The 109,991-nt window shown below is 41.7% G+C and overlaps 3 protein-coding genes across 3 annotated transcripts; all 3 read right to left on the reverse strand.

Annotated features, from left to right (window-relative positions):
- Nucleotides 1-7,024: 7,024 nt before the first annotated feature.
- nherf1b (NHERF family PDZ scaffold protein 1b) lies at nucleotides 7,025-47,822 on the reverse strand. The gene is made up of 6 exons (XM_033645442.2): nucleotides 46,820-47,822; nucleotides 20,238-20,411; nucleotides 15,822-15,975; nucleotides 12,018-12,061; nucleotides 8,521-8,640; nucleotides 7,025-8,423 (listed from the first exon to the last, which is right to left on the reverse strand). Exons 1-6 carry the CDS (start codon nucleotides 47,423-47,425, stop codon nucleotides 8,286-8,288), a joined length of 1,236 nt encoding a protein of 411 aa, XP_033501333.1. The 5' UTR covers nucleotides 47,426-47,822; the 3' UTR covers nucleotides 7,025-8,285.
- Nucleotides 47,823-56,717: 8,895 nt separating this feature from the next.
- On the reverse strand, nucleotides 56,718-72,870 carry LOC117268662 (ras-related protein Rab-37). Its single transcript, XM_033645298.2, has 9 exons — nucleotides 72,341-72,870; nucleotides 69,824-69,934; nucleotides 67,806-67,847; nucleotides 65,867-65,933; nucleotides 65,601-65,653; nucleotides 65,128-65,193; nucleotides 64,259-64,315; nucleotides 64,106-64,182; nucleotides 56,718-57,075 (listed from the first exon to the last, which is right to left on the reverse strand). Exons 1-9 carry the CDS (start codon nucleotides 72,449-72,451, stop codon nucleotides 56,970-56,972), a joined length of 690 nt encoding a protein of 229 aa, XP_033501189.1. The 5' UTR covers nucleotides 72,452-72,870; the 3' UTR covers nucleotides 56,718-56,969.
- A 12,110-nt stretch (nucleotides 72,871-84,980) lies between these two features.
- xylt2 (xylosyltransferase II) lies at nucleotides 84,981-105,543 on the reverse strand. Its single transcript, XM_033645295.2, has 11 exons — nucleotides 105,389-105,543; nucleotides 100,109-100,655; nucleotides 98,001-98,176; nucleotides 96,241-96,443; nucleotides 94,367-94,447; nucleotides 93,775-93,991; nucleotides 93,189-93,365; nucleotides 91,136-91,392; nucleotides 90,832-91,027; nucleotides 90,150-90,483; nucleotides 84,981-88,741 (listed from the first exon to the last, which is right to left on the reverse strand). The coding sequence occupies exons 1-11, from the start codon at nucleotides 105,518-105,520 to the stop codon at nucleotides 88,419-88,421; spliced, it is 2,643 nt and encodes an 880-aa protein (XP_033501186.1). The 5' UTR covers nucleotides 105,521-105,543; the 3' UTR covers nucleotides 84,981-88,418.
- Nucleotides 105,544-109,991: the final 4,448 nt, after the last annotated feature.

Raw genomic sequence — 109,991 nt, forward strand, 5'->3', positions numbered from 1 at the left:
AGCCGCGTATCATGCCGATGTTAAAGGATGGATTTCAATGAGTTCGGAGGGAGACTGGATTGTTCTTTGCAGGGGTGTAGGGGAGGATATACGCCTCTTTTCCTGGCTGTTTACACTAAACCCGCCTATCAGCCAAAAAGCCGTTGGAATATATTGGAGAGTATACCCATGTCCTCTCTGGACCGATCTCGCTAGTAGTACATCCACCTCATCAACTAAGACTACACCACTGTTTCTTTGATATTTGTACAACTTTATGTGGACTTTTGATGCTACGTCACGTCACTTCCTCCTCTCCTCCTGTATTCATTACTAGGGCCACCAGAAGGTTCCGCTTTACAAATAACGTTGAGTATGGGTAGTAAAAAGCTGCTTGAACAGTCGATCTATGTGGTTGTGTTTCTGGTGAGACAGTATCTTCCTGCAGCATACTGTCTGCGTATTACTACCCCAATTCTGACAATGCATTTAAATCTCTTCGTAGATGTTCAAATGATAAGCTAATAGAATTCTCAGTCTCAGCAGATGTCATGAAGCAATGACAAATACCTTAAGGTGAATGCTATGGTAGCAAACAACCATAGTACTATGCACTGACTCAAAAGCAGGGTTCTACCCTGTAATTTTCACCCTGGATGCAGATTACTGTATGCAGTGAGACTGTAGTGGTGGGGCTATAGCTAAGGGCAGACCCCGGGGTCAATAAATCACCCGCAGTATGTGTGGAGCTCGATTACCGCTCCAGAGCTGGAACCAAAAGAGCCCAGTGCTGAAAGAGGAGCCAAGTAAATAATATAACACCGGTCCATCACTACTTCCCTGGAACAGTTCTCTGTGGGAGCCTATGATGGGCACTTAAAGCAGAGAACAATGACCATGGCCTTTAAGGCAAATTAAAACGTGAGCAGATTAAATGCGCTAATGCGAAAATAAATCATTATTTCTGTTTATTAGAGTAAGAAACTTTCATTTGGTGGCTAGTTCTTGAGGTTTTTTTGACACAACGTTTAGGATTTATTTGGAAAGATGTATTTGTCTGTGTCAGATGTGAAACCAGTTTTTCAATTGTGTGGAAAATGGATGTAATTGACGGTGTAAAGGGTCATGGCTACAAAGGACCGCAGAAATAGTTAGCTGAACAGAAGGTCTCATTTCTCCAGAGCCAGTTGACAACACTTCCTATTAATAGTGAGGATTGTCCTTGGGTATTTTTATAAAAGGAGATGGGCGGTGTGTGTGTGTGTGTGTGTGTGTGTGTGTGTGTGTGTGTGTGTGTGCATGAGGAAAGTAAGGCAGAAGGGGATAAAGTTTTCTCAGAGAAGACAGACAGAAAGAAGCTCGTATTACAGCAGCCTTACGCTCCGCTTAGCTAATGCGTCAGACCTCACTCATTGGATTGTGTCACCTTTCCCAAACCTTCTCTGCTCAATCGATGTCACTTATTCCATGTATCTCTGTTTTTGTCTGTCATTTTCTCCACAGTGCTTTCTACACACACACACATGCAGGGTTTATTTTTAGCGTGCTGTGGGGTTTGAAGGTAGAGTTGTGTCGACCCCTTGTCTCACCCCAGCTCCAGCCCTTACAAGGACCCCCCGGCGAACACCATTACCTAGCAACCGGCTGTGTTTGCACCTAAGCTGTGAAGGTCCATCGCACGACCTGCACCTGCCCTTCATCATCTTAATTATCAACGTCACCATCCCCCATCCTCCTTCCTATCATTATCATTTTGATCGTGGTTCCGTGTGCTAAAGTAGCAGATGGGAAGTTGTGGTGAGGAAACTGAGCCTGAGTGTGGAGTTATGAGTTATATCTAGATTTAGAGTGCAATTACTTACTGAGATGTCAAGAGAATCAAACATGCCAGCTGCAAAATGTTGGAAAAATACTCACTGTTTGAAAAGAAAATGTTTCACAATTTATTTATCTATCACATTTTACCCCGGCCTGTTGACACCTGTTACAGATGGGTGATCAGTGCTCACAAACAAGCTCAGTCTCCAGAAGAAAATGTTAGCATTGTACAATTCTGCAAACCACAAATATGTTTGCATGTTTGCATACATATAATGTCAAAGTTTCTTAGGAGATGTAATGTATGAGCTGACTTTATCATCGGGAGGTGAAGGTAAGACACCTGCCAAGCTGCAGACCACTCTTTGAAATCGACAAACTAAACTGGTTATGTTTTTAGCGGCTCGTTGCTGCTTTTCCAGCTGCATTTTGCCAGCAAACATGGGTGCTGTTTTGTGACCTGTTTTTCAACAGGGGATGGTGCCATTAAAAATGGTTGCTTTTAACTGAGAAATTGCTGTGTTTCCTGCTGGGATAATGGCACGAAAACTAGTTGGGGTTTTTTTTTTACCAAGAAGTTGCTGCTTTTTCTGCCAGGATGTTGCCACGAAAGGTAGTTTTACCCAAACATTGCAACATTGTGCCCTCAAATGCAAGTATTTTTAGACAGAACGTGATCTTCTCTTAGGTATAATCAAGTGGTTTCTGTGACTAAACCTAATGACACCTTAGCCAAAATATATCAGCTCCATAATAACATACAAATGCACAGTATGAATGGTTTGCAGAATCGTACAATGCCAACATTTTTCTGGCAGTTGGGCTGCACAAACACATGACTTTGAAGAGTTCAATGAGTTGCTGAAACAGAGAAAGCTCCGTGAATAATTCCTAAATAGGAAATTTGACTGTTTCCTCTTTTTATTTCCTATATAACTTAAAGTATCCAGTGTTAAAGCTGAAAAAGGCGGTTTTCCGGGGAAAAGGAAAAATAAAAAAACCCCTCCTTCAGCTCTCCTCTCTGTGCTAAGCCTCTCCCACCAGACAAGCACGGACATATGCACATGCTTTATACAGTAAAATGTACAAGCACTAGTCATTCATTTCAGTTATCCTGATTGTGATGAATTACCATCATGTTTTCTTTGCAGACTTGCAAGCTTTTAAAGCCCTCTGAGATAACACACTTTGATTTGTGGCTCTCACTAACATTAGCTACATAAATGTGAACTTGTCAAGACTTTCTTTAACGCACTTTAACACTGTCTTTTCCCCTTTTGTGTTGCTTTGTAGGTGGTTGTTGCTAAAGCTGGAAGAGCAACTTTTTCTGCAGAATTTTCCATCATTAAATCAGGCTTTCACCATCTGAAGGGACATGCACGCCTGTCTGAAAAAAAAACCAGAACCAAGAAGAGGTGCAGAAGTCTAGTTTTCTCTCAGACCAATTGAATAACAACATGCTCCAAGTTTATTATAGAATTTTTGCCTAATGACACCAATAGAAAACTGCCTATCCCAGCTTTAATACTTCAACTGTTTTCTCACAAGGGACAGTTTTTAAAAAGGGGCATTTTTGTTCCACCCATTCCTCTTCCTTGTCAAAACCTGGCGCCAAAATTACCCACAATACAACATGGCCGGTGACCCTTTGGTCAGAGATTTGGGTGTGTTATGCCAGCAGCTACAAGTGTGGCACCAAATTCTGGGCCCTATGCATCAGCAGTCTCTGTGGGCCCCTGCCCTTCCTTTCTTAATCCATGTCTCTATCATGCATCTTGTGCTCCAGTAGTGTAAGCAGTCGCACACTCGGCACTAGCTGGGTTTAGAGATGGATCCTAGTGCAGGGGCAGACTAAACCATCTTGCACCTTTTAAAGAGGTGAGAGGGGCCTCTGACAGTGTCTACTATTTTTATATAAAGTTCAGTCTTTCAACTGATTTATTCAGCCAATTTTAATGTAGTTATAGCACGAATTACTTGGAAATAAAAAAGAAAACCCTCCCATTAGGTTCCTGTGTAATAAATCCCACTTTCCCTCCCACTATGACAACCCTGCTAGCAGCCGCTAATGTAGCCTCAAACCGAGATGAGGAGCTAGCTAACTCCACTCCCCAAGATATTTCTAATTTTGAAACTTGTAGTCCTCAACTAATGCTGACTGAAGTGATGTCACTTGAGGTAATTTATCAGAATATTATGAATGTATAATTTTTTTTTGGCTTTTGCCTTTAATTGACAGGAGAGAGTGAGGTGGGGGAGTGAGAGAGAGTGGGGGGTGACATGCAGCAAATGGTCGTGAGCTGGAGTCGAGCCCGCGGCTGCTGCAATGAGGTATCGCCTCTGTATATGGGGCGCCGGCTCTATCCACTACGCTACCGACGCTCCATGAATGTATAATATAATATATACTATGGAATACCCCTTTAAATTTAGCGTCTAAGCTAACTGGCTGCAGGCTGTACATTCCTAGCTTTCATTTGCACAGTGAAGGTGATAAATTGGCCCCAATTAATCCTCTGATAAAGGTCATAATCATTATCTCTGACGTCATTACAACACACCTCTGAACAACATCCTTACAACTGTCATCATAATCACACTGTAGCATCTTTACCAGGCTTCTTATAATAGCCAATTACAACAACCGCTGTCATTATCCTCCTATGCCGAGTCACCATTTTATCCCATTTACCTCTGATGTCCATCACTGTCACAAAGTCCAATTACATTAATTATTCCAGTGGGACACAGAGGGAGCAGCGCAAAGTGTGACAGTGAGCTGTGACTCTGATGGCAGGGCCAGAAGGAGAGTGGAGGAGCAGAAAGGTCGAAGCCATTAGAGAGAGACAGCTGCTGGAGACAAAGTGACATGCAGGAGGACAGAAGAGGAGCACAGACACTCAACTGCAAGCACGAGTCATGTGAAAATAAACATCAACACAGCAAGGGGCATCAAATAAGATAATGACACGCAGTAAAAGGATCTGTGTGAATATTTAGAACAATATTTTAACATTAATGGGGTCAGACTTATGAAACTGGAAATTAAATTGAGGTGTTCTGGTCCAAGTGATTCTGGTTCCACAGAGAGGAAGCAGTTGACATCAAATACATGGGGATTTTTTAGACACACAACAATACTGATTGTTGCGTCTTCACTTTTTTCACCCTTAAAACAGCTAGTAAACAGTTTGAATGAGCCATTTCTGTTATGGTTTAATGTAGAAATAATCAGTGGATCACAGGGGAAAGAAAACAGCTGCTGCGCTCTCCTGTGGGGGATAAAACTTGCTGCATCTCTGACCATAGATCAGTTTTTTGCCCCTGATGGACAGATGAGTTGAAAGGTCTCACAAGATGAAAGTTTTTTGCCCCTGATGGACAGATGAGTTGAAAGGTCTCACAAGATGAAAGTTTTTTGCCCTTTGTGAGTCAGTGTTGACACTTTAAACCTGGAATAAGTAATATTTCTGGTCACTTGGGGGCAGTGGAAACCAACTGTAAACAGAGCATGTATCGATTCTCTGTTGTGTCATGAAAGCAAGTGACCTTATGGGTAATGATATTGCTGATGTAGAGATATTGATTACAGATGCTTTAATACAAATAATGTGCAAAAACATTCACACACAACAAAGACCAAAGTTATTGCACTTGGCTTTTTGTGTATATGAAGAATGTTTGAATTATTGAAATACAGTATTTTGTAGGGATGAGCAAGTACACCATTATCTGTCTGTATCTTTTCAACAAATGAAATTATCTGTATCTGTACTTGGAATGGGCAAAGGTTACGCCAGAGGTGGGTGGAGTTTAAATAGAAAGTGTGTCAGGCCCCATCAGAAGTTATTATTTTAAGCCTGAAATTTACATGGATTGTTTAGAAGTTGCGATATTAATTACTTGTGAGAAAAAGTATTTACGGAACAGCCTCAGAGTTCAGCTCCAGATCATTTTTTAATAACCAAGAGTAATAGATTAAACACAGCCACCACAATGACACATTTTACTCATATGATACACATTAAAAGTACATTATCTGTACCGGATACTCATTTCATCCAAGTATTCGGCTCAACCCAAGTATTTTGTATTACAGCACCAGTTAATGTGCTGACTTAACTACATCTTCTGATGCAATGCTTTTAATTGCATATAGTATGATGACCAATATGCTCAGCCCAGTGACCAGAAAAAAAGATGTTGGTATGTTCATTTCTTCAGACCATGACTACATTACATTTGTACGTTTCATGCAGATCACATCAAGGTTTCTTAAGGTCCACACAGTATAATATATTCACTGTCAAACTCGTGTTTGGCCATGTTGTTTTTCTGTCATTGTCAAGTAGTTGTCCTTTGTCTGCTCACTCTACAGCAGGAAACGGACATCAAATTGAAAAGCTCCGCACCAGAAAGTCACGCTACGTTAATATAAAGTGTGCTTCTTTTACAAAGTTAACATGTTCGCCAGTCGCTTGCGGTCCATTCAGATTAGACCCACGACCCACCAGTTGGGAATCACTGTCTTAACAAGTCATCACTGTGTTTCCAGCGGCTTTTTAGGCCTCAACTTTGGTGTTTTTAAGCTACCCCTTGCTGACTTTCCACATGAACGATGCCATTTTTTTTTTTTTTTTTAATTCAAGACATCACTGTGTTTCCAGTCGACTTTGTACCAAGAAAAGCAGTTGTTTTTTACTGAGACATTGATGGCTTCTGGTTATGCCACCAAAACTGTTTTTTTAAAGCCAGAATTGGATTTCCTAACCTGAACCATGTGGTATTTGTGCCTAAACTTAACCACATGTTAACCACAGCACCGTTGAAACGTAAAGAAAGTGTTTTAAGATATCTACTGCAAATCTACTAAATCTACTTAAGACAAATTTAACATATCAGTGGTTTGCAGAAACATACAATGACAACATCTGGTGATTGGGCTGATATACTACATATATTCAATGGTGTGTGAGGTCATTATTGTTTGATATAGCAGGTTATGATGTAATGCATCACTTTCAGATGAAAGGTGTAAAACATCATATAGCCACCATGAGAAATTACTACCATATTTTACAATTTTCCGCTTCTATGCCTTTTGAATTAATGGGAACGACAAGTCGTATTATCTTTACAGCATCGCATTTTTAGGGGTATGTCACACACATAAACATTATCCTAGTTTCACGTCACATCACTGAATAAAAACCACCCTCACTGGACGTTGCTGTGATGACTGATTTATTACAGTATAGAAATTGCTTATTCTTACACAAGCTACAAAAAAAACTTCATATAATTCAATCATTCAGTTTGAAAAATCATCACTATTCTTAACACTGGACAAATGCATAAAATCTAGTGAAGCACAGACATTGTCTTAGAAATACATCATCTCAAAGTTACATAATTATTGTTTCGAAGACATAGATAGAAACCTGTAAAAATCTCATTCCTTCAGGAGCAATAAAAATATTTCATTTTATGCTCCAAAATGTGAACTGAAGCGGACATGAAGTGAGGAAGTGAGGACGGTATAAGTTACTCAGAATAAACTGAAGTTCACATTTAATTAAAGATGATATCATATATTCAGACAGAGTATGGATAAATGCTGGACAGTTTTGTAGCAAGAAACGGACAGGTATTTTCAGAATTTGTCAAAAATGTAAAAATATACATATGATATGATATATTTATATATATATTTATATACATACAATATAAGAGAACCATCTTTAAAACACAGTTCTTTCCAGTTTAAAGCCAACAGTAAGGAAGGTCACATCAGGATATGAGGAAAGCAATGGTGGTTAACTTATTTTGGGATCATATACTTTCTTAAAATTGAAAAAAGGGCTTTAACATGTAAAGTGTCATCTACACAAATAAAACCTCACTGTTCAGTCAGATGTTTGATCCCTACAAACTCATAAAAAGAAACTAAACGTATGTGATGAACGGATTGTCGAGCTAGTTTCACTCCTGCTGTTGAAGACACTGATGTATTAAATGTTAGTATAAACTTTTAAAGGACAGATGAGCAGACGGAGGAGGAAGAGGAGGAGGAGGAGGGTCATTAGGTCAACTCCTCCTCGTTTCCACAGGCACCAGACTCTGGCCAGCAGGGGCTGTCAGGGTCCACACACACACACACAAAGGATAGATACACATACACACATACTTTCAACACGGTCCAGTTCTCTGTCATTGGCATATGCATCTCTCATTGTTAGTAGCACATTATACATTTATTTATAACGTCTGGGTTATAATAAAATGAAGAGTAATAATAATAGGAGGACTATATTTTACAGGTTGGCTTGATTTGTCTGGTGCCAGTAGTTAAGGTTTTAATTTCATGACAGTAAAAAATATCTTTCTGACGTCTCTTTGTAAGAATCACTATAAATCTGTGTGTGTGTGTGTGTGTGTGTGTGTGTGTGTGTGTGTGTGTGTGTGTGTGTGAGGTGCAGTGAGGTGCCCTATAGGTTGCTGAAGAGTTCATTTTTCTTGGTCCAGTCCATGGGCGGGGCTCTCTTGTTGGAGCGTTTCTGGTGGGCGAGCTCTTTGACCTGCTGCAGGGTCAGGTTGAGTGCTGGGATGGCGTCTGCGATAAAACCCTGAATGATGAAAAACAAGGGAAAGAAAATTGTTACATTACTGTATTTTGAAAATCAAGTAAGGTTATTGTGCTGCAGGATATTTCCTGGGACGTACCTCAGGTGGGGTGTTTGCAGGCGGGGTCGTGAGCGAGGTGTTGGACGAGGCATTGGATGGAGACGGACTGACTGACAGCTTTGAGTCCCTCTCTGCCTCTTTGGCTTTTCTGCCGTTCACCTGGGAACACAAACATATTTATTAGTTTCACCTGTTCACCTGTAGTGTCCTCTCTTTGAATATATAGACATTATTAACACTATCAACGTCTTTAAGGGATTGGGAAACAACTTTTTTTTTTCTTGCCAGTTTTGATGCAGTACTACACCTCACCACAAGGGGGCAGCCTTGGATATGAGTTGGTTTCACAGGCACCTGAAGTGTTCCTCTACACAATTATGTAGTTTAAGAAAAGTGAGTAATGATGAGTTCTGAGTTTCCTTCTTAGAAATTTCACTGTCAAACATGTCTGTTAATTTGGTGAAGTGGGAATCACTGAGCGGTATTCAGTGCATCTCTGGGCTTTCCTTGGATTATATTTGGGGAGAATTCAAAAGGCAAAGCATGTTTAAAATGTGTTTTGTAAGAGTGGTGACTAAAAAAACTCTTCCTGCTTCTCTTCCTTAGTGAATGAGTCATGCCATTCAAATTATTTCCTATGTTTTTTGTCGTAGTTTGAGTTGCAAATGTTACAGGATGAAGGGATTTAAATTCCTGCAGCCTCAGTATCAGTGTCTCCTGTCATACTCTTCATACCTAACCCACTCCAACCCACCCACATTTTACCTCACGAACAACTTCTCCTTGACCTCTCGGCACCACCCCTCCCTCTCAGCTCTTCAACTTTTTACCAAGCTTCTGTTACGCAACAATACATGGAACATAGAACTTCACTGCTGCACATAAAGTCCCTGAGTAACGGGAAGCCCGGGTCAGCCTTCACTTTGCATATCTGGCCAAACGCACGAGCGGAAGGCAGCCACAGTCGGCACAGTGGTTTCTGTTAGTCGGTGTTCTTGTGTCTTCACAGAGTCTGGAATTATCTCCGTCTTATCAACACTGATTTACATACAAGTCTAGTGTGTCCACCTGGGAACGAGACACTCTGGTAACCTGAGAGACCCTCAGAAAGCATTCCTGTGATGTTAGAAAAGCACACACACACGTAGAGTTTGTGTTTTTGTTGGAACGTACAGTACAGGATTTCAAAGTAAAAGCTGGACATTTTGGGAATCATGCTTATTGTCTCTCTGGCAGACAGATAATTGGTACTACTCTAATGTCTGTGTGGTAAATATGAAGCAACGGACAGCAGACACTTAGTTTAACTTGGCACAAAGACAGAAAACCGGGTTAAACAGTAATCTGGCCCTGCCTGAATTTAAAAAAAGTCCACTTACAACACTTCTAAAACTCACTAACTGACTAGTTATGTGTCGTTTTTGTTATCAGCAAAATAACAAAGTATAAAAACAGCAATTTGGTGTTATATGGGGGCGTTTGTGCAAGACTATTTCTTGGCTGAGAGCATTAACTGCCTTGCCCAATGTTAGACAGAACTGGCAACTCATTGCCCTCGTTTCCATTTTCAGTCAACTCAGTCTCAGAGGAGTGGGCAGATTCAAAGGTCTGGACTCAGGCAGGTAACTTCCTGGAGTGTATGCTGGTTGCCTGGCAACAGTTCTAAATGAAGAAATAGCGTGTGAAATGGTGATTTGTGTTCAGACAAAAAGCGAAACTAATTTTCACCTTGTGTCAATTCCGTGAATTTAACTTCTGTTGACTATTTAAATTTATTCGCCGCAATAAACAGATGTAACAAGTGTGCTGATATTAGCTACAATGTTAAAGAGAATTTCTGCCAATTTACAACCAGCTTTGTGTCATCACAATGTGTGCAGCATGTGTAGACGAACACTGTTTGGCTTCCCCACCTGTCAAAAGCACCTGGAGCTCTCTGTTCATTTGCTGGTGGACTTAAATGTTTTGCGTCAACTGGTGGATGGTCGGGGAGCTCCACAATCTGTCCCTCATATACCCCCTTTTTCCACCAAAATTAACGTTTGTATGCAGGTTTTTTAAACACAGGAAAACACGTTAAAATAGGAAAAATACTGTTTCCTGTTGCAAGAAAACCAGAGCTGTGTAGGCTCTGAAGTACATGAGTATGCCTCTTTTAAAAAAAAATTCCTAATGGGTCACAGATGGGCCAGAAAATGGGTTAGTAAACAGTAGAAAGCAGCATAGAGGCCAGAAAAAAACCTCAATCATTCAGTCTCTCTAACAGTCGTGGTGCCAACAAATTTTTAACAACGTTCTAGTGCTGCTTGGGCGGAGACAGATGGTAATTTGGTTCAAGGTTCAGTTTATTGAAGAAGAGCATGAGAGAACAAAACTCGTTACCCAGGTCCATGAGCGCACAAAATAAATAACATTTAAGATAGGCCTATTATAAATAATTAAATAACCTAAAAGCCTATAATACAACACATTGTTAAAAAGATTAAGCAGCATGTAGAAGTGGTGGCGCTTCATTGCATCACCAAAGCAAAGGTGCTAAAGTTAGCGCTTTCACCTGGGTGTTGTATTTCCACTACTGCTGATCAGAGCTGGAGCTGATAAATTGCCGTGACTACTGCAGAGTCATTTGTCCCAGGAGTGAATGACGATCATAACCTTTCCCATTACATACAAAAGCCAGATGTTAGTAGGTGTTTGTGGGTTTACTGTCCAGTGGTAAAAGGGCTATACATTAAGACATATAGCGATCATTTTTGCTCATGAGGGGAAGCAAAACACCGTTCAACTTCTCATCTAACTCTGAGCGAGAAAGCAAATAAGCACATTTAACAAAATGTCAAACTATTTCTTGAAGTCTGCGAGGGCCTTGTCTCTTCCAGTAAGTGCTGGCCAGTGTGTCTTATTGGGATTACGCCCAAATACTTCAAAAGGATTAACATGAAGCTGCGACATTCTCCATGCCTCTAGCTTTCAGTTTTATACACCTTTTTATACAATAAACTGTGGGTCGAGCCCCTTTATCCATTGGATATTTTTTATTTTGTACACACAATCCGTCCTTGGTCAAACACTCAAATAATTCAAAGTTAATGGAGAACTAGCTGGGTGCGGTTTTCCACAAAGCACCATACAATGAATGCCAGAACGTTTAGACAATCACAGGAAAGCCCGCTCAGTACACGTCTCTGTGATTAATAACTCACTTCACTTGCAGCGTCTCAGTTCTCTGAATGCCAAAATGCTGCATGTTACTTTCAAACGCTGCTCGACCTCGGGCTGCTGGACTGTCTGTCCCACACACACAGAGTATTCAAAGCTGAACTATTATTGTCCTCGTCCTCTCTGTCAGGAAGAAGAGGCTCCATATGAGAGGAGGGAAGTTGCCACTGCGGGAGACTGACGACTCTTCACAAACTTCAAAGCTTAAATCCCACTTTTGGCTTTGCTCTTGAGTAAATCTTAAAACCAAATGATGGCTCTACACTTTTTAAGTGTCATTCTGTATTTGTGTGTACATGCTGCTGGTGTAATCTTACCTTCTCCTCCATTCCTCCATTAATGGCAGGCTCAGGCAGTGGACCTGTAGGCACGGAAATGACACAAGAATCAGTCATTGCACTCCAAAACTACAACTCTTCCCGTCTGTCAGGACTAATGTCACGTCATGATACCTGCAGTCCTTCAGTCCTGCACCATCAGCTCCACTCTGCTAGATCAAGAGTCTTTCTGCAGCTCACCTTTCATTCCACCAACACCTACTCTATTACATAGCGCAGGTATGAGCAGGTCATCTATTATTCATACATGGTTCATCTTCTATGAGATGGTTCTCCTCCTGGTCCTCTATACCTCCTCCTCCTCCTCCAGTGCACCCACAGACCCTCTGCATATCAGATGGCTGTAGTGGAACTTTTCCCTGCAGCTTTTTCTTGTAAAAATGTGCTGACACATAGTAGGGGTGGGGGGAAAAGCGATTCACTTGAGTATTATGGTTTTTTTTTAATCAGTACCTGAATCAATATGATTGAAACGCGCAGGTGGAAAGAAGTTGCCACTTTTATCGTGGCAGTCTATGTGTAATTAGAGCAGAAAATGGTGGACGGTCTGAGGATACTGACCTTAAGGTACTCGAATAGCGACTCAAATTCAGCCAGCCCTGAGCAAACTCCCACCAGATAAGCAAACTTTCTGTTGCTGCCTTTACAGAGATTAGACCCAGCCTGCTGTGAACCCTGACGCTGGGGTTTGTGCCGGCTGAATTTAACTTGTCAGTCTAGGTCCTTCCAGATCTTCCACCTGCTCTCCTCCTTGCGACTAGTCTCCGAGAGGCAGGGAGAGAGGCGGGGAGAGAGGTGGAGGGACGGCGGGGTGCACTAGCACTAATTTTACCCATTTTAAATACAAAAATCAAATAAAACTAAATTCAATTCAATTAAAATCAATAAGTTGTGGTCAATGTTGATATTAAGGCTGCCACAAATAAATCAATGTATGCAAAACACTGCAGGCACAGCTAAATGTAGCAGTTTAAGTTTACTCTGAACAGTGCTTTTTATTCATTCTATTGTACATGTACATTTTAGTAAAAATGTTAAGTCTATTTAACATAGCACCCATAACAGAGCAAGATCAGAAAGTGCTCAGCTGGAATAAAATATTTAAAAATAGGTCAAATGAAACAGTTCTTAGTTTATTAACCACTTTTCTGTGCAGTTTAGGATGCTGCTGACTGACATGTGATGTGTGTTTTTGGAAATATGTCTCATGATATACAGGCTCTAGAAGTGTATGATTCAACTTTTTCACATGGTTTAGTGTTAAAAAGGTGAACAAAAATTGCAATTAATCGTAATATCAGCTCACAATACTTAAAAATCGCAATGCATATGGAATCAGCACCCCAGTACTGTGATAGTATCCAATCTGTGGATAAGCATTTTGTCTTAGCACCTCTCAAAAATTAATTTTGTGTTCAAATGTGGGTATAACTGCAGCCAGGCATCCTCACAGAGGTCTGACACATCTCTTACCTTCCATCCCTCCGATCCTCCGCACAGCCAAAAAGTGTTTCTACCTAATGATGATTATAACTGGAGACAGCAGCTGGTCCTCCAGAGTTAATCTTAGATTTGAGTCCTCCTCAGGTCTTTGCTGTGTGTGTGTGTTTTTGTGTCCCTGACTCTGAGAGGAGCCTCTCCAAGTCCCAGCTCCAGGCTGAGAGGCCACTTGGAGTGAGCGCCTTGGAAACCAAACAAAGCTGCTGGCCAGCCGGGCTGCTCGGAGAGAGGCTGTATGAGTGTGTTGACGTTAAGAGTCACTGTAGGCAGGTGCCCACTGAGTGGGCAGCATGTGAAGTGCAGGCAGTTACCTGGGAAACACCTCACTGGAATCTCTCCCCTGGAGGGAGTTATTACTTTTAATCCTGGGCTGAAACACTGGAGGGTTTGAGAGTCCAGGAAATTATGAACCATCTCAATCGTTGGGCACATTTACATGTACGCTAATATTCCACTATTATTCCCAATATGACGATATTATGAGTTTGATACGGGCCATGTCAACAGCATATTACATTTGGATATTTTGAATTAGATCTTTTTCTGACACCAATATTTTCCGATTAAGACATGGGATATGCTGATATTATTCAGGTTTTAATAGTATTCTTTGGACATGTATACAGTGTATGCAGAAAATGCATCTTAATAGGGGTTTTTATAGCAGTTTGGGACACACTGCCTCTTGTCTGTTTATGGTCGGCTCTGTCTAACCAACAGTTTGCAAGGCTGTGAGGTAGAGATGCACGCCCTAAAGAGAAGCTAACATTGCTGGTCAAAAGGAGAAACACATCTTTTAAACAATCTTGGATATGCACAAATATTGTAATGTTGACATTTTCAAGAGGGTAGTTGAAACAATGAAAGAGGAAGGCTGTGTTTGCACGGTCAAACGCGTCCTCCACTGGAGAACAACTTAGAAATAATACTGGCACAAGGGACAGACACGTTTCCATATTTTAACATGATAAACGACGTGTTAGGGCACATTAATTGGAGTATGCACGGCTGCATGTAAACAGGCATATTAGTGGAATATCAATACAGGACATGTCGCCCACATGCCTACTCTAATGTATTAATAATTAACTGGAAAGACAGGAAACAATCTTTTAAACCGTCAAAAAAAGATCAACAAAAGAAAAATCAATTTCTTCCGTCCCGGATACAGAGGGCAGCATCTTGCCACCCCGTTCACTGTCTGTTGCCATGCCGACAATTGGCAGCAGCATGTTTACATGAGGGGTCTCATGGTGCAGAGTGGCACTCAGACACTTGGCCAAGTACAGGACACACACACACACACCACCTGCTTGAGGATCTTTTTGTGTGAAGGGTCGGCCCCTTAAACACAGAAACCAAATCACACACTGTATGAGGGCTCCCCCTGGGGGCTGTGGTAGCTATAACCAGGACCTGTGACTTGTGTAAGTGCCTTTGAGCAAGGCACTGAATCCCCATCAGCTCCTGAGACGACAATATCTGATATTTTTGTGGAGGCAGCAAAAAGATGTCAGTCATATATCAGTTTATTGACGTTTGAAATAGCAGCAAAAAAAAAAAAAGTCTAGACAATGGTCGTCTTATTAGACGTTTTCTGGAAAACTAAGATGGAGTTAACACAGGACTGACATTTTATAGGTCTCCATGTCAACTGAGCAAACTCTGTCTACTGATGAAGACCCTCGAGGGTCCATGACATTCGTAAAAAGTTGAAGACTTTCTCCTTTTTTTTAATAAAGTGTCAAGCTGCAATGTGATAGTAAACTTTAACCAGACAGAGATCTGCATTTAAACCTTTATACTCTCCAAACAACACTGTTACTCAGTGCGATCCCACTCTGATCTGTCTGATCTGATCTATTTATGTCTAAAAGATTAACTTTCTCCACAGGGCATCAACATGTGGGTGTGGGGGAGGGCAGGAAGTGTCTCAGCGTCTCTGTCTCTGTCTACGTTTCTTGGCACAGAGAGAAAGAAAAGGAGGAGAGCCGTGCAGGATTGAGTGAGACAAAGACAAAGACAGATAGGAAGAATTAACGGAGGAGAGGAGAGCCAAGAAACGGTGTGACAGGCTTTTTAATCTGTTGGAGTTGAGAGGAGGACAGGAGGAGGCAATGTCTTGTGTCTACAACATGTCTACAACTGTGACTGACAATGAACCTGGAGCGAAATGTTACGAGCTAATTGCGGTCATTCACTCCGTCCTTGTCAGACGCCCGCAGTAGAACTTATTCTGCCTATTAGTGATGGTAAAATGGTTTTGTCTGTGTTTCCTCTCACCGGTGAGGTGGTCCGAGGTGGGGGCCACTCTGCATTTCTTGAAGAAGGCGTCTGTGTCGGGGTCCACCACCAGCAGATGTACCTCTCTCCCTCCTGCTTTAATGGCGGCCACGACTTCTGAATGTGTCTTCCCTTCTATTGACTGACCGTTCACCTGAGGAGAACAAAGAGATTATTTTGGTTTGTTATTTAAACGTGGTGGAAAATCCTTCAAAATTCTTCAAAAATCCTCTTTGGGGGCCGTCTTATCTTTGTTCCCACACAGAAGTGACCAAACTGTTTTCATCACTGTCAAGGATTTCTTTCTCAGTATTATCACTTTGTCTGCCAGAGGCTCCACAGCAGGAAATCCTGTGTGTCCACACACAAACGCACGTACACATGCACACACATTCTTTCAATCTTTAACTTACAAAAGAATCGTCATAATGAGCTCAACACCAAAAACGATGATTGTTTTTGTTTTAATTTGGCCTTTTAACAAACAGTGTGTAAGATTTAGTGTCATCCAGCAGTGAGGATTGCAGATTACAACCAGATGAAACTTCTCCAGGTTCCTTCAGTGTTCATTGTTCAGGAGGTTTTTACCAAGAGCTGACTTATCCACAGAGGTCTCTTCCTCTCCAAAACAACCGGTGAAGGCAGCGTCACATTACAAATCAGTGTTTCTCAGAGGCTGTTTGACATGTAGGAGACGGCCACTAACTCAGCACCTGCTAATGTATGCTCATCTTTTTTCTCTCATAACTTAAGATCCAGACATCAGGAGGTTTTTATCAGGAGGCAAATTATCCACAGCGGTCTCCTCCTCTTCAAAACAAACAGACTCACTGATTTAAATGGGTAAAAAGACCGAATAAATAAGTTTCATGTTGAAAAAAATCAGTGTTTTTCTTTGCTTTCATTGTGGAGGGGCTGCTACTGTAATTCCTGTGGCCAATGCAAAAACACGAATGGCCCTATTGACAGCCAGTGTTTGGTTTATCCGTCCTGGGCTCCTGTAGGAACATAGCAGTTAAACATAGTGATCTCTGTAGATGAGGACCTGCTCCTTATCCAGATATAAACGGCTCATTTTAGGGAAACAAAAACACAAACAAACATACTTATTATGCTATATTCCATCTCTGCTATTATATCCCCTAATTTTTACACACACTGGACCTTTAAATCAATGGTTACACACCATGTTTACATGTTCTTGACTGTGTGTGACACTTTAATTCTGTGGTATACAGTAAATCAGTGTGTCAGGTGGCTGCCTCCCACACCAGCTGAGAGTTCTGGGATAGAATCACCATGGGAAAGCATGTGAGAAATGTCTTGAAGTGTGTGTGTGTGTGTGTGTGTGTGTGTGTGTGTGTGTGTGTGTGTGTTTAGGTCATAGGGTGGACCCGCATGTCTAAGCCAGTCCCACAGAGGAAGCTGGACAATAGCCGCTCGGCCAGTAACAGCAGTAACAATGGCTGTCCGCTCCCCACAAAGCCCGCTCCTCAGTGGGTGGTGTGGCTGTCTGGGGGCCCTCTGGGGGACTGGAAACCCTTCGCTATACACTCTCATACAGACCCCAAATCTCTGTAGGACCTTTAATCCCTCTGTCCTCTTTCTGTCCTCCCTCTACTCTGATTCTTCCTTTTCATTTCACTCTAGTTCTGCTACAGCCATTCATTTAGGGAGTGAAGGGAGTCGTGCGTGATAGTCCACATCAGAGGACACGCTGCCGCCGCTGCTCTGATTCAACCATGTGTTAAAATAATGTATTACTCTGAGTGAGTCAGACACACTCATTGTGGGTTGCCTCTGCTTCTGCTGGCTGAATAATAAGTGGAAGTATGGTTGGTTGTATGATATCACAACCACAAGGTTTTATGGTTGTAAAAATCTATTAGAGGACAATAAAACGCAGACATGTGGTCTGTGGTAGGCTAAAAGGGTCAGTGGTGTCTCGGTCTCTCAAACATCAGCTCAGACTGTTATTCATACTGGCATTTTGTTAAGCATGAGCATATTAAAATGACAGATTGTAATGTTTACACCTCAGACTGTCTCCAATATGAGCGTCACGTCCATGAGTAAATGCACGCTTCCTTATGTGCAGTGATGCAGTTAATTTTAGGGTGAACTGTCCGTTTAACAAATATTTAAACACACACTCCGTTGTTTTTGACCAGACTTGGATGATACAAAGTTTATTTTGAGCATCCTACATCACAGCTGCACTTATGTCATTTTGAAATTGCAGTAATTCACTTTGTAATTTTAGTTTTTGTTTACTCTCATACCTCTCAGTAGGCCAGTGTACACTCTAAAGAAGAGGTGGGCAGAGCAGACCCCAGACCAGTTAAGAGGCTGATTATTCCAGTGTGAGGCTGCTCACAGTGACAAGTCCTGTGAGGGATTTAAGACCCCACACAGCGGCTGTTAGTTCACATCACATTCCTCTGAACACGCTGTTAACTTTGGGAAAAGACCAGACCACTTCTGAGTAAAAGAAGACTTGTTTGACTCAGATACTAATGGAGAGTCCTGCATTGAAAACATAAAGTAAAAGTATAATCAAAAGTATTTTAATTACAAGTATTCAATGCAGAAAAATGTCCCATGTGACTGTTACATTATTGTAAAGCCTACTTATGATAGATTATTATCACACAGGCATTAATGTAAAAGCAGGATTTTACTGTTGTAGTTAGTGGAGCCTATTTTTAACTATTTTATGTAGGACTGCACCTAATGATTATGTTCATTATGGATTCATCTGCTGATTATTTTCTCTGTTAGTTGATTGATTGTTACTCAAGTAAAGTACCTCAAAGTTGCACTTAAAGGGCGGGTCCACCCGTGTTCTCTTCCGGGTTTTGCGGGTGGAAACACCCAATCAGCCATTAGCAAAAGGCTGTGACATAGGTCAGAGCAGTGATCAGTGAAAATAATGATAAAAACTGCAACTTTTAGTATGTTTAATGCATACATTAAACATACTAAAAGGAATAAAAATAGTATATAGTATAGAAGTATATAATCAAGAACAGCAAAATTACAATAAAATATCCAAACTAATGTGGCATCCATACAGCGATACAAAAGGTCGACCTTTGTGTCTCCACACTTCACTTGTGTCTTGGCTGAAAAGCTGCACCTGAACACACCGCAAAGACTACAGCCAGTGGCCAACTAGCACGTACTTTCTGCGCCTGTGTGAGAGGAAATAACTCTCTGTACCAGGAGAAGGCGTGAATCTGTATTCGTTATAAAAACTGGGAAACTGGAAGACTGACAGAACAGATTCAAAACACTAGTTTTCCAATTAGCGTAATATCAACACAACCCGATGTTGAAAGAACAAAGCATTTTTATTGTGCGCTACCAAACAACAAGACAAACAATTACGAAGTCATGCCCTCTTGAATTAAGCCATTTGTTTCTTTTCCTCACTTCCATTTGTCCAGTAGTGCACTGAGCTCATCCGCCAATCAGAGCGACATCATTCACCTACGGGGCTCCAGCACTGATTCAACATGCTGAATTCAGGAAAAAAAGCCGTCAAGGGCCAACTAGTGCCAATGGCACAGGACATAACAGACAAACTAGTGTGACAGACGCTTACCGCACCTCGACACTGACCAACAGCCGACACTCTACCTGGTGTGTCAGGGCCCTAAAACATTCATACTTCGACCAAAATGTAAATGTTTGGATTTGAATACATAGGGTACATGACTTGAAAGCTACAGAATGATAATAAAACCTCTAAATAAATAAATTAAGAAATGAAATTTTGGACCCGTCGTTTTCAGTACAAATCTTGAGAAAATGTACTTTGTCATATTCTACCACTGCTTTTCTGTTTTAAAATAAACATAATAGAAGTCGCTGTCCGTCAAACTTGTACTGTTGCTTTTACGTTCTGTCCTAAAACAGTGTAAAATGCCTGTTATTGAGCATCTGTCATTAATGGCAATGATGCAACTACAAGGTCAAATCTAGGACATGAGCAGAAAGTCATACTTTTTATTCTCAGACTGTAAACGGGCTTTCTACCTCAGCTCTCACAGTGTAGGTGAGGCCTGATTACAGGCCACACCATTCTTCTCTATTTTTATCCATGTAAAAAAAAATCACAACAGGCTGCTTGGAACGGAAATATGGCAGACTAATCAGGATGCTTATTTTTGTGTAACTCCAATCTGTTACTCCTCATAAAGATGATTCTGTATCTATTAAATTAAAGAGACTGCCAAGGACTTATATTTAAGCTTCTTACATAACACCTAAATTGAGCATTCTGTTCAAGGAGCCTCCAAACAAGAAAATCATCTCAGCAGAACAATAGTAATTTTCATAAATGTCCCTCTTTTCACACCGTACTGAGTTACTGCCCTGCATGGTCTCACAGTCAGTGTTCTTATTAAGTACCTGCACTATCCTGTCCTTGGCCAGCAGGCCTGCCCTCTCTGCTGGAGAGTCCTCATCCACAGCTCTGATATACTGCCCCGGCCGCGCCCGCTCACTGTGTAGGTTGAAGCCATATCCGTTTGACCCTCGCTGGATCATGCAGAGACGTGGCCGCAGCTCAGCGCACAACACCTCCTGGAAGAGACCAGAGGAAAACAGATATGTTAATACACTGTGATGTGACATACATCAATATAGAGCAGAGCATTAGTGTTAAGAATACCTCCACCATGGGCTCAGGAAGAACAAGAGGCACAAAGATTACGGAGAGCTCCAGTGAGTCGTTAACCATGAATATAAAGCCGAGGTTGAACATACAGCTGGCTGCTGCATGCTGATATGTTGTGCTGTGTGTTTTTAACAATCATGTCTGAACTGAAGCTGTTGTTTTGACTCCACGTGACTCCTAACTGCTCGCCAGGAAGGAAGAGGCTCCTGGAGGCATATGATTGGAGGTCTGCCGGGAAGAGAATTTGGGGAGGGGGTAGAGGGTCGGCGCTGCTCTGGCCTTGAGGAAGGGACCAGTTCCGGTGTGGTCCGCAGCCCGGCTCGCTCCAGGCTTCGAGGAGGACAATGGAAGCTGGGCGTTGACCTCTGACCGCATCCCCTCGCCCTGTCCCATCCAGTCCCACTCTGGGATGGCAGGAAGAGTTAGAGCCATATTGTCATCCAGGAAAAAACTGAAGCTCAACCCTAGAGCCTCCCTTCCGCTCAGTGGAAGAAGCAGGTTCTTTATTTAGAAAAGGGGCTTTGTCATCAAAGAGGTCAGAATATGAAATACAGGAGCCACAGAGCTCAGGAGACACAGTGCTGGTCAAGATAATCTTTGTCAATGTGACCAAATCTGACCTGACACTCCCTCCACATCAGAGCGTCTGTGTGCTCCCGCCCTCTGTCAGGCAAACCCTCGAACACAATGAGCCTCTATAAATAATTCTGACTCACTTTCTACAGAAGAGGCTGATTGATTAAAGCTACTTCATGACTCCAGTGGACATAAATGAACTGTGGACTTTGTAACAACTGACTCAACATTTTCTCTTGTATACAGCTTGACACAAGTGGTGAGTGATGGTCACTTCACTGGATTATGTAAGAGAATTGTTCAGAGCTAACACTCCACCCACCTCCGCCTAGAATGAACTTTTCTCTTTTTCTCTCAGTGAAGCACCTGGAAAAAAAACTGTACTTTGGTGGCTCCCACAGTGCTGCACATATCACACTTGTGTTAATCAGTTCTGATGACCAATCTGAGACTCTTTCAGAACAACAAAAGCATTCAGAGCGCTCACTCACTGAAGTTTAGTCGACAGTTTGTTTGTTTCCTGCCAACAGAGGTTACTTGGAGGAATGATGATTCTTTAATTAGGATGGAAGGGTTGCAGAAAAACTGACATTTTGGGAAATACACCTGTTCACTTTCCACGAGTTATGAGAACATTCATACCTCTGTACGTTACAGTCAGCAGCTGGCTAACGTAGCTTAGCACAAACACTGGGAACAGGGGGAAACAGCCAGCCTGGCTCTGCCCAAAGGAGATGAAATACATCTATCAACAGCTCTGAAGCCAAACATTTAACATGCTATATCTTGTTTGTTTAATCCGTACAAAAACCGAAGTGTAAAACCAGTTGCCTGGCAACCAGCAGAGACTCCAGGAAGTTACTGTACCCGGCTAGAGACGGCTATTAAACAGAGACGGCCCACTTTAGATTCATTTCCTGTATTTGTGTGACGTGGGTTTCGCCCCTGCCCCACCCCATTAGGATTCCAATAAACGTAAGTACAGATTATGACTGTTTCATTCTCCCCATCGACACTGAAGTAAATACTGGACCCATTTTTCATAAACCACAATTCTCCTAAACATTCTGACACTGATATTGCATATTTTCAAGCAGACAAATCAGGAGACAATTAACTTTGTTCATGCATACTTAGCAACATACTCTCATGAAATCTGGCAACAACTGACGTGATCTTACACTCAGTTGATTCAGATATTAAGCTAGCAGATAAGAAAGAGCAACAAAATAAGGAACAAACATTACATTCAAATCTTACTATTTAACTAAAAGGTCTATCTCTGTTGGCATCCTTTCCAAAATACAATATCCACTACCATTGCTATGCACACAACACACAATATATGTTCCATTAAAAACCTGTGAAGAAGGCAATTTTTATCACCTTTTATCCTGTCTGTCTGACATAAAGTGCTGGATGCACCAAAAGCTTTTCCAGTTAAATGACAATAAATCAGAAATAATCCTCTTCGTCCTCTTAAATCCATCACCATTGTACAAAACCATCTTGGCCTCTTATCTGCAAATGTCAAACCTGCAGCCAAAAACCTTGGTGTGATATTTGAAAGTGACCTCTCCTTTGAAAAACAAATTGCAAGCGTTGTCCAGTTCTCTTTCTTTTGATTAATCAGATGTACTCTCTCTTAACATGATCTTGAGAAGGTCATCCATGCATTCATTTCTTCAGGGTTAGATTACAGCTCATTGCTCACTGTAGTCAGGGTTGAGCCAAAAAGCCATCTCATGGCTTCAGCTGGTGCAAAATGCAGCAGCTTGGTTTTTAACAAACACTAGAAAACATGACCGCATCAGCCCTGTTTTAGCCTCTCTTTTAGCACTTCATGGCTCAGCCCCCAGCTATACCACTGAGATGCTTCTCCCCTATGAGCCAGGTCGCAGCCTTACATAAGCTAAAGGCGACTAAATGTGCACCAGGCTTTTGCAGTCAAGGCTCCTCAGTTCTGGAAGTCCCTGCTTGAGGATCTGAGGCTGCTGAATCAGTGACATCTTTTAAATCGCTTCTTAAAACGTATCTATTCAAAAAAGCCTTGGATTATTTTTATCGTTATTATCCACTGTTGTCATCAGTTATTGTATTCTTTTATTTTATTATTACTATTATTGTTTGATTTGCTGTACCTCAGTGCAATCTACAGGGCAATTAGTTGCCAACTTTGTGTATCTGCTTCAGTGATGGTATTTTATCTTTATTTTCATTGTTCTTCGTATTGTCTTAAAATTGCCTCATTTATTGAATTCTGCATTGTTTTAAATCTTGGGATGAACCACATAAAGCACTGAACTTTCCCTTTAAATGTAGCAGCAGTTTGGCAAACAGTACTCTGTCCTCATCATCATGCAGATTGTCCATCTCTGTGTCCATCAAGAGCCCACTGAGCAGCTGGAGTGTGTGCTGAACATTTATCCTGCTGATCAGATGTGCTCCTGATAAGAGCCCTACAGCCACAGTTTCATCATAATTTCATCTCAGTATACAAAAATGATTGTCTCTGATTGCGCGTCTTTCAGTTTCTCAAGTGTTACACCCAAACTTCAAGTGAAACCACCTTACTTTTCGAGGGCTTTAATCCAAAACACAGACTGAGCATTTTTATCTTTCTAGTTAATGGTTAGTTTAGCTAATGTTAGTTCTTATTACTGACCTTCCCTCCTCTGAATGCCTGGAATTAACTAACAGAGCTTTCTGCCTTCTACTTAATGGTGTGATGGCAGAGTGAAGCACAAACGATCAAGATTCATGCCAGAGCTCTACTCCCTGTAACAGTAAAGAACAGTCTGTGATTTACTCAGATCATACTCCCAGTGCTGGACACGTGAAAGCAGATGAAACAGTGAGCGCCGTCACACTGCAGCCTTGGCATGAGACTGTCTGACACTGGTTGGGTGCCCTGGCTGACGTTAGGCGTCCCTGTGCGGGCAAAGAGAGGCTCTGGCAGGGACAACAGAGGAGGGTTTGTGTCAGAGAGGAATGGAGGGCTGAAGAATCTCCACGCGGGTCTGAAATCTGTGGAATCTGCTGAACACACACAAGCTGGGAGGGGAACCAAGGACCCACTGGCTGTCAAGTGTGTGTGTGCGTGTGTGTGTGTGTGTGTGTGTGTCTGCTTGTGTTTCATGTGTTTACAACAAATACAATCTAAGTTCTCCATAACTTCACAGCGTAAATCTGATCAACACAGCTGCCACTTACATATACACTTGTCAGATCAAAGGCACAACCACAGAATATTTACGGGACGCTCTGTAAGTTACGAGCTGACACTGTATGACTCCTCCACATACTCTCAGTAACAAACTGAACGTCCTTATCTGCTGCTGAACAACACAAATCCGTGTACCCTAATTTACACTGCCAGTACAGCTATTTGTTTTAGACAGGCTCAGCTTTGGCCTGAGGTCAACTTAATTCAGGAACTTCCTCTCAGAGCTTTGTTTAGAGCACTTCCCGCATTTTACAGCACTGGCGAAGCAGAAGGTGGATGGAGGATGGGGGTGCCTTTGGGGATCCAGCCCAGAACTTTGTCTCACAAGCTCTGAATCTTCTAGGTGTTGAAAATATCTTTAATGTTGTGTAATTTCCCCTCTGTTTCTCTAAATGGGTCAGCAAATCAACTCAGCAAAAGTTCCATTACTTCTCGATGAGTAATGCTATTTAAGCCAAATTCCTACTCTACCTACGTTATGTAACACAAAAAATAGTAACATGAGAACATTTCTTGCCTATTTTAGGAATGAAGGCTCTACAGGATCATTTTTTCTTACTCATGTTTTTACTAAATGATGTACAGATTTTTAGGCATTCTATTATCTCAAATGGCTTGAGCCCGATGAGTCCCGAAAAGCCCAACGGTTCGGACTGGTAAGAAGACTGGGAAGACCAGATGGGAGAGGCTTCTGAGAGGAAGAAGGCCAAGTATGAGGAGCACACTGTTGAATGTCAAAGCAATGGATGGAAGACTGCCGAGGATTTACCAGTCCCTCTACAGGGCCCTCAAGTTACTGGGGTTCAGAGGACTGCACAGCAAGAGAGCCATCAGGAACATCACTGATGCTGCTGAGAGGGCATCAAGATGGCTGTGGATCAAGAGGGGTGATATGTGGACCACACTAGCTACCTGGACACAGGCCAGGGTCTGATCAACCCTGGATGGGTCACCTGGGAGAGAATGTATGATGATGAAAGACCCCAATGACCCCAGGTTACATCACTGCTAATGTGTCTAGGTTGCACCTTAAGGTTTATCTATTTAAAATGTAGATCCAAGATATATTACAGACTGTATATTGATTGATTGATGAGGAGAAGGAGCAGCCAGGCTCCGTGCTGGGCTCTCTGTCCTTCCTCCCAGCTGGAGCAGGGAGCTTCTCTGGCGGGGAAATACAGTTTGGAAAGTGATCAACTGAGCTGCTCCATTTTCTGTTGGAGATGTGCATGGCTTGCACTGCCACACAGCAAGTGTGTCCCAAGTGTTAGAAGCCGACTAGTGCTTTCTGGGGGGTCGGACTTGGTTGGGCTCGGGCAAAGTATTTTATGTGATGATCTCGGACAGGCTGGTTTCCGGCCTCACTCACATGGGTCAGTTCAGTTCGAGAACTCTACTATAAACTAATCAATTGAGGCAGCGTTTGCACAGCGCCATTTGATTTTATGTACATGCTTGGGGGATTCTACGCCCTAGTTATTGTAAAAAACAAATCAAAAAAATATTGTGAATTGGTCTATACCTGCGGTAAACAGGAAAAAAATCTCCCCTGAGGAGAATGCCTCCAGACCCTCCTTGAGCCCTGAATGTATACAACATCTCACTCCACCCCTGCCCTTAAGCACATACATGATGTGTGAAAGGAAAACATAAACTTATTAATCTACTTGTGCTGCTTCCTTAGATTTTGTTTGGAGGTTGTGAGTCTATATCAGGGCGGTGAAAATCAAAAAGGTTTCTGTGACCATCAAGCAAATAATCTGAGTCAAATCTGAGTCAGTGTGGTGTAAAATCTTATTTGGCACACTCAGAGCTACCCTCATTATCAATATTTCTGACTGCCACTTTAAGATCAAAGTCACACGGTTTTTCTATTGTGTGAAAGGTTCCTCTCTGCCCAGAAAAACAGCATTTCGAGATTGAACACATGCTCTCTGTGACACAAACTTTCCTTTGAGGAGGGAAGTGTTGAACAGGAACTGTTGACACATCTTCCCTCAATATGCTTCCCTCTGCGCTGGCTCAACTTCCTGACATGAAAGAGAAATTAAAATACAAAACACACCCAAGCAGACGCACAAAAAAATACACATGCACACAAATCATGGGAAAGGAGGCTTTTATAAATAAGCATGTGGAGGATGAAGTGTCTGTAGGGTAAAACACACTTAAATGAGTCTAGTGAGCCGATAATGAAGTAAGTGTATCTGACGTGTAATAAAAGAAGCCAGGCATCAAAAAGCTTCTCTGAATGTAACGAGGCAAATCTGACATGGATTAGCTGTTCCCTCCTGTATCCAGCCCTTATGTTAAGCTAAGCTAACTGGGTTCATGTTTACTGTATTTCTTAAAATGTCTAACTGTTCCTTTTAAAATTTCTCTTCAACTCAATAAAGACAGATTGAAAAACTTCAATATTCTTCTTTCACTGCAGACATTTTGAATCTTGAGCTGCTCTGCTGTCAGACAGATTTCCCCATTAACAGTTAATGGTTGTTTACATTGTGAACAATGGCACATGTGTGCGTGCTGCTGTGTATGAACCGTTTTATCTCACTTATTTCATAATGTTTCAACACTCTGAAACACCCTGAAGCTATTTATGGTTTGTGTTTTTCTTGAGCAACAGAGATTGTGACTGATTGTACATGACATGTATCCTCTGTATCATGATTCTAGCACTCTAGAAACTGACCATCAGCTGAGTTTAACAACTGACTTAATCAATGTTGCTTAGTATCAAGTGTAAACAGGTGTAAATATTCAACTAGCAGAAGCAACTATTAGTGAAACAGTATGAACACTGGCTAGGGTGCACACAAAGTTAAGTAACACTGGACAGTCCAAAAAAGTGAAACTTATTTCTGTCATGTAGAAAGTAGAAATTTCATCACATCATCTTCCACTGAGACAAATGTCTATTATAACTACTTCACTGTAAATATCTGCTGCTGTGAAGCCTCTTATTTCTTTAAAGCGGATGTATTATGCTTTTCCCTATTTTCTGTCATATATAAAACGTTACAATGTCAGATGTTCATATTAAATGTGGCCAAAGTTTTAAATAATGAGTTAATCATATCTAAAAGTAATCCCTGCGAGCAGAGTGCACATAAATGTACATATTTCTTATGTTTGCTTTAATTGTATTCTTGTTTATTCTACTGATATATGTTGTATAATATATTTTATTTTTAATATTTTTATATCTTAATTACTAGTTTCAATTCAATTCAATTCAATTCAATTTGATTTGTTTTGATATTTACATACTTCTATTTTATACTCTTATTCCTACCTCTTATCGGAATGGATCACAAGTTCCCCTCAGGGATCAATAAAGTATTTCTGATTCAGAGAAACCTCAGGCTTCAGATCGATCTGAACACTCTGTTTACAACTGTTTTTTTTTTCTACTTTCAAGACACGATGATGCCAGCTTTTAACAGATTTCTTTAAATGGTCATCTGCTCCAGGCACGCTACTGCAAGTATTTACAGTATATGCACGGCTACATATAGTGACATGCTCACATCAGGGAAACATGCAAACTTGGTTGCAGATGTTGTTATTATCTCCCTGATTTCAGATCAGGATCCTGCTAGAAAATGTCCACTTGTGAAGATTATGGTTTAGAATCTTTTATTAGTAATTTTTCACAGTAGAAAGTGCCTCTAATGTAAACGCAGGTTACAAGATAGACTTGCAGAACATAAGTATGCGATCAGGATAGGTAACCTGGACTACCTTATGGCTAAACATTTCAAAGAACATCATGGCAATGACCCCTCCTCTGTGTTGGCTATGGGCACTGACCATATCCCTGAGGCAGATAGAAGAGGGGATAGACAGAAAAGTCTCAATCAAAAAGAGGCGGAATGGATTTTCAAATTGAAAGCTACTGTACATCCAGGAATTAATGAGGACCTTGACCTTACTCCATTTTTGTAAATTAATACTTCCTATGTAAAGATTCCCTGCTTCGTATATCTGTTTGCATATATTTAGTGTCTTTTTTTCTTATTTTGGTTGTCTCTTTTTTGTGTTTTATGTATATATTCTATTAATTTTCATATGTTACTTCTGCTTCTGAATGCAGTCTATGTATATATATATTTTTGTTCTCCTTATAGAATTTGACCTATTGATGGTTTATTGTGATTTTTTCTAATTATATCTGTTATATTCTCATTGTTTGCCTACTGGCCCTATAATGCAGGTTTCTAGTTATGAGTGCATTGTGTAAAGGGAGTTTTGCTTATATGCCTGCAGTCTGGCAAATGGAGTGCTGATTGGCTCCACCCATGTCTGAGTAGGGCCTCATTTAGGCCACCTGTGAACCCTGCAGCTTTATACCCTGATGAAGGCCGAAACATGTTGGTGATTTTAATGTTCATCATGAACTAGCCATTTAATAAAGGCCTTTTAACTTGTGCACCAGAGAAGAGTTGCCTTGGATTTTGTTTTTTCAAGATGCCTCTAATTTATGTTAAAGTCATTCCCTGGCTGCAAGTACACTGCTACATGTAGCTCCATGCTAACATCAGGGAAACATGTAATCATAGTTGCAGATGTTGTTAATTCTTCCCTGACTTTGGATCAGATTTTGATTTTGAAGATGTAATTTTACATTTCAAAGTGATTTTTCACAGAACAAAGTGCACTTATTCCCCCGGCTGCAATGATAAAGCAGAGATGCCGAGAATGCAGATAGCATTGTAATTGTCTCTGTGAATTAAATCAAGAGTATGGTGCTAGACCTGACCAGACAGAGGGTCAACAGAGGTATTCCAGCACAGACTGTCTGAGGAAAAGTGTTTTTTTCAACATTAAAGGATGTAAACATGTTCTAGTAGAAATCAAAAATACAAGTATGAACCTGAAAAAGAGCATAACAGGTCCCCCTGTGAGATACACCCTCTTTCATGCAGCTTATATACGAGTGTGGTTTCTATCTCCACTACACAGACTTCAGAAGGATTTGGCAACTACATATAAGAGATTGCTTTGAATACCAATCGCTCCAAAACAAAACCAGGGCCTGTGTTAATATTCTCAAAACGCACTTCTGAGTCACACGGCTGTCACACAAATCTCACTGCATCTGCTGCTCCAGCGCACAGTTCCTCTGTGTGTGTGTTAGACAGTTTACAGGTTCCTTATCCAGAGGTTGATGTTACCCTGTTTTAGACTTGTTTCTGGTTTTCCCCTGGAAGCTGCGATAAACAATAGATAAGATACAGACGTATAGTTGAACTTACAGGCCCCTGATGCAGCTGCAGCACCTCTATATGAAGCTGTTACTTCTCATTAAGTCTAAAATGAAGCACTCATTTCCAAAATGCTATATAAAACCATATTTGGAAATCTTTGATGCCTGGAAAGCATCAGTGAATATTTAAAACACAAATTACAGCTCTGAAAACAGCTTTTTTGTAACAGGTCACAGATGTTTTAAGGAATTTCTTGGTCGGTCAAATCAAAAAAGGGAATTTTTTTTTTATGTTGACATGAATGAAAGACAAACCTAATAGATCAAATAACAAGGGATGAGACTGGCTATAGCAAATTATTTATATATTAGTATATTGACATTATATCAATGTTGTGATATGAGGAACCCAATGCTGGTATTATATGTTTCTGCAAGCCACAGTTGTGTTACATTTGCCCATTTCATACATGTCATATCAACGTTTCTTAAGTGACGCAGTATATGAGCTGACTTTGTCATCAGGAGGTGGAGGTGATGGTGGGTGGTGTGTCACCTAGGGAGAGACGCCTGCCAAGCTGTTGCACACCACTAGTTACTTTTGACCACCAAACAACAAAACCAGTTTTCTTAATGAGCCACTGCTGTGTTTTTAGTAGCTTTTTAGGCTGCAAAAACATGGATGGTTTTTTTTAGCAAACTGTGGCTCTTTTTCTTGCAATTTTTTAGCCCTGAAATGTGGCTGTATTTTAGTGACCCATGGCTTTTTTTCCCAATGGATTTCCACCTCCATAAATGAGAGCTTTTAAGTAAACTGTCACTGTTTATTCAGCGGGATAGTGCCACAAGGAGAAGTTGTTTTTGACCGAGACATTGCTGCTTTTCCTGCCAGTAATGTGCCACAAAAAGTGGTCATTTTTAACAGAGACATTGCAGTGCTTCCTGCCAGGTAGTGCCACAAATGGCATTTGTTACTGACCAGGACATCACTGCTTTTCCAGCAGGATATTTTAAGCCAAAACAAGCTCTTTTCCTAGCCATAATCAAGTGATTTTTGTGCCTAAACCTAACCACACGTAAACCAAAAGTGTTGCTGAAATGTAAAGATTCAACATATCCACTGGATAATAACGTGTAAATGTGACTGGGTTGGATATGAGACTATATATCATCTTAAATTTAGGATATCTTAATACTTTTAAGTGTTGTCTTAAATGTTGCCTTACAGTAAAGTTGTATAATTTTCTGAACTTAACAAGACTGTTCTATCTGTTTTATTATTTGCCTTTACCCATTTAGTCATTATATCCATTTTACTGATGATTATTTAGCCAAAATCTCAGTGTAAACATTTTGTGAAACCACCAATAGTCAACCCTACAATATCACTGCAATATTGATATCGAGGTACCTGGTCAAAAATATCATGATATCAGAATTTCTCCATATCATCTTCAAACTGATAAGAACCTTATGGTGGCACTGGAGTTAAAGTCAGGGGATCACCAAAGTCTTTAGGATTCATATTTGCACTACATTTAACAGCAATCCATCCATTAGCTGTTCAGATTTTATTACTGCAGAGCCCTTGATTCTTCCACAGGTGTCTGACAAGCCAGATTGATTGATTTGCACCTTTAAAACCCTCTCAGGGAGCATTAAAAGGCAGCCAACTACCTCCTTAACAACCATCCATCATGTTTATCACCCTCTGACTCAGCCACTGGAGATTTGCATCTGTCGGGCTCTCCAGCTGATTCAGCTCGACAGAGAAGCGCTGTGGCTGCAAGCGACTCAGTCTCTGGCATGGAGGGGTGTGTGAAGGAGTGCATGTGTGTGATGCCAGTGGCTGCAGCTCTGCCACTCAGCCTGCCAGTTATTTCATATTTTCCCCATGCTTGGCCAGCGGACTGATGTGTAACTACAGGCCTTAATAAAGGAGAACACATGTAGGACATCTATTACTGTGGGCTTCCTGCACAGCTCTGGGTCTCTGACTCAACTACTCTTTGTTTCACATGCCCAGAAAAAAAAATGCTGAAATTTCCTATAATTACGTAAACACCTCACTGACGTATTTTAACCGTCTAACCAACGTCCAGTAAACTCACAAGTCATGCAAATCATCAACTGAATCTGTCACACTCAGCTGCTCTGTACACGCAGATCTGTCTTCTATAGCTCTCTTTCAGCTTTATGTATTGCTCTTTCTCCTTCTGCTGCTTTCTTCATCCCTCATGTCGCTCTAATGAAAGCGGGCAGCTCCCCCATGACTTTAACCACTTTGATCAGCATAAAGAATAACTGCTAAAGTGACACGCTGCCAGGCACCATGGTTACTCAGTGACATGACAGATTATTGGCCTCCCCTCTCCTTGTGATTGTCATGTGTAGTTTCTGACGGAGTTTAACGGCCTCAGGGACAGTTTAACAGACTTAATAAATGTTTGATGTAAACCTGGTTCCTTTTTAACCACCGCAGCACAAGTTTTGTGCTCTTGAGTGTACGGAGCACACCACTCTCTCAGGCAGGACGGGGGTGTTGGATTTCTAGCTGGACCATTGAACCAGCTGCGAGGCAGGCGGAGGGGGGAACAAAGCACCCTACTGTCCCCCCTTCCATCTGAGGATGGGACAAACTGGCTCTACAAAAGACACCAAAGAAAGGTTCGGCTGAGGGTTCCCATTACAATAGACTCTTTAGGGGGAAGGCCTGAAAATAGAAAAGTAATGTCAGTCATCACAGCAGGGGTACAAGCACTGATAAGACCAAATGGAGTGGTCTTGATTACCAGAGAGGCCTTGCCGTCGTTTTAAGATCTTTTAAAATAGAGCAAGCAGGGTCTGCCTTTCCTCAAGTGTCTTCATCTTTAGTTCATCCACTCTGCAGGCTTCTGTTTTTAAAAATAATGACTGCGGTAGATCAGCCCAACGCTGACTGACAGTTTTGTCCTATCACGGTTTTATCTCCTTTGTCAGTCTTCCTGTCTCTGACCCTCCACCCTCGCAGACCTGAAACCAGCATCAGATCAACAACATTTTACACAAGTTTCTCTTCCACATTTTCACACACACACACACACACACACACACACGCTCTCTCTCTCTCTCTCTCACACACACACACACACACACACACACACACACACACACACATGGTGCTGTAATATTTGATGTAAGAGATGAACTTAGAGAAAGAGGGGAAGACAGAACACAGAAAATGTGGGCGTTGAGGCAGAACCTTATTGTTACATTAAAGTTGAAGTGCTCAACGCTACATTTACTCCTGTAGCATATGAGCAAACCTTTAACACCATTTGCTCCTAATGCAGCCAGTGCTGTGAGCTTTTTAGTCAGGGAACAACAGAATAAAAGTGTGTATCTAAACATAGCTGCACTTTTATAATTTAACCATGCGCCAAAAGAAAAAACATCTCATGTAACTCTCCTTCAGCATACCTCAACTGAAGTTCTACATTTCCATAAATGGTGCTCTACAATCCCTGCCACTTGTTGTATACAGCTGTTAGTGGAGCACAAGAAAAAAGTCATGCCCTTTAAAGGGATAGTCTGGATTTTTTTTAAGGGGCGGTTGTATGAGGTACTGCCAGTGTATTGTAACGACAGTAAATGGTGGTCAGCGTGCCCCAACTTCAGAGAGGCAGGCAGGAGTACCGTCACACAAGTTAAGCAATGTACAGCTGTGACCAGGAGGCAGCAGCAAGTGTATTTTAGCCACCTAAAAATGGAATCAGGGACAGTACAAGTGTAAGCTATATCTAAAATATTTTCACCACAGTCTTTCCGATAAGGAAGCTGTTAATAGCTTCAGTTTCCCATCTTGTCAAAGACACCAGACTCCATTGATTAAAACAGCAATTTTAGCTCATGGAACGCTGGAGCCAACTGACATCTACTATTATGTAATACAGTGACTTTGGAGTGTCTTATAACAGTGGTTCCCAACTGGTGGGTCATGGTTCAACAGTGGGTTGCAGGTCCATTCTGAATGGACCGCAAGTGACTTGAGAACATGTCAAAAAATAAATAAATAAAAAATTTGAAGTACGATACATTTCCAGCACAGAGCTTTTATTTTGGAGGTGCTGTTATCTGCTTAAATGGCTGAATTTCAAGGAGGCTACGCCGTCGAATCCAAAGTCAAGAATCCTTCAAATTTTGATGAGGAGCGGGTCCTTCCTTCAGAGAATTTTCAAGGATGCATGTGTGTATCCTCAGTGGGCATGAAGTACCCACAATTCTTTGTGCACGATTTGCTGGAATTGAAGGCAGGGCCTCTTCAGGTGACGCACAACTGTGCTTTAGCTGGCCTGTTCCAATGTGTGTTCACCAAATGCTGGGCAGTGGTCTTGCCTAGTTTCTGTGGGACCTGATTTAGAAGGACCCGTCCCATCAACGCAGCATCCTTGACTTTGAGAAGCACTGAAAACAGCAAACTAGCTTGACAACATGGCCAAACACAAGTATGACACTGAATATATTAAACTATGTGGACCCTGAACTGATGACTATGAAGAAATCTGGACCCTGTGTCCGGACCTGCTTTATACAACCCCACTTCTAAACTATCCCTTTCATTAAAACCGGACTTGTGGCTGTGTTGAATAATTGAGGCTACTTTTAGTAGAAAAAAGTCAATCTAATCTCTTTTCTAGGCACGGTGGTATGGTGGTTAGCACTGCTGCCTCACAGCAAGAGGGTTGCCAGTTCGATCCCGGGTGGGGGAGCCCTTCTGTGTGGAGTTTGCATGTTCTCCCTGTGTCAGCGTGGGTTCTCTCCGGGCACTCCGGCTTCCTCCCACAGTCCAAAGACATGCAGATTGGGGACTAGGTTAATTGATAACTCTAAATTGTCTGTAGGTGTGAATGTGAGTGTGAATGGTTGTCTGTCTCTATGTGTCAGCCCTGCGATAATCTGGCAACCTGTCCAGGGTGTACCCTGCCTCTCACCCGATGTCAGCTGGGATAGGCTCCAGCCCCCCCGCGACCCTCAAGAGGATGAAGCGGTTAGAAGATGAATGAATGAATGAATGAATAATCTCTTTTCTTGTGTGATGGATTCTCCCAGGGTGACAGATAAATGCATTTAGTTTCCAAGTGTGTGTACAATACTTTGTAGCTGGACAGAAAATATCTCAACATAATGGCTGCGGTCATCTATCTCTGTGGATAACACAAATAATAAACATACATAGATGACCGCAGCCATTATGTTGAGATATTTTCTGTCCACGCCCATGCTAGCATCTCTGTGAGGGGGTAATTGACACACCAGTGCTTTCAGCTTAATGGTAGTGACAGTATGTTAACATGCTGATGCTAAGCAGGTATGTTTAGAGGTAAGTTTACAATGTTCTGACTTACTAGCATGCTAACATATGCTAATTAGCATTACATTCAAATTACAGCAGAGGCTTATTTGAGGTTGTCTTTAATTTTGCAACAAAAACAAGTACTTTGGGATCAATCTTTCCTACATCTCCTGAGTTTAATGTACATGTGTATAGTGTACATTTATTGGCTCTGTCTTGGATGTATGGCATCTGTGTGTTGTACAGTGGGAAGGGAGGTGTACGGCAGGGGGCGAGTCTATTTCAGGGCAAGCAGCCAGTCATTTCCCCCTCCACCCCCCAGCAGGGCGCGGCCCTCCGGCTCATTGTCCGAACAGGGTGGTGAACCTTCAGCAGAATGGAGTGGGAACTGGAATGTAGCATTGTAGAGTCTCCGTCCAGTATCCCACGAGACCCGATCACCAGCGACCCTACCACCCAACCCACACACACACACACACACACACACACACACACACACACACACATGCACACACACACAGAGGGTTCAGGTTCCACCCCTGACCTGGGCCACAGTGGTCTTGGGAAGGCACAGTGGTGCTGTTGTTTGGACTGACGTCACTGGGAAGTCTCACTGACGGTGCCATGATTTGCAAAGACATTGATTATTTGTTCTGCTTCTAATCAATAGAGGGATATAATGTTCTCTTGTGATGTGGTAGAACTGTATCTGTCCTTTTGCTTAAGATACGACGACTGTGCCTTTGGGCAGCTCAGCCTTTATCCAGTTTATGACTGTCTGACATTTAACCAATATAAACTCCTGTTGAATAAAAAGCTAATACCAGGTCGCCCTGGTGGCCTGTGAGGGTTTACGATACTGATTATGAAATCTCACTGTCTCTGGTGGAAGTCTGGCTGCAGACCTTTGCTGAACGTCCTCCCCACTCTCCTCTCTGCCCTTAGTGGCTAATAAAAAGGCCAAAAATTGCCCTTGAAATACTTCCAAAAAGGCAAATACTGCACTCCGGTACACACTGTTTCTCTCACGATAACAAGAATGTCTTCATTGTCTTTTATATTCTCACCTCTTTGCAGATATTGCAATGAATTGAGCGTGACTGTCTTGCAAAACAGTGGTGATACTGTCGTTATCTTGGGCGACATTTTGATAGTACTGAGTCATGAGTTACTGTGAGATTGCCGCCCATAATACACACAAAAACAGCTATTTCAGTAAGAGTCACTGGACAAGAGAGGTGCTGTAATGCCAGTGTCTGCTGGTGGTGACTAAAACACATACTGAATGAACACACAGAACCAAACAGAGAGAATCTGACAAGAACAGAACGATATAAGATTGTTGTTTTGGTTATTTTTGTATAGTTTAAATGTAGCTCAGTGGTAGTTAAGTTTAACAGCTTGCAGCCATAGATGCTACCAATATTCTGTTTACCAAGTGACCACCCTGTCATCTGGTGACTTTCAGCCCAGATCCCTGGATGCTTGTAGTAACTTAGGTAAAATGGTTGGCATCGATAATACATACATATAAGTGTATTTAAAACTGAGTAAAGAAAATTGAAGGCTTTTAAAATGACACCTTAGTGTTCTGTTTGTGTTTACAATGGCTGCCATCACTACAAGCAGTGTCATTTGAATCAGATTCAGCTGTTTAATACCAGTATTCAATGCTTTGTTTTTTCCATGTAAAGTTTAAAAGTTTGAACGGGGCTCAGTGGGACGTTCTGTATGACAGTAGCATTCATCTAGTATGGTAAACAAGCTAACGGAGCTAATGATGGATCGGAAATGTGCAACAATATTTTTTTGCTGAAAGAAGATATCAAACAAAAGCCAGAGACTGTGTCATATAAAATATCTGAACTGTAAATTCTCCACTTCTAAGCAGAAGAGAGAAAATAATGTTATCTCGGGGCCTTACAATGGAAAGTTTCTCCTCCTATGTATTGCTGCATTGTGTCTGCAGCTGTCTGTACCAAAGAGTATCGTTAAAGTCAAGAGCGCCCACTCCGCAGCAAAATCTGGGGACCAAAATGTCCCCAAACGTACACTGCACAGCACACTGACTAACAAAAAAACTGACTGCACAACTGGAAACAGTCTCAGTTGACAGTGGGGTCTCCGACTGATGATGCAAATCTCTGACTTTCAAGGGGCAGCCCTTCAGCTAAGATACCCGTCTGTAGAACTCTGCTATTAGAACATTTTAATACCTCCAACAGTTTTAATTTAATGTGAAAAGCCAGCTGAACCCTCTTGATAGCTTGGGGCAAAAGCCACTTCCATTGCCAACATGACTTTCAATGACGTCAGCTGTAAAAGGGTCCATACACACAATGTTTTAAGTGTTTTGGGACTTGTTCAGTTCTTAGTATTTATCATCCTTTCACACTGCCCGTACATGTTACATAACACCACTTAAGATCGCGCCACCATTTTCTCATAAACAAAAAGGTGCAGCAGGGAAACACGTTACATTTAAAATACACAAATCTTTGAGCTGAAACACAATGAAGCCCCTGACACCCTCTGATTCCCTGAAACACACAGTCAGATGTTCAACAAAGAAGAGAAGGGAAGGGTGACTCCCAAAAGTTATCACACACACACGCACCTGAAAACACCCTCACAAAACAAATATAAATGCAACACAAACAAACAAACGTCAAGCGACCATGTGCAGCAAGTCCGAATGAATCATGGAGCATATCTGAGCAGACAAACACAATGACACGCACTCCTTTACCCAAACAGAGCCTGAACAATACCTGGCTTTGTCACAATGGCTTCAATGATAAGCAAACCAACAAACACAGCTGGAGACACTGTTTACTTTTATGATTCTGTGTCTGTAGCTGGAACGACACGCCATTCAACCAGTGTTACATTTTATTCAGTTCATATCCTGCTTTCACTGCAGGCTTTCAGCTGCTTCTTCTGCTCAGACACACAGCGATGGTGAGATCTGTAACCTTTAAGCTGAAGTTTTACTGCTACAAGCTGCTGGAAGTGCAAGCCAGAGGGGTGAGAAGAGGATCAAGACGACGGGCGAGGAGAGAGGGGGGGGTCTTCCACCAACAACAATGACAGGAAACTGGCGCAAACGTCCTGGGGTGTGTGCACAGGCCAAGAGTCCCATAGACAGCAGCAGGCAGCCAGAAACACACCCCTGGCCATCCTGGCTCAAATAGCTGGTATAGGTGTGGCTATTTCTGCCTCTAGTGCATGACAAATGATCATTGAAAGCTGACGTTTATTCTATTAACAGAAAGTTGTATCCACAGGCTATTCCTGAAGACATGACATCAGATGATGTAAACTCAGAAAACAAGTGATTCTGTCCTGCTGAAGGAGATATGACAGGACACGGATAGGAATGTCACATGGATGTGACGTTATCCTGCTCAAATAATGAAAGCCATAGCTGAATACGCCTATTAAAGGTTAGGAAAGTACAAATACATGAATGTACTATAGCTGTGGAACACATGGTTAGAGTCAGGGTTTGCTACAGGTGACACACACTGAACTGACAGCCCATGAAATCCAGTTAAAAAAGACCATTGTCGATTTATTGTAGACCATACAAATATAGACTGAATCCGCCCACACAACAGCTTCAGGATGATTTGCTTAGGGAAAACACGTCGTCCCATTCATTAAAGGACTCTGCTTTCTATGCAAAAAGCCAAGCATGTGTGGTGAAAGCAGTGGAAGGCTTGGAGCTCTCTAATAAGCAGGTTTTATATGAATGTGCAGATTAGAGGCTCACATTAAAGGAGGGAAGTGACAACCAACGGGCACAGAGTCGCCTCCGTGTCTCATTTCAGGCCTCAGCAGGGAGTGTCCTCTATCTACAGTAGATACAGTGATATTACACACATTGACGCTCATCTCTCCGCAGTCGATTTAATCTGTCACAAGCACTCTTCCTCTCCTGTAATTACTGTTTAAGGACTGTCTTATGTAAGCAGCCAGCAGCCATTCAGGAAGACTCCCAAAAAAACTTCTCACCCTCACACTCTCTTTTCAGTCTGAATGAATCACTGAGGAAAAAGCAAAGAGTGGCGTGGTGAAGGAAACACAGCTCCTGAAAAGCACATTTAAATGGGTTTAACTGCACAATGGCTCTGAACGGAATAATCCCCCATTTTATTGCATTTAATGATTTGTATTGTTTTAAATGCTGATTGACAAATCTACCGGGCTCATTTATTTTTCTATTAGTCATTTATGAAGGATACATTTCAAAATAAGGTGTTTCCAGCGCCAAATATGTGATTATCAGCTCCTCTCTGTGTCTGTATCATTGTTGATTACATATCTTTGAGTGTTGGACTGTTGTTGGTAGAACAAAATAACAGATTTGAAGTGGTCTCTTTTTCATACTATTCCCTGACATTTAAAAGGCTGAACAATAGAGTGCTGCAAGGATGATGATTTTGTGTACGCCAACATGGAAGTTAACGTCACCCTGGTCCCTTGACAGAAATCCAATAGGATTTTTCCATTGGTTTCAAGATAATTCTAAAAAATATGATCTGTGGGGAACGAAGATTTATGATACTTACACATTTTGTTCGGCAAGATAGTCTTCACAAATTAACACCACTTCTCTTGTTATTGAAGTTTCATAAGACTGCCAGATGTAAAAAGAAAATGTCAGCCTATAAACAAACTACACCACAGTCACATGAATTCAACGTCACCACCAAAGCAATGCTGTAAAGCTGCTTACAGGGATATTTTTTTTTTGAAGTATTTTTTGTTGTACAGACTTTATTTCAGACATCTAACCAAAAACCCATACAAAAGACCAATTGATTTCGAGACCTGGGTACCCAAAGTCAAAAAATGCTAACTCAGTTCTGCGTTTTAGGACTTATTCCTGCAGCACTCTGCATGGTTAGGGTTTAGGGTTAGGGTTAGGGTTTTCAATATCAGTGAGAGATATTAAGGAAATAATAGCAAATTTCTGGAATAACAGTTATAAAATATCAGAGAGAAGTATACACAGAGAGGACTACAATAAGCATTTGAGAGCAACATTCATCGGATAATTTGTTGGCACAGTATTGCGAGTAAAGAGGACATTAAAAAGCTTACGGGACATAATACAAGCCTCAGGCACCTTACGTCTTTTTCGAATTCATGTGAAAGATACAGCTGGGATACTCAACCTGCTTTGCCTGGGGGCCATTTTTGCCAATGACAGGAGGCCAGGGGCTGGTTAATAAACAAACATTAATAGCAGCTACACCTTCTCATCCAAATATGGTCACATCCAAAAATCTAAGACAGTAACAGTGAAAATTCTGAACTTCTGAACAAACCAATAGGTGACATCATGGTGGCTACGTCCATTATTTTAGTCAGTCTAGGAACTAATTGTAACAATTACTGACAGATTAAAGGGAAAGTTCACATTTTTTAAGTCTTATGACAACAGGTCAGGTGCCTGTATGTAAAGTGAATGTGGTTCTTCTTGCTGTAATAATTCCTCCTGTTCATACCGGCCATCAACAGGGCACCTTCTAACATGCCTCCAATGAGAGCTCCATTCTTTGTTCAGTAAAACATGCCACAGTTTTATACCACACTACATGGAACTCACTGGAATCATCTCTAGGAGGCAGTAAAGACAGACGGCACACGTCAACACAGCCACAAATGCAAACCTGCCTCTATGAGGTTTTTTTATTTCTGCATGAGCTGATGGCTCTACATTTGTAATATGTGCTGAGAGCGAGCATCCACTGCTACTTCACTGCACTCAACAACAGCAGGGTAAAACTTTTACTGCCTGGTAAACAAAACAACGACCTTTGGAACCGACGATGATGTGGTTTATTTTTGTGGGTGTGATTTGTTCCACGATGACGACAGCGCCTCCTATTTTCTTCCCCGGGCCACGCTCCATGTTTTGACCTTCATCACTGCTCGTTCATATTTTTCGCACCTCCTCTGCGCTCTCTCACTTTCGCCTACCTCAGTCCTCACACATTCACACGCGCGACATCGGCGTAACCACGGCAACTGCGAGCGAGGCTCCTCGGTTTCCGGAGAAGGCGTCACTCTTCGAACCCTCTTTTGTGTCTCTTCAAAGACTGAGGCCAGACAGGCGGAGCGCGGACGTCAGTGTGACTGCTGAACCAACGCTGTCTGAGTGTGCGTCTGTGTGTGTGGGTGTCTTCTAAACTGTACTTGTATATGTGTGTGTGTGTGTGTGTGTCAATGGCAGGGCCACAGGGCTCAGGCACAGGAATGCCGGACAGGATGTTGGGAGAAAATTCCAGAAAGAGTGGAGTCAATGCAAAAAAACACACCCTGAGGTGCGCCTGACTGCAACATAGAGACAGAGCAGACTCTTAACTCAAACCCCTCGAGCCCAATTTACACACTCACACACTCTACTGTGTCTTATGTCCCTGAGTAATGTCTGCAGCCTGTGAAATCTTGGCCTTTACGCAAGAAATTCACAACTGGGCTCACTGCTCAGCGTGATTCGCACTGCTCCTTATGTCAAACTCTTTTTGAAATAAAAATCCAAGTGGTGAAAACAAGTTTGATGGGCGTGCGTTTGTTTGTCTCGACGCCACTTCCCTCTGGGTTGCGTGCCAGTGTGACTTGTAGTGCCACAGCTCCATTAGGCCATCTGTGGAGAGTATCAAGAGTAAACACGGGAACAATCGCTGTATAATCCTGCGACAAACAACATAACCCAGCAGTGCTCGAGAGCTGCGCACAAGTGTGGGCCCTGAATACCAGGAACATAACTCCAAAAGGCCCTGCATGCTCTGCTTATGTGGAAGCTGTCACTACACTGTTATTATGTAGAGGAAAAAAATGATGTAGGGAAGCAGTGAGTGGCCACCTATGAAAAATGCCAAAGCTTCAGTTAGTACAATGTGGTATTTCGGACATTTTTCTTTGAACTGCTGAGTTTATATAAGGACAGAGAGTTTACAGAAAGGCAAGAAGCATCAGTATGATCCTTGACATGTTTCCTCCTTCTCCACTGCTGAGGATGTTCTTATAAATTCATGGTAAACTCTCCGAAAAAATAAAAATATTCATTTCAGTTAGAGCTGAAACAACTATCTGATTAAGCTGTTTGCTCAAAAATGAATTGACAACAAATTAGATTTTTTTTGTTTTTGTGAACACATGCCCAAAAATCTCAAGTTTTAGCCTCTAAAATGAGATTTTTGGCTTGTTTTCTGCATCTTCTGTGATATTATACTGAATATTTGGGGTTTTTGGACCACTGATCACACAAAACACATCATTTGATGAACAACTTTTCCATTTTTTCTGACATTTTATAAACCAAACTACTCATAATCTCATCAACCATATATATAGAAGTCATATAATAGCTTATAATGAAAATAACTGCAGCTTTATCTGTGACTTAATCATCCAAGATGTAAATATAAATGGAAAAAATCTTGGGGTCCTCTTATGCAATATCTGGACTCGATAAGTGCATCTGGATGAGGACCACATCTGGATATACATATTAATGTTTTCTTGTTCCTGCATACACTGTGTCTGATAATCATACATGGATGATATGTATTGCTATGTGCTTTGTGTTATTAACTCTTCCCTATGTTGAATTTAGGGGTCAAGATCCCTCTTCCATGTGTGTGAGTGTTTGTTTTGGTTGGGTTTTATTTAAGCTATATATTTAAGCTCAAGATTTTCAGATGTGAAGGTTTTCTGCTGTTTTAAATCATCATATACTGCATATCTTTGGGTTTTGGGCTGTTGGTCGACACCGGAAAAGGTCACCTCAAACACTGTGTGATGGGCTTTTTCTACAGTTTTCTTTTGACATCTCAGACTAAATGATTAATCATAAAAAAATACAAATAATTCGATTATTTAATGAAAATAATAATTCCTTATGGTATACAAATGCAAATTTAGTGTCCTGCATTAAAAAAACTGCATACGTGCTAATTTTGGTGGGGGAAAATGGTAAAAGCCTCATTCATGCTTATCCTGGAGCTCTATCAATGCACTTCATGAATGTACACTGATAAGATGAAAAAGCAGAGAGACTGAAGGGAAACAACAGGAAGACCCAAAGTTTGTGGCGAGCTCAGAGTTTATTCAAAGATACTACGAGCACCTCTAAAGCTCACTGATTACCCTGTTATACTGGACCTTGTTTGTTAAATCCACATGACAACTTTATGTTTTCTGGGGCACAGTAACTGCTCTTCCCAGTCTTTATGCTAGGCTAAGCTAACCTGCTGCTGACTGTAGCTTATGTACAACAGACAAGGGCATAGCAATTATTTCAGAAGTGAGGGGGACAGATTGTCTGGAGTGAGCCGATCTTTTGAATGATTTATTGAAATATTCTCTCCCATTCAAATACACCTCTCCATAGCAGCTAAGAAACCAAACCAAATAACCAAAAACACTTAATGACTAGGAAAAGAGGTCATCTTTAAACATCAGCAAACTGATATCAAAAAACGCATGACTCAACTTTCATGGTTTAATATAAAGAATAAGTGCAGGGTGTTCTGCCTCTCGCTGGCTTGTTGCTGTTCCTTTTTGTTCAAATGTACAGTACATCCTCCCTGCTCAGCGCTTAGAGAGGCAACAAAGGGAACATGCCTCTCTGCTGTGATGACAAAAGAAACAGCAAGTGCACACCTTGTCCGCTTACTCACAGTGGGCACCCAGGAAAACTTGGAAAAACAAGCTTTGACTTGTTAAAATGAATTAAACTGCTGTCAAACTCGATTTATGGTACAGAAAAGTGTGGGGGACATAGGGGACAGACACAGCAGCTGCAGGGGACATGTACCCCACGTATCCCCTGACCGTAGAGTGGTATCGATCTTCTCATCTAACTCTCGTTAAGAAAGCAAATGAGAGAAATTCCCAAACTGTCAAATCAGGCATCATGTCAGAAAAGAAAAATAACAAGTTTTTTTTTAACAATATCACAATTACCAAAATACAAAATCAAGATTAATCTCACAATACATACATCTTCAACTTGACTCCTCATCGTCACTTTACCTTTAAGTACAAAGTGTCACCACCTTTTTGACCTCCCGTCACCTTCACAGATCATCATAAATGTATACAGTGAACACCCTGGTTAGTTACCCCATTACTACATCATGTAGAAAAGCTAAAATTGGGGCTTGCTGGACAAGAATTTTATCCTTATTCAATTCTGCCTCTGTTAAACCAGACAGGTTACACTATCCACCGTGAATACACAGAGTCTTTTCTACATCTTTGTGTCAGACAGCTGCTGGCTCTGCACACTGTGGCCCTTCTTCCCACCTCTCTTCCACCTACAGTGAAGCACCGAGGAGGCGAGCTGGACACGGACACAAACAGCCTCGGGGGTAAACATCAAAGATGCAGTGAGGGGCACAGATGTTCCAGACTGGAGGGACCCTCTTCTCCTCCAGTGCCTTTTTAATGAACCCTCAGTTCACAGCCACACACACACACACACACACACACACACACACACACACAAATAAGTACAGACACAGCAACAAGCGGCCACTGCGGAGTGAGAATGAGCCCATAATGTTTCACAGACAAAGATCAAAGGTTGAAAAGATTCATTTAGTGCGACTCATTTTGTGGAGATTTAAAAAAAAAAAAAAAAAAAAGAAATATTTCCTGTTGTTTGTTGTGGACGGTTCAGCAATGCCAGATATTTGTTATGGTGGTTTTGTATGGGAACGGCACAACACAGTCTGCTCAAAGTGTCTGTCATTTCCTCTGAGTTCATGCTTCACCTTGTGCCATCGCTGTAATAACTGAGGACGGCGTTGCCTCACATTTTCAAGGGATTGCTCTTTGAGACGGCTGCAGGAAAACACATCGTAATCATATGACTCAAGAGGAGAACAACAGTTCACAGACTGACAGAGAGGGTTTAGGTTATCTTGATCCCAAAGCTGAGACAGTTTGTCCTCTCACCCATGACAAATGTCCAGCCAGCTGACCCGGCCCACAGCATGGCAGCATGTGGGTGCAGCTGCCATGTTATACATGGTATAGACACAGAGCACCTATTCTCTGTAGGGGAACACTCCCTAGGAGATGCATTCAATGCCATTACAGGCATCAAAGGCTCTTATAGTGTAGGGGAGACTGGGGATGGTTGTAACAATTGTCTCAGAACTTGCTGAATTTTTGTGTTAGAGCTCTCAAATTTTGTCCCAGAGAACCCCTATTTCTTGATTACAAATAGCAACTTTTTAAACTTCTCCAATTATATAACAGAATTCACTAACTAATGTAACATACAACAAGTTCCATAAGTAGAACCTGCCCCACTAATGGGTAAGGTCAACACAAGCTGGGGTGTCTAGTAATAATTAGGGCTGCCACGATTAGTCGACTAATCGATGACTAATCGACTATTAAAATAATCGGTGACTATTTTAGTAGTCGACTAATCGGTTTGAGTCATTTTTCATAGAAAAGTATTATAAAAGTACCCCAAAATACTCTTACTGCAGCTTCTTACGTTCAGATATTGGCAGCTTTACACACTCTCCCGTGACAATGAACTAAAGCCCTCTGGCGTGAGTATGAAACAAGACATTAGATGACGTAATTTTGGGGTTTGGGCGAGACAGACCGACATTTTTCAACATTTTAACACATTTTTCGATGAAATGATTAGTTGACTAATCGAAGAAATAATCGACAGATTAGTTGACAATTAAAATAATCGTTAGTGGCAGCCCTAGTAATAATAAGAGTGAGGAATTAAAAATTGCACATTAGCAAAAAATACACATAAAAACTGACACATATTCTGGTAACAAATTCCTACTGAGGTCTAACTCACTAACCTGTACCTGTCAGATGTTTAGTGCCTCACATGGAGCGCGTCCAAAATACCGGTCGAGACATCCTTCTGCTACGCAACACTTTTTAAAAGGGTGTTACAACTGTCCCCGCTCCTGTCAGCCAGTGTTTACCTGGCTGTAACAGCATGGTGGCTTGAAATGATCAAACATGCAATGCCTCACATTCTACTCTCTAATCTAATTCAAGTTACATAATTCTAATTTCAACAGTATCAATACTCATCAAAATATAGACTTATGTAACCAGTGGACTCTAGTGTTGTCTGCGAAGAGACCCAGACTGGAGGCGATATCTGTTTGTTCCTAACAGCAAGTGGCAAAAATGAAATCCTCCGTCAAATACAACCATATAAACTGAAGCCCCTCTCCCATGGTGCACAACAGCATGTTGCATTCAATTAAGCACAATTAAACACAGAAAACATACCTGACAACAAGGGGTAAAAACAAAATACAACCCTATAATTTCAAGCCCCTGCACAAATTAAGTGACACAGGATACTGTCAGCATAAATTGAACTCATAAACATCGCTTAACAGTGCTGACACATGGAAATTACCACAAGAGCAATGTTGCTTACCTCTCCCAGGGAGCACAACAGCAAAAGCGGAGAGGTAAGGTGGGAGACACCCCTTTATAGGTGGGGTACCCCCAAAGGTGAATGTAGGGGTACAGAAACTGAGTATCAAACGTTCCACATATTGAGTATGGAGGCCTAAGCGTGTCAGGTAATAACAAGTGAAACAAATTTTGTGTATTCATAATACTTAATATTACATTTACATTTGGTCCAAAAATAACTTGAATGCCTGAAAATTTAAATTCTGGCTGGGAACTTTGCACAGCTGTGATATTTCACATGCCAGGACAGAAAGTAAGAGGTCACGCAATAACAGTGTTGGGCAGTAATGACATTACTTTTGAAAAGAGTAATGAGTAATCTATTACAATGTTAGAGTAACAAGCCCAACACTGTGCAATAAATAATCTACATGACTCATCGGTCTCTTCTCAGTGAAAGTGGTGCTGTCACAACCGTCCCGGTCTCCCCTACAGGTGGAGGAAACTTACTCTAACTTTGACTCACCTTCTCAGAGTTGATGCTCAGCTTCTTCTCCACGTGCACGTGGATCTCTCCGTTACTCTCCGGCACCGGCGTGGACTCCCTGGGTGTCTCCTCCCGCTCCTCCTCCCCCTGCTCCTCCACCTCCTCCACCTCCTCACCCCGCTTGGCGTGCCTCTCATCCCCATTCACAGTCCCGTCCCCGTCCTGCTCCTGCTCCTTCACCACCACCACCTCCTCTCTTTCCTCCTCCTCCGCCTCCACCTCCTCCTCATCGTCGAAAGGTAACGGGATGCCGTCGCTGACATACTCCTTCAGACACTTCATGTTGTGTTTCTTCAGCAGCTGCTCCGTGTCCGGGTCCACCACGACGAGCTCCAGCCGGCCCACGGTGGCTCGTATCCGGGACACGACCTGCTGGTGGCTCTCGTTCTCCACCTCCTCCCCGTTCACGAACACCAGCCGGTCTCCGGCGCGGAGTCCCGAGGTCTCAGCCGGGCTGTCGGGCTCCACTAACCGGATGAACTGCCCCGTCTTACCTTTCTCCCCGTGGAGGTGGAAGCCGTAGCCGTTGTCCCCCTTCTCCAGCGTGCACAGCCGGGGGCGCAGATACTGGCTCTTGCTCGGCATGTTAGGCTCCGGTCGCCTTCACACTGCTGCTGCTGCTCAACTGTGTCTGATGAGTAAAGTGGAAATGACTACAAGACCTGCTGCTCAGGATGCTGCTCAGGAGGGGTGTGTGTATTTGTGTATGTGTGTGTATGTGTGGTAGGCTACCCCTTCAAAAAAACACAACACATCCAACCCCCGCCCTCTTGGAGTCCGTGGGAAACTGGTGCTGCTGGTGTTTGTCTCACTCTCTGGTCCACCTCCACTCCACACACCCAGTCCAAGTCTGACCTGATCCCTGTGTAAATCCTCAGTGTGACTCCTGCTATCAGACAGACAGAGGAGGTCCCGACCCGAGGAGTGAACCGAGGCTGGTTAAAGTCACACAGCTCCCTCTCAGTGTGCGACAAAAGTAGAAAAGCCACTCAGGAAGAGGGAGGTGCGTTCACGGAACAGCCCAGCTGGCTGCCTCATGCAAAGTAGGGAGGACTAGAGGAGTAAACACAAACTGAGGCTGTCTAGGAAAACACATAAGGATGATGGTCAGAGGAGTACGGAAGACCATTAATGCCAGGCACTGTTTAGTTTAGTTTAGTTTAGTTTAGTTCATTAGGATCCCCATTAGATATTCTTCCTGAGATCCACAACATCTTTACATTTGTGACAGTGCACAAAAACAACTCAAATATAATACAAAATCTAAACTTCTGCGTTAAATCAATGCTGTTGCTATGGCGTAGGCTCTGCGTCGACATGGAGCCTACGCCATAGCCTGACGTGCACCTCCCAGAAATGTAACTACACCTTGATCTCCTGTCTGTTTTTGTAAGTTGAAACCATTTCCCTCAGTGGAAATGAACTTTTATTTACTTTAATTTTAGAGATCAGAAACAATAAATAGTTAAGACAATAAAGCCTCCAAAAAATAGCATTTTAGGTCTTGTGTGTGATTTATCCTGGCTTCATATGAGTAGAGTAAACCTCTGCTCGTCGCTAGGCTAATTTATACAATGTAAAATACCATAGGCTTGTGCTAATAATGTTAGCATGTTATATTTGTTTGGAAAACGTGATTAGTATAAGACAGTTGTTTTGTCAGTGAATGTTGTGAGTTGTAATGGAGCCAAATTTTGTAACGTTACCTTTGTTAAATGTTGCTGTTGTCCCTGGTTTTATATGAGAAGAGGAAAAGGTCGCTAGTTGCTAGGCTAATTTATACACTTGACAAGTGTTTTTTTGTGAACGCTGTGAGTTGTAGTGAAGCTGATTTGTGTACTTGTGTTTGAAATTGTCTCTATTAAGCCATGTTTAATATGTGTTGATGTGTGTTTTCGGTGTGGTTTGAATCAACTGAACTTGCAGCACTTCACAGAAACCTCCACTGCCGACTAATGTTTAGGAGGTGTAACTGCAGAGTGACACAGACACACCACCTCACTGGTATCAATGCTCACAATGGTGTAGGCTACAGCGCAGGGTCTGCCGCATGAGTATAAATCCCACTTAACAGTGAACAAAACAACAGAACGAGACTAAAACGTTAACACAGACAAACAAGACAGCTCCTAGTAATGTAATAAATAAAATATACTTTTTCATGATTACATTTGGTAAGTAACCTCCAGTTTGGGGCTAAATTTTGCTCTGATTACCTGATGATGCTCCATTATTGTAATATTAGATAAAGTATATACAATAATACCATACATTCACATTTGTATGCTTCCCTGCACACATTACATGTGCATTAAAATGAATAGTTACCAAGAAAAACAATATTTTTCACCATGCATGAAGTTCATTACAGTGTATGAATCATATTACATAGGTCAACTTTTGGAAAACATGAAAGTAGATGTCCCTGCACCACAAACAAAGACAGACCCTTCACATCCTGAGACACATGACACAGTCAAACTAACCTTTGATATCAACGAATGAATGAATGAATGAATTAATAGGCTTTGACACCTATACTTTGTCTTCTTATTGGATAATCTGAGTTTTTGTCAAAAGGTGCTGCTTCAATAGAATTTTAAATCTATCTTTATTGTTTTCCTGTGTGATGTGTCGAGGGAGTGAATGCCATTCATGCATACCTCTGTACATTGCTGTACATTTGATTGGGCGTTATGGAACAGCTTGTTATGTAATTGAATTTCAAAATAAATGTATTCAGTTACAGTTAATTAGAAAAAATGATTTAATTAAACTACAGTAACTAATCAAAACTGTTGGTGACTACAAATGGGTTACATCCAAATCTATTCTTCTTGGTGAAAAAGTTTATATGTTTACATTCTGTTGCTTTGCGTGTTTTCGCATGCAAGAATGTCTTCTTTTGACACAGACTATTTCCTGACATTTTCAGCTTTATTGGCCAGTTTAAAACATGTTACATTTTTATCTGGGAAACCAGCAATCTGTAACCTATTACATGTCAAAAGTAATTGCCCCCCATTTTTGTTGTGTGGTGCTTAATTTTATTATTTATTTTAATTTTAATTTTATATTTCTTCATTATTATTATTATTATTATTATTATTATTATTATTATTGTCTGTAAACATTTGTAATGTAAAATTGGTAAAGTTGGTGCATTGTAGCCTCCACATTTTGTCTTATTTTCCCTTTGTGATCAACACCTGTTGCACATTTTCTCACATCGTACATATGTGTAATGACTGCTCTGACTACATCCTCAGTTTTGGCACCTTTTCATTTTACAGCTTTTGCCCAAAAACACTTTTTTCACACTTTAACACACACGCGCATCCCTTCTGTGTTTGTCCTATAGTGTTATTATTTAGCACAGTCTATTATCTAACACATAATGTCTTTATTCTCTGATTCCTGCTATTAAAAGCACTCAATAGCAGAAATTACAGGGAATTTTCCTCCTTGGGGATAATGAAGCATCCATCCATTCATCTATTAAGGTCTGTTTGGCTGTATAATTTGGCCAGAGGGACATGAATTATAGTGTGTTATATTCCACAGTGATTATGTTGTGACCTTATCAAACTCAAAAACATGTCATTTGTATAATTTCCCCTTTGGTTATATTAATTGTAATTCATCATAGTAATGTTGCTTTAAATATATACTCCTGCCACAAATAATATGGTGACTCCTAAGGCTTAGTTATGGCTCCTGGTATCTTCAGATTAGATTACATTTAATGATCAGTACGCACAAATTGGTCTTTTTGAGATCCCTAACAAGAGATTAATTTAATAAAAATGATCAGCATCATTTTAAAACTCCACAGTGTTTTGAAGCCAGTCAGCTCGGACCCCCTCTGGACATTCAGAGATATGAGTGCCTGTAAAAATAGAGGCCGGCAGGGAGCCGCTGTCATAAAACCTTAGGGAGGATTTGACTTTTCGGCTGAGAATGCTTCAGACCTAATAAGAAGACAGAGACAAGATCTCTCAACACTCTCCGACCTGGGAATTTAAAGCCACATTCGGCAGCATCAGCAGTGTGTTTAAGGGGATTCAGCTGTTAGCTCAGTTAATGGGAAGTCATCCAAAGTTGTTTTTTCTCAGTAAAGGACAGACAAGCTTCTTAATGCGTCTGCAGTGTGACTCATGGATGTGAGTGGGAGAGCAGGTGAACTGGTTCAGGTATACAGCCCAGTAAAGTGAATCATGAATGTGCCCCATGTATATAGTGTCCTCTATTCATATCTATGGACTTCTCAATAACTTGTGATACAGTTCCTCAGGCTCTGTCTCCTCCACAGTGGACACGTGGGGTGGCTGGGCTCAGCCATAGAGATAGGGTAAGGAGCTCGGACATCCAGAGGGAGCTCGGAATAGAGCCGCTGCTCCTTCGCGTCAAAAGGGGTCAGTTGAGGTGGTTCGGGCATCTGATCAGGATGCCTCCTGTGGGCCTCTTGCTGGAGATTTTTCGGGCATGTCCCACTGGTGGGAGGCCCCGGAGCAGACCCAGAATGCACTGGAGGGATTACATATCTCATCTGGCCTGGGAACACCTTTGGGATCCCCCAGGAGGGGCTGGAAAATGTTGCTGGGGAGAGGGATGTCTGGGGTGCTGATGAAAATGGATGGATGAATGGACAGTTCGTCATAAGAGACTACTGTCAAAATGAAAATCCTCTTTTAACAACATAGTTAAAAAAATGGATTCAGGACGACTTATACGATTGGAAACAGCAGGTGCCACGTCAGGCTGGAAACCAGTGACCTCTGGAGTTCCGCAGGGATCTGCGCTCAGTCCTCTACTTTTTGTTGTCTATAAATGATTTGCCAAGTGTGATACAATCTGATTAATATCTTTTTGTGGACATCACAAAAATAGAATAATCACTAAGGACACTGACATAGCTCATCTTCAAGAAGACCTTCATAGTGGAGAGGAAGAGAATATTGGTGCGGTGTTACACACAAACATTTCAGAAAACATTAAAAAGGCAATCTCAATATTGCAAAGAAACTTTGAACCATGATTTAAGCCCTGGTGAGATCTCATCTTGAATTTGTGAGTTCAATCTGGTGTCCTTGTGAAATTGAGAGGAGCAAGTAAACTAAATCCAGGTCTGAAAGAAATGTCGAATCCGGAGATGTTAGAAGAATTTCAATTACAAACTCTGGCATACAGGAGACACAGAGGTGATTGAGGTGGTTGAGCTCTACAAGCTTGTTCACAGAATACCGTAAAACTTCAATGTAATGCCCAGTCCCTTTTACTAGCCTGGAGTGGCTATACATTTTGCGCCTGGTCTGGTTGCCAAGCAGTCCTTTTTTAATTAGAAATTCTTTGTATTTATTAAACTGTTTTTTTGTTTTTGTTTTTGTTTTATTTAAACAGGAATTCCCATTGAGCTTGAAAATTTCTTTTATAAGAGAAATCTGGCCAAGGTAGCAGCCAATCAGAACACATTTAAAATGCAACAAAAACCATATATAATACAAAAATCAACAATTCAAACATAGTGGCCTCTCAAGAAAAACAAGCACATGTCTTTGTCACCACGTTCTTTATGATGCCCTTAAATTGTTGGCTACCTAAAATTATGTGTCCATTCCTTGATTACCCTGTGAGTTATTCATATTCCTTTAGTCTGTACAGTAAGGGTCCTCAGATCAAAAGAGGACAAGTTTTGAATATTGTTTTAACAGGATAAAGTGGTGTTGGGTCAGTATGCCGGTTGCTGTGATTTCAAGTACTGTAACTCTGTCGGAGCTAGATCAAATGAATGATTCATAATTGATAAAGATGCCTGTTGATTTCAGTGATTTAAGCAAATAATAGCCTGGGCTATTAATTGAAGTTTTCCGGTATATGATATTACAGCTGAGCCTGTCATCCACCTTTGGAATAATAGAAGGAACTCCTTAAAATTGTTTCCGCTAAGATGTTTCTCAGAAAAGAAAAAAAAAAAAAAAATGTCATCACATTTCATGCAGTAAAAGCATGGAAGCATAAAAAGCATGAAAAAGCATGAAATTCTGGCCAATGGGTTAATTACAAAGCTATTTTTTGCTTATCTGTGTAACTATTGTCATCTTAAACATGTATATTGTGGTTTTGTTTGGTTATAGGGTTTGTTTGCTGTAGCTGGAGAGTCTGGTGTGGAGAATTTTAAATTTCTAACTTCACCAAACACATTAATATAACATCGGTATTAAGAAAAACATCACCATCCAGATGTTGAGCATCCTTTGAAAATCCTCTGTCATAAAATACAATAGGCTCTGCTTTACAGTCTCAACATGAGTGCTGCCTCTCTAATTGTTTTTTCTAGTGTAACATAAAAGAGAATAAATAAGGTAGCTGCTGCCACACAGTGGCTCATTAACCTCAGCGCATCCTGTGACTCCCATTGCTTCCCTCTAACACCCCAACACACACACACACACACACACACACACACACACAGAAGACGCACAGACGAGACTGACTTCAATAAAACGACACCACATACATTACAAAATATACTTTTTATATATAATATGATAACAAAGCACTTTTTCATGGCACTTTGTGATCACCGTGACGTCTCAGAAGAAGAGGGACAAATGTGACATTGAGCAAGTTCGACAAGCAAACATTCATAATGAACATTGTACAAAGAAACGAGTTACACGATGCGGTGCATGAACAAATACAGCTTCGGTACAGCCTAGACAACAACATCCATCGTTAAAGGAGACACAAGAATGTTTGGGAGTGCTGTGAGCATCTGTGTGTGTGAAAGGCAGATAGCATGCTGAGGAAACTCAAACCAAAGATGTGAAAATAGTGATAATTATCTCTTTGTATGAAGCCTAGTGCAGCAGTGGGATGATGCTCCAGCACATTTACATGTACAGTACTTGGAATGACGTTTCACTGGCCCTGAATTGAATGTACAGACAGACACACAGTGGGCGAGCGCCCTCGAAAAGTTGGCTTTATTCTATCTAACAGCAGTACAGATGTGAACAGACGGGATCATTATAGCTACAATCTGACTGTGAGACTGAAGTCCACTTCTCAAACACACTGAATTATCAAAGAAGAATGATGAAGACTGTAAGGCCAAAAGGGATTCAGTTCACAGCCTGGTTAAACAGGGATGGAAACAAACTAAGAGCTGCATGGCAAAATGCTATATCCACAACAACAGTCTTATTCACTGTTTATATAAAAACTGCCATTTATCAAGAGTCAGGCCTGCAAACTGCAGCATGAAAAAGGCGACTGTTCTGAGAATATGGCCGAACTTCACTTTGTGATGCGCCGCTTTGAGCTGGGCCAGACAAAGCTGAAGTAGTTAAGTCACTTTGGACAAGGTCACTGAAGCTCAGCAACTGAAACTGTTTCATTACAAACATGAGGTCAAGCAGGGTCCTGCTGTAATTAAATAGAAACTATATACTAAATATTTTTATGCGCTGTACACATTATCACTTAAATTCTTGTTGGCCTATGATGTTAATGAAGTCCTTTTGTTTGTATTTAGAATTATAATTATTATATAATTCTCTTTGCTCTCCCTAACCCTGACAAAACAGGACAAGACTCCATGGTCTATTACATATAAAAATAATGGACGTAGCCACCGTGACGTCACCCACTGGTTTCTGGACTCCTATTTTGATGAGGTCCTCAAGTTTGGCATCTTGTTTTTTTATGGAGGCAGAAGTGACCTTATTTAGGCAAGCTGTAGAGGAGTGAGGGGTGGATCTGACTCATAGAGCTTGTTTATAGATGGTACTAACATGCGTCCTCCTGGGTGATCTGATCACAAGTGGACGGCGCATTCAATGACTCAAACCAGGTGGTCTGGGACGCACTTGATCACATATCTTTTGTAGTGTAAATGCTAATACATCCTGATGTGTCGCCGATAAGCACGTATCAGGATTACATCCTCAGTGGAGGACATTGTGGTTGTTTTGGTAACAGCGTGCTAATGCTCTATAACTTGCTCATTATACAACTAGTTGGATGAAGTGTTGCATGACCATCCATCGTTTCGCCCTATGTGTTAAATTCTGCTGTATCAACACAACCGCTAATGCGACTAGCGAGTATGCTAGCCAGCAGCTAGCAACGTGTGGATATAATAACTGTGCACAGGGCATGTTAGTAAAGATTCTCAGTCATCCAGGTCATGGTAATCGTAAGTGCTATATCGTAGGCAACTGGACAAAACAACCACTCCACAGGCACGTGGCCCTGCACAGGAGAGCCAGCTCCTTGGGTCAAGACTCGGCTGTCCATTTACTGTACATCTAAAGGAAAGGGGATATTCTTTCAGGGACAGAAATGTACACATCTTAGCCCGAGAAGACGATTTGAAAGGGGCGAAAGAAGCCATCTACGTCAAACTGGAATGATCCTCAATACAATGCAATACAATGCAGTCTTGGGATCCTCCCCAGATGACTTAACACCCATTCGCACCTGGACCCATCTGACTCTAATGACTCTGAAACTCTGAGCTCACATGTGACCTCAATGACTCTGCAAGGGCTCACACTCACACACAGTTTAAAGCCTGCAACTCTGCATCAGTCCGTTAGAACTGAAAAAGCCTCTTAGATGAGAGGCGAAACGTCTTCAAGAGACTCAAGCAAGTCCAGCTGCCTACAATGTAGCACTTAAGATGTGCACAGGGATGTTTTACCCTCTAGAATAAGTGACGTAAGCAGTAACGAAATCTGAAAACAATCGGTCACCTGGAGATGCATGATAGACACAGATATGAAGAGAGATCTGTCTTGGCTGTCCACTTGTGTTCAGATCACCACAACACATGTTAAAACCAGGTAGAATCAAGCTCTTAAAGTGTGTTGAACTTTAAACAGGTGAGTTATATAGAAATTCAACCCCAGTACAATCGTCATGAGCAGGGACATTAGCTAAAGAGACCAAAACCATTTTTTGTACCAGGCTGTAATCATGTTTTTTTTCTGGCATTTTAACATTGGGGTTTATGGGGATTGATTCGCTGTTGGAGCCAGCTTCAAGGAAGTGCAGTTTTTGGAACTTCTGCGTTGGCTTCATTTTCTCGTAATGACTAGATACAGGACCCAACGATGGTGCCTATCCAGTCCAATGATAATTGTTCAAGAAAAGTTTCTAGCTTCTGGGTTGACTTCTTCTCACCAAAATGTGCAGTTTTTTAATCTCTTTTAATCACTTTTTTTTTGGCTCGAGAAAAGTTTTACAAATATAAAACCATCATGGATCAAAAATTCCTAATCAAAAAGGTCATAATTGACCTTGTTTGCAGTTCAAGGTGTCAACAATTTTACAGATGTGTCTTTTGATTTTTTTGCTGCAATACCACGAGTGGCCACAGGGGAAAATAGGACGCAAGGCTGAGTGGCATTCATGGGAGACTGCAATTTTCAGCCCTGGAGGTTGCTGCTTGATACTGACCCCTGCTGGCAGTGTTAGCAAGTGCTGAGAAATGACGCTGGAAATGCCTCTCAGCCTTTGGCCTGCTGATAATTGTACTTTATTCAGAGCTGAACAAGATATTTAGATATTTGGTACTGACACTGTGGATTCAAGCAGACTTTGAGGGAGTAGTTTTGAGTGCAATATTTCTGCCCAGGCAAAGCACAGATGTTTCCTCACCCATATAATAAAAAAACTCTATATCTACACAAATCACAAGGGAACCATATCTTGAATCCAACACTGAGGGATTTTGAGTTTGCAGCTATGAGAGTAGAATGACAAATGTTTTCTGTTAGTCCCTGCAGATGGATATAGCATTTCAAATTGTAACTCCTGACTTGTAGTTTGATACAACTGTCACCACAAAGACCACAAACATTTCTACGCATGACATAAAAGAGCTTTAAATTCACATTTCAGAAAAGGGATGGCAGCCAATCCAGATTTCCATTCAAGCTAAAGGCTCAGTGGAGAAGACGAGGTCGTCCGCTTCTCAGATTTGGTGCTGGGATTGGCTTTTCATAAGACAGCAGACTTCTTGTTTTTTTGTTGTTTTTTTTTTGTTTATCTCGTTCCCACTCCTAACTCCCTCTCTCCATCTCTCTCTGTGTGTCTCTCTCTGCCTGGTAATCAGGATCAGCTACATATGGCCGCAGCAGCCAGACTTTTGCTTCTGAGACTCGATGTAGTCGTGTATCTGGAACTTGGGCTCATTTGGCTGCTGTGTCACTCTGTGCTTCAGCTCCCTGATGGAGAGAGACACAGGAAGTTAGAAACAGAGGGGGTGGACGTGTGGGATGGAGCACAGGCAGGGTGAGCAAATCAAGAAAATGAGAAGGGAAGAGGAATAAAACAGCAAGTGAGCGAGGGAGAGAAACATCTATCTGTACTCAGATTTAATCAAAATGCCTCTGGCATGAATCACTTAATCTAACTTGCACTTGAAATACACATGAAGATAGCAAATCACCCACATCACTTTCTTCCACAGCTCTGGGAACGTGCTGCACAATCAGTCATTATCAATCCGTTTTTATATTTCCTGCCTTTCAATAAGAAAAGGTGTGTGTGCGCAAGGAAGTCAGTCAAAGGTAGAAATTACACAGTTAATGTTAAGATCTACAGGGAGCCTCAAACATGCAGAATGCCATTATAACGAGTCAACAGGAACAAACAAGAAATTAGCCAAAAACCATTAGAGTGTATTAGTAGCAGAAATCAGAGGGAGGCTCCTGAGTGTTGACGTCAAGTCAAAGAAAAGTATAAAAACACCCAGAGAAGAAGAGCAGAGTAAGTCTGTGTGCATGAAGAAGATTAAAATACAAACCCTTTATGTGGAACCTCAGAGGAAGACTATGAGGTCATGCTCCAGAGGCACGACCCCAATTCAACTGGAAATTAATTTTGGTTTTTCTACTACGAGCAGAGAAAGGTGCACTTTTAATACCATCTGTAGAAACATTAATTTTCTTACCGCCAAGAACTACATAAAAGAAGATGTAGCCTTTGAAGCGTAAAATATTTGTTTTGGGGATCACTTGTAGATGAGTCTGGAAATGAGAAAAGTGCAAATAACTTCTCTGTGAGAAGCGTACTCGCTTTCTTTCTTTCTTTCTTTGCTGTTAATTTCCTTTACTCATTGTCGTTTTCTCTCATTTAGGTGGGTGGCGGGGTGTAGAGAAAGGTCTACTCTACAGACTTGCCACCTGTCGTGTCTTTGAAGCATTTTATAACCACAATGTGAACAGACCTTGATTTAGAGCTCAGAATAAAGACACACAAACTGATTAACCAGTCACGTCTAAAATAAAAATACCTCCATCCTTCAGGGATATTTAAGTAGCTACACACGCATTGTGTTAACTTGTACTACATTGAATAATAGAATGAAATGGCCAAAAGTAAGTGGACACCCAGGCATCCCCACCCATATGTGACTGTTGAGCGTTTTATTCTAAGACTACAGACATTAATAAATCAGCTTAACTGCACAGGTTTTCTCTCATTCTCTCGCTGTTTCTGTTTCCTGCCAGGCTTGTGTGTGGCAGGGGGCGTGGCTGGCTCTTCCCACTGCAGCTAATGAGGCACACCTGTTTCCACTCGACTCATCAACTACATATACCCGGTCTTCATTCCACTGCTCTTCCAGGTAATTCCATCTGTGTCTGTAATGCCAAGTGTACTCTCTTCCAGTGTTGCTTCTCAAGTGATTTTTTTCATGCCTTATGCATTTCTGTGATTACTTGTATTTTTGCCCTGTTTTCCAAAGGCTGCCATGATCCTCACAATTGCCAGTCTCAATGTTTACAGTACCGGAGTGTTTTTACATGTGCTCAGCCCTCATGTCACCTCTGTCCACCGGTGGACAATCTCCTAGCCAGCCATCTCCCTGCCTCCACTACCTGTAATTTTCTTTGTCCTTCACCAATAAACTCTTTTGTTTCCATACACCTGCGTTGGTCTCTGCTTTGGGGTGCAGCCAGAAACCAAAACCTAACAACAAGAGTGTTATTGTGAGGCTGGGCTCTGATGTCAGGCAATAGAGTCAAGGGTTGCCTTAGTTGACCAAACCATAGTCGACCAGAAAGGTCATTAGTCGGCAAGATTTCATTGGTCTCTTAGTCGTAGAAAAACAAAACAAAACAAAAAAGAAAACATGAAACTCTGTTAGGAGCTGTGCCTTGTCAAAATAAATCAAAGCCTATGTGACTGGACCATGTGGGAATTTAGTTTGACAGGACAGATACAGGAAGTGTCCACACTCAGCAGTCAGGCAGGAGTCAGGTTAATTTCCAGGGCTGGTACCTGCGGTTACTCCACAGGCTAGTTAATAACATGTCGGGCAGGAAATCCAAAGTGTGGGATCATTTTGAGAAGGTGAAGGACGAACCCAAGGTGATATGTAAACTCATCTTCATTGGTCGACTACAAACATGACGTATCATCTGAAACATGGAAGTAGCTACATGCCCATTAGCCCACAGCGTCATTAACAGGCGGCTCGCTCAGTGTGTGACGTGCACTTGTAGATAAAATATAGGCCTATATTAATGAAGGTTCATTAGGACGGTTTTGTATTTCTCTGTAATGTAGCACAGTGTTAACAATGTTACTGATACTATTCTTTGTCACACCTTCAACTCAAACCATTGTGTTGCCCTGCCCAAAATATATCATCTAATAATTAAATTAATATTGTAAACATGCAGGTGACTAGTTGACTAATGGCCCTAAATCGCGACAATTGGTTGACTAGGAAAATTCTTAGTCGGGGGCAGTCCTATTAAAGTTTGACTCAAGGGTAGGCAACGCTCTTCTCCGGTGGCTCCCTGTAGCTTTGACCAAAAATGTTATGGAAATGAATGTGTTATTTTTTAACACGCAATTTTCATTTATCATTTTAGTAGCCCTAAAATAATTCTTACATTTTCCAGTTGTATAAATGTGTAACATCTCGCCGACTATGTACCTCATACGTCCACTGTCTGGGACCTTTTCCTAAACTTTGCAGAATCTGAATAGCGATGGCTAGTCTTATGTCTCCTGAGTGAGGCTAGCTTTTGATTCCAAAACCAAAAAGGAAAATGTTGTTTTTTTGTATATCTTTTATTGAGCAGATGGATTCCACATCTACATTTAAGGCTAATGTTTCTGAACATTACCGTTGTGCCTGACACTCTAAGATTTAAAGGAAATCAAATGTTGTAATAGGCACAAAGGTAAGACTGAATAAGGTAGTAAAAATAAAGTGCAATTGCAAGCAAGCTGACCATTTTCCCCATAATCACAGGCCTACCCTCCCATACCCACACCACTTCTCCACTCCTCCCACCTCCCTCCACCCACAGAGACCCATCAATCTTCAGTCATCTCAGTTGTTGTACAGTGTGTGCTGCGGTTTGGACTGTTGTGCTAGGTTTGTGGCTTCAAGGTATGATATGAGGGGTTTCCAGGTTTTATTGAATTGTTGGAGCCCATCTTTCAGGGCACATCTTATCCTTTCCAAATGGAGTGTGTTAGTTAAATCTCAGAGGTAGGGACAGTTCCATAAAATGAGAATTAATTTCTTTGACGTTATGAGGGGATAAGAGAGAAAACTCTGCTGTGTGGCATTAAGCTTTCTGAAGGTCTCAGATATTCCGAGAATAATGAGCAGAGGCTCTGGCTTGATCACAGTGTTCATGACCTCTGACATAATGCTGCAGATATCAGTCCAAAAAGACTGAACTTTGAATATAAAGCAAAGCTATATAGAAGTGCTGCCACAGAAGACCAGCATGTTAAGTGCCAAATAACCATAAATAGCCCTCTGTAGAGTAGCTACTTTTTTGTAAAACATATTAATAAATGCTCATTTAGACCTATTGGGAATGTTTATAGGCTAATTTAAATTAATTTAAATATGTTACCGTTACTATAAGGCACAAATATGTATTGTGGCTCCAAACAGATTTTTGAAAAACTTTTTTCACCATTTTTTTGTCATGGTCCGTCAAGTTACCTAGATTCATGTTCATTTATCATCCCTGTGTTTTCTGTTTTATTTTAATAACTACTGTCTCATCTCGTTGCAGATCCAACGTCCTGTCAAGTTTCCCTCCTTCGTGATTCCTTGCCCCGCCCCAATGTGTTTCACCTGTGTCTCATTGTCTCCCTTGTCTAAGTTGATTTAAGCCCGTCTTCCCCTTGTTTGTTACCAGATCGTCTTGACCCTTGAGTAGGAGTTCTATTGTTTCCCTAGTGTTCCCTCTGTGTGTGTTTTTGACCCTTTTTGCAAGTTCTTTTCGGATACTTTTGCCTGTGTGACTGACCCTTGTACCAAACTTTGCCTGATTAAAAACCCTGAACTTTCATCTGAGTCTGAGAGTCTTCTTAGTGAGTCTATCTCCAGTTTGTGGTTGATCATTTTTTGTGTTGTTTTGATAATAAAGGTTGTCTAACTCAAAGTCAGCGTTCAAGTTTATCCTTGCTATGTTATATAGGACAGAGGTAAGGGCTCTGTGCAGGACAGTCAAATTCATCCACACGAGTTTAAAAAAGTTACTTATGGTTGGGGTGGGTGGATCAATACCAAAATATTGATAATACATATACTACGTTTTCATTTTGAAGTTGCCAACAGCACTGATACCAAAAGAGAGATCAGTTTCTCTCCTCAACATTGTACAAATTTGTATTTCAAGACAATAACTGCATGTGTAAACAGTGCTCTGTTGTCACAGACATGCCAACTGCATGTACTCTTTGCTTCTCCACCAGCTGCATAAGGAAGTTACGACAGGCCCTAGTGCACGCTATCCTGCATGTAGTGTCTTGACAAATAAAGGCTTGACATTGTACAACATTGGCTTAGAGATTTCCCAGCAGTCGTCAATGCATATCTGACAAAAATATCAAAGAAAGTAAAAATTTCATTACTTAATTGAATAGTTTTTATAGTATATTTTTAGTTTTTATAGCTTATATAGAAAAAAGCATTTTTGAAACAATAAAAAGAAAATAGAGAACCATGACAGATGGTTTTGCCTTTTTGAGGACATATATAGCAAATGGTACCATATTTAAATGAATAATAATCTTTTTGTTATCATTTAACTTTGAATACAGGAATATTTCCAAGGTGCCAATCTGAATCACCTGCAAGGGCCTGTTCTCTCTACAGGCCCCTCCACCCCAGGGCCTGCACTGTCTATATTTACGCCCCTGTTGTTGTTGTCATTTTGTGTGCACTCAAACAACATATATGTGTTGCACTGCAGTGCACATCGTGACTAGTTTAATCTGATTCATAATTGCAGAGATGGCTGAATGAAAAAAAAGAGTTAAAAAGCATGAGTAAGAGATCTTGGTGCTGTGACACAAAACAACGGAGGAGGAGGGAAATGTGTCAGCATCCAGACCCCTGACACACAGACGAGACAAGAGTCAACTGTCTTTTCAGAGGCTCAGAGGAGGAATATCCACGTATATTGTCGTGAAACTATTTTAGTCAAATCAGGTCTTCAGCAGTGGTAAATTTTACATTTTCAAACTGTAAGTAGTCATTATTAGCTGTTACTGATTATTCACCTCATAAATCACGACACACTGCTCACCTTTACAGGAAAGTACATAATGCTGCTTTTAATCATCAGTATCAATATTGGTGATTCTGGCCCTGTAACACTTGGTATCAGACTGAATTTTGTGGTACCACCCACCCCTAATTTAAGGCCCTCACTTTGTGCAGGAGGGCATGTAAACACAGCTCTTCCTTAACCCTTTGAAACCTCAGCAAAATCAGCTTGGTTTCTTTCAAAAACATGGGAAGAAGGCAGTGAGCAAATGTAGAAGAAACTACCCCAAAAATAAGCAAGAAATTAGTAAAGAGAGAAAATTAAAAACAAAAAAATTAGTGGGGAAAAAAGAGAGGGGAAAAAAAAGTAAAAGTAAAAAAAATAAAATAAGGAAATGATCTCCAAAAGGAGCTCAAATTTATAATAATTCTGTAACATAATTCTAAATATATAATAATGATAATTATAAATATCAGCGCCCCCCCCCCCCCACAGCTTTTTAAAAATAATTTTCTATTATTATCTTTTTGTGTGTGTGTGTGGAACATTTCTTAACCAAGTTGCTCATCGCCTTTTTTTTTTCATGTTTTTGAAAGAAATAGCACCAATTTCCTCGGGTTCAAAGATTTAAATACTTGCGAAAGGCGTCTGAAAACAGAAGAACAGTGATGTTGCTCGCAGCTTCAAAGTGTTAAACTGTTGCCACAAAGAACAGAATCACTTAACTGGAACCAAGGAAATCAAATTTTCTCATTTTTTATTTTGTTATTTTTTTCATGTTGTGGAGGTGTGTGTGGTCAGGAGTAAGATGCTGGGGACAGATGTGGGAGGATGTCTCATGAGAGCAGCACCAGGTGAGTTGATCGTCACAGCTGCTGCTGGTTTGTGCTGATTACATCTCTCCCTTTTTCATGCAGCAGTGTGCTGGCCCTCAGATGAGTGCAGCCCAGACTGAGGAGAAGGACACTGCCTGAGGTTTTAGTTTAAGACTGAATGGAGTGAAAGATGTCGACGACGACGACACCAGATGTACTGGTGGAGTTGTAGCAGCCACAGGCACATGTTGTGGACTGATTTTGTCGTTGTATGCTGGGCCGCAGAAAATAAAAGTATGGCATTTAGATGAAGTGCTGAATCTGTGCATCTGTGCTGGGGAACTCACAGAGGGAGCAAGACGGCTACACGTTTATTAATTGCAGGGTAAATTAGCATCTGATCATGAAACTCTTCAACCTGCATTAATATTTTTTTGGCCGCATGAAAACGCAGAGATCCAAAACACAAAACTGACATAATACACCCATCTTACTGGTACTTTGTAGCCTACAGTTGCCTCTTTACACATCCAGCAGACACATAGTAACATTAGCATTGATTTAGAGTTGTGTTTCTGGCCTTTTGATAAATGTCAGTCCAATATTTATTCTCTTTTAGCTCTGTTTTTGGTCCCTACCACCTCCAAACAGAAATATCTTTTAGCTGCTATATTCTCCGCTGTGTTTAGCAGCTAGTCCCTACTTTTGACTGTCTGCATGAGCTCTCTGCTGATGCTGGAAACAATGATGACAGCAGTGAGAGTGAAGCTTAAAGAAATGCTCTGCAGAGCTGAAGAGAACTGCAGAGTCAGGTGGTGACTCTGAGCTACATCTTATACATTACACTTAGTCACTTCATCCACTGCTAATATAAAAATATTGATTCATGCAGCTTTAGGACTTACTTTGCTATAGCGAGAAAGGCCAGCTCCACATTGACTCCTGTCTTCGCACTCGTCTCCATAAATGGTACACCATATTCCTATGATGGAAAAACATTAGAGGAGTGAGTGGAGTGTCTCCTGTTGAGAATATGACCCCATGGAGCCATACATTACCTTTGCCAGCTTCTCTCCGTCCTCCGTCTTCACGACCCTCTCTGCAGCCATGTCTGACTGTAAGACAGCAGAGAGAGAAAACAAGTCATCACAGCGGAGGTGAAGGGTCACAGTTTCACCACGCCATTAGCTACAGCTGATGCACCATCGTGTCAACTGGCACGTCCTCATCTCTGCCGCCAGCCTCTGAGCCAGAGCTCCTCCAGACTGATGAGATGTCAGAAACTCCACCTCTAGAAAAAGAGCAGCGCTCCCATAGACTGATGCCGGCAGTCCTGCTACTCTCACAGCAAATGATCTGAGCTGCTGCTGTGTGACATCTCTGACCCTGGAGAAGGTTGAGTCCTCTCTGAGCCACCAGAGGGAGCTTAGAAATATATCAGCTGTGACTGCTGGTTGCAATGAGACATAACATTTTCATTTTCATCACCAGCAGCACTGGGAAGGAAATGGTTACGTGCAAGGGAAGCTTGAGGCGAAGTGATAAGTCATTTCTGTGGCGGACTTTGTTTGTATCCTCAGTCATAATGATCAAATAACATTGGGTAATGGGTAAGAAATTAATGTGTTGATGTGGACAATTCTGTAAATGGACCAACTTTATTTTCACCGCAGGGAAATTCTCCTCACAGACCAAAACATAAATCAATGAAGACACACAAACACATTTAAGACTGCGTCTCACTTGTAAATGTTAAGCGACTGAGAGTTTTCATTCATGCATGTGCTGCATGGTAGAGGCGTTTTCTGGCTCTTAAGCATTCACATGTCTGCCTGAGTGTGATAATAGCGTGTTAAAATTGTGCTAAGAGACCAGTTATCCTCCTGATCTTTTTTTATGTAACGCAAAAAAAGGAAGCTTTGCTCACCTTGTTGCCGAGCAACATGATGACCACATCCTTCTGGGCATACTCATGTATTTCAGTCAGCCAAGCCTTTCAAAGTATACAAGACAGACAGATACAGGAGGGGAGGAGAAGGAGAGATTGGTCCATAAACAAAACAAATACCACCACTTAAAGTCTGCATTTTCTGCTCTCCTCCTGAGCCGTGCATTATTACCGTCCTCCAATCAATCACAGTGAGACTGAGTCACTCTTATCCTTGAACACTTTTATTGCTTTTCATTACTGAAACTGGGGACTGTGTAGCGAAGCAAACGATAACATCATGTCATTTCCAAAGAGGGCTGTGAGAAAATGTTGCAGGTCCTCGAAGTACTTTGCATGTAAACAGACAGAGTGAGGCGTTCAGCTTGAAAGGGTTTTAGGAAGTGAAAATGAAAAGAGAAGAGAGAAAGAGAAAGAGAGTGGGAGGGAAAAGTAATTTGATCCAGCCTTACCCTGATATTGTCAAACGACATCTTGCTGGTGATATCATAAAGCAGAAGTAACGCTGTGAAAGGAAACAGAACACCTTTATTGTTTTCTGCACACTGTCTTATGCAACACACACATTGACACCTACACACACACTTTCTATGCACAATAATAAAAAGTAAACATCTCAGCCAGGTGGCAACCCTTACCTACACCACCTGCTCCCACACACTAACACACACACAGTATAGCGAGCATGAGGAAGTGAAATATAAAAAGGAAAGGTCACCCTGGGCATCTCTGTAGTAGGCGTGCGTTACGCTTCGGAATCTCTCTTGGCCAGCTGTATCCCAGATCTGCGTAACAAACCACATAATTACACAGCAGCTAATGTGGGAAAACTGAACATCCTGAACAGTCCAAACTGCAAATCCTCCGCAGCCAAAAGCAGAAACATACCATTATAAGCTACCACCTTACAAAGCCGAAATATAAAAACTATATATTTAGTCAGTCAGGATCTGGTGTTATTTTAACATAGAACAAAAATAAGCTGTATTATTTTAAAGAAAACAGCTAAAACATAAACTGTCAAAGCAAGAGAGCCATTTTAGCTGCTTCAAACATGCTGGTCAGGTGAGTCAGATGCTAGCTGCTTTAGCACAATTTACTTCTGTAGCCCCTAAATTGAGCATAGCGTTAGTTCAGGCAGGACACGATGTCAAGCTCAGCTCACATCCCAGCTACATCAGCTGATCTCAAACAGCCCAATCAACTGATGGAGCTGCTGATAGATGGAAGGGAGTCAGTTGATGAATCACATGATTCCTTTCTATGAAACCAATTGGTTAATCTCATCCAGGGCGCCCTATTTAAACTGCTCTGGCCTGCCTACTGTTGCTGCTTCCTCTGTATGCTGCTTTGCAATGTGCCTCCACCCCAGCTCCTCCTTTTCATGCTGTGTCTGCCTTATCAATGTCATTTCTGTTTGTCATTGATGCTGCTCTGTTCTGTTCCCGGGGGGTCTTTGCTGTTTGCTCTCCCTGCCTTAGGTTTTCCATGTAGGCGCATGGAAGGGCAGGGAGGTTTGCTCTCTCTGCCTTAGGGACCATACACATGCTGCAATTTTTTTGCGCCCTCAAATTAATTGCTTTCAATGTAGACGGGCAGCAGGCACACTGAAATGCCAGAGTGGCCCAAGTTTAACTTTTGGAACGTAGCAGTGCGCACGGCATGTCATGTGACGAGGAACGACCAATCACAACCGACAGATACCTTTACCTTCTTCCGTAAATATCAGTCTGTAAACATGGAAAAGTTGATCATTTTAGAGCAGGGTTACCCAGAGCTTTACATCTGTCCCACGGATGACAGGCCTACACACTTCTAAACAGCACTTGGAAGAAGATCAGCTCTGCACTCAGGATTTCAGGTAAACAGGCTATGATACAGTGCTTCTTAAGTTTGCTTAGCAGCCTCAGACGCAATCTGCCACAGCGCTCTTGAAAGCTGGCACAAAAAGCCACAAAAGTAACGCCCAGCAATTGACCTTGTGTTTTCCAGGCAGTTAAAGACACGGCATGTGTATAACCCCTTAGGCTTTCCATGTAGGCACGTGGAAGGGCAGAGAGGTGTGCTCTCTCTGCCTTCAGACATTCCACATAGGCCTTGGAAAGGCAGAGAGGCCACAGAACAGAGCCATACTGCCAAATTTATGATTGCAAATGGAAATAAAGTTTTATTTGGCTTAAGTTGTCCTGCCTGAACTGTTAGTTGTTTCACACAAATGAAACATATAATTTCTAATTAATGAACATCTTGGTAATTTAGTTACTTATCCCACATAGATAAGGTAGATCTGGTCATAGAGAATAAAAACAGTTAAACTGGTCATGCTAGAACGTAAACTAAGTAGCCTTGTGGTTATGATGATTGACAGGAATGTAACTTAGATGGACAGCTTTCAGTTGGCACATAACCCTGCACAGTTGCTCATATTACTACAATATCAGGCTTTGATCAGATTGGCAATGCAAACAATGACATTCAAGTGAGTATAAAGCATATTTAGGTCAACCATTATTTGTAAATCACTCTTCAGATTATTTTTGATTCTGCATGATCTACCAGTTGACTCAATATGTAGGTCAACAGCTGACGCATGACATGATTTGTCATTTGGTGGTGTAATGTACACTCAGATCTTGAGAAAATGTCCGCGTTCTCACCTGGAGTTTGACTTTGAGGTTGTCGACATCCACCACTTTATTCTGCAGACATGAGAAGAAGAGCTGTGAGAGACTGTCAACCCACCATATGCTTTAAAGACTGGAGTGTTGTGAAAACTGCACAGAAATAAATGACGAACATCACGGCAGACTAAAAAAAGCTTAGAGACTCAGCATGTGGTAAAAGAAACAAGACAACTAAAAGTGGTTTTGAATGCTGGCAGAGAAAGTAATTTGCAACACCCACACAACAACAAGGTCCTGGGATTAGACTTAATTACACAACAGTGAGAAAGACGACTGGCAGCATAACAACTGACTCCCCCGTTAATTTCCTGGAGCCCCGTAGGGGTGCCCTCTGATTTCCTGTAGAGAAAAGATTGGCTTAAAATAGTTTAGGCACCCCGCAAGAAAAAAAAGGTGACGCGTGTGACCGATGAATGTGTTGGATTAAGAATGAAGTGGAAATACGGGCTCAGGTGATATGCAGAATTTAACATGCCTGCTCCAACATGCAACACCAAGAACAAAAACACAGGCTCCTTCACACTCTGTTTCATTTACGTTTCATTAAGCTTTCATGACCTGCTACAGCAACAAGCCAGGTCACAACCGCATTCAGCCTTGCACAGCAAAAACCACCACAGAAAGATGAAGGAAGTGCAACTAGCAAATATTCTGCAGCACTTCCTCAATCACTTCATCACCTCGTATCAGTGACAGGTCAACACAAACAGCCCCTGCCTTTCCTGCGAATGCACAAGCACAAACCAAAAGAAATGCAGACAGAGCTAAAGAGAGTGTTAACGCTAAATCTGCCACCTGCTGAATCCTCTGCCTTGCCAGAATGGACATGGTTCAACCCCTGCATTAGTTGCCATGGGTTTCCATTTTTCCCTCAATTATGACGTGAGAGGAGCCTGCATGCTGAGTAACTGCTACAAGGAAGCATGCCGAAAATAGACCGGCCATGTTACAAGCTGCCACAACAGCCTGCCTGCCTATCCATGCACAGAGGACAACCTCAGCATATTGACTCAACTGCTCCTCTCAGACGACTCTGTTTCTAAGCAGCTTTGCTCCTCTTCATAACAAGCCAGAAAATGGTAATTGCTTGCATTAAGAGCCATTCTTCTGAATGAATAGCATGACACTAAACTCATCGTGTTTTCTGCAAGTGTAAACCAGTGTGTGTTCCCTTTTGTAACGCATTTTATGAATGGAGACTGGCTGCAGTACTTGTTGCTTTTGCCTGAGTGGTGGTAAGACTGCATGTCCACGCTTCTGAATAGACAACGTCCATATACCTCTATCTGTCAGACATCCATTACGCTCCCTAATGTCTACACCGCCATCCAAAGAAGACAATACATCACTCAGGCTAATGCAACACAATTTCCTCCTCGAACCACCCCTACTTGACTTGCCATTAGTGTGAGTGTTTTCCCATGATTGGAGGGAAACAGGAGGTCGAAACACTCGCTCCACGCCGCCTGTTTTCATGTTCAACCCAGCAGAGGAAGAGATGCTGTACAGTAGAAATCTGCTCCAAATTCAGTGACAGTCACTGCGTGGGTCTGTGTGTGTGTGTGTGTGTGTGTGCGTGAGGTGTATGTGACTAGGAGCTTGTCTGTCAGCAGTGTGACTCCTCCAGGACCGAGCTGAGCTGCAGCCAATCTCTCCAGGAGACAGAGACGTGGGCAGGCACCTGCCAAGACATTTATGAGGCAGTCCGCAGAGCCTCGCAGCACAAGTGGTCTGTGAACTTGACTTATTGGTGAGATGGTTTGTACATTTGGCACCATCATCTCAGAATGACGAAGTGTTCCGCTCGTAAATAGGGTGATAATTGGTCCGCAGTCGCTCTAACAAGTGGATCCTTTGTTGCTTTGTAAATATCATTAGGGATTGTTTCTCATGACTATTTCCTCATGATAGTAGCAAGCATATAACACAAACACAGAAATAATGAATAATGAGTCATTCTGTGAGACGCTTCAACAGCATCTCTGTCTCACCCTAAAGTCTATTCCAACGGTGGCTATAAAGTTGCCTCCCAGAAATGCCCCATCTTTAAAGCGCACCAAGACGCATGTCTTCCCCACAGACGAGTCTCCCAGCAGCATCACCTAAAGAGCAAACCCACCACCAGAGAAGAGGGACAGCAGGTTACACTGGGCCAAAGACATGACTGACAGTTCATACATGATAAGATAAGAATTACAATCTCCTCTGAAGAGGAAATTAAAGCTGAGGAGTGTGTTGCATAAATGATTTTGCAATTAAAGGTCCAGTGTGTAGGATATGGGGGGAGATACTGGCAGAGATTAAATATAATATAATAAGCATGCTTTCTTTAGTTCAGTAAAAATACCGAATCTGACTTGTTTTAACATAGAATTTAAAAAGAATATTTCAAAGACAAAACCAAAGCCTCAAAACAAGAGCACCAAATTTGGCTAGATAAGTTAGCTGCTGGCTGCTAAAGCTAAATTTACTTTGGTACTCTGTGGTTGTTTCCTGTAAATGAAATACATTTATAATCAATAATTAACATCTTGGTAATAAATACCTAATAGAGAATAAAAACAGCTAGCCTATACTGTTATGCTAGTAGGCTGAGTAGCCTAGTTTAGCAGAGTGGCACAACTGAACATCCTCTTAGCAATCCTGCACAGGCAGCAACCATAGATGCATAATAATTACTAGATAGCAGCTGCCAAGGTGGCGCCTATTCACTCCAATGGAGTTACTTGCATAGTGCATATGCCAAAAAGGTTTCTAGCCCCACCCATGAGTTCTCACTTGGCTCCTAGACTTAACATTGCTTTTCTCAACTTCACAAAAGTTTTAACAATATATAAAACCACCATGGCTCAAACATTCATAAAAAAGGGTCATAATGTTTGCAGTCTGAGGTGCCCTGTCTACGGTTTTACAGACGTCTCTTTACAATGCTCGTCTCTGTGGGAAAAAGTTTTTAGGCCACAGGGGATTTTTTAGCTGTTGTAATACCGCGAATAGGCCAATGGATAAATTGAAAGCAAGGCTGAGCGGTGTTCCTGGGGACCTGGCCAGGGGCGTTAATATAGATTTTCAGAGACTGAACAATGGGTTGGGTGGAGAATGGGCCTGTATGAGTGACTGCCAACTTGAAAATATGCCTGTGTTCAAAGACGAACCATCAATAAATTAGAAACAGTGCCACTTGATAGACATGCACTTAAAAAAGGCAAATGTTTCTTTTACTTTTTTTGTAGATAGTCAGTAGCATCTATTACAAAATGTTATGCTGATTCTATAACTGTGAATCAACCATAAAAATTGTTCAAATAAAGTAATAATTTCCTATTTTCGTTGGTATTTTTTTGTTATACACAGATATGCGATGATGATTGCTGCGTGACATGTATGTTGATGTTATCCAATGTCAAGTTTCTGATCATGCACAATAGCGTGCACTGGGGCCCAGTAATTACCTTTCACCACAGGGCCTGGCTCCAATGAATGCTGAAGCATAAGCCTATGTTTCCACAGTAGCCCAGAAAAGACAAACCAGGTAGGGCCTACATAGGGCCATTTGCATTTTAACATTTTTGTGTCTGCCACTACAGTTAGCTACACCTCTGTCACAACAGCGACCACTTATTTTTTAACGCAAACCTGCTGTATTCAGTGTTTTTACCAGTTTCAATCACCTGGTCTATTTGTTTTGGAGACAGAAAGACCTCTGCGGATAACTGCATCAACTGCAATCACTGCTAGATGCCACTAGACCACCCTAAATCTTACACACTGTTCCTTTAAGTGAGGAAAATATTTCACAACTGGGATCATGATGTTGGAGTCAGATGATAATTTCGTGCAATGTCTTATTTTGGTTAAGATTTCAGTTCATTATATGGCAACTGCAGAAAGTGTTGTGATCTACTGTGTGTGTCTGAGCTGCCACCAACATGTGACACTGTTCAGGAGAGAGGACTCAAGGTGCTGGAGCCAACTGTGTAATTTTAACTCATCATTTTTCAGTCCCAAACTAATCAATATAATTACAACAACAGGGGTGTGTGTAATTATACAATCCACCCAGCGCAGATATTCCCACAGTGAATGGCTGCCTCGCTGTGCAGATAATAATGCAATTAAACTTGAATTTAACTTTGCCTTTTGTCTGTGGCTCTTTCATTAGACAGTTACAGGTGTGCCCGTGCTGCTTTAATCAACACTTAATGGGAGGGAGCAACAAGTACACCCTCAGCAAATATTTGCGTGTACAGAAGGGCGGACAAAGCGACCTCGAGAGATTTTAAAGGCTCAAAGAGACTTCACATTAAAGCATCAGTGTCTGCTGTGTACAGTCACTGATCATGGCCTGGTTAATAAGGAGAATGCATGATAGTTAATGCTTTTCACTCATTCTCCAGATGTTGTTGCTGCAGGTACACCCAGTTGTTTCTGTGTCAAAGCTACATTTAGACACCTGTTCCACCACAAAGAAGAAAAACAACACACAAGATAAGGACGGAGATACACACCTTGAAGGCAATATCATAATACTCGTTAATAGAAGCGCATCTCTCCAACACATATTTTGACGTCCCGTTTTTAGCCTGCTTGTCCGTCAACGATGTCTTCCTTGTGGACATCGCAATGCCAAGAAGAGAGCGCGGGCTGAGGAAGCCAAACCACAGTTATCTCTCCGAGATGTGTCCAAAGAAAGAAAAGAGACGCGCACGGTGTGTGTGAAGATCAGTCCCGGTCTCCGCCAGCCTCCAGCCCCTCTGCTCGCATTACTGCGTGTGGCCACAAAATGATCACCAGGCGCTTCCCGAGGAGAGAGGAAGAAGGAGAAGAAGAAGAAAAAAAATCACACTTTGATATCGCACTGTCAAAAAGACGGAAGCGACAGGTCAAAACTTGAAAAACAATCGGCGGCGGCGTCTAACATCCACCAGTCAGGAGAGAACGCGGTGATGACAAACAAGCGGAAACATTTCTCTGCATCCTGGCGTGGGCAGATGATTAACTGAGCACGTGAGGACGTCGGCAGCTCCGACAACACTCAGGGTTTCTTGTGAGTGAGAACATCAGTCTGTCTCTGAGGCTGACATTGTGCCCAATGACAGCTGCGGGGGTCAAGCGCGCTGATGGCTGACTCATCCGCCACAGGTGGTGCTCGATCATTGAGAGGGTCAGAGAGGAGAGGAGGAAAGAGAGGTGGGAAGAGGCTGAGCTGTGAGCTATTAGTTTAAACACACTTGATGTAAAGCATGACATTTCCTCCTTCAGATATTGTTCATTCTGTTGCGTAAAATGGCGCGCAAACCTTATCCAGAACCCTTTATTCAAACGTTTCCTTCATGAACACCTCAGAAAATTACCCACAAGACCATTTTATATTAACAAAAAGTAGTTCCCATTTGTGATTGCTTCTTATCTACCCATATTTCTTCCATTTAAATCCCTCCACACAGCAGGCAAACAAACAATTACCCAAGTCTCTTCTTGTCAAGAACAAATGATTCTATAAATACCCCCAAATCCCCTCATTTAATTAGCATGTCATACATGTCTAAAATGGTTTCACTCAGTCTAAAAATGAATCTTTTCCTCTAGTGTTTGTCTCCCCCCAGTGTTCAAGTCAAGTCTCCGCTCCTCTCTGAGTGCTGACAGGACTAATGACACATGGTCAGAGATCATTCATGTTATGCAATCTCTTGTCCAAACATATGAAGTCATCAGTCTGTGTCAGGGGCGGCTGCAGGCAACATCTCACCCCTCTGACATCAACATGGTGATGAAACGTTGAGTTGTGGATGGAGATGATTGAATGGTTGGTTTATTATCACTAGGGTCAAAGAGCAGTTCTGGTATGTGGTTTATATGAAAGCTGTAAAGAGAAGTGTATCTAAATGTCAAAAATGTTCCTCCTTGTGTTCATTTAAAGGGACAGCTCATCCCCAAATATAAAAATACATATTTCTCATCTTACCTGTAGTGCTGTTTATCAGTCCAGATTGTTTTAATTTGAGCCGCAGAGTGTTGGAGATATCAGTCGTAGGGATGTCTGCCTTCTCTCAAGTATGTAAGTATAAAATTGGCTTTGCCATTTTGCATTAGCATGAGTTTGTATGATTCAAACTTCAGAAAACTCTGCAGAATGCACCAGAAACAAAATAAGTCACTCTACTGCGTACGTCTCCTGGATTTAAAGTCAAGAGTAAGACGACACCTGCAAATACACTCTGATCTTTGTTTTGTTTTTTTACTTTATTTTGGTAGAGCTTGGTTAAGATAATCACAGTTAAGTGCCTTAAAGGGACAGTTCACAATTGTTCCTCTTACCTGTAGTGTTATCTATCAGTCTAGATTGTTTTGGTGTGAGTTGCAGAGTGTTGCAGATATTGGCCGTGGAGATGTCTGCCTTCTCTCCAGTATATTGGTGGTGCCACAAAGCGCCTAAAACTGCATTTGAAAAACTCAACAGCAATGTCTCTTTCCAGATATCATGACCATGTTACTCAAGATAATCCACAGACCTTGGTGTGAGCAGTTTCATGCAGGAACTGTTTTCTTTCTACCAAACTAGACTCGCCAACAGCATCACCGCACAGAGGGAAGTGTGCATCTACTTTATTTTGGTAGGGCTTGGCAAAGATAATCAAAATAAAGTGCCCTTAAAGGGACAGTTCACCCCCATATTGCACTCGGCTTGTGGTGCTCAAAGTGCAAAAAAAGAATACATTTGAAATCTCAACAGCAATGTCTCTTTCCAGAAATCATGGCCCTGTTACTCAAGATAATCCACAGACATTGTTGTGAGCAGTTTCATGTAGGAACTTTTCTTCCCTCAGCCAGGTCTCATAGAAAAATGTGAAATGGACACAAAGGCTTACGTGGTGGTGAGCATGAATTATGTTAAAATGTACTGGCAATTGTCACGGTGGACACGCGAATTATGTATAAAGAGCAAGATAGTCTGCATATGGCGGGTGAAGGGGTGGATGCATCAAACAAACATGTATTTTCAACCAGAAGGCTACTGTTCATGTACTTGGTGAAAGATAGTCTGTATAAAATAATGGATGTTGTCACCATGATGTCACCCATTGGTTTGTTGACTGCCTTTACGAAGCTTTGAGTTTGGCATTTTCTGGCCAACTTGTTTTTTTGGTTGTTGTTGTTTTTTTTTTTTTTTGAGCGACCATATTTGGACAAGACCGTGAGGAGCAAGGAGTCCCCCCGTATTGAAGTTAGCTATCGAGACCAAAACCTTTTTTGTACCAGGCTGTAAACATGTCTGATATTAAGTTGGGCATTTTAACATGGGGGTCTGTGGGGATTGATTGGCCTTTAGAGGAACTGCACTACTGCATTGGCTTTATTCCTCAGCCTCAGAGGCTGCTGCTTGGCGGGAAACCAAAAGTCAATGTAGTTATTTGCCTTTACAGACTTTACATAACCATGCAAATTATGTAAGTTTACATCACTTACAGTCTGTACGTAGTTATTTCAGCTGAAACTGGGATCTCTTAATAAACTTCACCAAGTATTTTTTTGTTCTCTTAACCTAACCAACTGTTTTAATTTCCCTGAACCAAAATTTTCTTGTCACAAAATAGAAAGAGACATTGCTGTTGAGTTTTTCAAATGTATTTTTTGGTGCTTTGAGCACCACGAGCTGAGTGCCAGTTAGTGTGATTATGTTGGAGAGGAGACAGAGATCTCTACAGCCGATATCTCCAGCACTGTGCAACTCACACCAAAACAATCTAGACTGATAAACAGCACTACAGGTAAGAGGAACAATATGTACTTTTGATTTTAGGGTGAATTGTCCCTTTAAGGAACTTTATTTAAATCATCTTCACCAAGCCCTACCAAAATATAGTAAAAAAAAAAAAAGATCAAAGTGTATTTGCAGGCGCTGTCTCACTCTTGACTTTAAATCCAGTAGACGTACGCAGCAGAGTGACTTATTTTGTTTCAGTGGTGCGTTTTTCTGCAGGGTTTTCTGAAGCTTGAATCATACACTACCACAAACTCATGCTAATGCGAAATGGCAAAGCCAATTTTATACTTTCTCACAGGTTTCTGCCTCCTCTGTGCTGCTCTAATGGCACTGACACAAAGCCAGAGTTATCACAGCTGAAGACACATACATTAAATGAGCCATACATCTTCCCTGTCTCCATTTGCCTCCACTTGCTGCACAGAATGAAATCCCCCCTCACATGTCACACAGCATAAAATCACTCTTGTTTAAAACAGCTTTGTTACAAACATCCAGCAGCAAACAGCCCGCCGCCACGACTTTCATTAGCAGTACTGTCTTCATACTAATTTAATCATAGCAGTGGCATCATTAACCATAATAATGCACACACACGGAGTGTTAAGGATCGTAATGAATGCAGTGAGAACATCCCACACTGGAGAGCACCACATTCATGCTGCACTTCACTGACACACAAACAGCACAGAAACAGAAAAGGTTTGCTTCACTGTCACATCATGATTTCAGTACAAACAGCCCATCGCAGTGACGTGCCCTTCTCATCACTTGGGTGAAGTCAAAAGCATAACAGAGGGGGAGGGAGGGAGGTGGGAGAGAAAACATGCACAGGAAGGTTTGTGGAGGACAGGAAGTGTGGACTCACTGTGAAACCGATGCCGACAGTGGCAGCGAAGGACCCTGGGATGAACTTGCCCTGGTCGAACTGGACCAGCAGAGAGGTCTTGCCCACTCCGCTGTCCCCCACGAGGATGGTCTGCACAGAGTCACAGAGAGATGCGACATCATGTTTCCACTGCTGCCTCCTCGCCTGAGGCCAAGTACACTGTGTATGGGCACATGGTGTAGGTTACTGTACATGTTCTGTGCTGTCCCTCAGTGTATTGCTCAGTGGTCTCTAATGCAATGTGACGGGTTAATGCCTTCAAGAGGGAAGAGCAACTGGGAAGATGCTGGAGGATAATTGTGTGTGTTTGGGCCTCAAACTGTGCCACTGTATCAGAGATGGCTGCTCACATCTCAGGCTGATGTTCTGCCTTCATTCTTACACTAACAAGGGGAACAGATACATTTTAAAGTATATAAAAACACTCTGCTATGATTAATATATTGTTTAACATGGTTAAAAAAATAGAGCTGGAAGCAGGTCTACCCTTTCTCCCTGACTGAGAAATTCTGAATCTGGCCTTAGCACCGCCTAACACCGCTGCTTGCAGACATTTTTCTTACTGCTTTTACTACCGCTGCCCGCACTAGGTTGACCTGCTGAAAGAGCAGTGTGCATCAAGGTGGCTAGTGTTAGCCCCAGGGCCCAGACACACCAAACTAACATTAAAGAACTGTGCTGACGAAGGCAGACTGTTGTGTCACCTCTGTCTCGGCCAAGTTAAACACAGAACTACAGCCGACGGCCAACAAGCATGGACGCTCTGCGTTTGTGTGAGAGGAAATAACTCCCCTTATCAGCAGACGGCAGTAGTCTGTATTTGTCATTCAAAAAGGGGGAACAGGAAGACAGACAGGACAGATTCAAGGTGCTAGTTAGCCAATTAGCACATTAACAACACAACCTGATGCTGAAAGATCTAAGGATATTTACCGTGCACCAGGGAACAATAACACATAAAATCCTGAACCATTTGTGCTAAAGAGGTCAATGGCTAAAAAAAACGTACCTAATATAACAAGTTTGCTTAGATCTGGCGGCCTGTTGACTTTAGCTTTTTGTTTACTTTCCTCATTCCCGTTTCTCTTCTCGTGCACTCCTAATCAGGGTGATTTCATTCCCAGATGGACTTTGCCTTCTCTGATACTAATTCAATATGCCGCTGACACAAAAATCAGCCTTTGGCATCAAACTGGGTATTCAACTAACTCAAATGTAGACCTATTTTTGGCAATGTTTGACACTAAGAGAAACTGACATCGTATAAAGACCGAGAAGATCTGCACAGGGTGAAAGGGAGAGGAGGTGGACGGGTCGGACAAGCACAGACTTTTAATGTAACCTTATACAACTTAGGTTCGTCCATGATGCACTTATTTTAACCCAAAACATGATGTTTTTCTAAACCCAACCAAGTAGTTTTGCTTAACACATTCTCACTCCAACCTCGTCACATATCGACATGTAGTCATGGACCTTCCACTTCCATATATGACAGGTGAAAGGTACCCTGGGTGTGTTGGTTGTTGAAGTTGTGAGATGTAGTATCAAGTTCTGCCTGTTATATACATTATCTTCTTTCAAATGACACTTCCGTTTTCACAGGAAATTTTCTGTTTATGTACAGTCTCTTTCAAAATAAACACACTACGTCAGTATAAAAACGTAAATTGGCGGGGGGTTTTCCCTCCAACAACTAATGCACATGGTTAGTTTAGGCAACAAAAGCATGGGTTAGGTTTAGGAAAAAAGAACAGGGCTTTGCTTTATAATCTTACCGGATGCAAACACTGCTCTCCCAGTGAAAGTCAATGTTTGTTGCTGCCTTCACTTTCGTTCTTGTCCCGCCAGGTTTCTCCCTGATGCTGCTAAGCGCAGTTAAACTATAACAGCGACTGGCCATGTATCATGCCAATGCCTCTTTTCATCTGTGTCTGACACCGCAAATCACTACCCAAGCACCGGATTTCGCCGACTCCGGAGTGGGATAGGTCTGTTTTGCTGCAACTTGCAGTTAGCATGTGACAGAATGTTTGCTGTCAGAACTTTCACTATGCTAATGCTAACTCTGCTCTCTGTACTGACACTGTCCTGGAGGAGGTTTCAGGTTTCTTTGCCAGTGTTTTGTTGAAGTCTGTTCCCCCTTTTATGCATGTTTCTCTATCTAGCTTTTGTATCAGGGATGTATCTAATCTAGTTTGCCTGGCATACCTTTGAATCTCAGATTTTAGGGAAGTGCACAGACATCACATCTTTCAGTAGGGGAATGTGAAAACAACCCTCGAGTGACAAACTCTGCGCAGATGCAAGTCAGTAAAGCCGAGGTCAGACATTTTAGGGGACATAAACAGAGGGAAAACATATTTTTGAGTGGATGGGGAACTTTAAGTATAATTTTGATACAATTATTTCCATTTTTTGCCACTTTATAACTTTACTTCACCACATTTCAGAGAGAATTACTGTACTTTTTACTCCACTACATTTATTTGACAACTGTAGTTACTGGCTGTTTAGTATTTTAAATAACTGTTCAGGGCTTAAAGAGGTAAATGATCTAATATTTCGCAAAAAATTTAACACCCTCAGTTTTACATACTTGTAAAAGATCTGAGTAGTTGTTGCGCCACTGTTGGCCAAATCAAATCTCATACACTAAAAACAAACAGTCAGCGCCGGTGTGATAACCATCAGTTCTCATGGCTGAGGGTCATGCGTCATCCCAGCAGGGATCTGCTGATTTGACACCACAGTGCTGGATGTATAGGCATCAATCGGCCTTGTCGCCATGGTTATCATCTCATTGGGGGTTGCCGGGGGCGTCCAGCCTGGAGCTCCTCAGCAGCAAATGCTTGCATCTTTTGTTGACATTTATCAACCCCCTCCTCCTCTTCCTCCACCTCCTCCTCCAGCAGGCTGGACCTGCTGCCTGCCTCTTATCTGCAGTCTCAAAGAGCCCACATGCTGCGCAGCATTACAGCATGCAGCGCTGTGCAGCTCGCAATACGTTCACTTTAATCACTGACATCCACAAGTTCTGCACATTTGACTTTGCTCTCCCATTAAAAACAACACTGTGACAGTCAGAGCAGATATACAGGATGGAAATCAGACTATCTGCTGCTTTAAAGTGAATATTTGTGGAGCTCTCTTTGAAGATGTAGTCGTCCAAAGTGCTGAGTAAAGCAACAACTTTTATGCTGAAAGTACAGATAAAAGCCTCAGAAATCCAGCAAATAGATGGTGACCTTTGCGAAACAAAATGTACAGTGTATAAACAATATAAGATGCTATTGTTTCATTTCTGAATAACAGGCATTACGGGAAATGTTTTTTTCCCGCAGTGTGAGTGGGTACAAGCACAAATTGGCCCTCAAGTACAAATGATGCAGACCAGAGGCAAGCTGCTGTGTGCATGACTCACACCGTGTTTGTGCGCTGTTTAGCTGGCCACTGTGAAATCAACATATTACTATTTCATACCTCCTTCATCAAATTTTGATGCCGGCATGTAAACGTTCTCAGGACAAACGCTGTTGGAGAGCAGAGCAGCAGCGAGGGGGCACTTTATCTCCAGGAAGCACATGTGGAACTGAATCTATATATGGAGGTGGGGAGGGGTTACTGTGGCGAGGGACCTATAGCAGGGGTAGAGATCCTGAATATGTCTCCATGGCAACATGAGACTTCTCAGAGTTGTTTGGGTTCATCAAGAGCAAGCCCCAGAGACGTGTCATAATGAGATAGTTACCATGAAAGTGCTGAGTAGAAACCCAAGACTCTCGTATATACAATGAATCTAGTGGATAATAATTTAATCATACATACCTACACTAAGGGATATCATCACATCATCGTAACTCATCACACAGCAGCGGCTACTTAAAGGAACAGTGTGTGAGATTTAGGGGGATTTAGTGGCATCTAGTGGTAAAGACTGCAGATTGCAACCAGCTGAAACTTCTCCCGGTTAGAATTCCTTCAGTGTTCATTGTTCAGGAGTTTTTTACCAGGAGCTGAATTATCCACAGGTCTCTTCCTCTCTAAAACGAACGGACCAGCTGATTAAAACCAGTAAAAATACTTTCATGTTACAAATCAGTGTTTCTAAATCTTGGCTTGGCTTCCTGTTACATTTAGAATTGATTTTAAGCTCCTCCTCTTTGTGTACAAAGCCCTACATGGGCTGGGACTGAGGTTACTGGAGGTTCCCAACAACAGCTGGAAGGAGATCGGGGATGCAGCCTTTGTCAGTTATACATCCCAAAGCTATAGAACACACTACCTATAGATATCAGGGAAGCTAGCTTGCTGAATATTTTTCTGAAGAAGGCTAAAAATGTATCTATTCACTTTAGCCTTTAACTAGATTCAAGATTCAAGGTTCAAGAGGCTTTATTGTTAATTCTACAGTTATATAACAGACATACAGAGAATCTAAACAGCGTTTCACTCTGAATTGACCCACGGTGCAGACAGTGCCAATGGATAAGTATAAAAAAGTATAAAATAATAGCCTTTAACTAGCTCTAACTTTCCTGATACAGGTCTGAAACCCGTTATTTTTACGCTTAATGCTGCTGCAGTTTTACTTGATGATTTTACAAGCCTATATGTCTACGTCTCCATGATTTCATGATGTCTATTTTCATGTGAAACACTTGGTGCTTATACTGCCCTTATTGTAAAGTACTTTGTGCTGCATTTCTTGTATGAAAGGTGCTATAAATAAAGTTTATTATGAATATGATTATTATTATAAATCCTACACACTGGACCTTTAAATAGCCTGCAGTGTTTTTTTTTGTTGTTTTTTTTAATCAACATTTTTGGTACTTTTTTTAGTGATTGTTGAATAAAACGTAATTTGCTAAATGCATATTTTGTCCACAATTTCAGGATGAACAACATACCAAAGTGTATTAGTGTAAGGCATGAGGCAAAAATTGACAGGAAGAAGACTTTTTTTAAGATTTTGCGTACAAGTATGAAGCAAAAATTGTAAAGAATAAAGTTTAACTTTCAGTATTAGTGCCAAAAAAAATTAAATAAATTAGAGGCCTTTATGTTCCGTTAGCACATACTACAACTGCTCCTACAAAATGTCTTCTGTAGATAAAACGGAGGAGCGGTACTTCAGAATCAGTTTTAGTAACGAGGAAATTATTTCTGTTTAAATGCATAAACAGAGTGTGGTAATAGGTTTTGGTACTCTGTCTCCAAATGTGCCATTTCATTGGACATCTGGAGGGAGCTCAGAGTAGAGCCGCTGCTCCTTCAAGTTAAACGGGTCAGTTGAGGTGGTTCGGACATCTGATCAGGATGCCTCCTGGCTCCTGAGCACCTCCTGTTTGAGGCGTATGGGGCACGTCCCAGTGGTAGGATGCCCCGGGGCAGACCCAGAAGGGGTTAAAGCAGTTAAAAATGGATGGATGGATGGATGGATGGATGGATGGATGGATGGATGGAGAGGAGCCGACTTCATTATTGACTTTTCAACTTCATTTTCAAAATACAAAATCAAAATTTCCCCTCATGCATGGCCCCGATACTCTTCTGTAATATGAGGCCCTTTATCAGATGTTTCGTTTATTTAATGCAAATTCATCTCAAACAACTTGTAAGTTAAGAAAAAGCAGCATTTTCTTTAAATGTGAGCAGCCCTGTGTGGATTCTCTGTGAGACAGCAGAAAAAGAGAACAGGAAGTGTCTTTACTTTCATGTTTCCCAGTAATTCAGCAGATGTCTTATAATGCTGATAACTGTACATTCAGCCTTCACATTAAAATAAAGATTAACTCCAAAGGAAGCAGAATTTTAAAAACCACATCCTTTGAAGCTTCCTCCTAACAATGAGCTGTCCTGGCCAGATTTTTGGATTATACCTTTTATTGTATTCTCAAAGACATTTCTCATTGAAAACAGCTTCTGGTCTCACATTTCCCAAGAGTCCTTAAAAGTTTATTGGGTATTTAAATAACTGAGATCCAACTGGCCTGTGTTATTCTGCAAAAAGTGAAGCCATCTGTGTCGAGTATGCTGTGTAGTTTCTGGCAGGCTGTGACTCGGCAAAACAACAAATACAAGCAGAGATGTGATTACTGAGCGAGCAGGAGTTTGTTCTCGCTTCACACAATGCACTACTTCTTTCACAAATATTGGACGGTTGACTTACTGAGACTGAGGATCTTGAAGGTTAGAAAGGGATCAAATCATAAAAATAGCTACGGCTTGAAAGCAGTAAAATTAATCTCACAGACTGTAGGAACAAGCCTTTAATTAAATATATTTAATTGTAATTGTAATACTATAATAAAGACTAATAATCAGGAATGAGCAGCAGTTTCACACTGTGTTAGATGAATGTGTGTGTGTGTGTGTGTGTGTGTGTGTGTCTCTGTGTGTGTTTCTGCCATGTGTACAAGTGGATTTGTGCATCCAGGTGAGGCAGTCGGCTCCTGACATGCTGCACGTGATCATACACAGAGGATTAACAAGATTTTACTCATGAATACCAATGATGTGCTCTTTCCAGCTGAGCGATAACGGTGGTGAAGCCACTTCAGCTGAGGATTTTAATATGAAAAACACAACTTCCTCGACTGTTCCCTCTCATTCAGCCAGCCACCCACACAGACACGGAGACACACCACTAAAGAGACCTGAGGGATTTTCCCAGAGAAATACATTTTAACTTCCACTGAAGATCGAACATCATCTGAAACCACCCTGAAAAATACTTCAAAAATACAATTGGAGAAGCTCTTTTGTTTTAAAAGCCAAAAAAAGGGAACCAGCAGTGTTGGACAGGCAGCCCGCCCTTATGATAATAATAAATAATGAAAATAGTAATTTAAAAAAACAATAAAAGAATATGGCATGAGCAGATTCACATCTTTTTATATTGCAGTCCACATTTTCTGTTACTCTCCATACTCCACATACACTCCCTTATATTCAGGTTTTTGTAGTACTCCAACTGAGCTCAGACCACCTTGGGATGGCAGCACAGTGATGCAGTAGTTAGAACTGTCTCCTCACTGCAAGACAGTTACTCATTCAAACCCAGGGTGGAGGAGCCCTTTTGTGCAGAGTCTGCATGTTCTCCCTGTGTCAGCGTGGGTTTTCTCCAGGTACTCCAGCTTCCTCCCACAGTCCAAAGACATGCAGTCCGAGTTTGTGTATTGTTAGTCTTAAAAATTCAGAAATAAAATCTTTAAAAAGCATTTTGAAATAAAAATGTCTGTAACAATAAAAAATATTAGATCCAATAAAACCCTGTTATTATGTATATAATTGATTGTAATAATGAGTTGAGTTTTAATAATTTTGGTTTCATTTATGTATCTGTCTCAATATATTCATATGATCCATGGTGTCTTTTTAATAAAATTTGTTTAATATTGAAAACCTCAGCCTGGTGTGGATATTATTCACTGTAGTTATAATGGAGCACTAAATAATACACACACAGACTCAGCTGGAGTGAATTACTAAAACCCTTTCATAAAGGATGCTTATATTAATTTGACTCTGCCCATTTTCCTGATGACATTTTTAGGGATATTAGCTGGCAGTGGAAGCACACTTCAGGAATTTAATACGTGGGCCCTCCATAAATTGAGAATATTGTTGCAAAATTGCTATAAAATCATTAACTTCCACTAGAAGAGCCGAGATTAGCTGCTCATTTTGACTCTGTTAAACTTTAGACGTGACAAATCCTCATCAGAACTAGTGGAAGTAATGAATGAATCACCTTGTGCGTCAGGTCTTCATTATACGGGGAGGTGTTGGATGAGGGAGTCTGTCCGTCCTCGGTGTCCGTGTCCACCGCAGATGACCCATACGCACTGTCCGATGACACCAGCCTCACCTCGTCTTGCTTGCGTGTTTCACAGGTGTCGTCCATCCTCAGCGTCTACAGATAAATGTCCTCTCTTTCAGCTTTGTCTGCTGGTCATCACCTCCACCCTTCCTGCTCTGTATGCCTCGGGTTTATATCCTGAACACTAACCTGAGTAAATATTTATAGGAAAGGTGTAGTTTACAGTATTCATGAAGTAAGAAGCATGTCGGGCATTTCTACAAGGAAGCGTTCAGCACCCTGGAGAGCGCCTCTCCTTCTCATAAACATGTCCTACATCTGCTTTAAAGGGAAAAACCTTTGCACCACTACACCACTACATTCAGTTTGAGCTCAGATACATGTTCAGAGGGAAAAACACTACAAAACAGCATCATAAAAACCTTTAAGTGTTTTTTTTAATTGAGTCATCAGTCAGGATGTCTATCCTATGAGCTTTCCCAGAGGCAAACGGTGACAGGCTGAAGTTGCCGACTCAGATAAGAGCCACAGAGCTCAGGATGACTCACCCACCGAACTGCTGCTGGTTATCACAGCAGCACAGCAGGACCTCAAGAGACCTCAACCCTCCCGAAAACCAGGTCTGCTTCAAACGACACTGAACAGGCGGGACTGTCAGATGCAACATTATTAGACAGCAGTTTTTAATAGTTTAACAGAGCACTGGAGATGAACGAACACACACACTTCCTCTAAAACAGTATAGAAAAATAACATCTGTTCAGCCGATTTCTCTTCGCTCTCTTGTATCGATAAAAGTGGGGCTTCACTGAAGCGACTGTACTGTGCAAGGTAAACAAGGTCACTTGAAAACTCATATTGGTGGCTGACTAGCATTTAAGAACATTTAAAATCAGATTAAAATGCAAACTAAGACACAGACAGGGGGTCTCACTATCCTCTGAAAAGGCATACATTGCACATCTCTGGAAGCTTTTATCCGTAGTAAACAATTCATCTTTCCACTAAGTGAAGGCAGCTTAGATTCTCTTGATCACGCTAACATACAAACACAAACATACAGTGTACTGTTGAACATTTTTGGTTGGTGGACATAAAGAATTGAGCTGAAATGCACCTTAAAAAAAATTAAATGAGAACAATGACCAACCCGTGAGGCAAATGGCGCACACTAACAAACTGAAGTGACAATACTGCATATAAACTGATACAAAGGAGGTAAAACATACGGTGTCTAACCAAGGTCGCAATTCAAAAATCTTAAAGTCAAAAGGAAAGTTGACATTTTTGGGAAATATACGTATTCTCTGTCTTGTTCAGACTTAGATGAGATAACACTTTCATGCTTCTGCGGTAATTATGAAGCCAGTTAGCTTAGCATAAAGAGCTGAAACAGCTAGCCTGGCTCTGTTCAAAGGTAACTCAATCCACCCACCAGCACCCCGACAGCTCGTTGTACATCGCTTATTTGTACAAAAAATGATAAAAACCAACAAATTTAAGTTATGTGCCAGATTTGCATTATTTCTAGGTTGGGTCCAGTTGCCAGGCAACCAGCGGAGACTCCTGGAAGTTACTAGCTAGTCCCGACCATGGATGTATATAGAGAACTGGATACAGTGTTGGAGGCGGGGTTCTGTCCTCCCTATGAAAGTTATTCAGTGACGCACGAAGCCAAAAAAGTTTGACTTCCCAGGTATGAAATGACCCAGATCTTCCACATCGTGGCCACTCAAACTTTGTTTGAGTGGCTAACATCCGGTTTAGTGCTTGGACCAAATGGATCAAATCCCAATAGTGAAACAAGTCATTTCATGGAGTTTGTAATGCTTAAAAACTATATCCACTGATTTACAGACGTCTTCATAATGTAAATCCACAGGAAGACGTATCTGGTATCAAATGACGGACTTGAAAGTTTAAGATACATGATCTGGCCACTGTGTCAAATTATCTTCCATGCTGGGTGCTTTCTGGGGGCCAAGGATGTATAAAGAGAATTGGATTCAGTGTTGGAGGCAGAACCCTGTTCATGCCTATGAAAGCTGCTCAGTGGCACATGAAGCCAAAAAAGTGCCTGTGGTACAAAGCTTCATACCAGTTTCTGTAGTATGAAATCAATTGTAGCTTCCGCATCATTGGGCCTATAGAACAAGCGCATTAGAGACCTGACCAACGGAGCAGCTAACTCCCGGTTTAGCCCTATGCTAACTTAAACAGGGGTAAACTATTTAATCCTGTAGCTCTTTGTATCCACGGATTTACAAATTTCTCTTTCACCTTGTCAGTCAATGGGGAAAAAGTCTTTGAGCCCAATGCCGTCAAGTGACGGACCTGGAAGTTGTAGTGACATGGTTTGGCTGCTATGTAAAATTGGCTTCAAAGTCCAGATGTATAAAGAGAACTGAATACAGTGTTGGAGGCCAGTCCCATCATCCCTATGAAAGTTATTGAGTGGGGCATGAAGGCAAAAAAGCTCCCGGATTATGAAATTACCCAGATCTTTCTCATCATGTGGCCCATAGAGCAGTCCCTTTCAGACTCCTGCTTGCAAAGTAGCTAACTTCCTGTTTAGTGCTCAGCTAACTACATAAAATTGGCTTCAGCCCTGTTCTTGAGGGCCTGGTCCCAACCAAGAAATTGTCAAAATCACAATCCACAAAACAGCGATGTGTTGTTTTTACACTTCAATTTTTCCATGGGTTAAACAGAAAACTGAGCTTTAGAGGTACTGGTAGGCTTTGGAAGCCATGCTAGCTGTTTACCTCTGTTTCCAGTCTTTTCAGCTAAGCTTAGTTAGCCCGCTTTTGGCTGAAGCCTAATATTTACCCTTAAAAAACAAGAGTAGTGTCAATCTTCTCATCTAACTCTGGACAACGCAAACAAAACTATTCCTTTAAAATTGTATTCAAATTTTCTTCACCTTCAGCTCAGAAGAATTCTGGAGCCATAAAGCACCAAAATATTTCAGAGGATTCAAGTTCATTCTTGCCCTTAAAATCAACAGCTGACAAAACAATCTCAACTTAAGAACTTCTTTCTCCCTTGTTCTGAAGGTTTAAAATATTACCAGCCTTCATCAGCAGGTGGAGTTTGTTGCCACAGAGCCGCAGCTGGACGCTTTAAGTTGAGACTGTTTTGTCATGGATTTCAAGGGAGTTTTGAACGTAACCTCGTTATCTGTGTCTAGGCACTTCCTTTGACCAGAAGAGCAACTTCGAGGCTTTTTTTGCAACGATGGACATCAGAGACGAACTAACACTTTACAGCCAGCTCAGGGAACTAACAACAAAACAAATACATTAAAAAAACACGTTAAAAAATGATATGTCACAGTTAACAGAACTAAAAAAGAAATACTCTCTCTCTATACTCTCTTTCCTTATCGTTTCCTAATACAGGTTACAAGTCCAAGCATTTAGTGATGTGTCTGTGCAGGGGATTGACGGTGCAGGTTTTTACTTTAGAATCTACTGTAGAATGGAAGTGATGTGACCTTATTCATGACTCTTTAACTTCTGCTCCTCTCACTGTAACCAAGTGACCTCTGTGTAACATTGTAGTCTTACAGTAAAGTGCACTTCATCTGTCTGCTCCTTATGCTTACATAATAATGCTTCAAAATAAGCACAATAATATGATTCAGAGGTTCCACTCTTCTTTGAAATGAAGAGGAACCTGTTGTCAGGTTTTGACAACTGCTTCCTGGTTCTTTCAAAGCAGAGGAAAACTGTGCGCCAAAACAGAGTTCAAACATGCACAGAGGTTTTTTTTTTTCAAACTCCAACCCTGACTGACAACCGGTGCTCCAGCAAAATAACACAAAACATCTGGCATCCGTGTAACCATTCAGCAAACAATGACACAAGTCTTCTATGTGCAAATTTCCAGCAGTCACATCCTCCTCTTTTAAGTCCGTATTACCACTTGACTGAGAATGTCTCAGCTCCTCAGTGCAGGAAGATGTCTTTTTGTTTATGTGCCCTTGAGCTCTGAGACAATATCCGGTTCACACAGGTTCTCCTGGAGCTATCCAGTGCAGGTCCAGCTCTCCCTCAGTCGTCCTGCATATGTATTAAGTGTAGAGTCTCTCCTCTCTGGGGGCTACCTGATCCGCCCGTCACTTTTGAGCGGGCCCAGTTCAGACTTGGGGTCCGGGGACAGAGAGCTCCAGGAGGTCTTGGAGCAAAGTCCCACGGCTGGGCAAGAGGAAGTCCGTGTGGCGCATAGGCCGCCTGTAACCCAGAAGGACCCTACACTGCTGTCCACCCACGCCTCGAGGGGCTGACCTGCAAGCTGGGCTTTGCGCTGGGCCTCCTGCATGGCAGGCTCCTGAGGGGGCAGCTTCAATACGGAGCTCAGCTGCTGGAAGCTCTGCTCCAGGTACAGGTTACCTGGAGGACCTGCGTGGAGCCAGCTGTCCTCTTCTGGAGTCGACATTCAATTGTGCAGAAAAAGAGAAATTAAAAAGGGAAAATTAGCTTTGATCCAACACATTTATTCCTCATGAGTGATCACATATTAAACTTTAAACCTTCAGTTATGATATTCTCAATCAGTGGTTCCCAACTGGCGGGTCTCGGTCCAAAAGTGCATCGCGGGTCCATTCTCCATGGACCGCAAATGACTCTTGAGTGTGTCAGTTTTGTAAAAAACACACTTTATTTCTAAGTACAGTGCATTTCCAGCACAGCACTTTTATTTTAAAGTGTTGTTTCCTGCTGTAGAGCAAGTGAACAACAGACAGCTACCTGACAGAGACAGCAAACTAGCTTGACTCACGGCCAAATGCTAGTATAACACTAAATGTATTAAACTGTGTGGACCTTGAACTAATGACCGAGGACAAATCTGGACCCTGTGGCTGGACCAGTTGGGAACCACTGTTCTAAAATATTTCTCATCATCAACAATCCCATGAAACGGCCAAGGCACTGCTTGTAATGGGGGCTAAGTTTGATTGGCTTCTTACAGTTATGGCTGATTGGTTATAAATAGTCTGATCTGTTGTCTCTGTGCAGACCAAGTGTCTGTTATACACAGGGGGGATGCCGAGGTGAAACTGTAGCAGGGAAAGTCATGATTTAATCTCTGGTTTTTCCTCAGATTATAGTGACAAGATAAAATCTTATGTGAATAAAGTTTGACCAAAAAAAGTTATTGGTTTTCATTGATTAAAACTACACTAAAATAGTTGTGGTTTTCACTGACAAAGACTGAACTGCCCAGACTTTTAGTAAAACTTGACTAAAAAAAGGATGAGGTTGATTCGTCCTCTAGGTTTTTAATCACAAAAACAAACAGGGGCATTTGACAAAGGATCCCGTGATTGGTATCGACTGATACTGCTTCCAGCAATCAGTGACTGGCCCCAAAAATTATGATCAGAGCACCAAGCCCTTAATTGCCTGTGTATCCAAACCAGATATGGTCTATGCCTCTTGGCTCAAAGCTCCATTGTTGTCCCAAAACAATTAAAAACACATCAATGAGCCACACTCACAATGGCGACAATTTTCCGTCATTATCATAAACACAGGCACTGCATCTTATTTGGAATCAATCCCACATACACTGTCCTGCTGCTGGATTTACTCACTAACACACCATATCAGCAGATGAAAATAGTCCCAGAGAAACACAATACCTAAGCTTTTATACTTCAACATGGAGGCTTAGAGCTGTGGGCAGATGACAACAACCACAAACTGGCAGTAGGGATGTTGGCAAATAGTATGTTTCATGGGAATGTTTGACAATAAGAAAAAAATATGGAATATCGACAGCTTTATCCTTTAATTTGATATATAAAAATGCTCTGAATCCATGTCTCACCTTTGCGTAGTGGCTCCTTATCTTTGAAGGTTAAGGGCATGACAAGGAAGCGAACTTCCGCCACACGCTCCCACTGTTTTAACACCCGTACCGTCCAGGTACCGGGACGCAGGGGGCGCTGCAGTGGTGGTTTGTACTGGGTGTACTCTGCATCCACATCCACCGTGATGTCGTAAGATGCTGCGACCACCAGAGCTGGATCGATCCATACAATAGTGGCGGTGAGGTTGGGACCCCGTGCCCACTTCTGGACTGCTAGTGGTTCATTCAAAGGGCCGATCACGCCACCAAAGTTCCGAAAGATTCTTTCTTTAGGATCCCACTCTGTACCGATCTGCCAGGGACAGAGACAAAGGGAATCAGTCCTGAAGTAACAATACAGCAAAACAACGTCTCCTGCGTCTTTGACTTTCAGATTTTATTTGAGGACAGGGAGAGAGGACATGTTGGCACATTCAGCTCCAGCTGTCCTCCCAGTATTAACAAAATTTTAAATTAATTAAACTTCAAAGTCCAGTTTTGGTCAGATGATCAAGCCCTGATAAAACCACCCCAATTTTTTCATATCAGGAAGAAAATCTTCCTGTGAAGCAGTTTCCTTAAGGTGCCTTGATATTAAAAAGTTTGCACAGGACAGAATCTTCAATGATAATGAAGAATCCTCATCATCAAGTACACTTACCTCCAGATTCTTGAGCCTTTCAAACTCCTTCAGGTTTGTTTCGAGGACAAGCGATGCTTGAGGCACTGCCCACATCTCCAGTGTCTCCCTGACCTTTGAACCCACCGCCTGGGCTTCCTGACGCACCAGGTATCCTTGGAAACGGTCGTCATAAAAGTACATGTGTACAGACAGAGGGTGGCCTACTGGTTCAAACCTGCAGGGAAAAAAAAAATCACACATAAGACATGATTGTATTCAATAAAGAAATAAACCTGACTGTTATCATCCTTTAAAAATAAGACAGTAAACAGTGTGTACGGACTTGCAGGTCTCCACATTGCTCTGAGCCGTCACCAGATTCTTAAGTCCCAGGCGAAAGAAAGCAGTGTAAGCAGTGAGAGCCACATCACTGAGTGAGCTCACACCGTCCAGCTTCTCAAACAGGCTCTCCCAGTACGCCTTGATGGCAATGGTGCCTGGAGCATACTGGCCATACAGGTGAGTGTCCAGGATGTCTATGGCCTCCTGGTTCACTGTTGACTCAAACTTGCGGGCAAAGAATGTCGGACGGGTCAATTGCTGTGGATAAGAGAAAAGAAAGTAACAGAAATTAGCCTTTGAGCCACTGAACCAAACTGGTGCTAATTAAACATAAGAGATAATCACAGTTATCCAGTAATTATCAATTTTTGTCTGGACAAATCTGTTCAAGTCCAACATATTTAAATCTTTATGGTCATTATGTCTTGTGAAAATAGTAATAGGGAGCAGACCTAACAGCAAGCAAGTGACCGACAATCCCGTTGCAACGCTTAACATCAGATTTCTCTGTCCACGCTAAATCTTTCATACTGCGATAGTTACTGCAAATGACATACAATTTAAGCAGCCACAAGTAGGTTCTTAGCAGCGACGGTCATTTACCAGAAACATTCAGCCTCTTAGTGATGCCACATCTGCCTGCTGCCACATTATTTAGCTTTTTGTAGTGAAATGAGGAGGTATCGTATAGATAAGTCCTCACAACAGCACTTTCAAAGCGAGCATCAGGAATAAATACAAATAGGACATCCTGCCAGAAATGTTGGCAAGAATGTGGGTCTTTTGATGTATACCACTGTTGTGTTATTTGGAAATGCCAGAAAACAACTGCATTTTAGGATAGATGTAAAGAGCTTAAGCACATACTAGGATATGAGGTTCCTCACAATTGTTTGGAGCTTTATCTATATACATTTTTTGAAGAAAACGTTACTGCTAGCAATAGATATTAGATCAAAATATTGCTAGTAGCAAGCAAGAAAGCTATCACTAGGAACTGGGGTAAAGAAACACCACCAACAAAGGACCAATGGCCAGCAACTGTGGAAGAAATTGACACATACTGTGAGAACAAGTAGCACAACTACAAAGAAAATAGGAGAAATGGACTCTATCATGCATCAAAAAAGGAAAAAAATGATCCGCACACCGATAGAGCTCCCATTAACCCATGATTTATTTTCCGTCAAGTGACGTTTCGAGCAACGCAGGCTCTTCCTCAGACTTGTAATTTTTTCTTTTTTCTGAGAAATGGACTCTATACAAGACTCAAAAAGATGACATTGGGCTGGAATATTAATCAATAGATACGCTAACACCTTAAGGGTGTAAAAATGTGTATTTACCCGAGGAGTTTTTGTTTCGTTAGCTCTTTTTATTTTTCAACTATTTTATTATGATGTTGCAACTGACATGACATTGTCACAAAAATTGATTTAATGAAGATTTAAGTGAAATAACAGGGCGTCCAACAAAAGGTCAGGCCCCTTACGACATTCCAGCAGAAAAGAATGCAATCAAACTGATTTTGTTGCTGATGCTCGTGTTGTATTCAGTTAGGACACGATAATTCTTTCTGTTTATTTGTTGCCCAAACAAATGTAGGATAGCATAATATTTAATAAAAACCGTTATTATGTACGGGAGATTATTGACTGGACTTACTGAATTTGGAACATAATGTACATTAAAAAGTATTCTACTTTAAAAAAATAAATAAATAAAAAAATCTACATGCCTTCATTATGTCTTTACATGGCCTGCCTACCAACTGTTTTTAAGCTTAACAAAAACATGTAATATTTGACTGGAATTTCCTGCATGAAAGACTAGGAAAGAATGAGCTAGTTAAAAAAAAAAAAAAACAATAAAACAATATAAAACAAAACAATGAAAAATAGAATAAAATAAAATAAAAATAAAAATAAAATAATATAAAACAACACAAAATCAAAAAAATAATAAATACATACATAAATAAATAAAAATAAAACAGATTTTAAATAAGAGAGAAAAAAATGTCTGAGTTGTTGTTGTGCAGCTGGCCCACTCACCTGGATCCGGATGAGGTCTTGTGGTTTGAAATCATTGGGAGAGCAGCCGCACCAGTCGACAATGTGCTTGTACTGGCATTTACAGCCCAGCTTTCGGTTCCAGTTGGTGACACGCAGGTTGTTGTCCACCAGGGTGTCACACATGTGACTGTTCCCGAGCACCGTGTGGAAGAAGGACTAGGAAGAAGCAGGAGTAAATACATCATTTCTGCTGCACTGTGCAGTACAACAAAGGCTGTGTTGTGTGAGAGTGAAGTCACTGTAAACTGTCAAAGACAAGTATAAACAGTTTATATCCACTGACTCTAAATTGCAAAAGGTCACGCCTCTGTAGCCTCAAACAACAGGGAACACACCACCGCACCTCCTCTGAGACATTAAACCCCACAGTCAGATAAACTCAAGTGAACCCTTCTCTCGTCTGGCACCTCTGCTGCACGCTGTGCCTGAAAGCTTAAAGTATTACATTATCTCCGCTGCTAGGCTCTTCTGACTTGGCAGGGGAGGACGAGCTTGAGACAGACTTGTATATCAAACTGTCTGTCTCAACTACGGGAGATAAACAGACCACCTAAGGCTCACTGACCTCAGCAGGGAGCAGGGCGTAGGAATAGAACTGCTTCAGCCCCGACACCAGGTCATCCTGGGAGTTGATGACGTACTCCACGAAGCGGCGGGTGAGTGCAAACCAATCAGAGCCACCTGAGACCTCCAAGCCTTCTGGGATGCTGCGTTCGCCGAGACGCCACATGTGGTTGTCACACTCGTGGAAGAGACGATCAAGGCCCTGCTTCTTAATAAACCTTCAGAACAGAACATGGTTTAAACTGATGTGTGGGAGAGGCATTGTGACACTCTGTGCAGCATTCATCAAAGTAAACGATCAAACAAACCATTTCTGTCTGAGCTGCCACGCTGAATTAAATAATAGCAGAAGAATCAGCTCATCATGTTGTTTTTGCCTCTCGTGTGATATCAACAGCATTTTAAAATGGTCTGTTAATTGGTACCATTGGCAGCTGCCAACTCGCTGGAATATCTCTACAGAATCAACATGCATCATTACATCTAAACTATCCCTTTAATTTATTGGTGCGTGGTGTCAGATTAAATTAGAGTAAAAATGCCAACCAAATGTGTGTCTTAGCTGGTCTGTATTTTACAGCCGGCATACTCACCGGGCATTTTCCCTCCCGTGGGACTTGAGGAAATTCTTGTCCCTTTGCTGCGACAGGAACGACACCAGTTCATCATTGGTCCTGCGGGAGGGTGTAGAGGTGAGAATTGAAAGAAAGAGGGGTTAGGTCAAGAAAGAAAACGACTTCTCGAAGATTCTTTGGAAAATAAAATGCTGGCTCGAGCAGGGTGCTGGCTGACAATATCCTTGAATGAAATCCAGCAAAACTGATCAGCAAGAAAGAAGGCTACTTAGTGCCAGCTCTGTGATTCAGTGACCAACACAATCCATTTAATGCTGCTACCACGGTACTCTTTTCATCTGGCAAATGCTATGGCTGCTACTAATATTGCAGTCAAAGTCACATTTACTGTAGGTATGCAAAGGAATCAAATCCCCATGCAGTATATCAAAGATTAAAGGGATAGTTCTCCCCCAAATCAAAAATACATATTTTTCCTCTTACCTTTTGCGTTATTTAAAAATCTAGATTGTTTTGGTGTGAGGCGCCAAGTGTTGGAGATATCGGCCGTAGAGATGTTTTCCTTCTCTCAAATATAAGGGAACTCAGCTTGTGGTGCTCCAAGAGCCAAAAAATACATTTACAAAACACAACAGCAATGTCTCTTTCCAGAAATCATGACCCACTTACTCAAGACAATCCAAAGACCATGTTGTGAGCAGTTTCATGTAGGAACTAGGCTTGGGAAGTATTCAATTTTCTGGTATACCAGGGTATTCAGAAATCCCAGCGGTATGATTTTCAATGCCAACAAAATACACACACTCCTCTTTCTATTAAACTTATACGGGGATGTTGAATAGATAATAGTAGATAGTTGCTGAGCAGGGAAACACGGCGACTACAAGTAGTGGAGATAATGTTACAGGACTAGAAATAGTCAGCCAGCAACGGCAGAGAGAGACCGCAAGAAAACAGCATGTTTTCACATCTAACTCGGTAAATTAAGAGTTTATTTGGACCAAACCAGAGCTGGGAATTGCTGGAGTTATCTAACAAACTAGATGACCAACAAGACTAGCTAAGACAGTGTTAGTGAGTTTATCATATACTATATAGCCCTCGTGAAATTTTAGGAAAGTATGAAAAAATTAGGGATGCACGATTTATATCAGGTCAATAAATGATCCCACTATGGGGAAATGTACATTACCATGTATTATTCTGAGGATGAAATTATAGCAGATAAATGGGAAAACACAAAGCTGCTTTAATTTACTTAACAAGGGCAATATCTACACACCTCAATACAGCAGGTGACGGTACACCTTTAAAGTCTTTTATAGTTTCAGATCCCTGATCCCTGACTGCTTGACTCCCCCAACAGATCAGCAAGCTTCCTGCTGCCGTTAAGCAGGACACAGCACTAAAGGACTGTCTCCAGAGCTGCTGTCCTCATGGCAAATGGTCAGTGCCTGCCTAGTTAGCATGCAGCAGCTCATATGCAACACCAAGCCTTTAAATAGTCCCAACAAACTCACACAGAAAGGCTCGACTCTGTGGTTAGGTAACGCTAGCCATGTGATGCAACAGTTCGCCCTGTCAATATGTGTGTGTATGTGCTGCGGGGGCAGCAGGAATCCAATACTTGGTAACTCACATCAAAACAATCTAGACTGATTAATAGCACTAAGTGTTTCCATTTTGTGGTGAACTGTTCCTTTAAGCCAGCTATGAAAAAGGCAATCAAGCAATTATCAGAACAAAGTGGAAAAGTTGTCTAGACATCAATATTTGCAGTGGACACACTGTATTTAACACTGTGAGTACAAAGCTACACAGGGATATTTGGTGCTGAAGAATTATGTTGCGAACTAAGGAAGTTGTATAATGATGTCACCCAGCTGACCAACCTGGTGGGGAAATCTGTAGCGCTGAGATTGATGAAAAAATCCCACTTCCAGTCCAACATGGAGAGCAGGTCCTGCATGCTGTGTAGGTAGGCCTTCAGTAGGCTCGCACCACCCCAGATGGTGACCATCCGCCACGGTGTGGCTCGTATGTTTGGGTACTGCTGGGCTATCTGCAAGACCTCCCGATGCATGTAGCCGGACCGCTGGAGAATTTCAAAGCCAAAAGGTCAAACAGTTAATTGAGTGAAAACTCAAACTCAAAAGTTTCCGCATCACAAATGTAATCTAGTTCCCACAGATCTGCAGCTGCCACTGTGCCAAGACAATCAAACAGAGCTGGCTCGTGTTGAAAGAGAATCTGATCGGAGCAGAACAACAACCACATGGTGCTTTGTATCGTGGGTCACAGTGATGATAGAAGGAGAAAATTAAAATTAGCTATTTTTGCCTTGTAGCAAATCTCCTTCTCAAAATGGCAATAGGCGACAGGGACACAGAACTAAGATGAAGTGAGTTTAAAAAAAAAAAAAAAGAAACATCAGACAGGGATTAAAGTTTAGGAGGGAATAAAGGATGAGATGGAGGAAGTCAAAGAGCCACGCAGCTGTCAAGCTTTGTGCAGCAGAGACATTAAAAGTGGTGAAAGATGTAGCTGCGAGTGAGCATGTGTGATCATTTGTCTGAAGACTGCAGGAAGCCAAAATCTGTAGGTTCAAAAGACCTTCTTTTAATTTCCCCTTGGAGCTAAATTAGATTAATTACCAACTAATTAACAAGCAGCCTGTTTCCAAATAAACACAGCTAATAAAGGTCCTGAAGCGATAAATGGGCAGTTTAACAGAAAAAGACACTTTAAATTAATTGTTCAGGGACATGAAGTCCAATTGTGTTTAGTGAAGCACAAACAATGGGCTACTGACTCTGTCCTGTGTTAAATAAAGAGCGGACAAGTCTTAAATTTAGCCAGGACTTCTTCAGACGTTGCACGAATCTGAGGGTTTCCTGGTCGTGTTCATACAGGAGACAACAGAATGACAGGCCTAAACTCACAGTCCTCACAGTGCAGAGTGCCGAGGAGATGGAAGACTGACTCCAGTACAACCTGACCTGTTTTAAAGCCTCATCTCTCAAACAGGCTTTTGCCTCAGAGATAAATGAGGTTAGGTTGGCAAAGTGACTAAGATGGTGTCTGTGCTGCGTCTGTCCCACTGACTACTTATTCATCACTGCCTCCGGTGAGCTTCTCCAGCATCTCCTTGGCAGCAGAACAGAGCAACTCCCCGGGACAACCTTTCCGGCTACACAGGTGCACTGACGACAGCCACCTGTTCCTCTGCGGTCTGCGCTGAACACACCTGAGGTCTCTGCCATTTGTCTTTTGCCTTCCAGCTGCACATGATAGCAGACTTTTCCTCCACTAAATCCAGCCTCTAAGAATAACCACACTTTACTCAATCCAGGCTAATCCCCTTTACCACACTGCGAGACCCACGGGATATATTTAACCTTCATAATGCAAGAAGACCTAACTGGTAAAAGCATTTGTGAGCTCAGTGTAGTCAGCACCAGGCACAGAGCTGCCAGATACATTCTTCAATGTTCAGCTTGAGCATAAATAAACAATAATGTAAGCTAGTATCACAAAGTAGAAGAATGAATTGTCTCTTATTTGGATGTTTCTTCCATGCTGTCTCTGTGCGAGCAGAAACAATGGAGAATGCCTGGAATTCAAGGCAATGTGGTCTCCTTTCAGAGCTTACCTTATCCACATGGATGTAGTAGTAGTGATCACGGTGATATATGGCTTTGATGAGGCGTTTGAGCTGCCGTACAGCACGGCCATGAACCATCAGAACGAAAGCCACTCTGACAGGGTTCTCCACTTTGGACAGGCTGTTGTCCAGCTCGCCGACAGCCTGGACCTGATTTGATATACCTGACCAAAGAAGACAGACACATAAAGCACTCAGTAGGGTCTGGAGAATGATATCTCATAGGCAGGGTGTTGAGAAATACACCGTTCCATGGATACAAATTGATCGTAGAAGGTTACATAATAGGTTAATGTGTGAAATGTATAGAATTGTTTTGTCCTCAATTTGTAATCCTAATTTTCAACAAGGCTTCCCACACACATGAATGATGCCAACTTTGTTCACTTGAACGCACAAACACATCAGAGGTGTGGGCTGAGTGTTTAGCCCCAGCACAACCGCTACACTTCACTACAGCTGTGTAAGACAGCTATACATTTGATTGGCTGCCTGACATCTACCCATCACTTGGTGTGCAAGCAAGGCAGTGGGCAATATACACAACATTAATGTGCATATTATAGGACACGTTTAGTTGTGTTTATCCCCGTTTGTGTGGGTTTTTTTTTAGTATTTCACTGGAACTAGTCCTTTTGACTTAAAGAGGTATTTCACTGCTGGAAAGATGGCCCTTTCATAAAACTAGGCTGTCTATGCAGTAGTAAGATGCAAAGACTTTTGAAACTGGTGTTACATGACTAGAGGAAACAGAGGAAAAGGGCCGTGGCTACCAGAATGCACTGCGCCACACAAGACCAAAAAACGCTCCTGATGATGGGTGATGAAATGCGAGCTTGTCTGCTTTGACACAGGAAACAATATGGCACCAGCTGGTAACAAGTAACAGTTAAACAGTGCACTAAAATATGTTTCTGACAACATTTGAGGCAAGAAATAGGCAACACTAACAGAATCTTGGTTCATATTTGATCAGCACTGCTTAATTTTACTGATTGATCTCAATTTTGTCAGCCTCCATTTCATTAAGCAGTATGATTCCCACTTCTTGTTCATACATTCTTGCATTACAGCCAAACAGTGCACTAAAATAAGTTTCTGAAGACATTTTATATTTGATCAGCACTGCCTAGTTTTATAGTTTGATCCCAGTTTGGTCTGAGTTAGAGCGAGATAGAGAGTTGTCCCTCTTTCTCAATCCACCACCTCGAGCCAGTGAAACTCTGGGAGATGAGCAGGGAGATCTGGGCGCTGGTAAAATGCAGGGAAGTTTACCACAGTTAATTTACACTTACTATCCACACTGTTATGATAAAAGCCAGAGACAGAAAGCTGGCCAAGTGTCCCTTTAAAAAAAAATGCATACTCTCAAGCATTATACGATTAATTATCTATTTAGACACAAGAACTTTAAACTACAATATCTTCAAATGAAAATTTTGTCATGAAAGATTTACATACAGAGACAGTGTGATTACATTCAATTATTAAACAGTCCTACTTGGGGGTTTAATAATGGAAGGGCTTTTTATTAAAGGCCAAGTGTGTAGGATGTCAGGGGACACACTGGCAGAAATAGAATATATTACTCATAACTATTTTCATTAGTTTATAATCACCTGAAATTAAGAATCATTGTGTTTTCGTTTGCTCAGAAAGATCCGTTTCTATCTACAAACAAAGTCAGCCATGTTGTTTTTTTGTAGCCCAGAATGGACCAATCAAACACTGGCTCTAGATAAGGCTATTTGCGCACCCACGCCTGGCACATGGGAAAAGTTTTAGTTGGTTGCAAAGTGCAACCTCACCACAAGATGCCACTAAATCCTACAAACTAGAGCTTTAATGTATGAAACATTTACAGAGACCTATGTTAAAAGTTTCTGGGCTTCTTTTAGAAACAACAACAAGATTGAGAAAACAAACCCCATCATACATTTCATTGGATATTCAAGAAAATGTAGTAATGAGAAATGTTTTAATTAAAAAAATCAAAATCAGTGGGTGAAAATTAGAAAAATAAATGATGAGAAATCTCACTGAGTAGATTATCTGCAGCTTAAGCGTTATCACACTATCTGTGCACATGTTCTCACCGAGCTGGGGGCAGAACTGAGGGAGTGCGTCTGGCATGAGCTTCCCAGCCTGATGCTGACACACGATATTGGCAATCTCCTGTCGGCACTGATGCGACCCGGCACGATGAAGGGCAGACAGTGCGTCCTTGCCTATGATATCACATTTAGGCACAAAGTCACTGCTGGGGGCTTGGTGCGCCCCATCCACGCTGCCCGGCTCCCCCAGGATGGCAGCGGCGGGTAACTTGGCTGCCCCGTCAGTGCCGCCTCGGGTCTCGCTGAAGTTGCGGCTGCTGGACAGGTCATGGAGGGCCACACCACCATCCAATCCAGCTCCCGTCATGCCCCGTTCCTGGGGAGACTTCAGCCTGCTGCTGGCCTTCTCTCCTTTGCGGCCGGTCCCTCTCCTCAGCGCACTGGCTGCTGTTCCTCCTGTTCTCTCTGACCTGCCGCTCCATCTGCCCCTGTTTCTCCCAGACAAAGAGTTTTGTTTCTCCCAAAGTGCAGCGTCTCTCTTGGGATCCAGGCTGTTGTGGTCAGGCAGCTTAGATCGTCGTGTTTTTCTCTGAAGACAGAGGAGAGAAGAAGAAAGCCGTACAGAGACAGAGAGAGAGAGAAAGAATAAAAATGCAATTTAAATCCAGATTTATTGCTTTAAGAACATCTTGGAAAAACACAACTGGGAGGAGGCGTCAAATCACAATCCAGGAATGACATAAGGTAAACTAAGACTACCACTAAGACAACATCTGAAAGAGCCCCAGAGGGAAGGATGTGTTTACTTGGTTTTGTTGTGTTTTTTCTCCATTTCTCTGATCTGGGTTATTTTTAGCTGAGCCTCTGCCTTTTTGTGGAGCTAATCTGCAAAAAGCACAGTTCTGGATAGCCACACACACTCAAAGACACATAATGAATCCAGTGATTCACTGGAGAGACCTCAACCAACCTCTGTCTGCACCCGCTGGCAAAAAATGCAGGAAGAATGCATACAAATGTGTGTGTTTGTCATATGTGTACACACACACACACACACACACACACACACACACACACACAGACATGAAAACTAAGCCTAAAACCTCAGACATTAAGGCTGTGATACACAGGATTCAGACCCCTTCCGTGTGTATGTATTTGTGTGTTAGAGCTGCAACGATCAATTGATTAGTTGTCAACTATTCAATTAATCACTAACAAATTTGATAATTAATCACTGCGGGAATTTTTCAAAATAAAGAAGTCAAAATTCTCTGATTCAAGCTTCTTAAATATGAATATTTTATAGTTTCTATGACAGCAAACAGTTTATCTTTCAGTGGTGGACAAAAAAAAGACATTTAAGGACGTCATCTTGGGCTTTGAGAAACATTGATTGAATTAATCGAGAAAATAATCAACAGATTGATTAACAATGAAAAATAATTGTTTGTTGCAGCACTAGGTCTGCAATATGTAAAAGTATTTTCTTATAGTCACAGTTAATTAGTTTAACGCATTATTAAAATGTGAGACATCAGGATGGATTTTGTTATGTGAACGCACAGACCGATGTGATGTATTATGCATATGTGCTCTCTGCTTGACATTAGCCTCATCTTTGACCCAGCTTTGTTTTATTATTTTCCTTTAATATGATTAATACATCTTCAACATCAAAGCATTTCACTACGACATCATGATCTGTGTACAACATTTGCATCAGAGGCTTTATAGGCTCCCTAAAAATGTCAAGACATGATCCTCTTACAGTATATCTGCTTTGCTTTGAAGTAATAAAGGTGTTCATGTGTCCCATAGCTGGAATCTTTTGCTGTAACATCCCTAAAAGAAACATTAAGTCCTAAAAGCATTTGTCATCTTGTTGTGGTTCAGTAAAAATCAGCAATATAAGAGAAGGATCAGCACTACAGAAAGTGTTGAGCTGTGTATTCCTCCAATAAAAAGCTGTAGTTGATCTAAATAAAGCTAGAGAGGTTATCTTATGAAAACAAAAGGCACTGAGGTGTTGTAATGATGTGAGAATCCAGTGTCGGACACACCGCAGCCATCATTAATCTGGATTTCTTCCTACGGTTTCAATGTCCAAAGTGAGAGTAAGGAGTAAAGAGAGAATCCGCCTTACTGGAGCACAAATCACACCTCCGAAAATGGAAGGCAGGCTTAGGAGGGAAAAAAAACCAGGACTTAAGCCATTTTTAAATCTTCTAGCCAAACAGCATCACAGCTTTGGCACACTAGATTACTGGATCACACAAAAGGCCCTTCAAATGTGCACTTGGAGAAGAGGAAGAAGAACAGTGAGTGGGCTGAGAGCTTTCTGCCTCTGTCAGACGATATGGCAGAACGCGGGCTCACTCGCCTCATGCCGCTGGCACGCCGACAGCCCAGAGACGGTGGGAACAGGGGAGGGATTGGTGATGCGTGGTAGGACAAGGAGCCAGATAATACAGTGCCAATAAACCAGCTGCCAACCAACACAGCACAGTCTGCTGCTGATTGCCAACTGCACTCTCAAACCCATTACAGTAAGAGGCATTGTGGAGCCCAGTTACATACCAGTCATTGCACTGAAAGCCTCTTTCAGTGAGTTTACATGCACTTGAGTGACCTGGTTATTGTCAGCTTTGGGCAGTCCTAAACATCACTAAACAAGAATCCTGGGTTCCTTTAATTGGGGTGAAGAATTAAGAGACACACAGCTACATTTCTGCTAAAGAAACCCAATAATTAGGGTATAAACTTTTGTTCTCAGCATCAAAGTCCCAAAGAATACTTCACATTTTCTCCAACAGTGGTGGGACTTTTTCTTTCTATGGTGGCACATAGCTGCTAAATTAATAAAAACATTACTGTGAACATCTTCAATGCCTTTACACAGCTAACACTGATAAAGACACTACTTACTTTTTGGCTGTGAGACTAAATGTTCTCTCACAGAAGACGAGCATGCAGCAGGGGCTAATGTTTCAATTTTCCTTATCACTCGTTTTCACAGTTTTTAATTAACACCATCATGTCAAAAATGTATTGATTCAAAGGCAAGCCGGGCAGCCTCTTTACTTTCCAATTAAAGTCGAGTGAAACCATATCAGCATCGCCATCTGCTGAAGTGGGGAGGCAGCAGCGAGCGCTCAGCTCTGTAGGAGAGCAGAGGCAAGCAGAGGGTGACACAAGGATGACAAGTCTTCTGTCCTCACAATCCTTTCCCCCTGTCTGTAAAAGGGCTTTAAATATAAATGCACGTGGCTGTGTTCACACATGCACAACAAGCCACTGATTACAGCAGATGTCAGTTAATGCAGAGACTACAGAGCATGGAGGAATCCAGTCACTCTCACTCATGTTGACCGTATTGGCGAGCCTCCCTGACTGAACGTGTGCAGCTCAGCGGCGAGGTGATGATTAATATGCATTCTTAAGCCTGAAATTTGATTCTGAATCTGTGAGTGTGCAAACACGCAAAGACACCGTGCGCTGATATTTGCATAGGTGTCTGCCAACATAGCTGCATGTCAGACTGACGTGCACTGAGCAGCAGTGTCACATTACTGAAAGCAGAGTTCACAAGAAATGAAAGAGCCCTGTTTACAACTTTAAATTGTTAATACAAAACTAGACTAACACTTGGATTATTAATAAAATGAAAAATCTGTGCAGTTTTTCAGTTTGGCCTGAGGCACTGGACAGCAAATACTAAGTGTAGTTGTGTTAAGAGCGTAAGGGCGTGTACGTCTGCTGCTTTACAGTCCTAAGTGAACCACAGTTAACCACAGACCCCTACAGACATTTCTGTATCTTTGTTGAAGCATGTTTAAGCCTGAATGCACCTGATGAGGTGGCAGACAGCCCAGAGGCTTATAATACACACAGGTGATGGAAGTCAAAAGGAAGACTGCCTCTGCAATACAACGAAGGACATGCCACACTTCCTGTTTTGTCACAATGTCACATTTAAGAGAGTCCAAAGGAAATGGATGACTTCATCTCAGCTTGTATCACTCATATTAAATGAATGGCAAAGCACCAGGCACTTACTGAGAATTAGTTTTGTGTTTACTGTTTAGCTCACAGTTAAGTGAATTGCTCCACGTCATTGCCTTGGGGGTCACGGCACACTGACAAGAGAATCGTGATCCCTATTTTCTCATCTCTGGGTCAAACTATTTTCCCACACCGACTCTACTGCATTACATCCGCCGCCTGCTTCCCCCTCCAGGCACAGATCTGCAATCTATCCATGTTGGGAGGAATATTATACAGAGTCCACGCTTGTCATATCATGATAGGGAGACACCACGGTGCTCAACTCAGGTTTCAGCTTACATTCCTGTGACTTTATCAGTATCGGTCTGCCTCAAAAAAATTGCTATACAGGTACAGTCCTCTGAGGGTCACATCTGTTAACAAGCTCACTTCACCTCATTTAGAGAGGGGGGATGGGGGTGGGGAGGGGGGGGGGGGGGGGGGGGGGTTGTAGGAACAGGCAGTGCCTCGGGGCAGTGCGCTCCAGGTGTGCAAGGGAGACACAGAGATAAGCTTCCCATGGTGGACTTGGCAAATGTTGAATGCGTTGTTTCAGTGGTGCACAGAGGAGGCAACTCTCTGCTCAACTTTAGCCTTTATCCCTGGGATATGCTCCCTCTGTGGTGTGATTCACAGCTTAGTGAAGGTCACAGAGACAGAGCAGCCCCCGCAGAGAAAGGCCTCTGGATGTAAATACAAAAAGTAGAACAGATGCTGAGTATCCAGGGAGAGCTATATGACGCGATTCAGCTCATAATGATGATCTGGTCATGATCAGTGAATCATAACGGAATCATTTCACATGCTCCCAAAAAGTTGCATCACTTCACAGACCTCCTCTGCGTCTGAAATGTGTAGCAATTGTTTGTTTGCCTGGACATCATCGCATTTTCCTAAAACCACTGTAACTCCAGATGAAATATAGTGACCAACACCAGTGTGAGGACCACTGCTGCTTCTTACTCAAGTTAACAACCGTTTCACGAGCGCTAAAAATACCTGTAATTTTACAGTTATGACTGTGTAGCAGGGGGAACTGTGCCGCACTGGTCTGGTGCTGCGGTCCGTGACGGACAGACAAGACAGGGGTGGTCCGGTTGTACTAAAATGTTTCGGAGCGGCGATGTTCCCCAACTGCTAACTTAGCTAGCATTGGCTAGCGTTACTGTATCATAACACACAGTGAGCTATGCTAAGCGCTAACGGCTAGCTCTTACAATTAAACCCAAGCGAATCACTGTCGCGTCAGAAATAAGCGGGGAGATAGTGGCTCACCTCTGCCTCGCCCTCTTCCAGGCTTCTCAGACTCCATACCACAAGCCCTTGGACCAGGAGGATAGTTAGTGCGGCGGCAATCGCTAGTTTATATCGTCGGAGCAGCTTCTGTACTCGAGCGCTGGCCACCATTTTTTCGTTTCTAGTTGACTCGGGGAGCGCGTGCAGGACGCATTCTGAACTGCGCGCGCACGCGGTGTCGCTCGCCATCCTCAGGTTGCTGCAAAGTTTGTCTTCAAAACTTGTACACGCTGGATGGATTTAGGTGGTTTTCTGATGTATTTTTATGTATAAAACCATATTGGTAAAAAACAAATGTCTGTTATTCTTGTTGCTCCTTTTAAACTGCTGAGTGCACCACATTCTGGCACTCTTAGACCCCCTTCGCTATGGCAGGGCCAGGTGTTTACTCCTACAATTTAAGGGACTGTTCTCTAGCCTACTTGTCAGAGGAGGGATTGCTTTGTTTTTTCCCACACTCCCTGAAGTTACAAATATTTTTCACTGAGCCTCCGTGAGTCACTTGAGGAAAATGCAAGGCCCTCCATCCACCATAAATTAGTTATTAGATTTTTTAAAACGTACCCTTTGATGTTTAAAAAGTAAAAGTTAAAAGTTGAAGATGAAATCCTAGAGTTGAAATAAGCTTTGGTTTTCCCCCTCTTATCATGCACTGTGGTTAGTTTGTGCAAACAGTTTATTTTTGGCCAAATTTTAAATGAGACATGTAGAATAAAGTGATTTTGATGAATTATTACTATTTTAAACTCAGATTTGATTATGTATTTGTTTCTTTCTGATGGAAGTATTTGTTGGACATGATGTGTGCAAGGACCATCGGACATTCTGTAATTCTGTTTGTTTTTAATGGTTTGAAAGGCTCTGTTCATGACATACATATATTTTTTCCAGACATTCAAGAATACAAGGCACATATTTTTTATAATATGGAGATGGGATCAAGTACATCAAGAAAAATTACCAAATAAGTCTAGAAGGAAAGAGAAGAAAAACTAACAAACAAAAACATGTCACATATATGTCCTTATACATGACTCTACAGAGTCACATAATCACAAAATAAGATCATAATTATTATGTAGGTTTATCTTCCATAATTTCCATTCGTCTTCTTTAAAAAAAGTCATGACTTAAAAAAGTCATGTTTTCTCTAAAAATCAGCAGTACAATAAATATGCCCCTGCCTAAGCCAAAACAAACTTTTTTGCACCACCCACTCCCCCCTCATAAGTAATGCACAGTCCCTAACCCTTCAAGGCAAGGGTGTAGGTTTAGTTTCAACATTGATGGAAACATATAAAATGGGGGTTTGGAGGTCCTTCACCTGGAAAATTTTGAGCATCAAACACTCAATTTCCTGTATACTGGCTAATTTTATTTCACCAATTTGTGTGTTTTTGTCATCAATTTATGGTGTAATTGTCTTTAATTTTATGAAATAAAGGGTCTTGGCTACTTTCAAGTTTTTTTTATCAGGATGGGGCAAATGCATATGTTGAAAATATTGAGGGGAACTTGTCCTCTGTGTCCCCCTCAAAATCTATACCTGTGCTACAAGGGGCCCTGAATGGCAAAACAGTGTGGGCTGTATACAGTGCTCCAGGGATGACCGTTTTCTGTGGGCTGATGAGGAGGTTCGCTCTCTCTGGTGCCCTGTCAAAAAGCCTGTGGGATTTTTCCATTAGATTTTAGATTATTGCAGAAAATATCATTTATGATACTTACACATTTTGTTCAGCGAGAAAATCTTCACAAATTAACATCATTTTTACAACTTTTGAAGCATAAACATACATACTGTTACATACAGCACAGATGTAAAGCTGACCTTGATGACCTGATGACATTCTGCAGTCTTATTTAACCACTTGTTTGCAACCGCCTTTTTTAAGACACAGAAAAGCTTAAAAATCTACAAGTGGGTTACAGACTTATTTTATGTTGTAGAACAAAATGTGAAAGTATCTTAAGCTTGTGTTAAACACAAACTTTACTTCAGGCGTCTAACAAAACCGACTGACCTCAAGACGAGGGAACTGTGGGTGGTAAAATGTTAACTCTTGTCCGAGTTTTAGGACTCATTCCTGGGGCACTCTATACTATATATATTTTGCTTTTTCTAGTGAAAAACAGGATACTTTTGCCTCTCTGTGCTTCAACTTCTCCTTCAAATGTCACACATTAGGAAAGAAACACTGTTTGGTTGAACTGCAGACAGATCTTCAGATCTTAATCACTATAAACAGTATTGAATAACAAAGACAGAGCCTATGTAATTTTACAATCGTGACTATAACATGTTAGAATTTACAGTGTATGCAGTTATTGCAAAATAAGAGCTGTCCAGGTTGACCTCTGTCTCTAGCTACCTCTGTGAAACTGTGTTTTGTTTTATCTCCATAGTAACAGTACGTACTTTCTAAGGGCAGCTGCAGCACCTTCTAAAAGTAAAAAGAAAAAGTTTGTGACTCAGAACGCAAAAAGACTTTGAGGGTGTTGAGACCAATTCAAGACTAAGACCAATGCAGGGTGTAACCGAGTCACGACCAACTCCAGACCAGGGCTACTCCCACACTGCATGACACAATTACAATAAAATGTAGAACATGCAAACAAGGCACTCCTCAATTTTGTCTGAGAGATCCACATTCACATATAAACACTCACAGAAAACAACCTTTTTCATAAGTGCATTATGAGGAATGTCTGAAGGTAATGAAGAGGTGATTTCATATGTGGGGATTTCCTTTGTTTTCCAGACACAAATACAAGCAAACACTGAGGAGCTTAAATCAACTTCACTGTCTCTTTTCAACACTGCTTTTTTAGCTCCAGCGTTTTAGTAATGTCCCTGCAGTTGTGGTCTTGAAGACTGAGTAACAATGTGGTTGAGTCCGAGACGTGACCAAGACCTTAAATAGCTGTCTCGAGACCAAGACCGCTCTCGACTGGATGCTACTACAAACATTACACATGGGCTAAACACATTATCTTGTCTATATGATCTCATTTTCATAATTTTGGCACTTTGATATGTTATATCTTGGATTTACTGTGTTTTGTAAACCCCATAAATAAATCAGCCTATTAAAAAAAACTGTGAAGTTGTTTCTTACAAGTAAATCAAACCAATAGGAAGTGGTGCTTCTGAACTCTTTCATTCTCTGAGGACTTCAAAATATTTTCCCCTGTATTTGATGTTTCCCTCCACATGCAGCAGAACTTCAGAGGTTTTAATCATAAAATATTCCCTTGGAGTCCCTTACATCTTCTTTGGTACATATCTTCAGTTAAATGCAGCTTCATAGGTTTATAAAACACAGTATGTGACTATACCTAACCCTTAGCTAGAGTACAGCTTCTTATTAGGTTCACGTTATAGCTGACTTCCTTCTCCCAGCTGCCTTTGGTCCATAATATAAAGTATTGATCCAAGCCATGAAGCCTGGGTCAGAGCGAACTATGTGCAGAACACACTTAAGAGATCCACTCCACCCTGTTTAATGCTCTCTGCATGCAGAACACAGGTTGTATATGAGGTTATCATATTCCTCTCCTTAATAACTCCAGCCTGGTCACCACCAGTAGACACATGGAGACATATTTTTTTATTCACATATTGGTCTATAAGCCAGCTGACATTGTGCGAGAGGCGGGGTACACCCTGGACAGGTCGCCAGACTATCACAGGGCTGACACATAGAGACAGACAACCATTCACACTCACATTCACACCTACGGGCAATTTAGAGTCACCAGTTAACCTACATGTCTTTGGACTGTGGGAGGAAGCCGGAGTACCCAGAGAAAACCCACGCTGACACGGGCAGAGCATACAAACTCTGCACAGAAGGGCTCAGCCATCCGGGGTTCGAACCAGGAGGCCATTTGATGTGCTGTGATTTGCCGTGATTTGTGACACGCCTTTTCAAATAGTATACTTTTTAATTTTTGGGCTTGGAAGGTATCAAGTATTGTCAAGTCCAAAGGTTCAAGTCCAAGTGAAGTTACGTGTCATTAAAGGTAAAGTCTATGTTGAGATGCAGGTCTTTTTTGATTTGTCAGGTGGAGTCTTAAGTCATCAAATTTGTGACTCCAGTCAGACTCAAGTCCAAGTCATGTGACTAAAATCCAGGCGTCTGATCAGTGTGTCATTACATGAATTTGTCAGGTTCTTAAATACCATAAAACTTCAATTAATAGCCCGGGCTATTATTTGCTTACATCACTGAAATCAACAGGCCTATATTTGAGACAGGCCTTTAATTCCTTTCACACAAAACTGTTGCTCAGCAAAGATCAGAAAAAAACAATCAACTTTGTTTACTTAAACCAGTATGACTATTACTTGTGTAAAGATTATAGATAATAAATCAATTATGAATCATTCATTTTATGGGAGTTTCAGGACTCGAGGATTACGACATCTGACATACCGACACAACACCACTTTACCCTGTTAAAACAATACTCACAACTTGGATTCATTTTCATGAAAAACCCTTTTGATTATTTTGATAGGTGGACACTTACGGACTAATTTACAGGGTAATTGAGGAATGGACACGTAATTTGAGGTAGC

This window comes from Epinephelus lanceolatus, chromosome 18 (genome assembly GCF_041903045.1).
Source record: "Epinephelus lanceolatus isolate andai-2023 chromosome 18, ASM4190304v1, whole genome shotgun sequence".
Classification (NCBI taxonomy): Eukaryota; Metazoa; Chordata; class Actinopteri; order Perciformes; family Serranidae; genus Epinephelus; species Epinephelus lanceolatus.

Excerpts from the sequence above, each read along its gene's own strand:
- xylt2 (XM_033645295.2), bottom strand. The coding sequence starts at position 105,520 with ATGGTGGCCAGCGCTCGAGTACAGAAGCTGCTCCGACGATATAAACTA. Across the intron at positions 93,366-93,774 it reads ACGCCCTGCTCCCTGCTGAG|TCCTTCTTCCACACGGTGCT; the intron begins GTCAGTGAGCCT and ends GCTTCTTCCTAG. Across the intron at positions 88,742-90,149 it reads TAAGGAGCCACTACGCAAAG|AAGAGGACAGCTGGCTCCAC; the intron begins GTGAGACATGGA and ends TGTCGACTCCAG.
- nherf1b (XM_033645442.2), bottom strand. The coding sequence starts at position 47,425 with ATGCCGAGCAAGAGCCAGTATCTGCGCCCCCGGCTGTGCACGCTGGAG. Across the intron at positions 15,976-20,237 it reads CCAAGGACAGGATAGTGCAG|GTGAACGGTCAGTCAATAGA; the intron begins GTACTTAATAAG and ends TGTTCTCCTCAG. Across the intron at positions 8,641-12,017 it reads ATGGAGGAATGGAGGAGAAG|GTGAACGGCAGAAAAGCCAA; the intron begins GTAAGATTACAC and ends TTGTGTTCCCAG.
- LOC117268662 (XM_033645298.2), bottom strand. The coding sequence starts at position 72,451 with ATGTCCACAAGGAAGACATCGTTGACGGACAAGCAGGCTAAAAACGGG. Across the intron at positions 65,934-67,805 it reads ACCTCAAAGTCAAACTCCAG|ATCTGGGATACAGCTGGCCA; the intron begins GTGAGAACGCGG and ends TTTGTTACGCAG. Across the intron at positions 57,076-64,105 it reads GCCTTTCTCGCTATAGCAAA|GGAGCTGAAGCACAGAGTGA; the intron begins GTAAGTCCTAAA and ends TCTCTCCATCAG.